General features: G+C 45.4%; 3 protein-coding genes across 7 annotated transcripts in view; 2 read left to right on the plus strand and 1 right to left on the minus strand.

The window, feature by feature from the left end:
• The window catches only part of FAT2 (FAT atypical cadherin 2), a 68,475-nt gene extending 49,423 nt beyond the window's left edge, over positions 1–19,052 (plus strand). Inside the window, exons 18-23 of the mRNA XM_077768982.1 lie at positions 1,965–2,775; positions 7,117–7,262; positions 11,482–11,923; positions 13,823–13,976; positions 15,565–16,022; positions 17,102–19,052. Of these exons, the coding sequence (XP_077625108.1) occupies positions 1,965–2,775; positions 7,117–7,262; positions 11,482–11,923; positions 13,823–13,976; positions 15,565–16,022; positions 17,102–17,634 (2,544 nt within the window). The 3' untranslated portion in view covers positions 17,635–19,052. The remainder of the gene's footprint in view (positions 1–1,964; positions 2,776–7,116; positions 7,263–11,481; positions 11,924–13,822; positions 13,977–15,564; positions 16,023–17,101) is intronic.
• An 8,199-nt stretch (positions 19,053–27,251) lies between these two features.
• SLC36A1 (solute carrier family 36 member 1) lies at positions 27,252–94,105 on the minus strand. 3 transcript variants are annotated; one of them, XM_077768983.1, is made up of 11 exons: positions 94,063–94,105; positions 64,480–64,627; positions 57,997–58,087; positions 56,990–57,078; positions 56,425–56,520; positions 54,269–54,353; positions 53,661–53,879; positions 48,086–48,184; positions 45,217–45,383; positions 41,245–41,414; positions 27,252–31,621 (listed from the first exon to the last, which is right to left on the minus strand). In XM_077768983.1, exons 1-11 carry the CDS (start codon positions 94,094–94,096, stop codon positions 31,350–31,352), a joined length of 1,470 nt encoding a protein of 489 aa, XP_077625109.1. In that variant the 5' UTR covers positions 94,097–94,105; the 3' UTR covers positions 27,252–31,349. The 3 variants fall into 3 exon arrangements, with proteins under 3 accessions (XP_077625109.1, XP_077625111.1, XP_077625110.1); XM_077768985.1 differs by lacking the exon at positions 94,063–94,105 and adding an exon at positions 71,992–72,040; XM_077768984.1 differs by lacking the exon at positions 94,063–94,105 and adding an exon at positions 71,834–72,035.
• A 20,924-nt stretch (positions 94,106–115,029) lies between these two features.
• Positions 115,030–144,179, plus strand: part of SLC36A2 (solute carrier family 36 member 2) — a 45,864-nt gene continuing 16,714 nt past the window's right edge. The window contains exons 1-6 of one of the 3 annotated variants that reach the window (XM_077768988.1): positions 115,030–115,054; positions 135,309–135,517; positions 138,479–138,569; positions 139,124–139,212; positions 139,742–139,837; positions 144,019–144,103. In XM_077768988.1, coding sequence (XP_077625114.1) covers positions 135,354–135,517; positions 138,479–138,569; positions 139,124–139,212; positions 139,742–139,837; positions 144,019–144,103 — 525 coding nt within the window. In that variant the 5' untranslated portion in view covers positions 115,030–115,054; positions 135,309–135,353. Of the gene's footprint in view, positions 115,055–134,408; positions 134,486–135,308; positions 135,518–138,478; positions 138,570–139,123; positions 139,213–139,741; positions 139,838–144,018; positions 144,104–144,179 lie in introns of those variants that run through there. The other 2 variants (XM_077768987.1, XM_077768986.1) reach the window with 2 other exon arrangements.

A 144,179-nucleotide genomic window follows, 5' to 3' on the forward strand; every position in this document is an offset into this window, starting at 1 on the left:
GAGCTAGTGGTGCTGAAACCTTGGGCTGATCATGAAGACGCAGGGAGTGGATAGACTAGGGACAGGCTCTGCATGGAAATAAACAGGAGTTGGTGATAGATTGGATATGGGAGGAAAGAGAAGAATCAGGGGTGACTCCCAGGTTCCTGGGTCCAGTGAAGACTGGATGGCGGGGCCATTTATGAAACTGGAAAGCCGGTGGGGTGGGGGAAGAATGGGTTTACGGGGTAAAATGAGGCCTCTGTTTTGCATATGTCACCTTTTAGATGCCCATGAGAAATCTACGTGTCCAGTAGGTATGCAAAATCTGCAGCTCAGCACAGATTAGGTGTGGGCTCTCAAAGCTTAGGTCATGGACATGACCGCCTGGAGAAAGATGAAAGAGATCAGCTTCCTGAACTCTGTATCCTTAACCAGACGATCACTCAGTAATTTTTATCAGCATCTCCTGCATTTATCCTGTATTTCCACTTTTGTTCACTTGGAGGCACTAGAGGCCAGCAAAGAAATGGGCTATGGACACAGGTTCAGATTCTGCTCTGGCCTTATCTGCTGTGTGGCCTTGGGCAAGTTACATGACCTCTTTGAGCCTCACTTACAGCTGTTGTAAAATGAAAGACTTCATGGGATAAGCTAAGGGTTTGGGTTAGTGTTGATATGGTATCTCAGATCATGCATTGGAAGCATTTAAAAGTGACCAGCACACAGTTTGCACTTAGTCGATGCCACCTGCTACTTAGCAGTAGTATTAATTACTGTCATTGCTGTTGATACCCCATCTGTGTTATACACAAATCCCAGTAATAGCTGTAGTTTTACAACCTTCTCCCTCCACTCAAAGCACTGAAATAAGATATTACTCTAGGGAAACTTGTGGAGACCCTGGGTGACAGCTATGAAAGTGATCATGTCACTGAGGACAGGAAGGAAACTTCATTCTTGCTAATCTGGACACAAAGTTGCAGGGATGCTTGGCAAAATGTGAAAGGAAAAGGCATTTTTTATTTTATTTTTATTTACATTCTCTTCCTTGCTTAACTGAGGTCATGGCACGGCCTTGTTAAAACTTTCAATGGTTTTTCATGACTCTGACATAAAACCTGACCTTGGGCTCCTCAGCCCGTCAGTGACCAGGCGGCCTCCCTCACGCCCTCCTCTGGCCCTCAGCCCTGCCCACTTGCTCTAGCAGCCGGGGCCCCTTTCTGCTGGTCAAGCTCATCACATTCTTTCCACCAAGGGCTTCACACTTTCTGTTCCCTCTGTCATCTCCTCTCCTCACCTCTCTCTCACCCCTCAGGATTCAGCTCAAGTGTCACCTCCTCAGGGATGCCTTCCCTCCCACCCGATCTGCGTTAGGTTCCTTTCCCTCTTCAGATCTCTGTCCCATTCTCCACTGATTTCCTTCACAGTACATTATCCAAGTCTCACATTCCCTTGTTTATTTAGTAATGTATTTATTGTCCCTGGCCCATAGAAAAAACTCAGTGAGTATTTGTTAGCTGAGGGAGAAATGCCCACTCCAACCCCAATCACAATCACTTGATCTTAGCCAAAAAGCAAGAAGTGATCCCAATCACATAGTAAAGGGGTGTCTCAAAGAGAACCTCCTTGGGCTGACAGGGGCCATGAAGGATGTGCAGCGGAATCATGAAAAGACAGTTGATGACTCGCTTAAGGAAAGAGACAGAATGAGGGACATTGGAGAGAAAGGAGGCTCACGTTTGAGTGGCCCGAGAGATTTAGGAAGAGGCTCAGAGAGATGTCAAATGAGGAAATGGAGCTCAGTCTTACCACATGGTACGGGATGTAACTCCCTCCACAAAACCTTCAGCGCTTTTGGAGTTCTTGTTTTCTTTTTCACTTGCGATGCTGTGCTGAGTCTGCCCCTGAGCAGAGAGGCCCGGATAGTTTGGGCCACAGACACCTGCAGCCCATGGTAACGGCAGTGTCTGCTCTGCCCACAGGTGTCAGACAGCGGCATCCCTCCCCTCTCGTCCTCGACGTCTGTCAGTGTGCACGTCACGGAGCAGAGCCACTACCCACCCTCCGCCCTCCCACTGGAGATCTTCATCACCATCGGGGAGGAGGAGTTCCAGGGCGGCATGGTGGGCAAAATCCACGCCACAGACCGAGACCCTCAGGACACGCTGACCTACAGCCTGGCAGGAGAGGAGACCCTGGGCAGGCACTTCTCAGTGGGCGCAACTGATGGCAAGATTATTGCCACCCAGGGCCTGCCTCGTGGCCGCTACGCATTCAACGTCACAGTCAGTGATGGGACCTTCACTGCCACTGCTGGGGTCCACGTCCATGTGTGGCACGTGGGGCGGGAGGCTCTGCAGCAGGCTGTGTGGATGGGCTTCCACCAGCTCACCCCGGAGGAGCTGGTAAGTGACCACTGGCGGAACCTGCAGAGGTTCCTCAGCAACAAGCTGGACATCAAACGAGCTCACATTCACCTGGCCAGCCTTCAGCCTGCAGAGACCACGGCTGGGGTGGACGTGCTCCTGGTCTTTGAGGGGCATTCTGGAACCTTCTACAAGCTCCAGGAGCTGGCATCCACCATCACTCACTCGGCCAAGGAGATGGAGCACTCGGTGGGCATTCAGATGAGGTCAGCCATGCCTGTGGTGCCGTGCCAGGGCCCAGGCTGCCAGGGTCAAATGTGCCAAGAGAGTGTGCACCTGGACCCCAGGGTGGGACCCACGTACAGCACAGCCAGGCTCAGCATCCTGACCCCACGGCACCGCCTGGAGAGGAGCTGCTCCTGCAGTGGTGAGTCATGGGCTTCTCCAAGACACCCAGCACGGTGGGGCTCAGCCAGCTTGCCTCCGGGGATGGACGTCCCAGGGAGGCTCTGGAGGGAGTACTTGGAGTTTTAACAGGGCTAAGGGCCACAGACCACAGGCCACCGGGAGACAGGCGGCAGCCTCACAAAACCTAGTCATGGAACAGCACCTCCCATTCCTGGCCACTTTTTGGAGTTTTGAAAATAACGGTGAGGAATCAAGAGGCTGTAGGTAGCATGAGGGCTAAGAGCAGACTCTGCCATCGGACTGCCTGGGTTTCAATCCCAGCTCAGCCACTTGCTAGCCAACTGACCTTAGGAAAATTTTCCAGCCTCTCCGTGCCTTTGGGCAGTTATAGGAATTAAATGAATATTAAATGTCAAGGGCTTGCTTAGGAAAGTGTCTGATAGGGGCGCCTGGGTGGCTCAGTGAGTTAAGCCTACGACTTTGGCTCAGGTCATGACCTCACAGCACGGGAGTTCAAGCCCCGCGTTGGGCTCTGTGCTGACAGCTCAGAGCCTGGAGCTGCTTTGGATTCTGTGTCTCCCTCTCTCTCTGCCCCTCCCTCGCTTGTGCGCACGCACTGTCTCTCTTTCTCAAAAATAAACATTAAAAAAAAGTGCTTGATATATAGATAATGGTCAAGAAACACGAGTTATTGCTACTACTACTACTATTACTACCACAGCCTGGTGGTTATAATCTCAAGATTTAGACTAGACAGCTCAGGTTTGAACCCCAGCTCCATCTCTTACCAGCTGTGTGACCTTGGGTGGGTTATTAAAACCTCTGAATTGTAGTTTCTCAACTACAAAATAATGAAAATATTACCATTTGCTTTCTGGAATTGGTCTGGGGAGTAAATTATTTAATGGGTATAAAAGCACTTAACCTTTGTGGGGTCCATCATGAGCACGCCATCAATGATGGCTGTCATACACACGGTGGCAGTGGGTTGCTAGGACTCTGCTTTGTGCCAGGCACTGTGTATATGTTAGTTGAACTGACTGTCACCAACACCCTGTGAAGCAGGGTCATTAGATCCAACTAGAGTTGAAACTGAGGGATGGGGTTGTATTGGTTCGCCTGAAACTGTACAGCCTCCAACGAAGGGCTGGTTAGTTAAATACCTATGTGTCCTATTCTTTACCACACTCTACAGGAAGTTAGTTTTCTGATTAGACTCAACTCCAGCACCCCTGGCATCAAGAATCAGAGCCCTGGACCAGCTCAGGGACATTGGCAAGAGGAAAATGACATCGCCTCCCACTCACCATTGCCCCTGCCTGGCCTGGCCTGTCTTTTAAGGGTCTCCTCAGTTTGCATTAGGGAAATTCCAAAGCTCCAAAGATTTGTGGGCTTTTTCTAGGTCCCACTGTATTTAGGCTGAGTGAGCTACTCTGGATGGGGGTGGAGGGAAGGTTCCCTTCTGTGTCCCATGCCCCAGGGCTGCCTGCAGGGAACGCTGTGATGGCTCAAGGTTCTCTTGTGGTCACCCGGCACCAGAAAGAAGAAGTTCTAAAATTCAGGCTTCTTCAGAATCATCTGGGGAGTGTGTTTTTAAAGAGAACTGCTCTTGTGTATCACAGAAAGTCTTGGGTAAGGCTTAGAATTGGTATTTTTTTCTTTCATAGTTTATCGGCAAGTTGTTTTCCATATAACACCCAGTGCTCATCCCAACAAGTGCCCTCCTCCATGCCCATCACCCCCCTTCCCCTCTCCCCCTCCCCATCAGCCCTCAGTTTGTTCTCACTATTCAAGAGTCTCTCATGGTTTGTCTCCCTCCCTCTCCCCAACTATTTTCCCCCTTCTCCTCCCCCACGGTCCTCCATTAAGTTCCTCCTAATCCTCCTTTGAGTGAAAGCATATGGTATCTGTCCTTCTCTGCCTGACTTATTTTGCTCAGCATAACACCCTCTAGTTCCATCCACGTTGCTACACATGGTAGAATTGGCATTTTTTTAAATAAAGTTTTTATTTCAATTCCAGTATAGTTAACATAGTGTTACGTTAGTTTCAGGTGTACAAGAGAGTGATTCAATAGTTCTACACATTACTCGGTGCTCATCATGATAAACGTATTCTTTTTTTTTTTTTATTTTTTTCTTTATTTATTTCTAGGAGAGAGAGAGAGAGAGACAGCAAGAGCAGGGGAGGGTCAGAGAGAGAGGGAGTCACAGACTGAAACAGGCTCCAGGCTCTGAGCTGGCAGTCAGCACAGAGCCCGACGCGGGGCTCGAACCCACGAACCGCGAGATCATGACCCAAGCGAAAGTCGGACGCTTAACCGACTAAGCCACCCAGGCGCCCCATGATAAATGTATTCCTAATGCCCTCCACCTAGTTCTCCTATGCCTCCACCCACCTCTCCACTGGTAACTTTCAGTTTGTTCTCTACAGTTGGAAGTCTGTTTCTTGGTTTATCTATCTGTCTCTCTCATCCTCTCTCTCTCCCTCCTTTTCCTTGGAATTGGCATTTTTAATGCCAGGCAGTTCTGAAACAGATGGTCCAAGGTCTGCACGTTGAGGAATATTAGAGAGGCTGGCTCACTGATCACCAGAATCACTTAGGGTTGTGTTATTTCCAAAAACATTTTGGTGAAATATGGCATACAGAAAGATCCATGGACCACAGTGTATAGTTCAACTAGTTTTTACAAACTTAACACACCCATGTAACTAGCACCTATATCAAGGATCACAACATGACCAGCTTCTCAGGAACTTCTCTTATCTCTCTTCCAGTCACTACACCCCTCGTGGGGAGATTTTTTAAAAATTTTTTAAAATTTATTTCTAGGAGAGAGAGAGAGAGAGAGAGAGAGACAGCGTGAGCAGGGGAGGGTCAGGGAGAGAGGGAGTCACAGACTGAAACAGTCTCCAAGCTCTGAGCTGGCAGTCAGCACAGAGCCTGATGCGGGGCTCGAACCCATGAACCGCGGGATCATGACCTAAGTGAGGGGAGATTTTTTTTTATGCAGATTCTCAGGGTGCCTGGGTGGCTCAGTCGGTTAAGCAACCAACAGTTGGTTTTAGCTCAGGTCATGATCTTGAAGTTTTGTGAGTTGGAGCCCTGTGTTGGGCTCTGCGCTGGCAGCACGGAGCCTGCTTTGGATTCTCTCCCTCCCTCTCTCTCTGCCTCTCCCCCCGCCTCATGCTGTCTCTGTCTCAATCAAAATAAACAAACAAACAAAATGTAGACTTTCATGTTCTTCCAGAACTCCTGAGTCATACTCTGAGGGCAGAGCCTGGCATTCTGTATTTTAAAATTCTCTCCAGCTGATCCTGATATTCATCCAGGTCTGAGAATTTCTGCTCTCCTTCATCTTCAGTATTCTATCTAGTAATGACCTACTACAATGGAATTGTCAGCATCAGAGAGTTTTAGACTTAAAGTACAACAGACTCTTAGGATCTTGAAATGCCATGTGCCTTGGGCTTTCTGGTTCTTCCTTCTCCTCTTGGCTTTTATTCCCTCTCTTCAACAGTCTGGGAGATCTGGGCCTATACAGCTCCTCCCCTTGCTGGATGACTGATAAGCTTACTCACACTGAGGTTTTAGGGATTCAACAACTGAACTCACTTCTGGGGAAGGTAGTGCTTACTATGCATAATGCAGCATTTCCCAAGGCAGGCCCACAGAATGCTATTTCCGAGGGCTTTGAATAGGTGGTCCACATCAGGGGGTTCCATGGTCAAACAAGCTGGAGAAACTCGAGTTTAAGTGAAGACTCCTTACTCTGCAACTGTGTGTTACCAATTGCTACAGGGCGATGCATGCACAGGACTTTACAGAAGTCTGGCCCCCTTCCTTTATCGAAGCATCCTCTCCACCTCTCACAGGGCTTCATCTGGTTAAGTGCTTACTCAAATGGTTACACTCCTAATGGTGAAGGGGAGATCCTGAGGCAAATGACCTTTGCCTGAAATCACACATATATGCAGAATCCTCTCCAATTCTACCTCCTTCCCCCAGTGATGTCAAAAACAACACAAAAACTGTGTAGGGTAGAAATTTCAACTTCCACGCATTTAATTAGTTACATTACCAGTTTGAGTCTTGTTTTCTTAATGGTTTGAGCTCATAGTTCCTGACTCAAGCTGGGACCCAAGGGAAGAGTCTTGGGCCAAAATGAGGTGTGCCAGGTGATGGCCTCTCTCGAGTTGCATGCCCCTAGACAAGTAACCCCCCACTCCCAAGAAGCCTCATTTTTTTCATCTATAAAACATAAGCAATGTCACCCAAAGGTTGAATGAGACCAAGTCAGTTCAAGGACTCTGTGGGGACCTCTTGATCCGGAGCTGACATCTCTTGTTGCTCCTCCAGGTACCGCCACGAGATTCAGCGGCCAAAGCTTTGGACGGTACAGCCTTCCAGAGGCTCAGAAATGGCACATCCGTTTCCGTCTGAAAACACACCAATCACAGGCTGTTCTCCTGTTCAGCAATGAGACAGTGTGTGTCTCCCTGAAGGTAAGGCACTACCAGCCTGAGAGATTTCGTGTGGGTGTTCCAGCCTGGGGAGGTGGGGACAGCAGGGGGAACAGCCAAGAAGCCCAATTTCTGGCAAAGAAAATCCTGCAGGGTTTTCAGGGATGCTAGTGTGACTACTGGGTTAAGACGTAAGACTTTAAAAAAAAAAAAAAAAAAAAGACGTAAGACTTTCCAGTTGTGAAGGCCAAAGCCCCCAACCTGGAGATATATATCCAAGGACAACTAAGGGTCAGGCTGTTCTGTGGGAGGAGAGAGAGCCTCTGTAGATAGAGGGAGAAGTGGGTGAGGCCACCTGGCCATGGTGATTTTTGTTTTTTTATCACTTTTGCTAAGTAACAGACCAGTGTTTCCCAAGATGGGTGAGAGGCTGGTTACACTGGGTGCTCAAGGCTACAAACTTGGCATTAAGTTACATGCAATCACATGGAAGAAAAATGAATGTTTTCAGTCCTTCTGATTACATCTCATAGAACATCTCAGTTTGCCTGCCTCCAACACACAAGCCAATCTCCCAGTTTGACAAAGAAAAGTTAGAAATTATTATGCAATAAATATTTATTGACCATCTACTTAGTGACAGGCACTGTTCTAGGTGCTTCGGTCTCACTGGTGAATAAGACAAAAAGCCCTCGTAGAGCTGTCACCCTACAGGAAGAAGACTGACAATAAATAGAAATATAATAGCTCAGAAAATTTAGTTTGTCCAGAAGTGATAAGTGCATTGACTTAAAAAATAAGGGCAAGGGGAATCAGGAGTGTGGGGAGTTGCAGTTTTAAGTAAGGTGATCAGGGAAGGCTTCACTGAGTTAATAGTTGAACCATAATATGAAGGGAGTGAGGGTAGACATCTGAAGGAACAGCATTCTAGGGAGAGGGAATAGCAATGCAAAAACCTTTTGGTAGAAGAATGGTTAGTATGTTTAAGGGACAGCCCAGGCAGGAGTAGTAGGAGTTGAGGTCAGAGATATAATGCGATGAGGGAATATCTATAAAGTTCTCATAGGCCATTTATGGGCATTGGCTTTTACTCTGAGCAAAATGGAGGGCATGAGAAGGTTTGAGCAGAGAATTCACATGATGTGACATATTCGAAAGGGTCATCACGGCTCCTGTTGATAATCAACTTTAGATAAACAAGGATAAAAGCAGAGGGAACCAGCCAAGGGGTCATTGCAATAATTAGAGACGGTGGTAGTCTAGATCACGGTAATGACAGTGAACTGGAAGAAGAGTTCAGATTCTGGATAGATTTTTGAAGATAAAGCCAACAAGGTTTCTTGATGAATTGAATGAGGGCTGGGAGAGAAAGCAAGGACTAAGTTTCAGCCTGAGTAACTAGAAGGAATAGAGTTGCTGTCAACAGACCCTGGGAAGGCTCTGGGTAGAGCAGGTTTGGGGGCATATCAGAAGCTCAGTTTTGGAGATGTAAGTCTGACATGTCTATTAGACTTCCAAGTGGAGCTGAGTAAAGAAGTATAGTGTGTGTGGGAAAAGTCTGGGATAGAGATGCAGATTTGGGAGAATTCAGCATATACTTTGTACTGAAAGCTATGAAACTGGGTGAAATCACTAAGGGGTGTAGATTGAAAACAAGGATTAGACCAAGGATTCATCCTTGTGACTCCAACATTGAGAGGTCTGGGGGAAGAGGTGGATCCAACAAAGGAGACTGAAAAGGTGCAACCAGTGATGTTGGAGTGAAACCAAGAGTATTATATCCAGGAAGCTGAATGAAGAACATGTATCATGAAGGAAGGAGTGACCAGCTGGTAATGTGTTGCTCTGAGAGATCAAATGAGATGGGAAGTGATATTAATAACTGGATTTGGCAACACAGTGGTCATTGAATACCCTGAAACCAGTGGTGTCAGTATCATGGTGGATAGGGGTGGGATTTTGCTATAAAGAGAGAGCAAAGAAAGACAGTGATATCTGATGGGAGAAGTGGGCTTAAGATACTTTTTATAGATTAGAGCAATATAGCATGTTCGTGTGATGACTGGAATGGTACAGTAGAGAATGAACAATCTGTGATGTAGAAAAAAGAAAGGAGAGTTGATGGAAACTATCCTTGAGGAGGTAAGGGGGTGTGTGATCTAGTGCATGAATGGAGAGACGACTTCCACCAAGGTGGAGAGATGTGATGGTAAGAGTGCCTGTAAGTCCCTATCTGATTGCTAAGAGCAAGGATGGGGAGGGGGGGAATCAGGAGTCTGAGGAGAGCACAGTTGTGAAAATAGTCATCTGAGCTAGTAAACTGACTATGGAAGATAGCACCATAATTAGGCACCAGGAAGGGCTCACTTGAGACTCACAGTCATGATGTTAAAGAGAGGTCAATAACCAAGGCTGCATGTTTTTCTCCAGCCAGCTCACCTCCATGATGCTCACATACAGTAGGGGGACAGTTGTGGGTTTGGCAAACCAGATTTGTGGGTTTGCCAAGTGACTACTACCAAGAAAGAGAGGACAGAAATTTGGCTATGGAATTTAAGCTGGATAAGGAGAGGAGTGAGGGCCTTACGGAGGCCAAGAGACAATGAAAAGATAATGGGACCAGTAGATCTGTGGTCCTAGCGAAGCGAAAGGAGTGATTTAAGGACAATGTTTTGAGTGTACGTACTGAAATAATAGTAAGTTTCCTTTTTAAGTATATAATGGTATAGGTAGTATTCAACCAGGGCAAAAATTGAGAAAGTGGTGTACAAACAGCTACCTTCTATAAACCACTGGACTGGATTTTCAGATTTCACCCAGAGAAAGCTCTACACAGCCCAGAGTAAACAGAAGTCCTACCTCTTGGCCATAGTAGTCCTACTTCTTGGGGTGAAGTAAACTAAAATGATTTAACCCAGTGTTTTCTCAGATTTCTTGATTTCAGGACTTTTCACACTCTTAAAAATAATTGAAGACACTAGGGAAGTTTTGTTTATGTGGGTTATAGCTATCAATATTTTCAGTATTAGAAATTGAAACTGAGAATGTTAAAATCTTTATTTATTAATTCATTTAAAAATAGGGGTGCCTGGGTGGCTTAGACGGTTAGGCATCTGACTCTCAGTTTCAGCTCAGGTCGTGATCTCACTGTTTGTGAGTTCAAGCCTCAAAGCAGGCTCTGCGCTGATACTGTAAATCCTGCTTGGGATTCTCTATGTCCCTCTCTCTCTCTGCCCCTCCCCTGCCCTCTCTCTGAAAATGAATAAACTTTTTTTTTTATATTTTATTTATTTCTGAGAGAGAGAGAGAGAGAGAGAGAGACAGCATGAACAGGGGAAGTCCAGAGAGAGAAGTAGACACAGAATCTGAAACAGCCTCCAGGCTCTGAGCTATCAGTACAGAGCCCAACATGGGGCTCGAACCCATGAATTGTGAGATCATGACCTGAGCTGAAGTCGGACGCTTAACCAACTGAGCCACTCAGGTGCCCCTGAAAATGAATAAACTTAAAAAAATAAATAAATAAAAATAACAAGAAACTTATTACATGCTAACATAAATACCATATTTTTGTGAATAATAATTACATTTTCCAAAATTAAGAAAACAGAAGACAGTGGCATTGTTTTACATTTTTGCAAATCTCTCTTACACATGTATGACTCAACTGTAGAAGCTGGCTTTTCACATCTACCTGTTCATCTGTTGTGGTAGTACATGTCTGGAAGTCTCCACTGTATATTTGTGAGAGAATGAGAGTAGAAAAGGCAAATAAGGTCTTAGGATTATTACAAAAATGTCTCCCTTTGTGGATCTTCTGGAAAGGTCTTGGAGATCCACTCTGAGCACAGTGGAACTGTTGAAGAAGAGAGGGGGACTGAGGGAGGTTTCTGGTGTCCCTGAAGGCCAATGTTGAGGTGTGTACTACAAAGAGCTACAAAGAAGAATCCAAAAGACATGGTCTCAGTCAGCAAGGTATCTCTGGGCCTCAGTTTCCTCATCTGTGAAATGGAGATGCCATCACTACTCAGTCCATCCCATGGAGTGTGGTAAGGGCCAAATGAGACCACAGACAGAAAAGTACTTTGAGGCATTTTATACTCCACAAAGACGATGTCTAAAACAGCCATAAAAATCACCAAACACTACCTCCCTGACCCTTGAAAATACAACCAACATTCTTTGTACTGGCAGCCTGTAAGCAGTGCTTTTCTTAAGGACTTCTTGGCTTTGCTGATGGCCATCTGGGTTTTCTTTGCAGCTGGTCGATGGAGTGATCCAGCTGGAATACCACTGCCCAGGTGGTTTCTATGGAAATCTTTCCTCCTGGCTCCATGTGAATGATCAAGAGTGGCACTCCATTGTGGTGGAGGAGACAGACACTTCCATTCGCCTCTTGGCTGACAGCTTTGGCAACACCTCCCTCATGCTCCCAAAGAATTGCCAGGGTCTCAGGCCTGAAGGAAACCTCTTTCTGGGTGGTCTTGTTCTCTTGCATTCTTCCCCAAATGTGTCCCAGGGCTTTGAAGGCTGCCTGGATGCGGTTGTGATCAACGGAGAGGCACTGGAGCTGCTGGCCCATGGCAAGAAGGCATCAGCCTTGCTGGAAAGGCAGGCCCTCACCCAGTGCTGTGTGCACAGTGATGACTGCAGCCAAAACCCATGTCTCAATGGTGGCAAGTGCTCACAGACCCATGGGGCAGGTAAGGGCTGGAAATGACTCCCAGGCTTATCCCAGGAGGCTCTTCAGAAGACCCCAGCCTGTTGAACTAGCAATCATATATCACTGAAGAGTTTACAAAGATATTCCTTCAGCACAGCCCCATGAGGGAGAGAGGGGGTTGGAAGAAAGCCACCAATGGCTCCATTTTATAGCACAGGAAACTGCTGAGTTGTGTAAGGGATACTCAGATTGGTCAAAGTCACAAGGCTGTTGAGTGAGAGAGACGTGTTTGGGGTATAGATCCCAGTGAAGCACTCCTGCCCCCTGATTCCAAATGTCTCTCTTCCCCTTACTATCTCTTGAGTAATGGGTGGGGATCTGCTAGGTTTACACTATGGGAAGCCAGGAGTCTTTGTTCTTCCTGAACAAGGACTGACTTTCTTCCTACTTGTTTGGATGGAACAGGCACAAACAGGGACCTCTGGTGCCACAGGTTGAGTTCATCGTACACTGTAGTGTTACTATTGGCCGGTGACAAGTTTCTCTTTTTTATTCCCTTTTAATCTATACTCAGCTGCCTTTCCCCTTCCCCATACCCATAGGCAAACATTTAAAGTTTTTAAATGAGTTCTTGCAAACTGTACATTACTGGTTTTACACATGCTTGAATTTCTGATTATATAAGTGATATGTAACCTTTTACACTGCTCCATCCACACCACCACAGTCCATATCCATTGCTGCAGTACCCCAGTTTGCCCATGCACCCGCATTCTCTCTCTCGACTCAGCTAGCAGTGAGCACCCTGGTGGCTTCAACATCCCCCATCTCCATCAACAGTGCCGTGTGAATATCCTCATACGTATCTTCTTGTGAACCCGGATGAGAACTTGCTCCACACATGCACACATGCACCCTGCCCAGGGATGGGATTCACATACCCAGAGAATGACACAATTATTTTGACTCAATAGGGCCAAATTGCTCTTCAGGATGGCCACACAGCCTACACTTTCACCAGCAGGGCATAGGGCTCCTACATCTCTGTCAACACTCGGCATTCTCCTGATTTTTCAGCATTCTCTCTCACTTTTGCCTGGGTAATAGAACTGTCATTTCCATCGGCAAAATATCTAAGGAGTCTCTCACTTCTCTGTCCACACTACTGGGCAGCCATCTCTCATGCCTCATGCCAGCATGCCTCTCTGCTCTCTCATTTCTCTGCCTCCACCTGTGTCTTCCAGCAGGGCACCAGAGGGATCTTTATACAAAGCAGGTCTGAGTGCCTCCCTTTCCTGCTTGGAACCTTGCAGTGGCTTCCCCTTGCTGTTAAGATGGAATCCAAACTTCTAACTCCTGCATCGAGCCCACAGTGATACTCTGGCCCCGCCGCCTCCCCAGCCCTGCAGCTCCCACCTCCCTTGGCTCCCTAAGCTCTGTTGTTCTATGGTAACGACTAATACCCTGATGTTATACACAACTGCTTCAATAGGTCTGAGTCCCAGATTTGCCATTTACTTTCTGTGTGATCTTGAGCAAATGTCATATGTTCCCCATGCCTCATTTCCTCACCCGCCATCAGCTTGTCCCTGATGACGAAAATCGTAACCAACTTGAGAGTCGTCACGAGGCTCAAATGGGCTAACACAGGAAGATTCTTAGGACGGTGACCAGCACTGAATACGTGTTGTCTAGGATGATGGGGATGACATCCACCACTACTCTTCAGATGCCTGTTCTCTGTAGGCTGTAAGTTGTGTGAGGACAGGCATGTCTTCTTGTCCAGCAGGACACCGCATGCTGCTTGTCACAGAAGGAAGCGTTCAGTAACTAAATGGGAACACGTGGATCTGCAAACATGCCAAGGTCCCTCCTCTGTCCCGGACGGCCTTTCAGCCTGCAGCTGCCTGACTCTCCTCCCCCCTTCCCTCCCTCCCAGGGTATGTCTGCAGGTGTCCCCCACAGTTCTCTGGGAGGCACTGTGAACAAAGGCGGGAGAACTGCACTGTGACACCATGCCTGGAAGGCGGCACTTGTACCCCCTCCCCTGAAGGAGTGTCCTGTAACTGCCCTCACCCTTACATGGGAGACAGGTAAGCACAGGGAGGTCACCTGCCATTGGCTCCTCACCCTGGGTTTGGCACCATGAGGGAATGAATGACATCTGCACTCTGACCTCCAGAGAAGCCAATGGGAGACCGGGAGCTGAGTGCTCCAGCGACCTGGCTTCTTGGCCTTTTCCACGCATGAGGCTTCTTCCTCCAACCACCTGCATCAGAACACTCAGAGGAGAGTTCTTATTTTCTCAAGCCTTATTCTGAACCTACTAAATAAGACTCACTAGGTGGGGCGGCGGGGGGGTGTCCATGAATCTGCACCTCTAATCAGTTCCTCAGGCTTTTCTGATCTTTGCCAAAATCTGAAAATAAAGTTCTTATTCTCTTGCTCTGGACCACGACTTCCCAGAAAGTGGCCCGGGGACAATGACTTCACTAGGTACAAGCACTGTTGTGGGTCTTGAACCCCACTGTAAGCTACTGTGCCTTGTATTATGTTGGCCTGTGGGGGGTGGTGGTCCAGGGATCCTTAGATCCCTAGAATCCTAGAGGTAAAGAGGCCTGGTAATTATCTGGTTTTACGGCTTCCCAGCTTGGGAGCCTTTAAAAAAATCATCAGGGATATGTGTGAAAAATACAGATTTCTGGACCTATATATCAGAATATCCAAGGAGTGAGGCCTGGGATTCTATTTATAACAAGCTCCTAAGGGATCCCTTTGCTGTCAGTGTGTGCATAAGAGAGCCACTGATATAGTTCACCCACTCACTTTACAGGTGGGGAAACTGAGGCCCAGAGAAGGAAAGGGCTTGTCCAAATCCCTCCACATGTTTATGACCCAAGTCTTTTCTCTCAGCACCTGGCATTTCTGGCCTCACAGCACACCTCTCTGCAGGACATGTGCCTGCAGCTACTTCTTGGTTGAAAGGGTGTTTGCATTTTAAAAGAGAACTGGGGAGGACAATGTCTAACCCCAAAGGACAAACTGTTGGTGGTGAAGTTTTAGACACTGGGACTCAAGTAGGATGGAGGAAGCCTTTCCCAATATCCCTCAAAAGTGGACCAAACTGGCCACAGAAACCTCCTAGGAGCCTTACGCCATGAAATGCCAAGCTGACAGCGACCAGAGAGGTCATACAATTCCAAGTGCTCTCTCTGGACAAGTTGTGCAATGTAAGGTCTGTGCAGGGTCACACTGCCGCCCTGCTGCCATGGCTGGGTGACTGCTGACTTGTATCTGGGACTCTGACATTAATCCTGAGGACAGCTGGGTATGTTGGCTGCCTTGACCACAGTATAAGGTTGGAAGTCCCACCTCACTGATGGAAAGTATATCCAATACCTAGATCTCATGAATGGGAAATAATGGATGTGCCCAGAGCCTAGACTCCAAATCTAGGTCATGAATGAACATGTAACTGACTCCCTCACCTTATTGGTGGAGGGTGGAAAGTTCTGAACTTGATATGTGTGATTGTTACCATCCTTTTTCTTTTCTTTCTTTTTTTGGTTGAAAACTGGAGAAGGTGGGCTTCAGTGCAGGGGTCCATAAATCTTTGAGAGAGGGGACGTGGAAAGGAAAGTATAGCGACTCGATCCCCTGACTACTTCTCTGTTTCTGCAGGTGTGAAATGGAAGCAAGGGGCTGCTCAGAAGGTCACTGCCTAGTCACCCCTGAGATCACAAGGGGGGACTGGGGACAGCAGGAGATTCTGATCATCATAGTGGCCCTACTGTTTATTGTTTTAAGCACTGTTGGGCTCCTGTTCTACTGCCGCCATTGCAAGTCCCACAAGCCCGTGGCCATGGAGGACCCAGACCTCCTAGCCAGGAGTGTTGGTGTGGACACCCAAACTATGCCTGCCATCGAGCTCAACCCGCTGACCACCAGCTCCTGCAACAACCTGAACCAACTGGAGCCCAGCAAAACCTCAATTCCAAATGAACTTGTCACTTTTGGACCCAGCTCTAAGCAACGGCCGGTGGTCTGCAGTGTGCCTCCCAGACTCCCACCAGCTGCAGCCCCTTCCCACTCTGACAATGAGCCCATCATAAAGAGGACATGGTCAGGCGAGGAGATGGGTCAGTATAGCCAGAGGCCCTTAGCCTCTGGTATTGATGGAATAGGGTTGTAGACTTGAACACTCCATTGTGTGAGGGCACCATGCAGTCCAGCCCCTTGGGATGGGATATGAAGGGATATGTTCAAGGTCAAGGTGCACTAGTGGGCTGGACCAGATGCCAAGTCTCTGGACTCAGAATCTGTGGCTCGTTCCATTGCACCATGATCCCCTCCTCTACATGTCAACTCATTCCATAGGATTGATATCTATGGCAGAAACCTGTCGACCCTGGATAGGGGTGAATGGGATCCTTGGGGTGAAAAGGGGGGGAGGTGTTTCTGTACCTTTATGCTTTTCTTGAAAAACGAAAGAGCAATAGTCCAAGCTTCTGGCCATGCAGTCTGGAGTTAGAGCAGCCTTGGGTCAGACCTGCTGACCTAGAGGAGGGACCCTCACCCCACTGTCACTTTGGCTCACTAGGAGGTGAATTTGTAAAGTGCTTTATAGTTTCTGGCTTATTCACCAATAGTTAAAACAGGTATTTTCATAAACTTTTTGCTGATAGGGTAATTGGGGCCTGTAAAAACACAGTAACTTGTTCTAACTCACCCAACTCTTTAGTAGCGGGGACAGAGCAAGGACCAAGGATGCCTGGTCTCCAATCTTCCAAGCCATGTCTTATTTAATTACCCTCTGTGATAGATGCCATCACATCCCCAGTCCAAACTGTGTGTCTGTTTCCTTCAGTTAAGGAGATGTAAGTTACCAGTAGGGGTTGAGATGGAGTTGCTGTCCCCAGCAGTGGGGAGTGGGCTGTAAGGGGCCATCCAGATTCTTCCCTTATTCACTGACTCTTGGATCACTGTCACACTGCAAGATGAGCTGGCTTCGGGTTAAACCTTTGGCCGTGAAGTTGGCCCCACTGAATTCTAGATATCAATCTAAGCTGCCAGAGACAACACAACAGAGAAGGCCACATACCCACCCACTCTTTGCCCATTTCTACCACACGCTGAATTATGCATAGTACCTATGAGGCCTGCTGAAACCTTTCCCAGAGAAACTCAGAGCTCACCCTATCTTTCCATTCCCTTTCAGTGCGCCCAGCTGGAGCTACGGTCTGGCCCCCTTCTTACTCCAGGAAGGAACGCTGGGAATACCCCCACTCTGAAGTGACCCCTGGTCCTCTGCCACCATCGCCTCACCGCCACCAGACCCAACCCGTGATGCCGGACCCCACTGGCCTCTATGGGGGCTTCCCCTTCCCACTGGAGCTGGAAAACAAGCGGGCACCTCTCCCACCCCGTTACAGCAACCAAAACCTGGAAGATCTGATGCCCCCACGGCCCCCCAGTCCCCGGGAACACCTACTGGCCCCCTGTCTCAATGAGTACACGGCCATCAGCTACTACCATTCACAGTTCCGGCAGGGAGGGGGAGGGCCCTGTCTGGCAGAGGGGGGCTACAAAGGTGTAAGTATGCGTCTCAGCCGGGCTGGGCCCTCTTACGCTGACTGTGAGGTTGTGGGTGGGCATTCTTCAGGACGGGGCCAGCCCCAGGCTCCCCCGCACTATGAGGGCTCTGACATGGTGGAGAGTGATTATGGGAGCTGTGAGGAGGTCATGTTCTAGCTGTCCTCAGAGGGAGGCAGGTAGGAAGCCAAGGACTTGGCACCTTCCTCCCATCTTGTATGAGTGAGATGAGCGTGGCTGGAAAAGGGGAGGCAAGTCCCCAGTCCAGGCCGCCATGCTTTGACATGTGTTCTTCTAGATCCCCAGCGAGTCCCTGAGGATGGAGGGAAGCTGAGGGAAGAACTCCAGGAACAGCACTAGGGCCCCCCGCAGAAAGGGGCCGCACAGACAAGTTAACCCTGGAAAACCAGGACACACTGATTCCTGTGATGGACAAGAGGCAGTTTGTCTCGCTGACTGCCTCCTCTCAGTCCCCAGGGAGGCAGGGTTTGAGCTACTGAGTCAGCTCTGTCAGGGAGCACTCTTACACCTACTCGCAGCTCCATTCTGAAGGCAGAGGTAGGTCTGCACCTGACAGGCTACAGAGATGAGGTCCAGGGTCATCTGACCCTGGAGGGCCACAATGTGTCCTCTGGGGCTGAGAGGTGAGCAGCAGGCAAGCAGGGACAAGTCATCTGTGCACCCTGCCTCACTCACACATCACTATAGCATCCGCTCCATGTCGGGTACCGTGCTAGGCACGGGGCACGATGTGAATGAGGCTGACAAGGGTTGCTGAGGATCATCACTTGGCTCAGTCTTCTGGGGTCCCACTTGAATTAGATTCCAAGGATCTTGCTCCGCCTCTATCAGGTCCCATGACTTTCCACCAGCAAGGGCCTGTCAGGATTCGTGCAGAGCCCCAAACCTCCTTTGTTAAAGAATTCAGACCTCATGGGACTCTGCATTCTTCATTCCAAGTTTCTCAAGCACTTTGGGCCAAAGGCAAGAAGGACATGATTCTTTGTTTTTAAAATTCTTAGGCACTTTTCAACCTTGCTGTCTGGATGAGTTGCCCCAAAGGGATTTTGCTGCCCTAGACACAAGGAACTCAGAACTCCCATTCAGGGCATCAGGGCAGGGTGGAGGCATGGAGCCAGACACGCTGCCTTTCCCTGCCCCTCCATCTCAGATGCCTGCTAACTGAAGTGTTACCTGCAGTGACTCAACCCTATGCACGGAGGGTCAATGTGGGCACGTGTCTGCACATGTGGGGCACCCGTGTATAGTACGTGTGTACATGTGGAGACTGTATGTAGCCAGGAACAGCAGGGACCAGAGTGGCCTTGCCGCTCTTTCCCCTGCCAATCCCTTTCTCCGGTCCACTGACTTTTCATGTGTGCTGTTTCTGGAGACACAAGTCAAAAGGAAGAGCAATAGAGACTCACCCACAGGGTTGCTGCTGATAGCGAGACAGAGCTGTGTGGGTGAGGGTGTATTTGTGCGAAAGGTCACACACACACAACTGTGTGTGACCGAGCGTGTGACTGAGTTTGTTGTTGTTGTTTTTTAACAATAAAATATCTTTTTTACTGTTATTTTCTGTGTCACTTATCCTGTTTGGGGTTGGGTCAGGGGAAGGGTACAAGGGTCTACGGGGCCTTCCGAGCTGAGGATCATGGAGTTTGGGCGCTAGGAGGGACCCTAGAGGTCATCGAGCACCGTGATTCCCAAACCTAGCCAAATGGCTAAAATATAGATTTGTGAGCCCCAAACCCAGACAAACAAAATCAAAACCTCTGAGGGCAGGGCCCAGAGCACTTTTCGGGAAAAACGCCTCCAATTCCAACACAACCGCGTGCAGTTAGTGGACAAGTCCGCTGGTCAGCAGGTTAGTGAAAGGCCCAGGATGAGAGCTCAGGCCTGTTGACCCTGGCCCACACCCTCTGCACCTCGCAGCATTGGTTGGCGAGAGGGGACTTTATAGCACAGGTCTTGGGAAGCCAGCCCTCTCGGTGCCCAGAGCCGGTCTATGGCTGGGCTGCCTTCACAGCTCACCCCGAGGCCCAGCTGGATGTCCCCGGGCAACTGGGGTCCATGCGGGCCCTCCAGTGACACTGATACTGGAAAGACCAGTCCCTGCCACCATGCTCAGTGCAGGTGGGCAGAGAAGACACACTGTACACTGTGGCTCTGGGGTCACACAGGCTGGGTTCCAAACCCCTCTGCCACACAGCAATGTGGCCTTGGGCAGGTATGAATTGGCTTTCCAATTTTTAAAACTGTAAACAATAAATGGTGACCATTATGCTGGGAAATACACTAGGTAGTATTAGATCAGATTACAATATCAGAGCTGGGCAGGAAATCACAAACAAGCTAGTCAGTGTCACCCAGATTTCTATTGTTTTGCTCACTACTTGTATGATTTTTGCCCTAATAGAATACCACCTGTGCCACTGTTTACTTAAAAATTTTCTTTTAGCGCATTCTGATTAAAAAAAATATTTTTAGGGGCGCCTGGGTGGCTCAGTTGGTTAAGCGTCCAACTTCAGCTCAGGTCATGATCTTATGGTCCGTGGGCTCGAGCCCCACATCAGGCTCTGTGCAGACAGCTCAGAGCCTGGAGCCTGATTCAGATTCTGTGTCTCCCTGGCTCTCTGCCCCTCCTCTGCTCATACTCTGTGTCTTTCTCTCTCAAAAATAAACATTAAAAAATTTCAAAAAAAATTTTTTTAGCCACCCTAAAATGAAATATCCATAAACTAAAGGATTTGCAAGTCACTATTTTTTCTAGAACACATGAAAACACATAAGCATTCGGATTTTTAAAATGGCTGTCCAGGGTCCACTAACCCGTCTTTGGGAAATGCTGACCCACTGCATCTTCATTCCCGATGCGTCTTATCCCCAGGCCCACAGAGGAGAAGGGTTTGTCTGAGGTCCCGTCGGTAGAACTTCACAGATGTGAGACCCACATTCAAGTCTGCATCCAGCCTACAACTTGCTCTCCTCCTGGTTGGGGGGAGCCTCTCTCCAGCCAGCCTACCTTTCCAGAACAGGCCCGTTTCCCTTGGTCTTCCTGAGCCTGTACCTTCATGTATTAACCAGCAGAGGGCTCTCTGAGATCAAGACCAGCCTACTGAGCTGTGGAAGAAGGTTTGTTAGGGAAATTCTCTCATCTCAAGGCACTGGGGCTCTGGTTCCAACAGTCCAGAGTCTTACACAGCACAATGGTGGCAGAGAAAGGCAGAGAGGCAGGTTTCCCGACGTTCAGGCTGGGCGTTTTTACAGTTCACCGTAATCATCTTCACTACCACCTCTTACTGGCACTTCCTATGAGACAGATGCTGTGGAGACACTTGGCATAGCTTGTCCCGTTGAATCCTCACAAAACCCCATGATGTAAGTACTGCCATCTCCATTCACAGATGGAAGAACAGAGACACACATAAATTAAGTGGCTTGTAACTTATATTAGTGACTCAAAGTAAGGTCACCTGGTTCACAAGTGACAGGACCAGGATTCAATCTGGGGTTGCCTGACTCCCGATCTTGGCTTTCCATTTGGGTTCATGAGACAAACTATAGGGGGACATCAGGGGATTGAGGGACAGCAGCAAGGAGGACTGAGAGGCTTTAGTCTTATGAGTTCATGGCTAAGGGTGTCACCATACCTCTAAGTGGTATTAACAGGCTGAGTGTCCAGATCCTGGGAGGTGGGGTCTCTCAACCCTGGGGTCCAACCCCAAGCCACTCCACTGAACTGCATCCAGTTCCAAGGCCAGATCTTCAGAGTGCTGCAGCCACCTTGAGTGGTGCTGGAGGGCAGCCAGGAGGGGTGGCAGTGAGGACTCACAATCATGTCCAGGGTGGAAGGGCAGCTGGAATTCACCAGACAACAGCAAAGGAGTTGTGAGCCTGCTGGTTCAGAGGGCCGTGGAGGGAGGCCGGGCCTGCACAACCATACCATCACATGGAGTTGATCAGGGCCAATGTATCTTCCAGGAATTTGAGAACTGCTGGGGNGCAGAGCCAAAGGGCTTGCAAGGAAAACTGTTCTCATTTGGACTGATGATTCTGGAAATTCTAAAAGATAGAAGGGGGAAAATACAGTATATAAAGTTTTGAGATATGGAGTGATTTGCCCCAGGCCCACGGCTACTTGGAATGGCTGGCCCATCCTCCTGATGCCCCACAGTGAAGTGGTGAATGCAGGCCTGCGGCGCACCTGGGCCCAGATGCTAGATGGTCACTCGCGCTGCAGCGTCTAAGCACAGACTTCCGAAGACTCAGGCAGCCTCTGCCAGCTCTGTCTTGAGGGGTGCCGTAGGTCTCAGGGACTTTCTAAAGGACTCAGCTGGGAAAAGACGGGCCTTTAGAATTTTCTCCAGATTCCTCAACAAATCTCCAGGGGCCAACCAAGGAAAGTGCTTGGTTCAACTGATACAAAACCGAAAGTAGCTATAGTGACATCAGCTCTTTAGAGGCCAGGCACCATTCCCTACTAAAGGAAACCACACGAACCAATTAGTAAGCAGCTAATTCCAGATACATAATTAGCCCCCCACAGACTGCATGGGGAGATCAAGCCCAATCTGATCCTTGCCTCGGGCAGCTCATGAGTCCTCGAGGAGTCACAGCTCTCCAGCATAAGTACAGACAAGGCTACCCAGACAAGGGATGTTACTGCTCTGCTGAGGAGGGAAACATAAATTCCGACTGACGCAGCCAGGAGAAGTTCTGAAGAGGAGCAGCCTCCGAACTGGGTCTTAAAATAGAGCTTCAGATTTAGCACAGAGAGAAGGGCCAGCCAGGCCTAGAGGTTTTAAGTATTTGGGGAATGGTGGGTAGTTCTTGTGGGGTGAAGTTAGAATGTGGGAGACTAGGGCCTGGGAATGCCCTGTGTGCACCAAGGGGTGTTAAGGGACAGATGTGGTGGCAGGGTACAAGAGCCACACAGACCTGGCTCTACCACTTAGAAAGTGTGTGACCTTGGTTACGTTGTTTAATCTTTTATGCCTCAGTCTACAAAATGGGGATATTACCAGCACCTGCCCTTCACTGGATGGGTGTACTAGAAGAGATAATCATGTGCTTAATGCAGTTGGCAGAGTAAAGGTTCAAAAGATGTTATATATTTTATCACTATAATTAAAAAGTCAGATCTTTTTGTAGTATCCATAGCCACACACTTACCTTTGTTCCATGGCCAAGATAAAAAAAAAAAAAAACAAAATCCATTCCCTCAGCTAGGGGTGAGAAGGGGTTAAAAGTATTAAGGCAGTAGTTCTTCATTAGGAGAGGGGGATGATTTGCACCGCTGAGTCCCCACCCCCCACACAAGAGCACCTCTGGCAATGTCTGGAGACACTTATGATTGCCACAACTGGCATTCAGTGGCTAGAGACCAGGGATATTGCTAAACATCCTATAATAAACAGGACATTCCCTACAGCAAAGAATTATTCGCCCCCAAATGTACATAATACCAAAGTTGTGAAACTGCCCTAAGGAAACCTATGCGGGCTTAATGCAGCACTATAGCAGCTGGGAACCTGGCCTGAGGCAAAAAAACACACTTATGCCAAGAATAGCAGTTGATGCCATATGGTTTTGCTCGTTTACAAAAAGGCACCATTCTGGAGTCCACATTTGTCAGAGTAAATATCATGGTGAGTACAAAATAAGAGATAATCCAACAGTATCGAGAAAGAATAATATACCACGACTAAGTAGGATTTACTCTAGGTAACCAAGGCTGCTTCAGTATTGAAAAATCAATCAATTTAATCCACCCTGTTCATAGGTGAGAAAAGAAAAATTATAAGATCATACCAATTAAGAAAAAAATGAGTAAAATTCACCCATTCATGATTTTTAAAAGTATCTATCTCCATACAGAAATAGAGGAGAACTTTTATAATAATCTGAAAGTTTAAATCATACTTAATGGTGAAAGACTGTTCTCTGTAAGATCAGAGACAAACCTAGGATGTTTACTCTCACCACTCTTTTAACATAGTGCTAGAAATTTTAGCCATTACAGTAGCATGGGGAAAAAGGAAATACACTTATCTCTACATGCAAAGAACATGACTGTCTAAACAGAAAATCCCAAGAAATCTAGACAAAAACTCAAAGAACGAGTAAGTGACTCAAGACAGGTTGTAGGACACAAAAGTAATAAAAATCAATTGCATTTCTATAGAGTACCCTTGAACACATGGAAACTGAAGTTAAAAACATATTACCCTTTACATTGCTCCAGGGAAAATTAAATACTTAGGTGTACATCTAACAAAACATTTACAAGATCTGATGAATGGCTAAAATAAAAAATAATGACAATACCAAATGTTGACAAGGATGCAGAGAAATGGACACTCACACATGGCTGGTAGAAATGTAAAATGGTACAGTCACTCTGGAAAATGGTTCCGAAGTGCCTCTTAAAACTAAAAACGGGCTTATATACAACTCAGTGGATTTCTATCCCATGGAAATGAAAAGTTATTTTCATGCAGAATCGTGTGCATGAATGAATATTCACAGCAGCATTATCTGTAATAGCCAGATCCGGAAACAATGCAGATTTCCTTCCCTGGGTGAGTGGTTAAACAAAGTGTGGTGCATCCATACCATGGGGTACAACACAGCAATAAAAAAAGGCAAACTGTTAAAATAGGTAACAACTCGAATGATCGTCAAGGAAATCATACTGAGTGAAAGAAGCCAGTCTCAGAAGGGTATATACTACGTAATTCAATTTACGTAACATTTGTGAAATAACATAGTGATAGAGATGAAGAACAGATTAGTGCTCCCCACAGTTAGGGATGTGGGGGAGTGCAGGTGAGTGTGCCTACAAAGGGGCAGCATGACGGAGTCTTGTGGTAATGGCATGGGCAAGAATCTTGACTGTGGTGGTGGAAGCTACACATGTGATCAAATTGCTTAGAGACACACACACACACACACACACACACACACACACGTATATGTGAGTGGAGAAATCTGAATGAGCTGTATGTATTGTGCCAATGTCAATTTCCTGGTTTTGATCATGTACTATAACACTGGAGGAGATGGGAAGAAGAGTGTACTGGACCTCCCCCCCCATACTTTTCTTTGCACCCATGAATCCGTAATTACTTCAAAACAAAAAAAGGCTAAATTTTTAAATATATCACTAAAGAAGACAGATTAATGGCAAAGAAGCCAGGAAAAGTGCAGGACGTCTCCAGCCATCAGGCAAATGCATATTAAAACCACAAAGGGGGACTACTATATACCCATTAAGATGGCCAAGATTTAAAAGACCACAATATGAAGCATTGGTGAGGATATGGAGCAACTGGAGCTTTTATAAATTGTTGGTAGGAATCTTAAAGAGCAGAGTCACTCTGGAAGAACAATTTTCCAATGTCTTATACAGTTAGTGTACACTTACCATACAAACCCACAATTCCACTGCTAGGTATTTACCCAAGAGAAATGAAAACATATGTCTACACAAAGGTTTGTACATGAATATTTATAGCAGCTTTATTCATAATAGCCAAAAACTGGAAGCAACCCAAACACCCAACAATTGGCAAATGAATAAATAAATTATGGTTCGTCCATACAATGGGATATTATTCAGCAATAAAAGGAAATAAATTACTGATACATGGAAATGATATAGATGAATATAGAAAGCATTTTTGCTAAGTGAAGGAAGTTAGACATAAAGGACTACATACTTAATGGTTCCGTTTATACAACATTCTAGAAAAGGCAAAACTAGAGACAGAGAAGTCAGGTCAGTTATGGCCAAGGGGTCAAGCAGCATGAAGATGGGACTGACTGCAAGGGAACTTTTCAGGGTAAAGCAAACATTTCACATCTTGATTGAAATGGTAGTCAATGAGGCATGCATTTGTCAAAAGCCATCAAACTGTACACTTAAGAAATGGGTGAATTAAAAAAAATTTTTATACATTTATTTATTTTTAAGAGACAGAGCATGAGTGAGGAGGGGCAGAGAGAGAAGGAGACACAGAATCTGACACAGGCTCCAGGCTCTGAGCAACTGTTCAGCACAGAGCCCAACATGGGGCTCGAACCCACAAACCATGAGATCATGACCTGAGCCGAAGTCGGACACTTAACCGAGTCACCCAGGCGCCCCAAGAAACAGGTGAATTTTATTACATGTAGACTATACTCCAATTTTTCCCCCAAAATGGGGTGGGGGAAACCAATGACCAAGAGTCTAGTAAAGTCACCAGTTAAAGATAGTTTCTTACGTATGTCTGCAACAGGCAGAGTCTGAGGAGGCAAGCCTACTTAGCAACGAGCCCCAAGTTTAGGGTCCAAGTTCAGTCCACTGTCACTTCATTTATGCCTCCAGCAGTGCAGTGGGCTAACCTTGAGGCCCTTGTTACCTGGAAGGAGGGATTACAGCCACTAAGTGTAACGTGAGCAGGAACAAAAATGTGAAGAGGTGAAAAGCCTAGTTATGAATGTGTTCCACAAAGGAAGAGAGCAAGACATAACTATAGTGAATGGATGTAAACCCACAAAACAATTAAAACTGCCACTGAGTCTTGCCTTTCTTCAATTTAGCTAATATTTCAGAAAATGCTTCATAAACTCTCCTGCCAGGCAGTTTAGACCACTGTCTCTAACCCTCACAATAATCCCTAAAGGTGGACCTCCCTCCTGAGGCTGTAACAAAGAGGGGGAGGTAGCCAGTGCCTTTGGGAAGCGCTTGGGTTCTGGAATCACAGTGCTTGCATATGTATCCTAATTCTGCCACTTACTGGTTGATGAAACAGTCACTGAATCCCTTTGACCACCCCCCCACCCAGTTCCAGAAATAATATTGGTAACTGAAAGTAGTCATAATCTATTCCCTGCCTTCCTCTCTCTGTAAAGAGCTATACTTCAATAGTGTGCTTCGAGGGCTCTGCTTTTGAATGAATCTAAATCAGTAGCTGCCCAAGGCTGGTTTTCAGATCACCTAGAGAGGCAGCGCAGATGGTCTCGTTTTCCCTCTTAATGTGACAAAAGGGAAAAGGAAGTCATCACTTCTGCTGTTCTGATATCAATCTCCCCACTTGAAACATATATACATATGTGGAAGGGGTGGGATTTCAAGGAAGTGGCTTCTGTGATTGTCAGGGGTGGCAGGTCCAAACTTCACAGGGCAGGCTGGCAGGCTGGCAATTCTCGGACAGGAGCTGATGCTGCAGTCTTAAGGAAAATTTCTTCTTCCTCACTGAAACCTCAGCCTTCCTCTTAAGGCCCTTCAACTGATTGGATGAGGCCCACCCACAATTTGAGGATAAACTTTTATTTAAAGGCAACTGATTATCGACATCCACCCCACAACTACAAAATAGCTTCAGAGCAACAGTTAGGTTAGTGTTCGATTGAATAACTGGGTTACTCAACACTATAGCCCAGCCATGTTACCACATGAAACTAACCATTATACCGGTCAAGTACAGTCGTCTGATATACACAGAGAGGGCTGAGAGTTCCTAGTCAAGTCTTTAATTAAAGCAGGAGCAGGCTAAGGAAGGGCAGGACTGTCTGACAGAAAATTACCTACCTGGCCCCTTTCTTGGGAATGCTCAATTCCACAGGTGGTCCCACTGTTTGCACTACTCCCCCGGATAAGCTCTGTGGCATCAACTACAAACATTTCAACCTAGTAAGATGTAGTATAGAGGTCTGAGTGACATTACAAAAAAAAAAAAAAAAAAAAGGCAAAAACAAAGATGCAGACCGCAACCACTCAAAAATAAAAAATAAAATTCATTTATTGATAAAGGAAAAGTTTAACACATGATCCAAGTGCAGAACCTGAAACAAATTCTTCTATGAGCTCCTGCATGATCTACCTCTCAACACATACCATGCAAGAAACGGACATCCATGTAGGTGCGTACACAGTATCATATACACGGTACCATCTGGTTACTAAGACCTGCTGGATGGCAGTGTTTCATATTCGTCTTATTGACACATTCAGTGACATGGTTTACAATAGAGTCACATAATTTTATTGTTCACCAAAACAAAACAGCTTCCCCAGCATCACCTTGATTCAAACAAAAGAATGAGGCTTATAACAGGCACCCTTGACCCTCATTTCCCTGCCCCCGCTCCCCATTCCGGTAACCACATCACAGCACCACTTACACGCCCTGGCCAGAGAATGACCTGGTGGTACAAAGAACAGGGAAGAAATATCACAAGCTGGTGCTGTCGGAGCAAACAGCCTTGCAACCAGCAGGACTAATTAAATTGTCTAAAAGTATTGACCATGATGTCAAAGACAGACCACACCCTCTCCTTTTCCCCTAATGGTCTTGGAGATTTGTAATATACTTTGGGAAATTTAATTCTAAGGCAGACTTGGAGCCGGCTCCCTAATCACGAGGTCACGCCACTTGTGTGTCTCTGCTGCCAGGAAGTGGCGTCGGGTTCTGACCGGGGCCGCAGCTGGGGCACGCCTTAACATCTGATCAGCTACGAAATATAAGCCACTGATATAGACCCCTTCGCTGTGAGCAGTGAATAGAGAGAGCTGTAAACAGACATAAATTGAGATTTTGCACTTCCAAAAACATGAGGTGAATATGTAGTGTTACACGGAGATGATGATATTCTACGATTCAGGAAAGGAGATGTTCGAGAAGGAAAAAGTAACAGGGGCAGAGGAAAGATCTCCTAATGTTCCTTTCTGGGATCATCACTTGAAGACAAGAGGAAAACCTGCAGACTGTACCTTTCATAGGGGTAGAGTAGGTAGTGAGCACCAGCCAATGAGTCCGGCTGGAGAGGTGAGTGGCAGAGAGGGAGGGCGTAAGCTGCAGGCTCTGAGCTCAGATACGCCACACATTCACATATATTTGGCCCGGATTTGTACAGATGAAGGGCTCCTAGCAGTCAGACAGCAGCACAAATAACGACACTTATGAATGGTGACAACTTCTAGAAAACTAAAGACAAGGTGACAGATCACGCTCTTCCCAGCGATTTGAGGGTAGGTACATTGCCAACAGAGAGTTGGAGGCCTCCCAACAGCAGCATCTGCAGAAGGGAAGAGGGGCTCTCAGAAGCTACTTCTGCGCTCCTGGAAATCCGAGGCCGCACTGGGGTGGCTGGCAGAGGGACACAGAGCCTAACGCTATCAGGCCTGAAAATCATTTGCCTTTGGCCCAGCAGATGCAGCCTCACACTCAAGAGCCTTGTTGCTCCTAATCAGACCTCTGCTTCCAGCAGGGGCCAGAGCAGGGCATAGGGAGACGCTGGGCAGGTGGTGCCTAATGAGCAATGGGAAGAAACCAGGGAAGGCCCCCCGACTGAAGAGGCCTCGCGGGCAGAAGAGCAAGCTGCCCAAGCTGGCACTGAGGGCTGCCTCCTCCCACTTCCGTCTTCCGGCTGACCGTCTATTTGACCACAACGCAACCAGAAAGGTCCACGGATAGGACCCACCTTGCTCGGCTCTTCCGAAGCAGCAGGAGTACGGGAAAAAGAGCAAATGGGGACAAGGTTGTGCTAAATTAGCTTCCAGAAGCCCCGAAGATAGTGGTGCCATCTCTCCTACACGCATTTTCTAGGCTGGGGACCCTGAAACAGTAGTCTGCAGTTTGCTAAGACTGGAACAAGAGGACCGCAGTTTTGTGCCACCCAGTCTTCAGCTCAAGTCTGGCTACCCACCTGGACAGGATGGCCTCCTGCAGCGTCCTGAGCTATAGAAGCCTCCAGCACAGAGGCTGTGGGCGGGACACACATCCGAATCCCTTTTACTGGCCTGTGCTTTCTCACTGAAAACAACTCTCGGCACCACTGTGGGAAGACGGCTGGAGCCCAGGGCTTGCAAACACCCTTGAACCCCCTGCAGTACCTTCTATGCCTGAGGCTTCACAGGGCAGTCTGCTGCTCCCGCCAGCTAGAATCTGGGTCCTACTGGTGACCACAGGAAGGGTGGGTGAAAAGTGTCATTCTCCTAAGGGAGACCAAGTCACCACACATCCCATCTCCCTAAGTTAATAGGCTGGAAGTCACTACAATGAGAATTTGGCTTTGGAACAGAAAGAAAGAAAAAGCCAAGGCTGGGGAGGGGGAGCTGGGGGGTGTGGGCAGAGCCCTTACGAGCTTTGGGGAAACAAACACACACAAACAGGACCCTGATGAAGGTGTGCTGCCCCCTGACGTTCAGGGCGAACAGGGTGAACTGTGTCTCCAGGTGAGCAATGGCCTGGTGACAGGAGTGGAGGACAGCAGGACACTATTGCACATGCATGAACACACACACACACACACACACACACACACACGCTCAGCTCAAGGGATGGAGCCTTAATGAATGCCCTTCTGAAATACTTCCCACACTGAGAGAGGGAGAAAAGGCAGCCAAAAGCAAGGCCACGCACCCTTCTCTGCTTTCTCTACAGTCTGTTCCCAGACCTGAAGGCTGGCCTTGAGCTGAGCCAACCCCGAGGCTGTCTGTGACACTCAGGGAGGCATGCAAGGGGAGGGACAGGGTCACAATTAGTGTTTAAAACACAGGGGACCGAAGTCCCTGCCAAGTGGTTCCCTTTAGAAGTCCAGGTCACGGAGGTGGCTCGGAGCGGGGCGCTGCGTCTGGCCCATCCCCCGTTGATTGTAAACGGCCAAGCACCACGCGCAGTGTCAGACCAGTTGCTTCTTCCTGCTGTGAACTGAATTTCACACTCTGCGCACGGACCTCGTCTTCTCATCCACGGCCATGGCGAAGTGCAGGTGTCTTCCCGACATGCTGGCAACTGAACGCTAGCACGCCATGTGTCCATCGGGGGCTGAGGCTGAGAAACAAGCCTGAATGTGCGCAGCGACTGTTTTATGAGCCTCCCGCGCGAGGGCAGAAGCACACCCCACTCGGCCATCCTTTCCCGGCCTGGTGCACTGGCAAACACGTCCCGAGTCCTGCATATCGTCCCAATGTGAAATCAGGCTGGTCAGTGGGAAGCAAAGTCCATGCCTCCCCACAGAGGTACACATGAAAATGATCCCGACTTAAACCTCTGGGGAATTCAGCCAAGGGGGCTGAGGACCTAGGCACACATTTCCTGGAGCAAGGTTCTTTTCAGTGGGAGAAGCCTAGTAAAAGTTTACTGAGGAAGGAACAACCACAATAACCCCAGATCTAGAGACGGAATCTAAAAACAGAAGCTAATTTTAAATAAAATATAAATATTTTCAATTTAGGCAGCACTTGATATCTTTCAGAAGCTATAGCATCTAAGAATACAACACTGTGACCCACACGAGGAATTCAGAGAAGGTGTTGCCAAGGGTCATGGCCAGAGAGAGTCAAGATTAAAAGCTCCAGCTTTGGGGCTGGTTTTTAACTACTAGGCAGGTCCAGACACCTCCTGAAGATTTGAACAGGAAGGAGGAAACTGAGGTAAAATATCTGGGCGAGGTATGAGATAGAGATAGGCCCAGCCTTCCCACTCATTTAATCCAGGCCTGGGCCTGGGAAGGAGAAAACACGAGGTGGGGGGGTGTTAAGATTTTTAAATAAAGTGAGCTGTGCAACAGGAATAATTGGGTGAGGTGGGTCAGAAGGGGGGAGGCAGATAAGGGAGGAGACAGGATGAGGGAAAAGAGTTTAAAGTTCTGGGTTAACGTGAGTACAAATGAATGGGGATGGCACTGCCACCAAGAGGAACCTCTGCATATCTGCTCCCACTCTCTCCCGTGCCCGCAGCCCTACCTGGCCCAGGGTACCCAGCTGCCGGGTAGAGGGGCTCCCCTACAGCAGCTTCGCCTTTCCCCAGAGCCCAGAGCCTAGCTGAGGCTCTGGGGCCAGAGGCTGGGGAACACACAGGGGCGGGGCGGGCAGAGCGCTATACAAAGGCACTGGTGGCGTTGATGAAGATAGGAGCACTGCTTGGCTGGATCAGCTCATAGAGTGCCTCATACGTCCCCACCACAAAGCCCACGAGGCCCAGGATGCTGATCAGGGCGTCCTTGGCGATGGTGAGGGGGCTCATGCCCTCCGAGTAGTAGGTGGTGATCTCCAGGAGGGGTGGGATGATGAGGGCCAGGGCACTGCTGCTCACGGAGCCCACCAGGGAGATGACCAGGTCCAGGCGGGGGATGAGGATGGCCAAGACGCCTGCGGGAGAGAGATGACACACCTGCTCAGGACTGCCCAGAGCTGGGAGAGACCTCCTCACTGCTGAGTGAATTCAGCCCGTGTCCTCCTCCTAGAACGGACAGCTCTGCAGAAACTTAGACACTGCCCCGTCCGGTCTCTCTGTGCACGGGTGAGAAAACAAATGGCCCCAGCTGCAGAATGGCCTGGGTCTCACTGCAAGGCTGGGACTGGAGCCCAGATCTCCCGGCTTCCAGTTTTTCCAGCTGCAGCACATGACCTCCATCTTTCTGAAGCAAAGGGACCAAATTACATTCCCAGGCAGTCTGGTCCCTACCAGAGGAGAGGGCCTGGGGCAGAAAGGGAGGTGGACTGTTTCTGTGCCACTGATCATTTTCTTCCACCGAGGGTACCTCCAACATGAACATCTCTACTTAACTGACAAGAAACAAAATGGGGAGGGGAGAGCCATCCTTCGGGAATGCTATGAGAACAAACCCCATTTCACAGAGCGTTTTCCTACAGGGAGAGTAGAAGCAGCTCAGCGTGCAGGCTGGCCCGAGAAGCAAGGCCCCACACGATGGCTACACACCCGTGCCAGGAACAGCTAGTGGCCTCCACACCTAACCTCAGCCCCAGGCATAAGTGAAGGAGGCAGAAGTGAGGAGCGACGCACAGTAGGCCGCGTTAGGGAACCCCGTCAGCTTCCACACGGCAGCCATGACGCCCCACTGTCAAGCCAAGGGGAGGAAGCCTCAGTGACCGTGCTTCCCCTGGGGGAGAGGAGTGAAGGCCACTGCTTCACCAGTTTTCCGAGGACTGCGGGCTCTGGAATTAGTGACAGCGGGGGACATTACGGCTCCTTTGTATTCCCCAGTTTTCTTGTTGGCAAATGAGGATACAGATGGCTCCTATGTCACAGAGATCTCGTGATGGTCAAACGAGGTCCAGAGGCACTTCCTAACAGGCTTGGTGTACAACAGGCTCACAATACAGTTCGTATCATCATTCTAGGAGGCATACTGCTGCCCGTGCAATTGAATTACTGACTCATTAGTAACCAAATGGGTTTTGACAAACTGCCTTCCCCCCGCAGACTCCACCTGGAGGTCCTCAGCGTGGAGACTGTGATCCAGAGCACATCCCTGACCTAACGGGCTCCTATGAGTCACATCTTACATGGGGGGTTCCGCTCCCATTTCATTTCATAAAGCAGTGTAGCCAAGTCATTCTGAGGAAGGCATCACAGTGGGGAGACTGCCAGTCAGAGCACCTGAGTCCAATGCACCCAGTTTTACCCGCAGATCAATTTTACTCCTCAAGTGGACTGTCTGCATCGATCACTGTTTCTCTGGCTGAGCTACAGACAAACGGACTGGTTTCAGAAGCCAAGTTTTATGAGAAGCACTTGCTTTTAAACTGGAATAGCACTCCCTGTAGTAAGAGGGAAGCCTATGTGGGACGGAGGCTTCCCGGGGGAGGGACAGGTTCACCTCTCCTGTCTCACACTTAGTCTGAAGCTGTGTTAACTTAAATGAATTCAGTTCTTCATTCACAGTGGCCAGGTAGCCACCTGTGCCTAATGGCTACCATCCTGGACAGCACAGACCCAGAGCACTGCCCTCATGGCGGAACATCTAGTGTCTGACAGACAGCACTGAAAAGCAGCCACACGTTGGCTGAATCTGCCTTGGCTGCATAGGGATATAACTTCACAACATGGTTACTGTTCCCAGAGAGATTAAGTAATAGGAAGGAACAGAGCTGAGACCAGAATCCAGGACCTCAAGCACCTGGTACAGTCACGTCACACACCTGACGATTAAGAACATGCAGAACGACACTGCAGGAGGGGGAACAGGGGAGCTGGCTGATCAGCATGAGGAGCCTGTCTGTGAAGAACTGTAGGAGTCAGATGCCGGGTTAATTTTCCCAGGGACGCACTGCAATCTTTAGCAGAGAACTGGTATACAGTCAGCCCTGACCTCTCTCTGCTCTGTAAAGGATGGAAGACAAGTGTTTTGAAGCCTGATAACAAAAGGAGGGACAAGAATACTGGGTCTCAGATCTGCTTCTGCCATGGTTTTACAGCCCTGGGGCAATCCCTTCCTCTTTCCTTATTCTAGTGTTCAACCATCATGGCAATCATCCATCAACACCCTCACTGTTCTGAAGCCTTCATAAAGCCCATAAAAAGTGTAGGCTTTTAACTTGCATTGCAAGTTAAAAACAGTGTGTTTCAGCCCTTAGCTATTTCTATACAGAGCTGGCGATATCCCTCAAATCTTCAGGGTTGAATCTGGAGGAAGGTTAAAACTAAATTGTAAACTGATGACAAAATGGCATTCTCATTATGGACAACCTAACACTCAACAAGAGTTGATCTGCTGTGTGGCCTGGGAAAAGACCCTTCCCCTCTCTGGCGTCTGGGCCTACATCTGCATAATGTCAGCCTCACAGTGTCGGCTCCCATGGTTCCAATGTGGGTGAGCGGGGGGTGGGGGCAGGAGCACTGAGACAGCAATTAGAATTGAGCCCTGGGCGAGGCTGGTACAGGAACGTGGCTGAGAGTGTAGGCTCTGGACTCAGAACCTGGGCTCCAATCCCAGCTCCACCACTAACCAGCCAGCTACTTAACCTACCACTAAATAGAGATGGTCACATGAGACCATTCACATAAAGAGCTCAGAGCACTTAGAACTTAAGTGCACAATAAATGAAATGTGAGTTAATGCAATCACTGGTCCCAGTGCCAACGGGTTCACCATTTGGAGCCTCAGTTCATTCACCCACGAGGCTAGGTGACTATACGAACACTGGATGAGGACTGAAGTCCCACCTGCCTCCAAAGTTTTAAGGAACTGTACAAAGCAGGTTTAGTCACTTAGGAGTTTGTTGTGGGATACGTCCTTCATGTCAACTGCGAAACACCATGTCCCGCTCAGCTGTGGCACATGAGCAATAGGACTCCTCTCCTAGAACACGCATGGCTATGCCCTACACATGGCTTCCAGCCTGCCTGGTTTTGTGCCGTTAAAGAGTGTGAGTTATTTTTCTGGTACCAGCCCCTCACCTCCATGAATGCTCTGGCCCACTCAAGAGAAGAGTGTCCATCAGAGACAAGATGCCCGAGGGAGAAAGAAGTCAGATGACCTGCCCAGGCCCTCCCGGCTCTGAGTCTGGTCTGCCATCCCCTTTCCCTCTGTCACATTAACCTGGAGGACATATGGTATTTCGTGATATGACTTAAGTGGGGTCAGATGTGCTCTACTCTATGATAAGCATTAAGTGGAAACAGCGACACAAGTCCGTGCGATTAGAATCTTTTCTCAGATTAGACAGAGATGTTCCACTTCATCATGACCTTTTAAAAGCAGTCTAAAAACTTGCCCTTGTTTTCACTACAACGGATGTACACGATAAGCACACTTAACAAATACATCTTTAATAGAGATTTTCTAAAGCAGCAAGACTTATCTCTTCTCTTAAAGCCAGGATCACAGGGCTGCAAAGGGATGGACCTCTTCCTGTCCTGGCTGGACCAGATACCCCAAGTGAACCCCAAAGAAAGCCTGACATTGGAGAAAGATAATGAGGTGGGGAGAAGACAGGAACACTAAGCCTCCCACTAATAATGCTGGGGAAGAGGGATACAAAAGGACTCAACCAAATTAGCATAAATAGTCCCAAGGGCTCAACACCAGGGGTACCTGTTTTGCCATCACACAAAATGTGGCCCACTAGTTTTAGCTCATTCCAGACACGGGAATCATGTACTTGGGAAAGATGTAGGAGCAACGAAAACCTCTTCTAGCACTGAATGTCTTTACTCTGAGTCAAAGCCCTCTAGGGGCGCGTGGGTGGCTTAGTCAGTTAAGCGTCCGACTTTCGCTTAGGTCATGATCTCGCGGTTCGTGGGTTCGAGCCCCACGTCGGGCTCTGTGCTGACAGCCAGCTCAGAGCCTGGAGCCTGTTTCAGAGTCTGTGACTCCCTCTCTCTCTGACCTTCCCCTGCTCACGCTGTCTCTCTCTCTCTCTCCTAGAAATAAATAAAACGTTTTTTAAAAAATTAAAAAAAAAAAGCCCTCTAGAAAGAGAAGCTCAAGACAGTAGAGATATCAGGAAGCAGCCAACCAGGAACTCTCTACCTCCCCCCACCAAAGACACCCCATACAAAGAGGAACACTCCCGCAGCACACTCCCCACCAGCAGGTCAGAGCCCTCGGCAGCAGCTTGCCTGTGGCATGTGCAGAAATGGAGGACTGAGGACTTAAGGACAACTCGGCTAGCCCACATGATTAGTCAACAGGGCTCCAACGGTATTACAAAACATCTTCCCTTTGGGGTAAGAGATACTAATAATATGACCTTCTGACTGCTGAAGCACCAGGGGGGCAAATGACCCATGTTCAGAGATGGAACTGATTGGTATTCTGGAACCTGTGGTTTAAGACCAGCAACTGAAAGGCCTGACTTATGCACAAGAGAAGAGAAAGTACTTAAGAGAACACACACTTACAGAAATATGCTGGACACCTACAGCCCTATGTCTGGAAGCCCTTCCTGCTGTTTCACTGTGATCAATGCTGGTGCAGTCCATCTGTGTTACTCTCAACGTCTACAAATGTACTTTAAAATTCGTAACAGTCTTGGACAGAATATGTCATTTCATTTAGTGGAAGTATAAATTAAAAAAAATACAAAAGCAAAGAAAACAAGTTATATGTCCAATACCAAAGGAGTAGTTTAGTAAATATGATCCACTAATATAATGGAATATTATATGGTCATGAAGATATTTATGAAGGGTATGCATATTCATGACATAATATCAAATAAAAAGCAAAAGACAAAGTTCTGTGTATACTATGATTGCAACTATTTAAAAAAAATTTTTTAACGTTTATTTATTTTTGAGAGAGAGAGGGAGAGAGAGAGAGTGCGCACAAGCAGGGGAGGGGCAGAGAGAGAGGCAGACACAGAATCTGAAGCAGGCCTCAGGCTTCTGAGCTGTCAGCACAGAGCCTGATGCGGAGCTCGAAGCCACAAACTGTGAGATCATGACCTGAGCTGAAGTCAAACACTTAACTGACTGAGTCACCCAGGTGCCCCTGCAACTATTTTTAAAGTGTGCCCAAGAGGATTCACACAGAAGATAAAATGCAAAAAAAAAAAAAAAAGAAAAAAAATCATTTTGTTAAGTCAGCAGGATATTTGGAATTTCTTCTTTTTAAAAATTTTTAAAAATGTTTATTTATTTTTGAAAGAGAGAGAGACAGAGAGAGACAGAGAGAGAGAGAGAGAGAGAGAGAGACACAGAATCTGAAGCAGGCTCCAGGCTCTGAGCTGTCAGCACAGAGCCTGACACATGGCCTAAACTCACAAACTGTGAGATCATGTCCTGAGCCGAAGTTGGATGCTTAACTGACTGAGTCACCCAGACGCCCCTGGAATTTCTTCTTGAATAACCCCAGATTTAGACATTCTTGAAATGCTTCTACATTAACTTTCTTTTTCCAAGCAATATTTTGGTAGGGATTTAAAATCAGGCTCAAAGCACCTGTGCCGAATCACAGATGTTTAGACTGGAAAGAAACCATAGCAATCTGATACCTTGCACATCTCATAGCTGAGGAAACTGAGGCTTTGGGAGGGTTCCCAGGGACCCACAGTGCACAGCGAATTAACACTGCTGCCCTTTGTCACTGTAGCTGCAAGACGGAGAAATGTGAGAGAGCAAAAGGTGCTGAGAAGCCACTCTGTTTGGCCCTGGAAGCTTCACTCACGCTTGATAGGGTCTGGCTGCTTGGAATGTTCTACAGCTATGCATTCCAGTCCAAACAGCCATTTTAACTGATACGGTTTTATGTTATTACATCTTCAACAATAAGTTTCTGAAATTTTCATACGTAATTGAAGTAAGATGTTTCACGTGGCAAATGCCACAGAGAATTAGTACAAAGCACTGAAGGACAGGTTAATGCCTCGTGGAACCCAAAGAAACCACTCTTTCACGCTTCTGAACTCCCTCTGGCACTGGCCTCTTCCAGCCTCTCCTCCATGCACATAGGTAACCTGTGAAGTCTGCAGTTCTAACGTATGGGCGGGAAAGAAATAGTTTCATATGGGGGCGCCTGAGTGGCTCAGTCGGTTGGGCATCTGACTTCAGCTCAGGTCATGATCTCATGGTTCGTGGGTTCGAGCCCCGCATCGGGCTCTGTGCTGACAGCTCAGAGCCTGGAGCCTGTTTCAGATTCTGTGTCGCCCTCTCTCTCTGACCCTCCCCTGCTCATGCTCTCTCTCTCTCTCAGAAATAAATAAAATGTTTAAAAAAAAAAAAAGAAAAGAAATAGTTTCATATGAAATCACAACAAAATGAGCACCATTCTCTGATGCACGTATTTCCCCTTTCCCTCCTGTCCAATAGTCTGAAATTAAACACCAAAAAGTAGACGTAGAAGTCTTTGTGAAACAGGGGAGAATAGTGAGAAAGGTGAATTCCAAACGGAAAAAAGAAAAAATGAGTCTGGACCAAATTCCCCTGCTTCCCTTGGTGGGTGGAGGGTGGGGAAGAGGAAGAAAAGTTGGGAAAAAAGACAAGAAAATACCATACATAGCAAAAAAAAAAAAAAAAACAAAAAAAAAACAAGCTGCTATTAAAATGTGTGGGTATAATAGAAAACAATCAGTTCCAGCAAAGTTCTAAAATCATATGCCAATTAACCTTTTGCAGCAAAGATCTGAAAGTACAGAAAAAAACAAAAACAAAATAAACTCACATAATACACTTAAGCTGGTGCTACAGTGAAATGCCTCTCCTGAATCCCACAATCACTTCACAGTCTCCGGGGAAGGGAAAAGAAGCCTGAGTGCTCAGAGATGAAGAGGTTGCAACATTTAATGGGCTGACGATGCAATGCTAAGCCACAATAGATCACAGAAGGGGAAATAACTGAATGCACTTGAAGATCAAAAGCAGCTTGAGTCCTTTGAGCATCACGCTGTAGAAGGGAGATGATGAGACCCACAGAGTCGGGAAAAGCGAAGCAAAAACCAGGAGACATCTAAGGATAGCATGAGGTCTATGAATCAGAGACTCCTGGCTCCTGCATGGCGCAGTGGAAAGAAACCTGGCAGGAAGCAAGACATATGCTACCGGAGGCCTCAGCCAGGTTGGAGAAGAAAATGCGGTCAGGAGAGGAATCAGGCCCAGCATCACTGTCCCAACTCTCCGGGCAGGGAGAAGTTGGTGTCTAGGCAGTTAGAGCACATTTCACCTAGACAGACCTACCTTTTCTAGAAGAACCACTTTGAAAAAAGCCAACTATCTGCACCACCCCCATCCTTTCTTCTAGCACCCTTTGGATTCCAGAGTCAGAGCACTGAAGAGTTAACATTCTAAACACTGTACACATGAAAGCTATCTCCTTCAATACTTAGAGGTCACCAGCCACAGACGAACACATGTATCTGTGCTAAAGCACTGAGAGTTGCAGGCAGAAATAGGAATAAAATCCAGAGTACCTTAGCATATATTAAGGCAAATCACTGGAAAAGCAAAGATATATTACAATTGTTTCCTTTTCGGTTGTTCTGGGGCAGCAGTGGCCTGTAAGGTAGCTCTGGGCACTGAATTAACTGCTGAGTGGGCTTTTTCTATAGGCTGAACTACAGAAGGCCAGAAGGTCTGCCAAACAAAGGCTATACGGAGAAGTCAGATTTTTGGTTGCCATCAGCTTGCTAGGGTTAGCAAATGCAAGCAGTCCACTTGTTGCCTGGCTCCGCCCCAGCCCCATCCTTCAATAAATCCTCAGAGAGAATATGCCCAACATTAAGTCAGAAGGTTTGGTTCCTCAGCTCTAGTGACTTCCTTCCATACAAAGTTCCAGGACATTGAGATTCACCCACAACCTTAAAATAAAATGAGAAAGAGAACTGCAGGTGGCTTGAAGAAATCTGTTCTAGGACAGGCATGAGGCCGTTCCCTTAAGAGAGTTCATTCTGGGATAGGCACTTGCCTGCTCTTTGAAGAGACCTTGTAGGACAGGCGCCAGTCTATTCCTTGAGCAGATGTGTCTGGGATAGGTGCCATTCAGTTCTCTTGAGGAAGTCCTAGCTGGTAGAGCTACCAGTCTATTTCCTTGAAGAGGCCCTTCTGAGACACGCACCAAGCTGTTCCCTTGAAAGGTCCATTCTGGGATAGGCACTAGTCTACCTTTTGGAGAAGGACCATTCTAGGACAGGTACTGGCCTATTCCTTAGGAGGCCCATTCTGCGGTAAGCAATGTCAGTTCTTTTGAGAAGACCAGTCTGGGGTTGGCACTTACCTTAAAGAGGTCTTTTCTAGGACAGGCACTAGGCTGCCCCTTGAAGAAGCCCATTCTGGAATAAGCACTAGGCTGTTCTTTTGAGAAAGTTTATTCAGGAATATATAACAGAATGTTTCCTCGAGCAAGTCCATTTTGAGATCAGCACTATCAGCTCTATTGAGGAGACCGTTCTGGGATGGGAAGTAGTCTGTTCCCTTAAAGAGGTCCATTCTGGAATAGGCACTAGTCTATCCTCCAAATCTAACCTCTCCTCACCTTTTCTTGCCAACAGTCAACCCATAACGTCATTTCTGATCTTCTACACTATGAACAAATGCTAGACAACTTTCACATCATTTGTCCCTCAAACACTCCATTCTGATTCAATTTAAAAATCATACGGACCTATTTTTATTCCAAACAGAGGGGCTTGGGTTGGATAATTTAAGAAGTTCCCAGGGAAGTCTCAGTATAATTAACCAAGACATTTATTTTCCCAAAATAATATGATTTTTAAAAATAAAATAAAAAGTCCAACATAGCCAAAACGTGAAATCTAGATTCAAGTACTTTGATCGGGAAAGAAGTTGCAAATCTCCTAGAAACTTAAATTAGATATTATAGACCAATTTATTCAGAGGTTCTCTATTCTATCAACTAACAGAAGCTGCCAAAAAAGAAAAAGGGAAATTTTTTTCTATTTTAAAATTTATACCAGTTTCAACCAATAGCAAATAGAGTAATACCTTGTCTCTTAACCCACACTCCAGGGTGTGTGGTCAGGAAAGAGAAATAAAACACAATGTGAAAAATCAAACACCTAGATTAATCAATATAAATTTTCTAAGAAACATACTTAGTAAATGTCTAAAATAGTATCATAAAGGCTCAAAATGAAATCTAAGCAATGGACTGTCACACTGGAAAAGGATTATTTGAAAACACAAATAAACATGTAGTGGCTATCAAAATAACCTATACTCATATGCATATTGCTTAAATGGCTCTCTTTTAGACTTTTACCTTATTTTATCCCAAGGACACGGGACAGTAATTCTACATATTTACTCTGAATTACAACCATCACTGTAGCACTTTAGCCATATCTACAAATACATTTCTGTCCTCATTCCCACGTCCTTTCGAGTACACATACAATCAATTCACCTCACCATCTGGCTCGGCCTCAACTATGCACCTGAGACTCAAGTCAAGTTCCCTGCTCACACACGACAACTGTTTCAGTATAATAGGCTCTCTCTCAAGAAAGCTCCGAGGATTGGGTGTCCTTTGGGGGAAAAAATAAACAAAGCAATTATCTTGTCTTCTACTCACACGTCAGACAGACCAGCACAGTGCGCACAAACAGGTCTACCACCAGCTCGCAATGCTCGGGCACGCGGGACACAAAGAAGGGGATGATGATCTCGGCCGGGACATAGAACTGGAGGGCGTAGGTGAAGAAGATGCCGATGGAGTAGAGCAGCTTGACCGACTGGTACAGCCTGCAGAGAAAGAGCCGGGACACTTTCAAAAGCCTGCTTTATGCCACAGCACGAGCAGTGAGGGGGCAAGATGGTCTCACCATGGCCAGGTCTATCCACGTCACAAATGCACGTGTCCTTCAGACCCAGCAATTTCACATCTAGGCATTTACCCTGCAGATATGCTTGCACACGTGCGTAACATTTTTCATTCAAAGTATGTCACTGCAGCATTATTTAAGTATGGAAGACCGAAAACAGTTTTTTTTTTTTTTAATATTTTTTTATTCATTTCTAGGGGGGGAGAGAGAGAGAGAGAGAGAGAGAGAGAGAGAGAGAGAGAGAGAGACAGCGTGAGCAGGGGAGGGTCAGAAAGCGAGAGGGAGACACAGACTCTGAAATTGGCTCCAGGCTCTGAGCTGGCAGTCAGCACAGAGCCCGACGCGGGGCTCAAACCCACGAACCGCGAGATCATGACCCAAGCGAAAGTCGGATGCTCAACCGACTAAGCCACCCAGGCGCCCCGACCGAAAACAGTTTAAATGTTAGCCAGTGGAAAACTATTTAAATCATGGCATCCCATAGAGCTGTGAAACGGTATGAGGGAGAACTTACAGGTGCTGAAATGGAACCAGCGCCAGGATGCACTGAGAAATGCGTGAAGCAGGACAGTGTCTACGGTGTGCTACAAATTGTCCAAAAGAAGGAAGAAACATGCCCCCTCGCACACACACATGCATATGATATTCTTACATACTCTAAACATCTCCAAAAGGAAACACAAGAAATTGGTAAACGTGGTTGTCTCTGAAATGGTAAACTGTAAAACGGGGGGACTTGGGAGGCAAATGGAAACAAACATATTCTACATACACTTTCAACATCTGGAATCTTTACCATGGACGTATATCCTTTCAAAAATTAAAACAATTAAAAATGGGGGTGCCTGGGTGGCTCAGTCAGTTAAGCATCTGACTTCAGTTCAGGTCATGATCTGGCGGTTTGTAGGTTTGAGCCCCGCGTCAGGCTCTGTGCTGACAGCCAGCTCAGAGCCTGGAGCCTGTCTTCAGATTCTGTATCTCTCTCTCTCTGACCCTTCCCTGCTCGCACTGTCTCTCTCTGACTCTCAAAAAATAAAAAAATAAAAAAAATTAAAGTAATTAAAAATGCAATTAAAATGTAACTGGCCTTTTTCTATCCTTCCCCTCCAATTCACCGTTCCCTAGAATCAGACGGTGACCACATGACCAAGGAGCAGGAGCAAAACTCATCTTTCCGCACCACTGCGGCCACCTTTCTACCACTGCTTCACGGTGTGGCTCCTCAGGGAGACCATTAACTCACTGACAGATAGCTCTCTGTCTTATCTCGGGCCTAGAACTGTGCACAGCAGAAAACAAGCCCGACCCATAAGTACTCCTGGATCTGACATGATCATTAAAGGGAAGGCCACCCTGCCCCTTAGCAAAAGCTCCCCTTCAAGCAAGACCTTCATGCCTTCAGCAGCAGGAAACACTGGCCTCCCCCACCTTGTTGGAAATCTATTTAAAGGTGGTGATTACATGGTGTATATGGTGTGCTGAGTTTCTCTGTGGTTGAACTTAATGTCTAGGAGATGTTCTTATGCTATAAACAAGAGAACATCCTGGGAGAGACTGAGTTTGACAAAAGGTCTTACTTGCTCCGAGAATAGATAATAAAAACGCTTTGGAAAAATCAGCTGGTGCCTCTATAATTAAACTCAGTACAACACCAAAGCCTTCTGGAGTGCTGGGAAGTCTGGAAGCAGGACCGTCACCTGCAGGGATGGCTAAATAGATTGCACCCGAATGGAGGCGGAAAGATGAGAGTAGCTGGGCTTGGGGTGTCAAAGGAAAAGACGACAGGTGCTGATACACAGCTTCAGATTATGTGGGCTGCCTCTGCTGTTCCCGATCCATTCATCCTCAGTGGCGCCGAGCTACCACCTGGCTCTTGAAAGGGCAGGAACATTTAGAAATTTGAAAGCAGGCATCAGAGTGAAAGGGAAAGACTTTCTGAAAACAGCAGCCCATTGCAGGGCCACCACGTGGCTGGCCACGCCACAAGCCTTGTCCCCAGACCCCTGCTGAGTAGGGCGCCCTGTGCTATCACTGACAACACGACTGAATAAACATCTTTCTCAATTTTCTCAGCCTGCCCTTGCACAATGCCTCACCAATCAGAGCTCTAGAAACATGCACAGACAGGGCACCCAGGCCAGCCTGAAAGGTTCTTCTGGTCCCCAGGGCACTCCGCAAGCTCTCATTGTCTGCTCAGCTGCCCTCCACAGTGGAATCCTAATCTTCAAAACTGAACTGCTGTTTCAGACACACCCTGTGACAGCTACCTTCTTAGGAAGCATTTCAGTATGCCTCAGTGTTCCCTGCAACATAGTAACCAAGAGTTGAGCAAAGTGAGGTACAGAAGGGCTCCCCACAGCCCCCAGTCCCCTGTGAGAGGCTCCGCCCACTCATCAAGCTGGGAATGCCATGGGGGAGGCACAGCAGAAGCTGGGAACCTAGCCGATTCGCCCTCTTCTCTCCCTATCTGGAATGCCTACGGTGAAGTGATGGGGTACTCGGCCCTTCCAGGCTCAGATTCTTAGGGAGAAATGGCGTATCACCTGATCAACCAATCCGTTTGACATACGCCTCCATAGGAATTCCTCCTCCAAACAAAGAAGAAAGCTCAAGCGTTGTAATTGCACCAGGGGAGAGTGACAAAGCACTTTCCCACACATAGCATTTGGTCTGCATGACAGTCCTGGAAGACATGACTGGTCCTGGTTCCCCAAAGTGGGAGCTGAGGCAGTGAGTGAGCAGCTGTGACCTGTCCGAGGCCACAGAGATGGACGTGGCAGACCGCGCATATCCTCTATGCCCTAGTTGCTCCCTGAAAAACGTCTCTTCACAAAATGCCTCACAGTCCCAGCGTTTAGTCCTCCTTTCTGTTCAAAAGTCATCCAGTGGGTGATGATCATGTGTCGGGCATTGTGCTGGGTGCTGGGGTGAAAGGCAGAGCTTACGGCAGAGGGAGAGCACAGTGCAGGCAAACAGACCATGATAGAGCTTTGGAGTAGGAGTTAGGCTAGGGCCCGAATGGGATCCTACAAGAGCAGAGTGAAGGGGCATCTGACCTAGCCTGGAAGTTGTGGTGGGAGGAACAGCAGAGAAAGTTCCTCAGGAAGAGTGACTCCTTGACTAAGTCTTCCTCACAGACTAGGGATGAGGTGCAGGCGGGGCGAGAGCCAGAGCTGTCCTGACCGGCCCCTTACAGATCTTGTCTCTGTTAGAGGAGCAAAGGGAAGCCCCTGAGGGATCTCACCGAGGGAGTGTACAAGTGACTGGAGTCCTGGCTTATACAGGGAACGGGGGACCTGGAGAAGGATTAAGGCTAGGATAGGCAGATGGATCAAAGGGCTCAGCGGGCAGCCCAGGAGAGATGGTGCTGGCCGGGGGCTGGGGGGAGTGAGGAGGGGTAGGAGTGGTGGGTTAAAGTGAAGTGAGCTGATTTAAGGGGTAAAGGAGGAGAATCCACATTCTGACGCATGAATTAAAAAAACAAAATCCAGGGGCACCTGGGTGGCTCGGTCAGTTAAGCGTCTGACTCTTGATCTCGGCTCAGGTCATGATCTCACGTTTCGTGAGAATGAGCCCCACATCAGGCTCTGCACTGGCAGCATGAAGCCTGCTTGGGATTCTCTCTCCCCCACCCACTCGCTCTCACTCAAAATAAATAAATAAACATTTAGAAAAATTAAAATAGCATCCAGTGCTCCCAGGCTTCATCCTTCCCCACATACCAGCAATTGGGCAGGTTGAGGGTTATGCTGCCTTGGATGTTAGCTCCAAACTGCAGGTACCCCAGACACCCCAGACTGATGTAGAGGGCGGTGATGATGGCCATTCCCACGTACAGGATAAGCGGAAATTTCCGAGGATCCTTCATTTTGTTTTCAAGGGGTAGAACCTAGAAGAGTAGTGAGAAAGAAGAGAAAACACAGGAAAAGGCGACATTAATGGTAAAAAACCAAAACTGTCATGGTTTCAGAAAAAAGTAACTGCTTTATCCCCAGGAGACAGAGACAAAGTCAAGCTATTTCCTCTGAGCTGGAGGAGACGCAGAGCCAGCCCTATGAAGTGCAGGTAGGCCAGTGCGGCAGGCCTGGGAACCCGGGCCCTGCCCAGGCCAGTGCCCTGCCTCCGGCTCCAGGAGCCCCCTGGGCTGGGGGTGCTCTCTGCCCCTCAGCGCAGCCGCCTGGTGGCCGGCAGCCCTCACACCTCAGGCCTGCCCAGCATGGCGGGGAGCAGACCTCGCCTGAGACCACAGCTCTGCTAACCTGTCTGAAGAATGCAAAACATAGGTCGGGGGACACTGCCACCCTAGTTCCCAGAAACCGTTTCCTCAGCTTAAAAGGGCAGGTGCCAGCAGTGACAAGTGAGGAGACGGAGGGAGCGTGGGTGTCACAATTTAGAGGATAGCAGAGATTCAGGGGTGCAAAACGTACACCAAAGCCCAGGCTCCTGGTCCACTGACCTTGCCGCCCCCTCCCTCACAGCAGAGAACATTCCAAAGCAAAGCAAAGGCCCTTTATGGAAACTGGCCCATCCTGAAACAGGGAAACAGCAGGTGTGACTGACAAGCTTCACAACCTGCTCTCACCTGCTCCTGGCATGGCTCATGAGGCAAAGGGACAACGTAGAGCTGTCCCACAAACCATCTTTGTCTTGTCATGCCACGCAGTTTCCTTGAACACCTGCAGTCACAAGGCAGAGTGGGTCTGTGCCAGACACCCCAGCAGACACTGTGAGCCCGCTGCAGGCATGGCACTGTGAGGGCCCCATAGCCCTGCACTTCCAACCAGCCCTCAACACCGCACCCCTTCCCCCACCAGCGCAGGGGGTCTCCAGCTTCACTGATCCACATCCAATTAGAAACTGTTTCTAAGCTTTCTTCCAGTTACCTTTTACGGAGAGTCTGGAGAGCCAGAGGGCAGGCCGCCCATCTCCTCCATGTCTGCCAGGCCTGGGCCAGTGGCACAGACACAGAGACTACAGTGAACAGTGAGGAGGGGCCCTGCACCCACACATGCTCATCAGCCCTCAAGTCCAAACTAAGAGCCAAAACAGCAGTGTTTTCTCCCTTGTAAAAATAGAACACACAGAGAAATCTTAAGTAACAGACAATAATGATCATAGAATGACTCCAGATCCAAGCCTTGGCTGATGAAACGAAGCAAAGAACAAGTTCTGCACTGTGGGGTCAGGGAAAACTGGTGTTTCATACAATGCTCCTTAAGAACCGGGATCTCTGGGCAGCTTTCTGCATTTACTCAATCTCTTCTCGCCAGTCCCAAGTACTTGAGACTCTTACTCACTGCTACAATAGGGGGCTCTGTGTTTGTGAGTCAAGTGAGACCTTCTTCCTGGGCAGTGAGAAGCTCCAAGAAAGAGCAAAGGAAAAGGTGTAAAACCTCAGGACAGTAACTTACACACCGATCCCTTAGAAAGCCTCCCCCGTGACGTTAGGGCCTTAACACATCCCATCAATCCCACCAGGGCAACTCCTTAGTATTTTCACAAAAAATATCTATCTAGCTTCTAGGTTTTCTTAAAAGTGTATAAAGTGACAGAGAAATCAAATGGGGATAAAAAGATATTCCATGAAACGAAAAGTGTTTTCTTCTCTTTTCCTAAGCTATTGGCCAACAGTGTTAATAATTTTCTTCAAGGAAGAATTCGGGAACTTTATTATGAAAAAATATAAATAAAAATCAAATTAGGTGCAACTGAGTGGCAGATTCCTCTCTTTAGGAGAAGAATTGGGTGAAACCACAGCAATGGTAGGGGAAGTTAAGCGAGCATTGAAAGCTAAGGCTATTTATCTCCACACACTAGAATACAGCACACCAATGTTCCAGGGCAGAGGGATTATTTGTGCAGCTACTGATTTAATAATAAAATAAACAGAGGCACCCAGGTGGCTCAGTCAATCAAGCGTCCAACTTCGGCTCAGGTCATGATCTCACAGCTTGTGGGTTCGAGCCCCGCATCGGACTCTGCTGACAGCGGGAGCCTGCTTCAGATTCCATGTCCCTCTCTCGCTCTGCCCCTCCCCGGCTCATGCGCGCGTGCGCTCTCTCTCTCTCTCAAGAATAAACATTTAAAAAATAATAAAATCAATAGTGTTATTAATAAAAATAAAAATTACTTAATGCTTACTATGTACCAGGGACTAAGCCAAGTACTTTATATACATCTCATTTAAGCCTAACAACTACTAATCATCAAGTTCACTTTTCAGAAGCAAATGGAGAAGAAGGTAAGTCCTCACACAAGGTCGCACAGCTATTCTCTGGCAGAGCCAGGACTCACCCTGAGTCAGTCTGACTCTAGAGCCTGCATTCCCAATTGCCAGGGATTATTGCTTATTGCCCACGTAGGTGATACATGTGCAACAGACGGGGTTTGAATGCAAACATTATCAAATCACATATAATTTATTTCCAAAAGCTGGAGCTGGGAAACCCTAGTGGAATCCCTGAAATGCTGTCCATGAGCTGGCTGATAAGTTCCAGAAGATAATTTCTTATAGCATTTCCTCAGCCTTCCGACTGAGGGGAAGACCTCAGGGACACCAGGGGTGACAGAGAATCACAGTGAAATTCTTACCATCCCAATGCCTTCAAACGCAAAAATGGCCGTGCCAAAGAACAGAGGGTAGGTCTTCCAGGGGGCCACCAAGGGGAGGTGGCTGGGGTCTGGGATATTCTGAAAGAGAAAACAAAATGAAGCAAAGGCTATAAAGAGGTTCAAGATTTGAACTTCAATGTCAAACAGGTCATGACTGTTTCCTAAATCCAAGATCCTCTAGAAGGAGAAAATCTGACACCTGACAGATGATTTGGGGACATTTAGTCTTTGTACTTTTTTTTCCCTTTAGGCTTAGAAAACCCTACTTGCTTTGGGAAAGACTATATCCCAGTGGACTATAAAAGCTTCAAATGCTGGTGCTTGCAAAAAAATAGTCACATTCTTTCATTAGGTAATCCCATCCCCAGAAATTGAATCCAAGTAGGAAAAAAAAATCAAAATATAAATGTTTATTTTTTAAGAGGGAGAGTATGTGAGCAGGGGAGGGGCAGAGAGAGATTGAGACAGAGGATCTGAAGCAGGGTTTGCACTGTCAGCACAGAGCCTGATGCGGGACTCGAACTCACGAACCGTGAGACCATGACCTGAGCTGAAACCGGACGCATAACCAACTGAGCCACCCAGGTGACCTGATTATGTGCTATTTTAAAAGTAAAACTTGAGATAACTAAGATCACATGAAAAACTGCTTATGAAATCACAGTGAGAAAATTGACTTTTTAAATTTACATATTCACTATGATACAACTACATAAACACTCCACATGGATAAAACTGCTTTTCTCTTTCTTTGTTTTAATTCTTATGAATCAGTTTGAACACCTGAAACATTTTATTGATACACACATGATAAGAGTATTGGAACGTTAGAGATAAAATGGCAAAAAAAACCCCAAAAAACAAAACCCCACACATTTACTATTACAGGCAGACGGAAACCACGGCACTGGTTAAACTGCAGGTTCAACGTAAAGATGTCCAAGCAAGGAGGTACAGGCATAGATTCCTCGCTGGCTCACCACCAAACACGGGCCCTCAGCATCAAACACAGGCCCTCAGCATCAAAGGAGCCGGACTCAGCATGGGACAGAAGCTGAGGTCCTTTCAGAATGTGGCTTTTTAAACCAGGCGAATACACTGCTTAGATAAATATAAGAAGTGATTTTTAGACTGCCTTTATAATGTTTTAAAACTGATTTATCTATAGAGGTATTTAGATAAATACAGGGCATGCTCTAATAGTATGACAGAATAGTATCAGTGAACAAAAGGAGATCTAATATTAATCTCTATAACAGGCTTCTCTTTGAAAGTTTTCAAAGCAATTATACTATAGTCTCCCTAAGATATAATTTTAAAAATACATTTTTTTCCCTGAGCTCCTGCTAAGAAATTGCTTAGCTCTCTTTATAAGAAGTATTTTAGCACCTGGAATGAAGACAGACTAATAAATATTTTTGCTCTACAATGAGACAAAGAGTGAAATTACAGTGCCCTGTAATTACTCCTGAGTCACAGTGTAACTTCTGGAAGCTTCCTGGAAACAGGAGCGATCTGCTGGTTAGTGGATGACTATTATCCAGCCTCGTACATCAGATCTGGCTGAAGTATTAGAGAGGGAATTTCAGAATACATGTCTGGGGATACTGGTGTGAATGAGGCCAGCAGAGGGAATTTATAATTCTACATACTTAATAACTGCTACTGACTTAGAGCCCAACCAATTAAATGGGAAAAGTTTAGGAGTGCCTGGGTGGCCCAGTCAGTTAAGTGTCTGACTCCTGATTTCAGCTCAGGTCATGGTCTCGTGGTTTGTGAGTTCAAGCCCCACATCAGGCTCTGAATTAGTAGTGCATAGCTTGCTTGGGATTCTCTCTCTCTCTCTGCCCCTCCTCTGCTCATGTGTATCTTTCTCTCTCTCTCTCTCTCTCAAAATAAACAAACTTCTAAAAAAATAAATGGAAAAAGTTTAATGTGCAAAGAAACATACAAATTAAAATCAGCCCATTATCAACATATGACCTCCTCAATTCTATACTATTAATTTCAGTGATAACAGCTTCTTGAGAAAATGCTATTAAATGTACATAAGGATTGCAAGATGTACTCCAATTCTGGAAACATTCTAACTGTGAAAAAACTGCATCTCAGAATGAAGGAAATGCAGTGATAAAAACATTTACTGGGAGCCCCTTCTGGGGGAGGCCCTCTGCTCTGACACCATCTGTCATTCCAGGTGGTGAAGACATGGGGATGCCTGCACAGGTGGAAGTCCTCAGTAGGCTTCCCATGATGGTGTCTGCATGAGGAGCATGCACATCAGTCACGCGCATGCTCGGGACCCGGGAAAAGTTCAGAAACACTGGACAGCAGGAAAAGATGCCAAGACAAGACAACAGCAATACAGCAACAAAAATGACCCGAAGGGAGTGTCTCGACCTATGTACATCAAAGAGATGCTGCTCGACTCAGAGCCAAACCACCATCGCCCCATGTTGCTCCAGTGCGCAGAGCACCGTATGATCACACACACCTCCTGGTTAAGCCCAGAGGCAGGCTCACACTCACTCTCAAAAATGGGCGGGGCTGCTTCATCTGCAAGTGCAGGTTTGTGGTATGCACAGACAACGCTCTATACGGACACTGCCTTCAGCTGGGATGGAGGCGCTGTTGAACCCCACATTTCCATCCTGGCCACCAGATCACGGCAACCACCGCTGTGTCCAACGACCCGCAGTGGTTTAAGACTAAACGCAGTGTTATGGGTACATGTACCCCAATGTTTACAGCAGCACGTTCAACAATAGCCAAATTATGGAAAGAGTCTAAATGTCCATCAACCGATGAATGGATAAAGAAGATGTGGTGGTTTATATATACAATGGAATACTACATGGCAATGAGAAAGAATAAAATCATGCTGTTTGCAGCAATGTGGATGGAACTAGAAGCTACTATGTTAAGTGAAATAAGTCAGAGAAAGACAGATATCATATGTTTTCACTCATTTGTGGATCTTGAGAAACTTAACAGAAGACCATGGGGGAGGGGAAGGGAAGGGGAAAAATAGTTACAAACACAGAGAGAGAGAGGGATGCAAACCATTAGAGACTCTTAAATACAGAGAACAAACTGAGGGTGGATGGGGGATGGGGGAGAGGGGAACGTGGGTGATGGGCACTGAGGAGGGCACTTGTTAGGATGAGCACTGGGTGTTATATGTAAGCCAATTTGACAGTAAATTGTATTTTTTTTTAAAAAAAGCCTAAATGCGGTGTGTGTGCACATCTATGTGAGGTGGCCTCGCTCTCTTTAATGTCCACTGCAGTGTGTCCTGATTCAGATTTCTAATTATAAAGTTAAATCATGCATTTATTTACCCTTCTTTGTTTTAACTTAATTTGCCAGAGGCAGGGAAGGAAACTCTCTGGAAATGGTCAATTATGCATTCACGGGCCCTCCTTCCATTCCCAATAAAAATGGGCCATGGACAGCAGTTTATTTTGTTTTTAAAAAACAGTTCTGCAGAAGAGGAGTCAGTATCTGCCACTCATCTGACTAAGACAGGAGAAAAACAGTAAGTGCTCACTGAGTACAATGTTAATCTAAATTCGTTATGTCACTTCCTCACTAGAGGAAGACCTGTTTCACAATCTGCTGCTTTCCTAGAAACCATATCAGTGAGTGGCTGGGTCACTGTTAAGTAGACCGTATGAAAGTGAGTTAATCTTCACCTGTCAGACTAACCAATATTAAGAAGATTGATACATCTAGTGTTGGCTACTTACATACGATGGAAGGGAGCCTATATGAAATTGGTAAATAGCTTTTGGAAAAAGCAACTTGGCAAAATAAAAATTCAAATGTGCATACTCCTTGGAGGGGTATTTCTACAAGTCCATAAACAGAAGGGCCTTAAAGGGGTACCTGGGTGGCCCAGTTGGTTAAACATCTGACTTTGGCTCAGGTATGATCTCATGATTTGTGGGCTCAAGCCGTTCATCGGGCTCTGTGCTGACGGCTCAGAGCCTGGAGCCTGCTTTGGATTCTGTGTTTCCCTCCCTCTCTGCTCCACCCCTGCTCGTACTCTGTCTCTCAAAATTAAATAAATGTTAAAAAAATTTTTTTAAATAGAAAAAAAAGAAAGGCCTCAGAAAACTCACTGCCATAATACTAAAATAACTCTAAAAACTTATAAATGACCTGACAGTCCACTGCTTGGGGACTGGTTAAATAAACTGTGGCACATCTATTCTCTGAGATACTATGTAACAATTAAAAAGGATGAGGTAAAACCCCACGTATCAACATGGAAAGCTCCCTGCCACGCTGGCACGGGCCCAGAAAAAAAAAACAAGGTAGATGAATAGTACATCGAATAATTTTTTAAATTATGTTAAAAACAAAACAAAACATTCTTTTGTTTTCTAGATTTCTCTATGTACTAGACACAACTCAAACCAGGATACTGTCGATGTTACGTACAGATGCATTCACAGGACCTAGACGGAGACAGACCGATCACACACAGTGAGTGTGTGAAAGAGACTCGCGGTGGAGATGTGGTTTTCAACGCTTGGATTGTCTGCAGTTTAATGAGTACGCACTGATGAGTTCTTTGAGTAATTAAATCTAAATACCTTTTTTTAAAGTTATGCTTTTATTCACCTGCTTTCATTCTTTTCTTTCTCTGGAGTGTTGGCAAAACACATGGTCTCGTCCATAAAGAGCCACACTGTTTGAGGGCACATTTTTCTCAGCCCGGTCTTCTACCCATCTACATACAGATGTCTTCTCTTGCACTGCCCCACAGATCTGCCCCCATGGGCTCTGAAGGGGGAGCAATAACTGGATTTATAATTTTGACAAATAAATATATAACTGGAGTGGTAAGAAATTGCTTTATCTAAATATTAAGTTAGAGGGGCACCTGGGTGGTTCAGTCAGTTAAGCGTACGACTCTTGATTTCAGCTCAGGTCATGAGCTCACCGTTTGTGGGATGAAACCCCATGGTGGGCTCTGTGCTGACAGCACGGAGCCTTCTTGGGATTCTCTTTCTCCTTCTCCCTCTCCCCCTCCACTGCTTGTGCGCGCGCGCTCTCTCTCTCAAAATAAATAAATAAATGTGTAAAAAATAAATAAATATATAGTGAGAGAAGTTGATTTTTGTTTTCATCTTAATATTTTTCTATTTTCCCATTATACATTGATCCATGTATTAACTACGCAGTTAAGAAAAAGTCTAAACCAGTGATCTCAATAGGGATGATTTTGCACACACACCCCCACCCCCAGCACACTTGGCAATGTCTGGGGATATTTTTGGCTGTCCTAACCGGGGGGTGGCTGCTACTAGCAACTGGTGGGTAGAGACCAGGGGTGCTGCTAAACATCTCACGATGCACAGGGCAGTCCCCACGACAAAAGGTTGTCTGGCCCAAAATGTCAACAGTGCCAAAGTTGAGAATCCCTAATCTAAACATACCACGTGTATGTTTAAGTAAGTAACAAATCCCTAATTAATGTTCTACATACTGGTTTTGTTTGCTTCTTTGACTATACAATAGGCAGAGGGAGAGCCTGGGCTCTTACCTGGACAATGAACTGGTAGATCATGACCAGGCTAACCAGCATGGTGATGTTGGCCAACAGAGAGAAGACGGACAGGGCTCGGAGGTTCCTGACAAAAACCAGCAGCACCACGAAGGGCAGGAAGGTGAGCATGTAGAGTCGAGAGTCCATGGTGGGCGTCAGAATCACAGTCTCATTGTTGTGGCAGTTGTTGGTGGTCCCATTGGCTGCTTCTATCACCTAGAATGAGGGGAAGAAAAGCAACAGATAAGGCTTCTCAAATGACAGAGGTCAGTGGACCTCCCACCAAAAAGGGCTCCTAACTGGAGGCTCAGTAGGAAAACAAGGCCAGACAGACGTCTGTGGTTGGTGAACCGTCTTCAGAGATCTGTGCAGCTCATCAGCAGCCCAACTGTCTGTGCTGGGTTTGATCCTATCTTGCCTAAAGACGGGAAGACAGACAAGATTTCTTGAAGTTCCTCAGTGTCCTAGGTCTTTAGATGAAATTAAACAAAGGATGCTGTTCTACACAATGTGTTAAAATCTTAATTCTTTTGTTGACCAAAACTGGCTTAGAAGGAATCCTAAACTCAAAATCCACTGATCTCTTGCCATTTTCTCTCTCCTACCTGTTTAAAGTTGTCAGCCAGAAAGACAAAATAGACACAGCAGAATCCCAGCTGCGTGACAATCAGGAAGAAGTCCACCAGGTGCCTGTAGACGGGGAAGGAAGGAATACGAAGATCATGAGAATGAAAAAGCAAGAGTCCCCGAGAGAGAGGTGTTTGAACAGTGCTTCCTCCCAGGACATCACAGACCCTTCCCACCAGGTGACAAGGATGAGTGTGCCCTGACAGAAGGAGAAAATGTGCTAGGTGCCACCAGTCTGGAGCTTTGGAGGTGGGTGGAAGAAGATGCTATGTGTGCGGTGACTGAGGTCCCCTTCTTCCGTCTTGTCTAGGATGCTGCATGGGGTCAGGCGACCCCGAGATCAGAATGACTGGAGTGGAGCACACACACCAGGACCAATGACCAGCCCTCGGCCTCCCCCTCCCCATGGCCTGCCTATCCTGTCTCCACTGTTTGTTCCAAAGCTACAAGGAAAACAGCATAAAAGCCTAGGAAGTGGAACCCTCTATGCTCTCTTTCTATAATATGGATCTGAGAAACAGCCTGCTCTCTCCGAAGTACACAGAATCAGAGGTACCCAAACAGACTGCTGGCAGAGGCAGTGAACGACAGCGGGTAACAACCTAGAGGGTCATCAAGAGGAAAATGATGAAATGAAAGACCATTCTTAAATGGAGCGGTATACAGCAGGTAAAAAGAATATGTTAAATCTCTATGTGCTGATAGAGATAGGTCCAGGACCTTTAATAGAAACAAACAAAAAAACAAACAAACAAACAAAAAAACCCAGCTTCCTAATAGTACCTAGAGTACTGTCAATTTGTGTAAAAAGTATTAGGAACATGTGTATGTTTGTATACATACAGAAAATGCCAAAAGTATACCCATGCGAGTGTGACCAGAATATACTTTTATTTTTCCTTTATGAATGCCTGTCTTGCTCAAAAATATATATATATATTTTTACCACGAACACACATCAATTTCAATAAATAAAGGAAGGGAGGAAATAAGGAAGGAGGGAGGAGGGATGGGGAGAGAAGGGAGGGAGCTGGGGAGAAGGAGAGAAAGAGAGAGAGAGAGAAACAGAGAGAAAGGAGAGGAGAGAGAAGAAAGGAGGGAAGGGAGCAAAGAAAGAATCAATCAGCAACTAACCAACGAACCAGACAACCAACTAAGCAGGGGTGGCCACTTGGCATTATGGCTTCTCCTAGTCACAGAAAATGATTCTGCTGCAAGAATCACAAAATAAACTGTACCCCAGGAGGAAGCTGACTATGTGTGAAACTATAAAAAACTCCCTATGACCACAAAAAAAGTTTTCATGGAGAAAATAGATTTAATGCAGTTCCATTTAAAAAAAAGTAAAGGATTCAGCCCTTAATATCAATTCTCTGCTTCTAAATATACCATTTCCTTAAACAGGAAACAAAAATTAGAATGTTTCTCTCCAGGCATCTGGAAACTTACCATAAGGATAAATTTCCAAATACCCTCCTCCCCCCTTCTTGAAATGTCTCTTTTCCCAACAAACCCATTTGTTTTAGCTCAGCTTACCTCTTCCTTGAAGCCTTCCTTCCCCTGCCCAGTGCCCTGCCCTTAAAGCATCTATCATGTGCACTTCTCATCTGGCACAGGCAACTATCCTTAAATCTCCTCCCTGTCTGAGCGCCTAGGATGCACTTCTAGCTCAGGACACTTTCTCTACCGGTATAGACTATTCCCAACCTCTTGTCCTTGAGCCTTCCACATACCCTTCTCCTGTAAGGAGACTTCAAGTCCCTAGAGGGTCAGGACCAAACTATTTACCTCAGGGGAATCCCCCCTCCCTATATTGAGAATTATTCTGCAGGACTTATAAGAGTGCTTAAATATGTTTACTCAACAAATGAGTGAATAAAAAATAATCACTGGTCATTGACCGCCAAAGCTGGAACACCCAGGTTTACCAGTGAGGAAACTGAGGACCAGAGAAGAAAGGGGTCATGTAGCCAAGGTCACCAGATGACCGCAGGCAGAGCTGAGCTAGGAGCCAAATCCCGTTAGCCAAACGATGCTCTTTCCATTGCTTACACCATGTGCTGCACCCCACCTCCCTGTGTGAAGGCCTCTGCTCTGCGAGGCCGCAGCTGCAACGAAGGAGGAAAGCGGTTACCTTCCCCAGTGCGCGTGGTTCCGGAGCCAGGAGATGGGGCTGGATTCCAGTCCGTACATCACTGTGTCCCCATAGTCCACAAAGGGCTTGTTCAGTCTGGGAGGAGGGGAGGGAGAGAGGAAGGGCAGAGTGCAGTGGGTTCGACAGTAAGTGACAGAAGAAAGGTAGCTCACTGAGACTTCAGCCAGTTCCCCACCTGTCACCCCGGGCCCGGGGAAACTACTGGGTCCTGCATCTAATGCTCTCAAGGATCAGAGATGTGAAATCAACAGGTCAGTTACTTTCTTATAATTACCGCCCATCTGGCAGAACCGTTTCAGTGGGGGTAAATACTACAAAGCACATAAAATGAGAAGGTGGGCTCTGTCCGCTGGACACGAGTCAATATGACAGATGACAACAAACTGAAAAAGAACACAAAAATAACCGGGGAAAGGGAGTTCTGCAATAATCAGCAGCCACCTTCAGCCAGCATGGAGAATTTAGAGTGACTTGCCTAAGTCCTCTCTTTCAGCGCTGCTAGCAGAACCCCAAAGGACAATCTGGCAGCTCAGAGGGTGCTCACCTGCGGCAGAAGTGGTGAGCACATTTCACCAGGATACCCATGCAGTGCACAGCCACGATGCCTATCACCAGCAGGCTGAGGGGACCCATCTGGGAATAGGTGTTGCGGGTGAGAGAGAGAGAGACACACACAAGCAGGTATAATTAGGAGTGAACCCAATGGAGAGTGGATTTGCAAATAATCACAACACTACTAAGGCGCCTTCCAGTGACAGAACTTCTGGCACAATATTCAAGACAGAAATGTGATCGTGGAGGTGGGCTCAGGGAGAAGGGCATCATCTGAACCTCAGCATGCTTCCGAAAGAGGTAACCTCATGGAGAAGAATGACACAACATAAGGCTGGTCCAAAACAGCTGCAAATCAGCTGAACTAAAGGCTCCTATGGTCTGGGAAGAAGGGACAGGGAAGGGGTGGAGGGAAAGAGAAAGTTCTGGGAAGAAGAGACGGAGAAGGAGTGGAGGGAAGTGGAAAGTTCTCATTAGAGTAAGACCAGATCAAGAAAACCAGCTCTTAGCTCAGGCCTTAGCTAAGGCTGAGCTAGCTCCAGCTCTAAGAGAAGCCAAATGGTTTTAGATTACAGTCTGTAGGGGATGGATCATAACAGAAAAAGTAAAATTCTTAGAGCTGGCCTCCTAGGGATGGGGACGTGGAAGGAGCATGTAAAAAAACCAACAGACTTCTGTTATGCATTCATTACTCGATATTATTGACAGAAACTCCGAGACATTTTAATTACATCCTCCTCACTGCAGGGTAAGCTCCATTAGGGCAAGAATCTTCCTCTTTTTTATTCACTGGTAATATTCAGAGCCTAGAACAATGTCTAGCACACAAAAGGCCCTCAATAAATATGTTTAAGTCAATGAACACCTGAATATTGCTCTTTCTCAGTTGAATTAAAGAGAAAAGCTTTTTAAGTGTTTTAAACAAAGCAAATTTAAAAACACACACACCATCTCCTAAAATTTGTCAGGAGACTTGCCCCTGCCAATGCAGATCCTTACCAAGATGCCTGCATTCTTCACTGCCAGGGGCAGCCCCAGGAGGCCGGTGCCAATGTTGCCTTTTAGCAAGTGGACCAAGGTCTGGAACCATCTGAAGTGGAAAGACGGGAGACAAGGGCATGTTAACAATAATGACAGCCAGCATTTATTAAGCATGTAGCAATGTGCTAAAGGCTTTCATGCCTTCTCTCATTCAATTTCCACAATGACCCTATGAGATACGTGTTAACTTTATTTTATGGATGAGGAAGACAATTGCTCGAGGTCACATACCTAATAAAGAGTTCGGCCAGGATTCCAACCCAGGATTCCAACCCAGACAGTCTGACCCGCGAGCCCTCTCCAAGCCCCTGTGCTCTCAGCTCTGTTCCCTGTGGGATCTCCAAGAGCCCCATCTCTATGGCAGATTAGACCAGAGGGACACCAGGGCTCCCGTAGGCACTTTATCTTTTCCTAGTGGGTCTGGCCTGGGTTTCACCAGAACTGTCCACTATGGAGACTCGTATCCAACACCACAATGGAGGCTGACAAGCGTGAAGTGTGAAGGACAGACATCGGTATAAGAGAAGAATGAAGGAAATAAAAAACAGAAGTCCAGAACTCCTAAAAGAAAACTGTATGCAAAGTGAACCAAGTACTACCTCCGGCCAGTCCCTGGGATACTATGTATTTAAAATAGAAAGTCAGATCCTAGGACTGGAGAAGCCCTCTTTAAACATTACCTAGTTTATCCTTCTGCCTTGAGGCTAGATTTCCCCCTCACCTATTATAGACTGTCCATCTCACACTGTGATTATAAAGCCTCTCTCGCATCCTCATTCATTTTTTCACTCAGCAAATACCATCTGTTCTGTGTAAAACACTGTGTTCATACCATGGTAGAAATAAGTATGAATCAGATACGGACCTCGGTCTCTAGAAATTAACAATGCTTCAATGAAAAAATAAGGCAGATACACTAATAACCACCCAGGCAGAGATACCTTCTTAAGTGCTCAGGGAGGGAGGGGCAGGTGAGGGTCCCAGAGTGGAGGCCTGAGCTGAGCCCGGGGGGACAGGCAGAGCTTGCAAGGGGGCCCCTGGGGAAGAAAGGCCTGGGAATATGAGCCTAGAGAGAGACATGGGGCATCAGCACAGAGGAGCGTGTCTCCTCAAAGGCCTGACAACAGAGTAGTGTCTTCATCTGCCCTATTTTCTACCCTGCTACCTCCAGAGGGATACAAGCAGGTCAAATACAGCCATAGCTTTGCCCCCAGTATACAGACTCACTCAGAATTTGGCCCCTGGCACCATCTGAAAATTCTTCTGCAAAAATACCCTAAATCCCTCCTAAATGATGTTTCCATATATTTCTTCAAATCAGCAATTCAGAAGGAACCGAAAGCAAATAACATATGTTAACTCATAAAGACCATAACAAGTATGACCTATCTCTACTCTCTGGAATGGAATTTTACTTTCAGTAACATTTCTCCTTCTCCCTCTAGGAAGAAGACCTCTTGATCTTCCTACTGTCTCCAAGCTTCTCTTATCAATCAAGAAAATGTCTTTGAGTCTCTAAACGGGAAGAGGTTGAGCGCTCCCTTGGACTATCCCAAGGAAACAGCCCAAGGACCGCACGGGTACAGGGGTGACTCCTTCATTATCAGCAGCCAGTGACCAGAAGATTATACACAGGATGATAAGACAAACAAATGTCTATCTCAGCAAATGTTTAATCCACTCAAGGCAAAGGTAAGCATTGTAGCAAACCCACCTGCCTACCCGAGGCCTCCCCAAAATGCCTCTGAGCTGGGTTTTGTGGGAGATCAGGTCCCTTTTAGCCCTGGCTCTGCCAGTAACTCTATTTGACAATTCCCTTCCTTTGTGTGGACCTTAGTCTCAGCTGTAGAGTGAGGGGACTGGATAGGACAGCATCCTTTCTAAGGTCTCCTCAGCTCTGAAACACCTGGATTCTGGGCAACTGCCCAATATTACTCTCTTTAACCAATGGCCCCAAGCTGGGATTACCCAAAACCACGAGTATCACAAAATCAACTCCATTGACTGCAAAGTCTTAATTATGGAGGATATAAGGAGGAAACCTTGCAAATCTCTGTAGTTTGGTTTATGTTTCAAATCAGTAATTCTTACACTTTTTAGTCTCAGGAACCCTTTATATACTTATAAAGTATTAAGGATACCAAATAGCTTTTAATTGTACAGATTATATCTGCTGATATACATTACAAATTAAAATTGAGAAGTTTAAAAATATGCATTAATTAACAACACATAAGAATAAAATAAATATATTTTATTTATTTTAAATTAATATATTTAAAATCAAATTAATTTAAAAATAAAATTATGTTAATATAAATATAGATTTTTAATTTTATTTTTTATTGCTTTATTTTTTTATTTGAAAGAGAGAGAGAGTGCGCAAGCAGAAGGGCAGAGGGAGAGGGAGAGAGAGAATCAAGCAGGTTCCACGCTTAGCACAGAGCCCAACTTGGAGCTCAATCGCATGACCATGAGATCATGACCTGAGCTGAAACCAACTTAATCAACTAAGCCACCCAGGCACCCCCATAAATAACAGATTTTTAAATGAAAGGTAATTCTATATTCTAAAATGAAGACTGGCACTAATTTACTTTTTTTGGAAACTTCTTTAATGTCTTGCTTGATAGCTGCATTATCTACTTCTGCATTAAATCTGTTGTGATATGTATGTTGTTTTGGTTGAAGTACATGAAGAAAATCTGTCCTCACAAAGACATGCAGTTGGAATGTGTTTTAATAGTCTCTGTAGACAACTGTGGTAGTTTTCTTTTGATACTACACCAATACTCGACATGTGGCTATTTCTTAGAAGTTAGTTACAACATGGGAGTCTGCACTTTTCGGTATCCTCTCAGATTACAACGTACTGGTGATCTTGCTCTTTGAATGGATCTTTTCCCCATGCACAATTTTCTAATATCACACTGGCCATTTGGAAGATACTGGTTCCCTCAGTTATGCAGTTCTTCTCAACATTGGTACATTTCATTACACAATATCCGAAAAACTCACATTTATTAATATCACTGAAGTATTTTTTTTTTTTTAAGAGAGAGAGAGAGAGAGAGAGAGAGAGAGCACAAGTTGGGGAGAGGTGCAGAAGGGGAGAGAGAATCTTAAGCAGGCTCCATACTCAGCGTGGAGCCTGACATGGGGATCAGATGTACAACCCTGGGATCATCTACTGAGTCGAAATTAACTGAGACCAACTGAGACACCCAGGCACCCTAAAATCTTTAAGTAGAGGGAAGCTGTCAAGGTCAGTGCTGGATACTGTGTTTTCTAGTTTTGCTTGAAAACCTAATGTGGACCACAAATACCACTGATTGTTTTTTGTGAGATCATGGTCTCATTATTTTCATTTTCATTTTTTTAAAATTTTTTTTAAATGTTTTATTTATTTCTAGGAGAGAGAGAGAGAGAGAGAGAGAGACAGCGTGAGCAGGGGAGGGTCAGAGAGAGAGGGAGTCACAGACTCTGAAGCAGGCTCCAGGCTCTGAGCTGGCAGTCAGCACAAAGCCCGACGTGGGGCTCAAACCCACAAACCATGAGATCATGACCTAAGCGAAAGTCGGACGCTTAACCGATTAAGCCACCCAGGCGCCCCTCATTATTTTCATTTTCAAGAAAATGTCTGCCAAGCCCTCAGGTCTGAAAAACCTACAGCTTGTTAGTTCTTCCTAGCAGAAATAGTATTCTACAAAAAACAAAAAACAGAAAACAAAACCCAAGCAGCTAGTTAGTTCACAAAGCAATCACTCAAGGTTCTCGTCCTTGAGACAGGTGTCATACTTTGGTATGCAGTAGAGGTATTTCACGTGTACTTCCCATCTGTCATGGAGATTATTAAACCTGTACTGAAGGATTAAGTAATAAAATGAGTAATTTGACTGCTTCATCAAGGACCTGCTCAAGTGAAACTGGCTTATTCTTTGTACATGTGTGGCAGAGAAAAATACGATGAATGGCCTAAGTTGGTAGTATTGCCTTGATCTATGCTAACCCACCAGCAGTTTTACCCACCACTGCTGCTGAACCATCACTGTAAATGTCAACACAGTGGAAAGGCAAGTAACATTTTAGCATTATTATGAAAATAGTTTCAATCTCACAGACTTCTTGAAATGGCCTTGGGAACCCCAAAGGGTCACACTTTGCAAACAGCCGCTCTAGACAACCTAGAGTAGTCAACTAGTTTCACAGCCTGCCAGCCTGGGGGAGAAGTACCAAAGCTCAATCAAAAGCTGGTATAATGTAAGTCAACAGGGCACCAAGAAGAAAAAAGGCCCCACGGAGTAACATGTGGCTGTTGTCAAAGCAGTCAACAGCTTGACAACATCAAGTGTTAGGAAATAACCTCACTAAACACACCACTATGGAAGTGTCAGGTGTTCCTATTCGCACCCCTGATTAGGGATTTTTCCTGAGCCCTTAACCCTTAGAAGAGCCAGGTATGTGCAAGCATGTACTTTATTCCTTGCATTTTGTTCCTTGTACTTTGTTCCACGTTCTTTGCTCATGGACAAAGCAGATAACAGGGTGGGGCAAGGCACAGGAGACAAGGACTCCAGCTCAAAAGCTTGTCTCTAACACCATGATATGTGAGAGATCCACGTGACCTAACAAGGTCTCCTGAATCAGCTTCTATCTTAATTATACCTGGCATGCTTTCTACACATAAATGCTCAGGTGGATCCAGCGTGAGTAGTTGGTTACATAACCAACCCTCCAAGTCCCAAGGGAGTACTTTTCCCTCTATTGCTTGTGATATCAGACATCACTTACAGATGGGCTTTCCCTGGTCACCTACCCCATAGCACAGAATCAGGGCAGGATAGGCCCTCACAACAAAGTGTACCCAGGAAAATGTCCCAGTACAAACCAGAAGAAGGTATCTCCTGATTGCCTCAATTTCTAACAAGCAAGGAGAAATAGTGTGGGGTTGATACTAGTTATAACCCAGTGTGAAAAAAGAGATATTCAGAATAGCTAATGGGCACGCATAACTTCCAATACATACAAAACCTGTGAGTCACCAGCCTGAAGCTGCTAGTGGTTGGATTTGAACTTCAGAGAGGTCCCTTTAAAAATGAAAATCTAAACCCTATATGAAAACCATTGCACAGGCAAGCTGATGCCTGAAACTGGAAGAGAAACTACAGGGAGAGAAGCTTGGAAGAACAACTGCACAAGGACTGTGACTTCTGAAGGGAAGCTGTCACGTGTCACTGGCTGCATTTGGAGCTGCTGCTGCCTGTGGGGATGCCAGCTGGGTGGTCGGGTTAGGGGAAAGAAGGGAAAGACGGTCCTCACTGCTGCCAGTTGTCCACGCAATCCTTCCCATCAGCTGGCACTGCAAGCAAATGGGGGAATCTACAGAGGCGTGCCACATGAGACATAAGCTATAGAGACCGAATCTTTCGGAGCAGAAGTCACTGAGTGGTAATGTGGACAGACCATACCCTCTGGTTCTATCCCCAGGGAAAATGCCCTGTCCCAGGAGAGCCCACAGCCAAAGGGAGCTTCACCAGTAATGACCTCCAAGAGAAGTTTCAATAGCCTCCTTGGGCAGTCACACAGGACAGCACAAGTCTAGCACATAAAAGATCCCTCAATAAGTCACACGCAACCCACGAAGGAACACAGACAGGGTAACAGCTAAGTTTGAGGAATAAACAGAAGGCACCAAAAAGGATGGAATGCTGGAGTATAGAGAAAATATCAGAGGTCTACTTGAGGTTCAGGACTAAGTATGAAAACTCAGTGGGGTAGAAAACCCTCTTGTGAATCTTCTAATTCAAGTGGGTGGGCACCAGACAGTCAGCATACCTTCACAGTGGGGTCCTCAGCTTCCTCTTATATTTGAGGAAACTAAGGCCCAGAGAGGGCACTCAGATGAGTCTTGGGATTCAGTCTCCAGTAATAAAAACTTAAACCCTCCCTAGAGAATGCAAAGCAGACCTCCTGCTCTCAACCTCTTGAATTTTTTAAATGCAGGAGAAATTATTCCTTCCTCCCTCTTACCACTTCTTCAGCCAAATCAACTGGCTGTTTTGTGATGGGGACAGAAGTCTGAGCAGGACTCTGCAAAGGAAGTTTCCAACTGAGCCTAGAGGTATTTGAGGTTCTAAGGCAGATCACCTGTGCTTCTGAATTAAGAGAATCTTCTCTCTAGAAGTTTCTCTTACGTTCAGCACCAGCCTTCAGGGACCAACACGGCTGAAAGGAGCAAAGAATATAAAACAGTTGGGAAGGTGGCCGGCAAGGAGCTCAAATCTCAGCACTGTTACTCACTCAGTCTCTTTATATCTTCCTTCCATCTGTAAAGTGGGGAACTGATGAAATGGGGGAGCAAACATATCTCTAAGGGAGACTACATTATGAATACAGAACGTAGGAACATGAATCCCACCCAGGAGGGTAAAAGAAACTTACGTTGTGCTGTTGCTTTCCCCAAACCGCTGGTAAGAGCCCGGGGAAGAGAAGCTGTTCAGGCCTTCGGACGGGCTCTCCTCGGGGCTCACGTCCGTGGAGCTGTAGTCATGGTAGTCCTCATTCCGAAGCCTCTGCGTGGACATGGCAGCTGGAGGGACAGGGTCAGTGCTAAGACCTCCAGAGGCTGGGGCCTTTAGCTCCAAGCCTGTGGTGGTCTCTGGGGCAGAAGCAGCCATTGTCACAGTAGCTCGGTGACAGCTGCACTATGAATGAAGTACAGTGACAGTGCCTGATAACAAGGGAAATGGAAAAAGTGCAAAGTACACATGGGCGGGCTGAGCTCACTTGGCTTCTGGCTCCCAACCTTCCCAGTTAGTGCCCCACTTGTAAATTTCTAAATTTGCCACCGCATACCTGAGCAGAGCAAAGGTGAGGCACTGCATGGGATGGGTGGGGGAAGATGCAGACAGGCGCTTCCAGGAAACCTCTGTTCCTTAGGTTGGGAGTAACTATCCCCTCCTTTGAGCTAATTTCTTTGAACCCTGAACAACGGTTATATTGTATCTCTGCCCATCTTCCCCAGGAGCAAGCTCTCAGAGGATGGGAACCTGCATATTCCTCACTGCATCTTATTTTTCTTCTGCGTGCATTACAAAAAGGACCTTGTTGCATTCAAGGAACCCCCTCCAAATCATCTAATTCTGCCTTGCTTCCCCACCAAGTTCCAGAGCCACAGGTGACTTCCTCTCCCTCTCCACTGGGACCTCTGGCCCATCCTGTACTTTATGAAGGTCACCAACGACCCTCATTCTCTGACCACGAGACTCTTTTCTTGCAACCAGCCTGAAATGCAAGCAGCTCAGAGGAAGAGCAGGAGCCTGAGAGGGCTCACCATTGGCCCTCATCTCAAAACCTCCCCTCCACAACCCTTCTTTTTTTATTGTTATGGATTTGCCTGCTTTAAAAGACATGAACGAAAAAAACCCTTTCTGTTGTGTGTTGGGGAAGGATGGCGAGGGTATAAAGGGTATCATTCCCAGGATGGATTTTCTCAGTGATGCTACGACAGAAAAAAGAAGGACGACGACTTCTCTGAGCTACACAATAAGGATACATTTGGGGAGCTCTGGAAGGCCCCAGAACCCTAGGCACTACGCTAAGAGAGCCCTCAGAGGTCACTCCACAAATTGCTCATTTTATAGATGAAGAATCAATCCCAGAAAGACGAAGGAACCTGCCTGCAGAGCCAGGTAGCAGCAAAGCAGGAAACGTATCTCGTGCTGCCCTGCCCGAAGCTGGAAACATCTACCAAATGCACTGCCGCTGGCAATGAGAGAATATTACAATGAAAGAAAGTCAACTTCCTGCCCTCCAAGAATCTGCAGCCAAGTGTGGAAAGTACACGTACATTAAAGGCTATAAATAAAAATCCTTCTGACACTGGCAGACTGGCACAACTGCCTCCCTATATGTGGGCTCCCCCCCAGCTGAAGCCCCCCGAGTCTGATGTGCTGTCTCAGATAACCTGGTAAGGAGACAGGATCCATGGTCAATCTCAACATGCCATCTTGCCCAGCCCCCAACACTAGCTGTCAGGGGACAGCTAAGTGCTGAGTGTGCCCCCAGGTCAAGCCGGAGGGGACTCTTTGGAAACTGGCCCTACTCTGGCACCTATGCTATCCAGGGTGATCTCATTTTTCTCCCAAGTGTAAGGAAGAGAGGAGCCACATAACCCCGCAAGGAAAGAAACTGGCAGAAAGCCAGTAAAGGCTGTGGAAGTCTCAGAGAGGATCCTGCCCAGCTTCCCCACCAAGGCAACTCTCTTCAACACCTAAAAGGGTATCATTTACTCACAGGTTGGAGGGATTCAAACAAGGCATCTAGTTCTGGGGCAGTTAAATTCATAAGAGGATCAGAAGGAGAAAAATCTATAAAATATCTTTTTTTTTAATGTTTATTTATTTTTGAGAGAGACACAGAATGCAAGCAGGGGAGAGGCAGAGAGAGAGGGAGACACTGAATCAGAAGCAGGCTCCAGGCTCCGAGCNTATTCCTGAAACTGATCTGCAGATTCAGTGAGGTCCCTGTCAAAATCCTAGTTGCCTTTTTGCAGAAGTTGACAAGCTGATTCTAAAATTCATATGGAAATTCAAAAGGCTCAGATTGGCCAAAACAACTTTGAAAAAGAAGAACAAAGTTGGAGGACTTCCCAATTTCAAAACTCAGTACAAAGCTACCTACAATATGGTACTGGCATAAGGATAAACATATAGATCAATGGAACAGAACTGAGAGTCCAGAAAGAAACCCTCACAGCTATGGTCAATTGATTTTTGACAGGGTGCCAAGATAAGTCAATGGAGAAAGAATCCTCTTTTCAACAAATCATGCTGGGACTACTGGATAGCCACATTCAAAGAACAAAGTTGGAAGTCTCCCTCACACCATATGTACAAATTAACTCAAAATAGATCAAAGACCTAAACACAGGAACTAATACTATAAAACTCTTAGAAAACATAAGTGTAAATCTTCATGGCTTCAGATTAGGTAGTGGTGTCAAATATGGACAGCAAAATCACAAGCAAAAGATAATTGGTAAATTAAACATTACCAAAATTAAAAAACATTTGTGCCTCAAAGGACACCATCAAGAAAGTGAAAAACAACCCACACAATGGGAGAAAATTTCTGCAATTCATATTTCTGATCAGAGACTTAAATTCAGAAAATAGAAGAACTATTACAATTCAATAATAAAAAGACAATCCAATTTAAAAAATAGACAAAGCATCTGAATGGCTATTCTGCCAAAGAGGTGAAAATGGCCAATAAATCACATGAAAAGATACTCAATATCACTAGCCACCAGGTAAATGCAAATCAAAAACCACAATGAGATACCACTTCACACCCACCAAGATGGCTAAAATCAAAGAAAGATAATAATAAATACTGGTGATGCTGTGGAGAAACTGGAACCCTCTAACACAGTCATGGGAATATAAAATGGTGCAGCTTCTTTGGACAAAAGTCTCACAGTTCCTCAAAAGGCTAAAGACAGTTACCACATGACCCAGGAGTTCTGTTCCTACGTATATCCTGAAATGAAAATGTATGTCTACAGAAAAACTCGTACTCAAATGGTGATAGCAGCATTATTCCTAATAGCCACAATGTGGAAATAAATCTGATGAATGGATAAATGAAATGTGCTATATCCATACAATACTATTTAACAATAAAAAGAATCTAAATACTGAGAATGTGACAACTTGGGTGAACCCTGACAATGTTCTAATTGAAAAAAGTCAGTCACAGAGCACCATATATTCTATGATTTTGTTCATATGAAAGTCTAGAACAGAGAGTAGATTAGTGATTGCCTAGGGTTTGGGATAGTGTGTTAAGAGGAATTAGCAGGTGACACTAAAAACTAAGGGACAGAAGTTTTTTTTTGAGTGATGAAGATGTTCTAAAATGGATTTTATGCACATCTCTGCAAATATACTAAGAGCCAGTGAATTGTACACTTTAAATAACTGAAGTGTATGCCATGCCATTTGAATTATATCTCAATAAAACTTAAAAAAAAACAGAGATTTCTGGCCCCAATCTGATTCAGCCTGAGCAGTTTATTTATTTATTTTTTTAATGTTTTTTATTTATTTCTAGGAGAGAGAGAGAGAGACATCGTGAGCAGGGGAGGGTCAGAGAGAGAGGGAGTCACAGACTGAAACAGGCTCCAGGCTCTGAGCTGGCAGTCAGCACAGAGCCCGACGCAGGGCTCGAACCCACGAACCGCGAGATCATGACCAGAGCGAAAGTCGGACGCTCAACGGACTAAGCCACCCAGGCGCCCCCTGAGCAGTTTACTTTTAATCAGCTTCCTAGATGATCCTGATTACAGGTGGATTTATACTAAGCACTAGAAAAATATATATGATCTTATTATGATAGGTACACCCCAGGCCTCACCTCCTACCAAAGCTCACGGATTGGCGGTAGTTGCAGACTAAAACTGCCACCCATTATTCTGAAATAATTACACTGGGTTAGACTTTGGAGCCCAGAGAAACAGCGAATTTTCTAGATGCATTTTCTTTTCTCTATTGCTGGAATTCAAAACTCATGAACAAGGACACCGATTGTGTTGCTATCTGCGATCTACCAGAAGGAAAGTGAAAATCTCTAACTTCCATGTGATCTGTTTTTAAAAGGCATCAGATAAAAGTCCCTCTAATCTACCACAGAAGTACATTCCATAATTTGCCTCCTGCCTACATGAGTCTGGTGAGAGGAAGGCTGCAAGGTAGCTACTGACCTCAGCTGTCTCTGCGCAGGCGGGGCTAAAGACACAAACACGCTCACTTTTTACCCACAATCATAAAAACCACTAAATGTCAGAACCAGGCGTGACTTAACAGAAGATAAAGCCCCAGCTTCTCATTCAAAGGTAAGAGAACCAAGTCCAGTTAAAGACTTGGGATTAGAATATAACATTACAGATTCTTAGTCAATGTTTCCATCACACCATAAATGATCTATCCTCCCTGCCATCTCCGCTGGAACACAACTGGGGCAGGATTAGGGGTGCAGGGGGAATTCTGCATGATAAAAAATATGAGTTCAGAGTTTGATATGATTATCCTCACAGAGAAGTTCAAGAACAGGAAGTCAGAAAGTTCACTAGGCAAACCTGTAGTTCAGCAGTTCTCCATTCCATTGCTCTGGAAAGCTGTGCCAAGTCCCCATTTTGCAAATTGTGATCTATGTATCATGAGCATCCCAGTAACCCAGATAGACAGATTCCTGACTTCACGGAAGAGGGAACCACAGTGGAGTATTTCCTACTGGAGAGGGCCATTGAGAATTGGCCCTGGGTGTGAAGGCTTGCAAGAGAAATGTTTGGGAGATAAGAGATGACATCAAATGCAACATCATGTAATTTCTATTTTGGTACATTTAGAATGCCCCATGCACTGGACCCCACAGCCAAAAGGAGCTACCTTTGTGTACTTACACCCAGTAGGGCCTAGCTTAAGGAAAGAGGCTCAGGATTCCTCCAAGGCCCTGGATGAGGCAAAAAGACTCATTGTGAGTTTCCTCTATGGGACAAAGAGGAAAGCTATCCTAGGTGTTAGTGGTTGTCAGCCAGTCACACACTTCTGGAAGGGGTTATCAGAGGCAGGCCAGGCCAGCAAAAGTAGAAATCAAGTTCTATTCACTCAGCCCAATTCTAGGACCTTGCTTTCAGGTCATGGTAGAAAGAAAAAATGTATCATTAACAGCACAATGACTCTTCAGCATCTGACCTTGGAAGAGATAACAAGCATTTAAAGAATTGAGACACTCCCTGGGGAGGGAGGTGGAATAATAATAATTAAAAAAAAAAAAAAAAAAGGAAAGGAGTACTTAATAGGAGATGAGACAAAGGGGAAAAGTAAAGCATTCACAAAAGTGGACATCCATTCCACCCACCCTACTTCACATTCTCCATGCTAACAAGTCCAGTCCTAGAATTTCACAGAACGCTGTAGTTGGAAGAAAACTTAAAACTCCACCTAGCCCAAAGCTCTACCCAATACAGTAATCGAATCTATGACATTCCCAAAAGTAATTGCCAAGTGACAATTATCTCCAGTGACAGGGAGCTCCATGCTTTCTCTGTGTTGCAACATGAAAGAGCACTTATTCTTAGAAAGTTCTTATGCTTACCCAAAACCCACTTCCCTTTTGGCACTTGCATCCATTGGTCCTAGTTATAGTCTCTGGAATACTGAAGAAATGGAACCTGCCTTTAAAGTAGACAAAGACAGCTCTGAGCATGTCAAGCTGCCACAGAGATGTGGCTGAATGAACAGCTACACGGTATAAAGGGAAAATAAGGACTCAAAAGCAGGTGATTATAAATGGCACCATCAGCAAACAAAGGAACAGAGACTCAATACCACCATCGCAGCAGTCTCTTCTTCATACAGCCTCCATCCCACAGGGTCAAACTCAGAGCAATAGATCATGTCTTTTGTGTCCCTTTACTTCCTGACAACAAAAAAAAAACCTTTAAGGAAAACATACTCTAAGTGTACACATTAACTACTATAGACGAGGCCCTCAACAAGAGTCAAAGAGGGGTTTGATCATGTTTAAAATAATTAAAGACCATCAAAATAATTTTCAGCCGTGAACATTTACCTTGGACATAACACAGAGATAAGAAGAAAGAGGAGGATTTCATGGCAACTAGAAATAAGTGAAGTAGGGAAACTGCTTCCCGGACAACTGTTTTAACCTTTGTTGCATGGTGGTACTAATGCACACAGGGGGAAACCCTCTCTGATTAGAAAACAAGCAGAGCTGCGCGCCCAAATGTCAAAACAGAAGAGGTCCTTAGGGATTCAAATTCACCACTGTACAGGCTGGGAAACCTACACCCACCCCAGGATGGGAGTCACCCAAGGCTGCAAAGCAAGTGTCAGAGCTAGAACACAATCTCTCAATTCCCCAATCTTGGCTCTTTCCATTACACCATGCTGCTCTCGTTTCAGCAAGCCTCAAATGAGTGCAGGCAAATAACCAGTATTCCCCAAATGACACAAGCTACAGAAAAAAATAAAGCCAAGGTCTTTACATTCTTCGAGTGAATGCCAGGGCTTTGCACAGCCCCAGCTGTGAGCCACCTTCTCCAATTCTTATTTCACATCTCAGTGTGATTTACACAAAATTGCAGGACGGTTAGAAGCAAAACCTACAGAATGATGAGTCTGCAGAAAAATCGTGAACACTGAAACAGGGAACCACACCCAAAGCCAAGCCAATCCGGGAGACGGAGAATGCAGAGCTAAAAAGGGAGCGCTGGAAGAGAAGAGGAGACAGGAAAAGGGTGTCTTTCCACATGTCAAGTTTTCCGCAGGAGGCAGTGTGGTGAAAGGCGAACGAACAGCCGCCGGAGCCTGGGGAGACTGGGATCCTAGTCGCAGGTCTGCCACGAACTCACTGGGTGGCCTTAGGCAAGCCCGACCCGTTCCCGATCCTCCATTTCTCCAACTGTCCTAGAATGGGGTTGCACCAAGTGATCTCCCGGGATCCCGGTTCTGGTATTCTATGACCCAAAGACCCACTATTAGCGAGTCCCCAGCAGGGCTCCTACAATGCCAGTCACTTGCCCAAGGCGACTGGACCCCTTTGGGAAGCGTGGAAGAAGTCCTAGCTGGTAGTTAGGGTGACCTTTCTTATCTGGGCACCTCAGTTTCCCCACCTGTCAAATGGCAGAGGGAGGGAAGGCAAGGGACAGAGCGCCAGGGAAAAGGGATTCTCCAGTTGACCTCATCCCGGAGGGGTGCCTGCATCTTACCGCGGCTGAGGCGGGGGAGCCGAGAAGATTCGGACCTGCACCCCAAGCCGATCGGTGCCTGACCCGGCGCATCCGCTGAGCCCCAGAAGAAGGCGAGGTGGGTCCTGCGGGAGGCGGTGACACGCCGTCAGCCCCGGCCCATCAGCGCGCCGACTCACCGCTCCGGCTCGGCTCCGGCTCTCCCGCTTCAGCTCAGCCCACCAGTCCCCGCCTCAGCTCCCAGCCCCAGCCATCCCCCCCACTTCGCCGCCCGGGCAGCCGCTTCCGGGCCCCGTCACGTGATCCCGGCGCTCCAGCCGGAGACCCGGGTCACGTGTTCCAGCGCGTGGCAGTTCCCCGCCTCTCGGGAAGCTCCAGAACCCGGCTCCGCAGCACCACCTGGCGACCTGTTGCTGACACTGCAAGCAGGCCCCGGGGCGCGGCAGAAGTGGGCGGGGCTTTGACTTCGGAGCGCAGCCAGCAAGTCCCCAGAGCTCTGTGTCCCCTGAGACTTGGGCTTATTTCTGCACACGGTGTGTTTTCCTTAACACGTTTCGGAGAGCATATGTTGCTTTTATAATTTAAAAAAATACCTCTTTTTAAAAATCACCTAGTCCTATTTTTCGAAGCTTACACAAACTCATTTATGATTGCTCCCGGAAATGGGACTGTGAGGTAAGGCAACATTATTATTTCTAACGTATTTAAAATTTAAGTAATATTTTTAAATAGATGGCAACATTTCAGTATGTTTGAGGTGTATATGTTACCTTGCCTTCTCTTTCCTCCTTCTCCCTGAAGTTTTCCTTTAAAAATTATGTAACTAACAAATTAATTAATTTGAAATTATGTAACTACACACACACACACACACACACACACACACACACACAAAAGGAATAAACTATTGATATAGCTACAAAATGGATAAATCTTAAAATAATTCTGCTGAGTAAAAGAAGTCATAAAAAATATTCAATGTATCTAATATTCTAGAAAATGTTAAATAATCTCCAGTGACAGAAAACTTATCAGTGGTCTGGGAGTGGGTGGGGAGGTCAAGACGGGAGAGATTATAAAGGTGCATGAGGAAACTTTCAAGGTGACAAATATTTTCACTACCTTGATTGTGCTGATGGTTTCACAAGTGAATATAGATTTTAAGTTATCAAATTATATACATTCAATACATGCCATTTAAAAATAAATAAAATTTTAAAAATATGTGCAGTTTATTGTTATGCAAATTGTACCTCCATAAAGCTGTGTAGATAGTAAAAATTATATATTAATATATTGTTATTATTAGAAATGTTAGCCAATACGTAAATATAAAAACAGTGAAAATTTCCCTTCTCCCAAATTCACTCTCTTCCTCCAAAGAATTACAGTTACAGGCATGTGAGTATTGTTCTCCATACACTATACTATGCATTTATAGAAATATTTATACAGAAAGACGTATACAGGTTTGTGGTGTTAAAACCTAGAATCATGAATTACAGTACTTACTGTTTTGGTTAAGACTCTTACTCTTCACTATCTATATACACTGTCTCAATTATTTCATAAACATATATTACTTTATATATTTAAAGCTTTTGTATGTTCTATAACCTATACATATTTTTTTAATGTTTACTTATGTATTTTGAGAGAGAGAGAGAGAGAAAGAGAGAGAGAAAGAGAATGCACAAACTGGGGAGGGGCAGAGAGACAGGGAGAAAGAAAGAATCCCAAGCAGCCTTTGTGCTGACATGGGACTCAGTCTCACAAACCAGGAGATCATGACCTGAGGCAAAATCAAGAGTCAGTCACTTAACCGACTGAGCCACCCAGGCACCCCTACATATTTTTTAAAAATCTACCCCAGTTGGTTCATTTCACCAGGAAAAGAGAAAAGAATGCAGGTTCATGCTCAATTTAAAATAGGAAAGCCAGTGAGTTCATCCTATCCCTGGAAGATTCCACCAGTTCATTGGCTGCTCAGTGCCAGGAACTGTGCTTGGAATGCTTCTGAGCCCAGGTTACCTCCAGGTCTTGAATTTCATTGATCATTTGGCTCCTTGTGTCTCAGTCAAGAAAGCCAGATCTTATGAGAACCAGAGAGCTCCCTGTTGGAATTACTGATGCAAGTGGGAATTTGCCTTCCCCAGTCTGCTTCTGGGAGGCATTGACTATGAGGATTCTTTCTTATATCTGGCCACCACACTCTTACTAGAAAGACCTTTGAAAAAAGGTTGCATTATTTTCATATACTGTTAGGATTCTACCAAGCTTATCATTATGCAGTCCTAATTAGAAGTTAACACAATTACATCTCCTTGTCATTCCCAGAGAACTTTTTCCAACTATACAAATCCCCGCCTCTGCTTCCACGGTCTACCCAGAAGTATAAATGAAGGTTTCCTGTTCAATATGGGCGCCTGGATGGCTGTATAAATAGGGATGCCTGGGTGGCTCAGTTGCTTAAGCATCCAATTCTGGCTTAGGTCACCATCTCACAGTTGGTGGGGTGTGAGCCCTATGTCAGGCTCTACACTGCCAGCTCAGAGCCTCGAGCCTGTTTCAAATTCTGTGTCTCCCTCTCTCTGCCCCTCACCTGCTCTATTCTCTCTCTCGAAAATAAACATTTAAAGATTTTTTTTAAATATGTGGATGTATATATAAAGATATCACTTTGATTCTTTTATTCCTTGAAAACTATGCAAAAGTGAAAGGTAAAAACTCTGAAAACTCTATTTTCAGCAAAGGGAGAAGATAGAATCCACAGATATGGAAATATGTGTAAGGGCTAACAAGAGCAGCTGAGATTAGACAGAAGCTTTGAAGGATAATGGAAAAGAAATTCAAAGAGAAGTAAAGGGACCCGTGGGGTCAGATCTCAGGAATGCGCCAGTGAAAACACTCTTTCTGAAGATGAAGAGCTCNCCCTACATATTTTTTAAAAATCTACCCCAGTTGGTTCATTTCACCAGGAAAAGAGAAAAGAATGCAGGTTCATGCTCAATTTAAAATAGGAAAGCCAGTGAGTTCATCCTATCCCTGGAAGATTCCACCAGTTCATTGGCTGCTCAGTGCCAGGAACTGTGCTTGGAATGCTTCTGAGCCCAGGTTACCTCCAGGTCTTGAATTTCATTGATCATTTGGCTCCTTGTGTCTCAGTCAAGAAAGCCAGATCTTATGAGAACCAGAGAGCTCCCTGTTGGAATTACTGATGCAAGTGGGAATTTGCCTTCCCCAGTCTGCTTCTGGGAGGCATTGACTATGAGGATTCTTTCTTATATCTGGCCACCACACTCTTACTAGAAAGACCTTTGAAAAAAGGTTGCATTATTTTCATATACTGTTAGGATTCTACCAAGCTTATCATTATGCAGTCCTAATTAGAAGTTAACACAATTACATCTCCTTGTCATTCCCAGAGAACTTTTTCCAACTATACAAATCCCCGCCTCTGCTTCCACGGTCTACCCAGAAGTATAAATGAAGGTTTCCTGTTCAATATGGGCGCCTGGATGGCTGTATAAATAGGGATGCCTGGGTGGCTCAGTTGCTTAAGCATCCAATTCTGGCTTAGGTCACCATCTCACAGTTGGTGGGGTGTGAGCCCTATGTCAGGCTCTACACTGCCAGCTCAGAGCCTCGAGCCTGTTTCAAATTCTGTGTCTCCCTCTCTCTGCCCCTCACCTGCTCTATTCTCTCTCTCGAAAATAAACATTTAAAGATTTTTTTTAAATATGTGGATGTATATATAAAGATATCACTTTGATTCTTTTATTCCTTGAAAACTATGCAAAAGTGAAAGGTAAAAACTCTGAAAACTCTATTTTCAGCAAAGGGAGAAGATAGAATCCACAGATATGGAAATATGTGTAAGGGCTAACAAGAGCAGCTGAGATTAGACAGAAGCTTTGAAGGATAATGGAAAAGAAATTCAAAGAGAAGTAAAGGGACCCGTGGGGTCAGATCTCAGGAATGCGCCAGTGAAAACACTCTTTCTGAAGATGAAGAGCTCACTTAGAGCTGCACGGCTCTATTTCTTTTGTTTGCAACAACAGGCGTGGAAACAGTTCAGCAAGACTCAACAGAAGCTCTCCTGATCTGGTTTGGATCAGGGAAGCCAAGAAGATGAGGATGCCACCCAGAAGCACAGGGAGAAGCCATACTTGCGGGAAGCAGTTGGTCTATGGCAGTAGAACAGAACAGACTGGAAATACACTTGGGGGAGGTTGTAGAACAATTGCAAGTCTCATCCACTGCTGGCGGGAGTGGACAATGATGCATTAAAGTGTTTTAATGGCTTTTTACACAGTTAAACACATAGCTATCCTGTGATCCAGCAATTCCACTCCTAGGTATTTACTCAGAAAAAATAAAAACGTTTATCCACGTTAGGGCCTAGACTAGGGTGAGGAAAGCAAAGTGCCTCAGGTGGGAAATTTAAGGAGGCACTCACTTTTAGGATTGTACAGGTGCAGGGTTGGCACTGACATGGACACAAGAACCAGTGCTTCCTTAAATTTTGTGACCTAGGCCTCCTGTCCGGTCTCATCCTAGGCCAGGCTGTGGCCCACACACACTTGTATTCAAATTTTCACAGCAGACAGCTTCATAAAGCTAAGTTAGTGACAACCCACATATTTGTCAGTAGGTGAATCGGTAAACAAACTGTGGTAGATAGAGCAGAAAGGAACTATTGATACATGCAGAAATGTGGCTGAATCTCATCAGGGCTAAGTGGAAGAAGCCATACACATAAAATTGCATACTATATGATTCAGTTCATATAAATTTAAAGAATGGGCAAAACTGAATCTAGTGACAGAAAGCTGAACAATGGTCTCTTGACCTGTGTGGGTGGGGATTAGCTGCAAAGGGACACAGAGAGCTTTCTGGAGTGATGCTAATAGTCTATATATTGATTGGGATGCTGGTTATGTGGGTTTATTTATTTACTTATTAAATTAAATTACTTATTAAGCATTTGTTTATTTATTTATTTAAAAGTAAGCATGAACAGGAGAAGGCACAGAGAGGGGAGTGAGAATCCCAAGCAGGCTTTATACTGCCAGCGCAGAACCCGATGCAGGCTCAGGGCTCGGAGATCATGACCTGAGCCAAAGTTGGACACTTAACTGACTGAGCCACTGGGTGCCCCTAAAATACGTTAAATTGGTTGTATATAAATTGTACTCCTAAAGGTTCATTTAAAAATTGTAAAGAGATTACCAGACATCTGAGAAAAGCCTCCAAGATAAAAGAATAATCAAATGCACAAACACATGAAGCACTTTGGAGGAGACTGTGCAAAAAACAACATGCAAACAAATATCCTCAGAGAGATAAGATGCTGCAATCATGACATAACAACAACAACAACAAAAATATTGCTTTTAAAAAATATTGTTAGGGAGGGGCGCCTGGGTAGCTCAGTCAGTTAAGTACCTAACTTTGGCTCAGGTCATAAACTCAGGGCTTGTGAGTTCAAACCCCATGTTGGGTTCTGTGCTGACAGCTCAGACAGAGCCTGGAGTCTGCTTCAGATTCTGTCTCTCCCTCTCTCTGCCCTTCCCCTACTCATGCTTATGCTCTGTGTCTCAAAAATAAATAAACATTAAATATATTTTTTAAATATTGTTAAGATAAAAACCAGCTCTTGGAAGTTAAGAATGTAAAAACAAAAATGAAGACTCAAATAGAAGAGTAAGAAGATGAGGATAAAGAAATTTGTTCTTTTCATTAATGAATATTTATTATCTATGTGCCAGGCACTGGGCCTGGAACAGTGAACACAATATACAAAAATCCCTGTCATTGTGATTTACATTTTAGCGAGGGGAGACAACAAAAATAAACAAATAATATTCATATCATGTCAGCAGGTATACCTGTTGTGGAGGAAAATCAGGAAAGTGGGAGAGGGAGTCTGGAGGCAGAGAGGAGGGATTGCAGCCTTTTTCAATAGTCAGAAGATACTATTGAGAGATGATATCTCAACAAACTCCTAAAGCAGGGAAGGAAACAAGCCCTGTGGACTTCTTTGGAAGAGCATTCTGAGCAGAGGGAACAGCAAATGCTAGGGGCCCAGGAGAGAATATGCCTAGCCTATTCGAAGAATTAAAAGGGAGTCCGTGTGTGCATGATACTATATGTAGAAAACCCTAAAAACTCCATCAAAAAGACTACTAGAACTGATAAATGAATTCAGTCAGGTCACAGGATACAAAATCAATATACAGGAATCTGTTACTAAGAATGAAGTAGCAGAAAGAGAAATTTAGAAAACAATCCCATTTGCAATTGTGCCAAAAATAATAAAATACCTGGGAATAAAGTTAACCAACGAGGTAAAAGAACTATACTCTGACAAATATAAAACACTGATGAAAGAATGGAAAATGACAATAAACAAATGGAAAGATATCCCATGCTAATGGATTGGGAAAACAAATATCGTTAATATGTCTGTACTACAGACTTAATGCAATTTCTATCAAAATGCCAACAGCATTTTTCACAGAACTAGAACAAATAATCCTAAAATGTGTATGGAATCACAAAGACCTCCAATAGCCAAACAACCTTGAAAAAGAAGAACAAAACCAGAGGCAACACAATCCCAGATTTCAAGATTTGTTACAAAGGTGTAGAAATCAAGACAGTATGGTACTGGCACAAAAACAGACACATAGATAAATGGAACAGAATAAAGAGCCCAGAAATAAACCCATGATCAACTAATCTATGACAAAGAGGCAAGAATATGCAATGGGAACGAGACAATCTCTTCAACAAATAGTGTTGGGATAACTGGACAGCTACATGCAAAAGAATGAAACTGAAGCACTTTCTTACACCATACACAAAAATAAACTCAAACTGGATTAAAGAACTAAATGTGGGACTTGAACCTATAAAAATCCTAAAAGAGAGCAGAGATAGTAATTTTTCTGACATCAGCTATAGCAACATTTTTCTAGTTATGTCTCCTGAGGCAAGGTAAACAAAAGCAAAAATAAGCCATTGGAACTACATCAAAATAAAAAGTTTCTGCACAGCAAAGGAAACTATCAACAAAACTAAAAGACAATCTAGTGAATGAGAGAAGCTATTTGCAAGTGATATGTTCAATAAGGGATTAGTATTCAAAAATATAAAGAACTTATCAACACAACACCATAAAAAATAATCCAATTTAAAAATGGGCAGAAAACCTGAACAGACATTTCTCCAAAGAAGACATACAGAGGGCCAAAGACACATGAAAAGATGCTCAACATCACTCATCATCAGGGAAATGCAAATCAAAACCACAATGAGATATGACCTCACACCTGTCAAAATGGCTAAAATCAAAAACACAATAAACAACTGTTGGCAAGGATGTAGAGAAAAAGGAACCCTTTTGTACTGTTGGTGGGAATGCAGACTGGTGCAGCCACTGTGGAAAGGCTCCTCAAAAAATTAAAAATAGAATTACCATATGATCCAGTAATTCCACAACTGGGTGTTTATCCAAAGAATACAAAAACGCTCATTCCAAAAGATATATGCACCCCTATGTTTATTGTAACATAGCTTACAATAACCAACTTGTGAAAGCAGCCTAAGTGTCCAGTGATAGATAAATAGACAAAGAAGTTGTGGTATGTGTATGTAACAGAATATTACTGAGCCATGAAAAAGAATGAAATCTTGCCATTTACAACAACACGGATGGATCTAGAGGGTATAATGTTACGTGAAATAAGTCAGAGAAAGACAAATGCCACATGATTTCACTCATATGTGCAATTTAAGAAATGAAACAAATGAACAAAGGAAAAAAGAGACAAACCAAGAAAGAGACCCTTAACTACAGCAAACAAACTAATAGTTACCAGAGGAGAAGTAGGTGGGGGGATGGGCGAAATAAATGAAGGGGATTAAGAGCACATTTACCATGATGAGCACTGAGTAATATATGGAAGTGTTGAATCACTATATGATACACCCGACACTAATATACCACTGTACATTAACTATAGTAGAATTAAATAAATACAAGGAGGCCAGTGTGGCTGTAGCAGAGTGAGCTATGGCAAGAGAAATAAATTAGGTCAGAGCAAGAACAAGTGGGTGGAAACCATGTAGAGCTCTGTGAGCCATTTTAAGGACTTTGGCTTTTACTCTGAGTGAGATGGGAAGATATTGGAGGAGTTTGAGCAGAGAAATGCCATGATCTGACTTGGGTTTAAAAGGATGCTCTGCCTATTGGGTTGATATAGACATGGGCAGAAAGGGGAGACCAGTCATGAGGCAGCTGCTATAATCTGGAATAAGATTATGATGATTTGACAATAGCCACAGTGAAGATGGTGAGAAGTGGTCAGTTTCTGAAAATAATTTTATGGTAGATGGAAATGTTAAATGTCGATGGGAAGAAATGGAGTATGAGAAGAGAGGAAATAAATACTTTGGCCTGAGCCACAGGAAGAGTAGAGCTGCCTTCTACTAGACCAGCAAGACTATGGCAGGAGCAGGCCTCTAGGGTCAGTGAGTCCAATCCCTCATCCTTTGGTGGGGAAACTGAGGCCCAGAAAGGAGGAGGAATGCACCCAGAGTCTCACACAGGTCATGTGTCTCTTTGTTCCAGTTTCTGAGCCCTTGGCCCCCACATCATACAAAGGTAGCAAAATAACATATAGAGAATGATTACATTTTGTTAAGAAAAAAAACCAGGGTGCATATACACACAACACAGTCTGTATGCACATCTGAGCTACATGAATTTAAGACAGTGTGATATAAAAGTATTAGTAGAGGTCTACTTTGTATGCAGAACTTACAGCACTTAGAATCCCACCCAAATTCAAAATTTCACAAAGTATCTCATGATAGCCAGATTGGGTCTCAGAAGGACACAGTGAACTGTGCTCCCCTATCACTGCCATATGGTGGGTACTTTCGCTGGGACACAGAAGTGCCCCCATGGTGCTTCTGTGAGAATCCAGAGAGAAATGACCAGGTCAGATGACACTTCTGTGAGAGGTTTGAGTAATTATTAGCTATAGTGTGAGCATTCACCATTAATATAATTCAAAACATTCTGTAAGCCATAACGAAAAAATTCCAAGATTCATTAAGTGGCACAAGTGCTGAGAAATGAATTTTAAAATCCTCAATTTGGGCATGGGTATTAGAAGACTTAATATCCCTATAACAAAGGCTGAAGACCATCCTGGCACCACATGCTGATGACTAAGGGGAGTCCATCCTGGAAAGTAAATTAGGAACAAAGTGGACATGAAAAGCAGCAATTGAAAGCAAGGGCCCTGCTAAGGAAACAAATATTAGCTCAAGCACATAGGAAAAGTGCTGGTGCTGGATCAACCCATTACACTGTGCCTCTTGGCCAAGCTCTTGTGATTTTTGTAATGATCTGAGGGGCAGTGATGATGATAAGATGTTTTACCACTGGTATTTCTGTGTTAAATGAAGTATGTTTAAAAAAAGAGAAGTATGTTATGAAGCTAAGAGACTTAGGTGCTCTGGAGGCTCAGAGAAAAATTGTGTGAGCGCTTCAAAAGCCCCTCCTGTGAATCCAGGACAACAGGCATGCCACTAATACTGACATTCTGGTGTCTGGGAGGGTGCGTGAGGGACGGTAGATTCTGCAGACACAGCACTAGGAGGCACAGGTGAAAAGATGGCAAGGGGTACATCAGTCCGACAACCTGTATTAGCCACCAGGATTACAATGACAGGAGCGTCAATGCACGTGTGTGAGACTCAAGTACAGTTACTGGAACCAAAGGCTGCTTACACAGGAGGGCATCCCAAGAACAGGCTCTCAACATATTGTACTGCTTTAACGTGAGCAAGACTCTCCCAGTGCTGTGCCATGGCCAGTGGGATATCACAAATGGGTTATAGAGTTGCTGAGATATTGATACCCTTGCCCCTTGAAGTCGCCAGGCAGGTCACAAAGTGGCTAAATCTCCTGAGACAGTTAGCTCTAGCCATAAACAGTCTTCGTTCTTTTATCCTGAGGACCTAGAAAATGTTATCATTTTCTACATGTTACAATATAACAAAGGTTGGGAAATGTTGGATTAGTAGGGTATTGATATAATTTCAAACGGAGACACCTTTGAGAATGACGGGGCTGTGTTAATATTTGCAGCAGGACAATCAACATAGAGTGGGACTGCTCCAGGTAAACTGGGATGTGTGGTGGAGTAGGCAGAGTCATGGCCCCTAGAGATGTCCACATCCTTATCCCCACAACCCTTAGAGAGCAAAATGGACTCTGCAGGTGTGATTAAATTAAGTGTCTTAAAATGAGATTATACTGGGTTATCTGAATGGACCTAGTGTAATCGCAAGAGCTCTTACAGGAGGGAGGCTGGAAGATTAGGGGAGAGGCAGGATGCTATTCTACTGGCTTTGGAGGTGGAAGGGGAAGCCGCACGCCAAAGCAATGTGGGAGGCTCTAGAAGCTGGGGAAGAAGGACGCCAATATTCCCTAGAGCCTCCAGAAAGAACACAGTTTTGCTAACATCTTGGTTTTAGGACTTCTGACTCCCAGAACTGGGTGCGAATGTTTGTGTTCTTTTAATCTCCTGTGTTTGTGGCAATTTGTTGCAACAGCAATAAAAAACCAATACAAATATTCCTAATTTACAATGAATTTCTCTTTATGCTTATATAATTTTAAGTTATAAAGGTTAAAAAGTAACTACAACAGGTATACATTTTCATCTGACATGGTATTAATAAGTTGAGAAATATCATTACATTGTATAGAGAGATGGAAAACTAGAGAACTGAAACAAAATACTGATGTTAAAAAAGCTTGGCCCCAGAAAGAGGGACTTTTCATGGAGAAGGTTAGATGGGGAGACTCTAGTTTTTTATTATAAGTCCCCTGGCTAAAAAATTAATAGTCTAACCCTGGGCATGTATATTTTATTTTGAGTGTTAATTTTTAAAGGAAGATTTTTTTGGGGGGAAGCTTCCAAGAGCTTATTGGGCTCAGGTTCTCCAAAGCTATGGCCCCCGCCCTACCTGAAACCTACTTACAGATTCCCATCATCCACAGAACTTCCCCTAACCTTTTACTCAGCCAACAGCTTCCTTGGCACTAGATAGGGCCAACTGGTAGGTCCTCCTGAAATAAGGCAGGAGAAGGCACCATTGGACGAGAAATATTCCCAGGATTGGGCCTAGGCGCTTTAAGAGATCTGGAGCAAACCCTCAAAGCCGCATCTGTAGGGCGGGGGGACCTTGAGTTTACCTCACAATGCTAACAAAGGGCCTGGGAGAGCTTAGAAGAGAGAAGGGCCTCCTGTTGCCACTGAAAAAGCACTGACATAGGAGCCCAAAGGAAAGGATGGAGGCCAGCTCGGCCATCGACTTAGCAAGTCCCTTTCAGTATGGACTTCCGCTCTTGGCTGATGAAGTGAATAGGGAAAGGATGCTCACTTCCCAAATATTCCAGTCTGTGAGTCCTTCACCCTTCTTCAGTTGCCTTCCTCCCAAAGATGACTGGGCGGGTCTGAGGTCAGCCAGAGTATCGTAAATCACACCTCAGAGTTTCTTTGAGATCATCTGCTGCAATCCATTCATTTCTACATGGGAAACAGCCTCTGGGAGACAAAGGTGTTCATTCAAGGTCATATTTGGTAACTTCCTATGACCTTCACTTAGACCCTAGGGTTCTACAGTTACCATTTGCCATACGATGGCACAGAATAGTACCTGTTTAATATGGAAATAAATTGTATCTGAGTTTTTAAAAATTCCAATATAGGATGCCATTATGGAAAAAACATAGCAACAACCTTATATAAAAGATAAGTGGCTATATTAGCTTTCTATTGCTGTATAATAAATTACCACAAGCTTAGTGGCTTAAAACAACACACATTTATTGTCTCATGGTTTCTGTGGGTCAGGAGTGACTTAACTGGATCCTCTGCTTCCAGGGGCTCACAAGGCTGTAGTCAGGTGTTAGCTGGGCTATGTTCTCATTTGGAGGCAAAACTGGGAAAGAATCTTCCTCCAAGCTCTCTTGGGTTGTTGGTACATTTACTTGCTATCGTAGGACTGAAAGCCCCAGCTGCTCACTGGCATTCAGCTTTTTGTTGCCCTTCAGCTCCTAGCCATGTGAGCCTTCCAACATGGCCACTTCTCCAAAGCCAGCGAGACTTTGAGGACTCTAGAGAGAGTCTGCTGGTAAGATAAACTCTTAGATGGCATCATGTAATCATGAAAGTGACATCCCATTACCTTTGCCACATTCTGTTAGTCAGAAGCAAGCACAGGTCCCACCCACACCCAAGGGGAAGGGATATAAAAGAGTACAAATGCTATGGATATTAACAGAGGTGGCACCTTCGAGTCTATCCACCATTGTGGTGAAAACCTTAAGTGTAAGAAGAGCTGAAATCTCTATTCCTGCTAAGACAAGAAGAGAACTGAGGGTTAGCCATTGGATTTTGGAATGGGAGGCAATGTTTCCCTTGACAAGAATATTTCAGTGAAGTAACAAGGATCAAAATCTGTAGGAATAGATTCAGGAGAATGGAAAGTGAGAAATTAGAGAGTGTGAATAGAGATACCTCTTTCAAGGAGTTGTGCTCTGAAAAAGAACAGCGAGATGACAGAACAGTTACTCTATTATGTTAATATGTTTATCAGAACAAAGCAGTAGGAAGGAGAATTTTGATGGTCTAAGAGAGAAGGAAGGATCATTGTAAGAGCAAAACTCTCAGTAAGTAAAGGGAAGGGGAGGAGATAAGTGTGCAAGATAAAGGGACTTAACAATGGTTGAGGACAGCTCACCTATTTTTGTATAGCTCACCTATTTTGTGGGAGAAAAGCCTGGTGGTATATGATTCAGACACAGGTCAGTGGTTAGATTTAGTGGGTGGAGGATAAGGAAATTCTCTCCTGATTGCTTCTATTTCCTCAATGAAATTAAAACAAGGCCATCAGCTGAGAGTGAGAAGGGGAGAGTAGCGGAGGTTTGAATCAAGATAAGAGATACGAGATAGTCCTCCTGAAGAATGGGAAAGCAACAGAAACAAGACAAGTCATAGATCTGCCCAACAGTGCTAGGACCCATCTGAGGTTCGGGTTCATAAATTTAAGATGCAACCAGTCGGCATATCTGTGTATTTTCTCAACCCACTTTCAACTGCTTGGGTGTAGTCTCAAAGATGAGGCAAAGGTGCATCTACCCAGTATTATGGCTTTGAAAGTTGGACATAATACAAGGAAAGGGATAAGATGGATAAGAGTGTGTGGCAGGGGTGACTGCAATGACTGTTCAGTCGCTGGGTTAAGATGACAGTGGCGGTATGAGGGGACAAGCAGTAGAAAGGGAGCAGAGTAGCACCGGCAGACTGGAGTCCCTGATGTCAAAGATATGGTATAGTCTGCAAACTCATGGATATAAGATGCACCAATAGGAGTTGCTAAGCCATCCAGAGAACAGGATGTTTGCAGTAGAGATTTTGAAGGTGGTGCAGTCTTTGGTGATGACAAGGTCTAGGCTATGATGGGGGGAGTGGGTGAAGGGCAAACTATCTGGAAGCAGAGAAACTATCCTGCAGAGAAAATGGTGACCTCAAGGGAGCCACATTTTAATTAGAGCAAGGAGGTGAAAAGAACATTGCTATGCAGGGGACTTCCGTCTTCCTCGGGAAAACCTTTGCTGACCTCATTGCAAGAGGTTGCTTTTATTACATTCAAGTGTTCAGAGCACTTATCACAGTTGAAACTTTTACTTATTTATGAGAAACCCTGAGTAATATTCATGATGTCCAGCTAAGCTCCTGGAAAACAGGCACCACACTGTCTAGGACCAGGGGGTTCTCAGCACCCAGCAAAGTGCCCAGCATGTGCGCATTCAATCAGTACTGGTGGTGGGAAGGAAGAAGGAAAAGAACAGACTCTAAGAGCAATAGTGAGAAGTCTCTGTGTGAGTGGAGGAAAAGTGCATTCATTCAGTCATTCATGCTTTTGGTCTTTTGTTCTTCCTGAGGATCAGAGCCTGCATCACTCCAGGCCAGCGGGGTGGAGCTGTATTGAAGTTCCTGAGGCTTCTAAGGCTCAAGCGGCTGAGAGCTGGGCCTTGCAGCTTCTACATGCCAAAGCCGTTCTTGCTCAAGCTTCTGCCAAGCCATGGAGGCTCCCAACCCCTCACTCATAGTGTTTGGAGCTAAAGAGTGAGGTGTCCACCTGCCTGGGGCTGGGGGCACCTCTGCCAGCAGCCAGTCCCTGAATGGTGCAGGCCAAGGAATATCCCAGGGGCTCCCAAGGGCTCTCAGCACTTCTCCCACCAGGGCTCCTGCTGTCTAAGGAGGCCAGTGGGATCTTGTAAGTGTCCTTTCCTCCCCAACAGTAGCTCCTGAGTCTGGGATCTTGTACCTTGGGACTTTTGTAGAATTCTTTCCGTCTTTTCAGTAGCTCAAAGAGCTAAATCTGGGCTCTTCTCCATTTCTGACAGGCAAAGAGGTATAGAGATGGGCAACGATAATATTCCTTGAAGATAATGCTTTTGACTATAAGCACCACTTTTTAGGACTCTTTTCATTCAGCATTATTGAAAACCCAGTCATAATGCAGCTACAACAATGAACGTGAGACACAATCCTCTAAGGCTCTCACAACTCACAGAGGAAGATATGTACACACGTAGCTGAAATCCCAGAGAGAATGGCCTGAGTGAAGTCAGTGTCCTACAGGGGTTCAGAAGAGAAAGGTATTCTTTCCAGATGGTCAGAGCAGGGAAGGCTTGCATTAGAGGTAATGTCTGAGGACTCTTTGGAGAAATGGTGTTGCCAGTGAGAACACCCATAAGGCATTATCTGCCTCCTCTGATGAAGACAGACCGAGCCTTTGCCAGCAGAATCAAAGAATCCCAGGTTTGACATTAACCTGAGTCCATAGAACATTGTGGAAATGAGCACTGGTTTGGGCATCGGATGGAACTGACTTCAAAGCCACTTACTAGCTATATAACCTGGGACAAGTTCCTAAACCTGTCTTAGCTTCGACTTCCTCATCTGTCAAATGGGGGTAATAATAGTTTCTACTTCAGATGATGGCTGTTAAGGACCAATTAAGTTGAGCCATGCAAAGCACTTAACACAGTGCCTGGCACATAGTGATTATTGGCTGAAAAGCTTAGCTAATTCTAGCATGGATCAGACAGGCTGTTCAGACCTTGAGCAGCCTGAGGACAATGACCAGGCATCATTTACTGCTGCATCCTCCCAAGCCTATTACTGGGCACAAGGAGCCAGTATAGGTTTGCAAAATGAATGATCAGACAGAGGAGACATCCTCTTTATCAATCTCTTAAATTGCAGGTAAGGGAAGATTTTTAGGGGAATGAGTATTGGATCCTAGAAGGAGTTTTAAAGAAGGCTGTGTTAGTGACAAAGATTTTGTAAGATAAACTATCATCTGTCCTTGAAAGTTTAAGGGGCTAGTCTACTTGAGGTTTGCTTCTGGAAGTGTTTGAGCGTGGCCTATAGTAGGACAATCGAAGCATTGTATGTGAGGGGAGAGAATGTTGAAATAAATGACTTGAGGTCCCAGGATGACGTGTGCTAAGACCACAGGAAAATGGACTCACCCCCATCCCGGCCCTGCGATCCCCACCGTGGCTGTGTGACCTTGGGCCAGCTCTCCCATCTCTGAGCCATAGGGAGAATTGTTAGAATAAATCCTCTTGCTTGTCGAGGTGCTGAGAGGGATGCACGAGGCACTTCACCCTCAGATCCTGTGCAGGGAGCTCTGAGGATGGGGCTCGTGTCCCATGGGTCTCCTGTCTCAACCCATTTTATGAGACACTTTCTCCTCAAGAGATCACAAGAAAGGCAGAGGAAATGCTCTCTATCGCTTGTCCCCAAAACACCCCTAAGTTAAGGTCAGGCTTCCTGTCCTGGAACCCTGAGTACAATTAGATCTAGAGTTAGCAGGTCTGCCAAAGGAACAGAGATGAACAACGGATGCGAGAGAGTCACTGCAGCACACCAAACTCACTCCTGCTTGTGACAGTCGGGGCCTAAGACACAGCCCGGAGAGTGAGGTGGGAGCTAGGCCACCCCCTGCACCCACTAGCATCACCCCGTCTGCCTCAGGAAACCAGAGCCAATGCCAGGATGGTGACCAGGCAACTGAGTTCCCAGCTTGGGGTCTGTTCCATTGCCCTACAAGCCAAAAGGGGGCAGGGGTTGGGGGGAGGGAAAGGTTACAAGTCACACACACACGCACACACAGTTTTTTTTTTAAACAGTGATTAGCATAATTTTATCAGCAACACAAATACATATAGCCATCTAGTACCCTAGAGTCTCTAGTGTTCTGATGGAGCCCATGACAGGAGGGTCAGGGCCACTCCTCTATCCTGTCCCTCCTTTCCTCGTGGCCACTTACTGCTCCAGCCCTGGTCTACTCTCTGTAGGGTCTTACTGTCTGTCCATGTGAGACTGACTACTTACATACTTATATCAATAATAATATCAAACTGAAGAGTTCCTAATCCCTCTGTCCATGTTTCTTAAATATTCAGGTTTTTTGTTTTGCATTGTTTTAATAGACTTTATATTTTTTCAAACAGTTACAGGCTCACAGCAGAATTAAGCAGAAAGTACAGAGTCCCCATATACCTCCTACTATAACACACTCACAGTCTCTCCACTATCAACATCCCCCACCAGAGTGGTACATGGTTTACAATCAATGAATCCACATTGACGCACCATTGTCACCCCAAATCCACAGTTTATATTAGGATTCGCTCTTGGTGTTGCGTGTCCTGTGGGTTTGAACACATATTTGACAGGTATTCACCATCGTGTTATAATACAGAATAATATCACTGTCTTAGAAACCCACTGTGTTCTGCCTAACCCTCCCTCACCTCACCCCAGGCAAACACCGATCTTGTTACTATCCCCATAGTTTTGCCTTTTCCAGAATGGCATATAATTGGAGTCAGACAAAAAGTGGCCTTTTCATGTCAGCTTAATTTCACTTAGTAATATGCATTTAAGTTTCTCCCATGTCTTTTATGGTTTGATAGCTCATTTCTTATGAGTGCTGAATAATATCCCACTGTAGGGATGTATCACGATTTATCTATTCACCTACTAAAGGACATGATGGTGGCTCCTAAGTTTTGGCAAGTATGAATAAAGCTGCACTAAGTATTCATGTATAGATCTTTGTGTTGACATAAGTTTGCGACTCATTTGAGTAAATACCAAGGAACACGATTGCTGAATGTTATGGTAAGAATATGTCTGTAAGCTCTGAAACTGCCAAACTGTCTTCCAAAGTGGCTGTACTGTTTGATATTCCTACCAGCAATGAGTGAGAGTTCCTGTTGCTCCACATCCTTGCCAGCATTTGATGTTGTCAGTGTTCTGGATTTTGACCATTCTAATAGATGGGTGGTGTTTTCATTTGCATTCCCCTGATGATATATGATGTGGAGCAATGCCTTTTTGCTTGCTGTGTATCTTCCTTGGTGAAGTGTCTGTTCAAGTCTTTTGCCTATTTTTTAATTAGACTAATTTTTTTATTGTTAAATCCTAATGTAGGCAACAGTCTTTCTTCAGTTATGTCTTTTGCAAATAGTTTCTCCCAATCTATGGCTTGTCTTCCCATTCTCTTGACAAATCCATTTTTGTTCTGTGCTTTCATCCTTACATACCTACTTAACCCTTTTCCTTTCTTCCTTAACCACATCCCCATCTCTGGCTGGGTCCTCTCAGTCTGTTGGTGGTAGGCCTTGTGGCCATGCACTGTGTGGGTGTCCTGGCGAACTGTGCCCACCACTTCTTTTATCTTCTTTTATCTATTTTAGAAAGAAAGAGTGTATGCAAGCAGGGGGGAGGGGCAGCAGGAGAGGAGGAGAAAATATTTTTTTTGCCCCAATTTTCTTTTGTTTTAAATAGTTTATTGTCAAGTTAGTTTCCACATAACACCCAGTGCTCATCCCCACAAGTGCCCTCCTCCATGCCCATCACCCCCCTTCTTCTCCCTCCCACCCCATCTGCCCTCAGTTTGTTCTCGGCATTCAAGAGTCTCTCATGGTTTGTCTCCCTCCGTCTCCCCCACTATTTTCCCCCTTTTTCTCACCCATGGTCCTCCGTTAAGTTGAGAAGGAGAAAAACTTAAGCAGGTTCTATGCTGAGCAAGCAGCCCCATGCAGGGCTCAATCCCACGACCCTGGGATCATGACCTGAGACAAAATCAAGAGTCCAACACTCAACCCACTGAGCCACCCAAGCACCCCTGTGCCCATTACTTCTGTTCCAGGGAGAGCTTGAGGGCTCTCCCTTGAAGGCTTCCTTTGCTTTAGTTCCACTGGCATGTTTTGCCCTGTCTCCTGCCACCTTTCTTTGTGCACGTGTCAGAACAAGGCCTCTCAGTCATGCCCCATCAGCCAAGAGCTTATTCATTTTTTCTCTCTGCAGTTTCTATCACAAAAGCAGTGTCTGTTTTTCAGTTTACACACACAATTTTAAAAATACTATTATATATGCTTTGTCCCAGCTCTACAATATCCTTAATGCAAAATGGCTTTAGCCAGCTTACTTAAGAGCTGCTTAGAGAGGTGAACAATGCCCACCAAGAGTGTGCTCAATACTGGAATGTTGAGAGTCCTATTGCTCTAAACCCACTGGGACTTAGTGTAGGGCACAATGCAATGGGAATCATTTGGAGGTAAAAGAGCTGGGTTTGAGATCTAGCTTTGTTTCTTGGGTGCTGTGGTTCATTGGGCAATTCCCTCCATTTCTATGAGCATCAGTTTTCTTGTATAAAACTATCATAAGACATTCAGTTGAGTCTACCTCGCAGGATAGCTTTGAGGATTAAGTAAAATATATATATGATATTTATTTGTAAACTGTAAAGGACCTAGTGGTGTGTTTTATTTATGTTAACTATGTGCCAGAATTTGGTCTGAAGGATGGTGTGATAGCCAAGGTTTCAACAAGAATACCCCCATTTTCAGAAGAAATAAAGGTATATTTGAAAGCTTAAAAATAATTACACATATATGCTTTTTAAAACTCATTTTTAAGTACCTATATATAATATTTATAAATTATTACACATAATGTTTACAAATGCATAGAGAAGGTCCAGACTTGAGCACAACACCCTGTTACGAGTAGCTACTTTTGAGGAAAGAAGTAAGGAGGGGAATTAAATTGGAACAAGGCAGGGGAGGAGAAATAGGGATGTTCCTTTTTCTGTATATACTTCTAGACCATTTGAACTTTTTATTATGGGCATTCATCACTGCTGTATTTTTTCATTAAATGGAAAAGAAGTCACATTCCTCCTTATATTTTCCTGAAATTCTGATGAGCCCATAGGAGCATGAGTCCCTCCACTCTTGGTAAGAATCGTTGCAACAAGGGGTAGTGTGCATGACCATCTTCACTGCTAGCGCAAAGACCAGCAATTTGTGTGGCCTTAGGGAAGCAGCTGCGTGTAAAAGGAAAATCATGGTGGTGGGAGCCAGGAGACCTTAGGTCAGGTCTTAACCCTGGCCAAGCTCGCTGTGTGACTTTGGACAAGCGCCCTACCCCCTCTGGGCCTGAGTGTCGCCATGCGTTCAGTGAGTACATGTGACTCATTAATCCACTTGGCAGACAGCTCCAGGAGGACCGGGCCCTGCCTCTCTTATTCAGTAATATGTACCCTAGCGCCTTACACAGCTGCAAACACTCAGTAGGCACTCACTAAATGTTTGGGAGGGGGTGTAGATGATTTTGGGGACCTTTCAGGGAAGTGAGGAGGCAGAGTGGGAACCCGTGGGCATTGGCACCTATCATTTCTGCCATACATCTACTATTCATCTTTCCATGTAGCCTTGTGCTAATGGCCTGCCTTGCTTTTTTCCCCCACTATGCTGCTAAACCCAGCAAAGACTCATTTCCTGTGCTCTCGCCCTTAGACTTGATGGGCCCCTTATGAACCAAGGGGCTATGATGAGGCATTCCTGGGGGCCAGCCCCTGTGCCTGGCTCTGGGACCACGCTCCCTGGAGGAGTACCTTGTCCTCTCCTTGCCTGGCAATGGGGCAGGATGGTGAGTCCCACTGAGGTCCCAGACAGCCGCTAGTCCAATGTTGATATCTGTCCTGCCAGCAACACATCCCTAATTAATACCAACACTTTTGGGTATCCTAAAGAAGTTCTCAAAGTTGGTCCCCAGTCCAGCTGCATCAGTGTCACCTGGGAACTTGTTAGAAATGCAATTTTTTTGGGCCCCATCCCAGGCGGAGTGATCAGAAACTCTGGGGATAGGCCCCCAGCAATCTGTATTTTAACAAGATATCTGGATGATTCTGATGTGTATGAACGTTTGAGAAACACTGCCCCAAAGAAACACCTGTACACAGTTGACTATAGAAGTGGCTTCTAGGAGCAAATGAATATATAAAAAACGAACATTTCCTGTGCTTAACAGGAGGATTTTCTTGAATCCTAAAAGGAAGACAGCAATGGAACAATAACCAAGACTGGAGCCTTGCATAAAGGTGAAGATGGACTCTCACAGGGTCAGAGCCAGGAGCTTCTAGAACCCAGCCCCCTAAAAGTGCAGATGGGGAAGGTGAACCTTCAAAACAGGGAACGACTTGCCCAAAGTTACACAGTGAATCATCACAGCCTGAAAACCACAACTCTGGGCAAACATGTTATCTAAATGCACTCAGCTCCTAGCTGTCCTGGGAAAGAATAACTGTTAGTTACTCTGAGTGTGGGTTAGTTGATTCTGGGGGGGCGGCTAGGGCCTGGAGTCACCTCTCCCTGCAGTCAGGGACATTCTGACAGCAGAGCTGCGGGGTTATTTGTGTGTGTGTGTTTTGGTTTTTGGTTGTTTTTTTTTGTTTTTTTTTTTGCTTTTTTTTGTTTGTTTTTTGCCAGCTCTTCCTCATCTCAATCCCCCCACTGCCCACTATTCTGTCGTCATTGGAATTCGAGGGATTAAATGATGAGGCTACTGGACACCCTTTCACCGTGTGAAATAAATCTCTCTCAATTCAGCAGATGTCATGCTGGGGTAGAACCTTTACCAGCAATCATTAATAAATATATTTTGATATCACATTTTGCAATAATTGTGATTTGGGGTACTCTGTGAACATTTTTCTTCAACCATATTACTTCTGCTCATTGTGGACCTGTCTAAACAGAAGGAGCCTAGGTCCAAGGCAAGCTGGGACCAGGGTGTAGGAAGTGGGCAGTGGAGACCCTCCAGCTCCCGTGGCTGAAGGAGCCAGGGCCAAGAAACTAGAAGGTGATAGAAGCAAAAAGGGGTCAAGCTGAGGAGGCCCTGGGCCAGTCTGAGATGGCTTATGACTCTGAACATCAGGGAATGCCAGCTGGTATGCAGTGCCTCAAAGTCACATGGACTCTGTGTACTTTCTAGAAGAGGAGTCCCTTCCCTGATAAGCCAGGGTCCCATTCACTCATTAATTCATTCACCCACTCACTGAACAGGTGTCCACTGAGTACGCACTCTAGACCAGCCCCCATGCCAGGTGCTAGGGAGGCAGGAGTAAAGAAAACAGGCATGACTCCCTGCCTTGATGGAGTTTTATTACCTAGCAGTAGAGATGGGAAGTAAATAAGGAAAATTACGAATTAGGAAAAGAGCTATAGGGGGTTGGGGAAAACCTGTCTAAAGAGGTGAAGTTTAAGCCAAGATCTGCAGCACAAGTAAGGGCAACCTCTTGAAGAGGCACAGGACAAACTTCCTTAGGGAATGGTATTGCAAATGGCCATGAAGTAGGAAGAACTCAGAGTCCTTCAGAAGCTGGCGAAGCATTCTGAGGAGGAAGAGACTGTAGAAGGAAAAAAAATCGAAAGGCAGGCAGGAGCCAATCATGCATCAGCATGTTATTTCAAGAGCAGAGAAAAGCCCCCTCTTGAAGCAGAGGAAGGGCACGATATAATCAATGAGTTTTTAAAAGACCACCGGAGCTGCTGTGTGGAGCACAGATGGGAGGGACAAGAGTGGAAACAGGTTCATTCCTTGGGGGAAAGGATAGCCAATTCTGAGCAAGCGTTCAGTGCCCAGGTCAAGTCTGCTGGAATTTGCAGGGCAGAGCCTTCCTTCTCTAAGCACATGAGATTGAGCAGCAGATAATGGGATAGAGAGGCCAAGGCAGGTCCTCTTGATGCCATAACTACCTGAACACAACGTTTCTGCCTAAAAACATACCTGGACATGGGGGTAATGAGCCTTCCACGGCCATTGCTGTCCCTTCTGGAGCTGGAGGAGGTGTGAGGCTGCCGCAAGCCTTCATAGCTGTGGCTGTAGGTAGCAAGGGCATCCAAGTAGGAGAGGTGAGGCAGGGGCTGATAACACAACACACGAGGTGGCTTCATATTCGCTTTGCCTTCCCTTCGTCTCACAGTAATCTCCTCCCAACACCCGGGTACATCATGTTCCTCTTCCTGGTTGTGGATCACCTGGGCTTCTATGCGTTCCTTATGTTTCTGGCAGATAACTGTAAGCAGGCAGAGCCCTGGAGCAGAAACACAGATGGGCAGAGATAGCCCAGCTTGAGCTTTGAGAAGCTTTCTCCAAATCGACCAGGTTAGTGAAAGCTTAAACGATTCGGCCTTTGCTTTGGAAGTTCCAGGTCCCTACCTCAGAGCAGCAAGAGAGAAAACCAAGCACACCTTTCCACTTGAAAATAATCACGGTCTTTCCTTTGGAGAGGATATTATTCTAAACACCTTAATCTGGCTCACAAGACTCTGGGTCACCTGGCACCCACCTCCCCTCCAGCCTGATCTTCCACTTCTCTTCCTTATGTGTCCTATGTCCCACCACAGCTGTGCTATCCACTGTTCCCAAATATATCCTGTCTTTTCCCACCACTGAGCCTTTACTTACACCATTCTCCCCAATGTCCTTCCTCCTCCACACATCTCCAAGTGCCTAAATCACGCCCATCCTCCTCTGGGTATCATACCCTGATCCACACAGAGTTGCTACCTTATATTTCCCTTCTCAGTTCAGATAGATAGATAGATGATAGATAGATAGATAGATAGATAGATAGATAGATAGATAGATAGATATGGCTTCCCTTGAATATAGTTATGTGTCCACATCCCTTCCTTATAACTAGCCTGTGAGCTCACTGAGATTAGAATAGTTCCTCTGGAACTATTAAAGCAACTGCTCATAGATATTTGTTAGTTCTTCAGGCTCGAGTGCTGAAACAAACACAAGCGGTGTAGGCCATAAAAAGGCAGACTACAAAGTACCGTGTTCATTTGTACACTTAGGACTCACTTTTGTTACTATATATGTCTGCATGTGTCTATATACAAATGTAAAAATATATATAGTATTTACTCTAAAATAGTAACAACAGTTGGGGGTGCCTGGCTCAGTCAGTTAAGCTTCCAACTGTTGATTCAGGCTCAGGTAATGATCTCATGCTTCATGAGATTGAGCCCCACATCGGACTGTGTGCTAACAGCAATGGAGCCTCTTGGGATTCTCTCTCTCCCTACCTCTCTCTGTTTCCCACCCCCGCACACCCGAGCTCTTGCACCCTCTCTCAAAATAAATAAATAAACAGTAAATAAAAATAAAATCGTAACAGTGGCTAGCTCTCTGACATGAACCTACAGGTATATCTTTTATCTTCATTTTTAAATCATCATGGTTGATTTTATCAGAACACAAAACCACTGCAGCTTTTTCTTAAACAAAATGATAATACAAACATTTCTGAATTAAAGATCCCTATAAATCTCTCCCCTATAAAAGCATACCACTAAAAGTTACATGAATCATTTTTCACATTTTTCATATATTCAAATATCCTATGCAGTAATCATTCTTTTCAAACTATGATATTGCTCTGCCATTTACTTTTTTCTTGCATAATGACAGATCATAAATTCATCATAGAGGATTTATTTACCAAGTCCTTATTAATAGACATTTGGGCTATTTCTATTTTATTTTCTGTTATTGCTGTTTTTTATAAACAAGGCTGAGAGAATCTCCAAAGATAATTCTGCTTCGCTTGTTTTCTAAATCTTTAACCATAAATATTTTCTGTCATCATAAAATGAAAATTTTATTTAAAAAAATGAAGTATCTGAGGACACCTGGGTGGCTCAGTTGGTTAAGCATCTGACTTCGGCTCCAGTGATGATCTGGAGTCTATGAGTTTGAGCCCCCTCATCTGGCTCTGTGCTAACAAGCTCAGAGCCTGGAACCTGCCTCAAATTCTGTATCCCTCTGTCTCTCTCTGTCCTTCCCCTGTTCATGCTCTGTCTGTCAAAAATAAAAAACAAACATTAAAAAAATTTTTTAAATGAAATATCTGGGTCATCTCTCTGTCTTTGTTCAGAATTTCATTAAAAGCTCTCTTTCAATTCAGGAAATAAGTATTGACTATCAACCTGTGGTAGGATCCCCTCCCTAAGGAAAGAAAAAAGAAAAGCCTCAAGGAAACCTCGCTATATGCATGTGACAACATCCCTCATGACCTTGTAACATGAGGCCATTTAATCAGACTGCATGTTTGTGTGTTACCATATATGGAGACAAAGAAATAAAAAATAGATTAAAAAAAAAGCTATGCCATGTGGCATTCAGGGGCTCAGTTCTTTGAGTACAAACCCAATTGAGAAGTGCCAGCAGGAATAAAGTTGCTTCCTGGAAAGAAAAGCCTCGGTTTCATGACTCTCTATGTGAGAATCCTGCTACATTACTTGAGGGCTCTCATCCAGGATATGGAGATGGTGCATTTCCACCTCCTTTGCTACTGGGGATGCAAACCAGGGGGAACCAGGAGAGGCAGCCTTGCTTGGTGCCAGCTGACCGCTTGATCCACAGGAAACTAGACCTCTGGCATGCCCGGGCAAAGATACCATGTGCACCAATGGAACCCGTGAAGCCCAGGAACCAGCTCAGGAAGCACCCATCAGACTGGTAAGAACCTGGGTTCATTTTGGCAGACCTACCTCTAAGAAGGAGAAGGGGAGCCTGGGGGCGCCTGGGTGGCTTAGTCGGTTAAGCGTCCGACTTTCGCTTAGGTCATGATCTCGCGGTTCGTGGGTTTGAGCCCCGCGTCGGGCTCTGTGCTGACTGCCAGCTCAGATCCTGGAGCCTGTTTCAGCCTGTGACTCCCTCTCTGTCTGACCCTCCCCTGTTAACGCTGTCTCTCTCTCTCCCAGAAATAAATAAAAATATTAAAAAAAAAAAAAAAAGAAGGGGAGCCTGATCATCTCCCAGAGTCGCACTAGTAGTTCCACAGGGGAGGAGGAATGAAGCTGCAATTCTAAGGCGCTGGGCAGCAGCATGTGACTGTGCATGGGGACGCGCTTCTCCTTCATTTCCTGGGTCCAGGACCATGATAATTAGAGCCAACTACCTCTGGTTATTCTACCTCAGAATGGGGACTTTAAGGAATATTCCCAAGCAGCTGCCGAAACTTTGTTTCGGGGCAATTCCCTGTCTTCTCGAGACTGACACGGACTACCTAATTCCACTGGTGGAAATGAAAACAAAAGAAACCTGGAGTCTGCTCCTCTGTCTGAGCTGACAAGATTTAAAACTGGGAATTCTCTTTCTCTGCCTTCTGCTGGCACCTCTCTTCTTCTGGCCCCCCTTCCCCCACTCCTTTTCTGCACCACCTGGGGGCGCGGCCTGCATAACCTCCTCCTCTTCCTCCCACCCTAGATGTTGAGGAGCGAAGACCACCCAAGTCAGATTTCCCCACTAACATTCCAGGTAAAAATTAACCACGGGGAACAAATTGTCTTCCAAGGATCCAAGTAAAACGTGTTCAGTGTTTAAGCTAATTTAAGTTTGTTGCTTTCAGATAGACAATGTCTATCAATATTAAAAATAAATAAATAAAACTTTTATTCTTCCTAGATTTGCCAAAGGTCAAATAAACTCATGTTGTCTCTGTTCCAATTTTGTTAACAAAAGGATGACTTAAAATGGTGGTTAATTTTGCCTGTCTCAAAGTTTTCATGGGTAATTAAGATAGCTTTCAAAGTCTTTGGTAACCTAAAATGTTAAAGTTTTGCTTGCATGATAAATTGAGATTGAATTCATTGGATATCTAATGAGATAAAGGCTAAAGCACTAATTACTAGATGTAGGCTTGTGCTTCTGGCTTGTTGCAAAAAACTAAGGATATTTCGAACTGTTGAAAAACATGCTTTGTGCTTAAAGGAGTCATAAGTTTGCCATCTACAAAAAAATTCTGATATAACATAGGGTTCGCAATTGGTTACTACTTAGTTTTCACTGGAGACTAAGGTTTCTAAGAGTTAAAATTCTGCTAAATGTAGTTAAAACTGATAAAAATAAGAAAAGCAACTCTGTAGGTAGAAAAGTAGGAGATATGGAAATATATTTTTGTTAAAGGTAAAAGAGAGTAATTTTGTCCTAAATGAGACTGGTTATTTGGAGAGAAATGGCTTGGGACAAAATCTAAATGCAAAGAAAAGTTGTAGAAGATTTGTGAAGGAAAATCTTGAAAAAGAAATTATATGTGTGGTCAGGACAGACTAAGGTTAAAATAAATGGATTTTATTTATTTAAAAAAAATTTTTAATGTTTATTTATTTTTGAGAGAGAGAGACAGAGCGTGAGCATGAGGAGGGGCAGAGAGAGGGAGACACAGAATCTGAAACAGGCTCCAGAACTCTGAGCTGTCAGCACAGAGCCCAACACGGGGCTCGAACCTACGAACCGTGAGACCATGACCTGAGCCAAAGTTGGACACTTAACCGACTGAGCTACCCAGGCGCCCCAAAATAAATGGATTTTAAAAGCACACAAGGGCTAAGATTAAAATTCTTCCTCCTTTGATCCAAAGGCTGGGAAAATGATGGCAATATCCTTGGCGCCAGCCTCCAAATCCTCTACATTTCTGTTGTTCCTGTTCAGCAGAGAAATGGATGACTCTGCCATACGAGGGATGCATGATACGTGAAGGGCTTTTACTAAGATACATGGGAGCCATTTTATTAAACTTAGCCCATTATATGACAAAAATAGATATCCATATAGCTGAAACATAATTATGTGGGCATTGTTTAAAAAGGCAGGGGAATAGACCTTGACTTTGGCCCTTTAACCCCTCCCTAAATGGCCAATGATCAATATGTAAGTTACTGTTGTGCCAAAATAAAATTAGTGCACCCTACAACAACCAGGAAAGTCTTGTTTGGTCACAGTACATACCCCCAAGGTTCCAACTACTGGTTGGAAATGGAGGGGTAAGAAAACAAACAAACAAACAAACAAACAAACAAACAAACAGGAAAGACCAGGTCAGCTCTCAGAAGTAGGGTCAAACCTGGGTAAAAGTGACTACTCCCAGCACCTTGCAAGACTGATAGGGCTTTTGGCTGCCAGTCGCATAGCCAGCCAAAATGCAGAGCCAAGAGATGAGGTTTCTCCTGGCCAGCTATAGGAAATTGAGATAAGGGACAATTTTCTTCCTTTTTCCGATAGATGGGTGATTCCCCAACCAAGGCCATTACTCCTTTGGATTCATTTTCTTTTGCCCAGAGGCTTGGCCCCAATACAAATTGGAAGAGGGAACCTGGCCTCCAGAGGGAAATATCAATGACAACACTATCCTACAAATGGACTTGTTCTGCAAATGTAAAGGGAAATGGGGAGAATTCGCCTATGCTCATTGTTTTAGGGACTTAAGAAAAAAATTAAGATATATGTAGGCAATGTAAGGTAGATCCTAATTTAATGGCAACCCTTTCTAAAGTCCAGCAGTCAGGAGGGGAAATAAGGGTCCCTTACCGGTATCCAAAACAGAGCTAGAGAAGGAGAAAGGGAAGTCTTCCACCTCAACCTCTTCCTCCTCCGGTCCTCAACCTATATTTAAAAATTGTAAGGAAATCTAAGATTTAGCCCTTAAATTATGCTAAATTGGCCACTACTTTACAAACACAAAATGAGAGCCTGATGGCCTTCCTGGAGAGGTTGAGGTGGAAGAGCCATTAAACATATGGCTATCTCCTCTGACATCCCTAAGGCTGAGATGATTTTAAAGGACAAATCTGTCACCCAATCAGCTCTAGATATTCATAGAAAATGCAAAAATTGGCTGCTGGCCTTGAAGGGACCCTGGAGGTGCTCTTACAAGCTGCCCATTGGGTATATTACGAACAAAACAGAAAAGGAGGCTTAAAAAGAAAATCTGAGGCCTTAGCTGTGGCCTTACGTACTATGTCAGATGGGACTTCCCGAGGTCCTGGCACCAAGTGCCATTTATATAGCCGCTAAAAGCACTAAAATGAAGATATCCTCAGAGGGGACAACCAAAATGAAAACCCCATAAGCCATGCCCCTGATATGGAGACAATCACTGGAGATCTGAATGCCCTCAGGGGACCTCAGTCAGTGAGGGCTCAGATAACCAATGTCCCCTGGAAGCAGACTAACTGGGGCCTGGGGCTCTTCACAGTGGCTCCGCTGAATCAACTGTCTATCAGAAACCCAGAGCCTCAGGTATAGAAGGAAAACTCTTTTAACACCAGAGCTACCTTTTCTGTCTCCCTTTCCATTCCAGGCCCACTGCACAAAGGCAAGCGTGATGATTAGAGGCCTCTCTGGAAAACTTCTAACTAAATTTTTCTCTCAGTCCCTGGAATGTATATGGGGAAACCTAATTTTTTCCTCATTCTTTCCCGATAATGTCAGAACTCCCTTGCTAGAAAGGGACATTATAACTAAATTAGAAGCTATGGTGCTACTAACTCCAGGACAAATAAACAATTGTATGAGTTTATTACTGGATAAACTGGATAAAAAATTACTGGATATTGTAGGCTATAGATACAAGGGTTCAGGAAAACAGTTTGCTGCTACATCAATTATTAAAGGAGACTCAATCCCACCTACTCTCAAAAAAAAAAAAAAATACACAAAGAAACAAAAAAACCCCAAAAACCAGGGTCTGACTTCTAGACACTGTATCCAGCCCTTGGAATGGTTACAAACAGAGCAGAAGAATTACTATTACCAAGCTCACAGAGCTCAAAGATCATTAAAACACAGCATCAGACCTTTCATTTAGGGAGGGGCAAAACTTATCAAATGGCCCCAAGGATGTTTACTGAAAAAAAAAATTGTCAAGGACACTTCTGCAGTAGTATCAGCCTGTGAAGTATGTCTTAGAAACAATCCTTTCAACCACAAACTTGCTCTCCCAGACAATCAACGAACTAGAGACTCTCACAAAAGACTAACAATTAGGTTTCACTCATATGCCAAGGTCAAAAAACTTACAACATTTGTTGGTATGGGTTAATACTTTTACTAATTGGGTAAAGGCCTTCCCCTACAAGACAGAAAAGACACAAAAAGTAATAAGAATTCTGCTTTATAAAATAATAATACCCAGGTCTGGCTTACCTAAACATTTGTAAATTAATAATGGTAAATGGCTGCCTTGACTTTTTCTCTAGTAGAACTCCTGGCTCTTGAAAAAGTTTTACACCTCAAAATAAAGCAAACTGTCTGCTTATACTTGGCCAAACTCTAAATGACACTTCACAAGCATCAGATGCTTACAAAGAATTTTTTAAATTAAGTTGGGGCCAAACTCTTGGAAATAGAGCCCTTGATTACTTACTGCTCCTGCTTCTCCATTGCCTGGGTGATAAGAAATTCCCTGACATATGTTGTTTACAAAGTCAGGGTCTCTCCTAGATTATTTGACAGTTTTGGAAACTATAGACATTATCTTAAGATGGCATCTTGTTGGTTAGTTTTATTTTATGTTTTTCTCTTTGTGTCTGCTAATGTCTATGCTGCCTCATGCCTGCCAGCTTTCCTATAAAACCATATCTGTGGGCCACTCGATTTACGCTTGGGTAAACTGTAACTGCTGTACCCTCACACCATCTTTTATCTGCTTGAAGAAGCCAGAATGATCAGTGTCCCTGGTCCCTAAAAGCAGTTACAGGTCCTGTTCTAGGAGAGGAATGAATATGGAAAGAGTTGATATTAGGTAAGGAGAGATAAGGAGGGACCTTCAGGGATGCAGACTGCAGCTGCAAGTGGGAGGCTAAAGAAGCAGATGGGGTTCTCCCTTTATAAAATCCTTTATGGGCACCCTCTCCCCATTACCAAGGGCATAAGGCGGGGGGATCTAAATGAGATAGACAATCTAACCCTAAGACAACAGATGCAGGCCTTGGCTTTACCCAACCACCTTATGCCACTGGGTCATACCTGTGAATCTGATCACAGATGCTCACCCCTTTAAACCAGGAGATGCAATATGGATAAAGGAATGAGATGTCCACCAATGGTGGCTCATTCCATTAAGCATCTCGTGGTTTGTGAGTTCGAGCCCCACGTTGGGCTCTGTGTTGACAGTTCAGAGCCTGGAGCTTCCTTCAGATTCTGTGTCTCCCCCTCTCTCTGCCCCTCCCATGCTCATGCTCTGGCTCTCCCTGGCTCTCAATAATAAATAGACACGTTTAAAAACTTTTTTAAGGGGCGCCTGGGTGGCTTAGTCGGTTGAGCGTCCGACTTTTGCTTAGGTCACGATCTCACGGTTCGTGGGTTCGAGCCCCACGTCGGGCTCTGTGCTGACTGCCAGCTCAGAGCCTGGAGCCTATTTCAGAGTCTGTGTCTCCCTCTCTCTCTGACCCTCCCTGCTCACGCTGTCTCTCTCTCTCTCTCCTAGAAATAAATTTAAAAAAAAAAAAACTTTTTAAAAAAAAAGAAATGTCCAACCCCCAAAACCCCTCTGGAGGGGACCATTCACTGTCATTTTGTGTGCCCTTACTGTAGTAAAGGTAGCTGAAGTGGGTCCCTGGATTCACTAAAGCAGAATGAAGCCGGCATCTCAAAACTGGGAGTGCATTCCTGATCCATCAATGCCATATGAGCTGACCATACAGAAGAAGCAATCTGCAACTCTAGAGGCTCTGGGAGACTGCAGCCCTGTTTAGTCATTCCAGAAGCTGACTAATCTATGCACGGCAGAAGCTTGAGGAATCGATCGTCCAATGAAACAAAAGACTGTCCTTATTTTTGTATGTTTCCTTACTGTGATGCACTGTCACGCCCTGTTTCTCACTATTATTGTGATCCGTGCTCTACTCTTTGCCATAGAACTAATAATTCAGCCGTCTTGGCCGGCTAGAGATGTGGTGAGAGGTTTCTGTTAACACTCACTTTCCTTTTGTGGCTGGGATATTTCATTGGTACCAACATAGGTAGACAATGGCGATGAGACTAAAAAAATTAGATCCCCACAAACCTTATAGTAAAACAAAATACCCCAGTCCTGTGACCAGGCTTTGGCTTCTCAAAAGCTCCATTATTGGGAAAAACTGTCTTGCCTAGTGGGGAAAAAGTTCATCGTTGTCTCTGTTGACACCTTAACATGCCTAGGCCAAGGATTTTATAACCCAACTGCCCAAAAAGCCCAATGGTGGGGGACCCCAGATCACCTTGAGCCAGACCCCCACCCTTTGTCTAACTTCATTCGTCTCTGAGAGGGCTGGGACAATATCAACACAGATATCAACTGGCAGGTCCCAGATGGACTATACTGGGTATGTGCAAGGACAGCCTATATAAACCTCTAAACCAAGATGATGCTCTTTGACCCTAAATATAGGAGTCCAAGCATCAAAGGGGGGAATGTGATAGGGTCCCAAAGGAAAGGAAAAAAAAAAAACTCAAGGAAACCTGGCTATACGCATACATGACAACATCCCTCAAGACCTTGTAACATAAGACCACTTAATTAGACTGCATTAGACTGCATGTTTGTGTGTTACCATATATAGGAGACAAAGAAGTAAAAAATATATAAGAAACTATGCCATGTGGCGTTCCGGGGCTCACTTCTTTGGGTACGAGCCTAACTGAGTGGTGCGGGCAGGAATAGAGTTGCTTCCTGGGAAGAATAAGGTCGATGTCACGACTCTTTGCGAGAATCCTGCTACAAACTCGATGCTGGTCACTTTGCTGGCAATACAGGAGTGAGCAAACAGGACACCTATATTCTAGTGGGGAAGGTAACATTTAACCACAATCAGGCTGGTGTAAAATCACAGTCTGTGATGAACCCCTTTGAGGAAATGGGCTGGGTGCCCTGATCTAGTTTGCGGGGCATTGTACCTGCAGGCTGAGCAGTCACTAAGAGAAGGTTGGGAGGTCAGGGAAATGTTCCACAAAGAAAACCGCCAGTGGCTTGGTGCTTCTGAAGGCTGCAAATCGCGGGAAAGGCTGGCGGGCATGGGGGCGGGGACTGGCAGGTCGAGGGGAGGTTTACGTCTTCCTTCCTTATCTGCAGGTTATCAGACAGCCAATGGGACCACGGGCAATTGTGGGGCAGAGGGCTCGTTCCTCCCACGCCCACCCTGGACATCCGCATCTGCGCAGTACTCCCCTTCCTGGTGCTGCTGGTGTTCCTCCAGAGCCTTCCAGGCCTGAGGATTTTCTCCGTGCTCGCCAGCGTTCTCATGCTGGAATCCTGGTTCCTCATCTTCTAGAACCTCTTCCAGGCAGGTTCCTCACACACATTCCTCTCTATGGATGTGTGTGTGCGCGTGCAGATGTGTGTGCCTGCGCACGAACACACATGTATGTGCACACACCCTCCAGACTGTTAACGATTTCCCCTGCAGAAGGAAATTTCGGGTTGGGATGGAGTTTTGACATATATACAGGATCCTCGCTTAGAACATTTCTTCCACTGTTTTTTTTTTTAATAGAATGTCTATTTTTTTAATGTCCAAACTACATAGAGTGAATACATCTATGCCACTCCAACTTTTCTGTACTCTGTTAATATAAAACTCAATTTAACTGATTGGACAAAACGAAGCAATCTGTGAGAAATGTCTTGAGCCGTTTCGTACATTGTTTTCTGCTGCAGACACAATCAAATGTTAGAATCCCACCCAGCTTGGAAAGCAGAACAAATAAATGTCCACAAAGAGGATGTGGAAGATGTTACTGTAGATAAAGCAACTTTTTGTAAGAGCTACGGTAATTTGTGCTGAGTATCACATGGTAAGTATTTATAGCAAACATCATAGCTTATTGCTTACATGTAGACATTTTATTGAGTTTTGCTTACGTTTCAAAAATCTGTTGTGTGTTTGGGGTGGATGTGTCATGTGACATATTTCCCATTTAAAATAGTACGAACTTGATTATCAGCGTGCTTGCACAGGTCACCAAATTTTAGGAGCAGATGACTGATATTAAGAAGGATTTTTCCCCCCAACAAGTAGGTATTTTGTTAACAGGGACAAACTAATAAGGACTCTTACTCCACTCAACTAAAAGTAACTGGGGTGGGAGAGGAAAGAGTGGATAAGAAAGATACGGGACCTTTTGTGGAACCGCCAGGCCCCAAGAAGCATCCAGAGGCAGTCAGGATTTGGGAGGAGCACAAACCCAGAAGTCAAGCCACGTCTGGTACCTCTGCCCAGGTTGACTCTATGTATTGGCTCTATTTCTCTCTCTTAATGTGAACCAGCTCTGTTCACAGCTCTTGAGTTTTAGATTTTACCACTCTAGGCACAAGAAGGAACAAATCTGAGTTCTAGCTGGTCCCAAATATCCAGAGAAGGAATTCATTGGTTCGGCTTGGGTCAGATACCCCCCGTGAACCAATTAAATGTAGTGAGGGGCATGGTCCATCCCTGGCCTTCAACTTTGTTCCTTCAACATGGCACAGAACCTTCCCCCAGACATCACCGTGGGTGGGGTCAATCAAGGAAAAGCCTGAAATGTGGATTGGAGTCCTAGCGTTGCATAAGCCATGCGACCCTGAGTAAGTCATATGTTAGACTCAAGCTAGCAGTTCTGACCTTGTTAGGCTACTGTGGTGTGAAACTACTTGGGGCAAACCCAGTGGTTCTTAGACCGCAGAGCAAGGGTGGTGGGGGCACATACAGGCTCTAGAGCCAGCAGTTCTTGACCAGGGGCGATTTGCCCCCCGGGAAAATTTGGCAATTCATGGAGACATTTTTGGTTGTCACAACTAGGAGAGTTCTGTATACCAGCAACCAGTAGGTAGAAGCCAAGAATACTGTTAAACCTCGTGCAGTGCTGAGGACAGCCCGGATGTCAGGAGCACTGAGATCCCTGCTTGAGAGCCAAGTGACCTGAATTCTATTTATAGCCCCCCCCCCCCNCGGTTTTCCCATCTGGGAAGCAGGACTGAAACTAGTATCCATCTCCTAAGGCCATCCTGAGGGTCAGATAGATTAATAGACACGAAGTGCTTGGACCCCTGCCTGGAACTTCGTTAAGAATCACTAAATGTAAGCTTGTACCTCCCCCAAACCTGGCTAAGCAGCAGAATTGCCTTGAGATCTTGTTTCGTAACAGATTCCCAGGCCCTGCTTTAGTTGTACTGGATCAGAATCTTTGGAATTTGGAATCCAGGAACCTTTGTGTGTTGTTTTTTTTAATTCCCCAACTGATTCTGATGATGGGCCAAGCATCAGCAACATCTCAGAGCAAGACCCCTGAAACTCCGGTGTGCATGCAAACCACCTGGAGACCTTGTGACAATGCAGGTTCTGATCCAGGAGATCTGAGGGGGGCCTGGGGGTCTGCCTCTCTAGCAAGCTCCCAGGGAAGGCCAGTGCTGCCGGTCCTCTGACCGCACTTTGAGTCTCATTGTTTCAAGCACGTTATGTACATGCATGTTGCCATGTTCCAGCCCTACAGGAGACGCAAACCCTTATGAATTCCAATCAGGACTGAGCTGAAATAGCTGCCACTATCGGTCATTTTCAATAGCGAAAAGCAAGGTAAGGACAGGGTACTGCACGTGAACCCCGGATGGCCTCTGTCTTCTGAGGGCCCCGCCCCTACCCCAAGCCGGAGCCACAGTGGAAGTCCCCACTCACCCCTTCAGGTCCTCCTGGCTGGAAAGTATCTCTCTGTTCCCAGAAAGAATAAAGAACCTTCAGGGGCTCCTGGAGACCAGTTGGGTGTGTATAACCTGGAAATCACCTTGTTTACTAGTGGATTTCTAAGGTGTTCCTTTTCACGGCTGGTATCTCGTGAAGAGCATTGTTCTCAAGCTGTCAGGCCTCACCAGACTCCAGGATTCTGTGTCCTACAGAGTCAGACACAGGACTGGACCTGGATTTCACTTAATTCAGTGGTTTTTCCAAGTGTTCTTCCATTCATTTCGAAGTGTGTAATGAGTTTAGGGGATAGATGTTTAGGTAACACTTACTGTTTATTTTCTTAGTTATATATTTGTATTAATGTCTTCACTTTTACTCATGGCACCTTAGAATTTCATTACCATACTTCTTTTAAAAACCAGTTTTGTTTTAAAACATTGACTTGCGAAAAATATACAGGTGGACACACATGAGATCAATGAAGTTTCAGACATACTGTTGTAGTTCAACGTCCTTGCTTTATGGAAGGAGAAACTAAAGGTTAAGAGGCCCCAAGCCTGGATTTTCTTGTCCTTAAAATGAAGATAACAGTCCCTGCCCTGTAGGGTTGTAGTGAGGACTAAACCAGGCATTTAAAGAATTTAGTGCACATGGCGCCTGGGTGGCTCAGTCGGTTAAGCGTCGGACTTCAGCTCAGGTTGAGATCTCGCGGTGTGTGGGTTCCAGCCCCCTCATGGGCTCGATGCTGACAGCTCGGGGCCTGGAGCCTGCTTGGGGATTCTGTGTGTGTGTCTGTCTCTCTCTGCCCCTCCCCGCCTCGTGTTCTGTCTGTCTGTCTCTCTCTCTCTCAGAGATAAATAAACATTAAGAAAAAAAGAGTTTAGCACAGTGCCTGGCCCATCCTGAGGACCTAAGAAATATTAGCCGCTCACATCTGTATCAGAGACCATCTTGTAGGATGGGTGTCAGTCTCATGGAGCCTCGGGCTCCCCATCTGTAAAATTAAGGCTTCAGACTACAGGGCTTGGCATCTGTGCCCTTTCAACACCCTCATTCTCTCACTGACCTCAGGCTATTGGCTCCAGAGAGTGGCTGAGGGCAGGAGGCCAACCTCTATCCCCACCCCACCCAATTCCCCTGCACACTGTACACATGGAGAAACTGCGGTGCAGACTCTTGCCCTAGAGCTCAGCCCCCATCGCTCTCAGTTCTGTCCTGAGTTTCCTACTGCCTCTGTCCCTTAAAGAAACACAGTCCGTCCACCAAGAGTGCAGGTCAGCAGAAGGCTGGACATATTGAAGGACTCTGCTGGCTGGCTGGCTCTCGGCATGCTGGATTTCCATTGTGTTTTCTCAAGGTCGGTTTCATCATAACTGCTATCATCCTCCTCCCCCACCCCCACCTCCACCCCTCCTGAGTTTCTCTGTCAGGAAATCCCAGACCCCTAGTGGCAAACCGGAAGACCCACTCCTTATTCTTCAGGACAGCCATCTTTGTTTTTGAAGATATTGGGGCCAGAAGGTTTGAGACAGAGCAAGGATCCCTGCCCCTGATGAGAGCGAGGAGGCTAGATAGTCTAGGTGAAGGGCACTGGCTATGGAGTGGACAGACATGGGTTTGAGACTGGCTTCATGTTTTCAACCTGTGTGATCCTTGACAAGCTGTTTAACACTTCTGTGAACCTCAGTTTCCTCATCTGTAAAATGGGCTTATAATGCCTACAAAGCAAGGATGATGTAAGGACTCAATGAGATAATGTAGGTTGCCAGAGGCCAGCTCTGGCAGGTCCAGGGGTCCCGGAAGGATGGACGGTGTCGGCCAGAGACAGAGTGAGAGAGCCCCGAGATTCTTTCTGATCACCAGGCAGGCATCTCTGTCGGTTTTGGTGTCTTTATTTAAAAGTTCAGCAACAACATGAGGTCAGAGAAAAGAATTTCTTACAATGGGAGGCCTTTTTATGATATCAATTGCAAAATTATTCCGACCAAGGAAATAACAGAATGTTCTTAGTGAAAAACAGTATAACATACAAGTTAAATTGTATATAGATAAGCTAGGAGTTATTCTGTCTGGCTCTCAAGAAGATAAATGTTTCTGAATTGGTTTATTTGTGGAAGCTAACATGGGGGTCCTAAATGTGTCAGTCTTTGCACCTGGGTTTATGTTTTAGCTATTTTATCTATCCTCATCCCAGCTGCCAGTGTAAGGGAGGGTGTTTGTGGAATGCAGGCCTTGAGGAAGGGACTGCCATGCTTTACCAATTAGCAAAGATATATGTAGTAGCTGTGTTCTGCTCTTAACCCCAAAATAGGCTCTTTGTCTCAGGGCCAGGCTCAATTGTAACTCTTGTGTTCTTAACCCCCTTTATTATCTAAGCCTTGGGTCTGCAAGGCCCATAGGAAGAGCCTTTTGACAATTGCCCATAGAGCTTTCATCCAAAGTCTCTTTTGTAAAGGCAGGAATATGCTTTTCCTTATGAGGTATCTGTATTCAGAATATGGGTCTGATATGGAATATTGTGAAGCCTGGTCAATACCAGCAGGCTTATACCCAACATGAGCCAATGGTAACAGAAGGAGATCCCAGTTTTCATTTCTCATGGCAGGAACTGCAAACATTGCCACTTCCGTGCCGTGATTGCCATCCAGAGAGGCCGGTTTGGCTCCCGGCAGTAGGTAAAAAAGCATGTTGCTGCCACAAAGTAAGTAACTATTATTATTATATTGCTTCACCAGTCCTTCACCCAGTGTGGGTAAGAGAACACTAACATGCTAGGGAAAAATAACAGACAGAAAGCTGTGGGATGGAGGGCAGGTCTTTTCATGAGCCTTATTTTACCCATCTGTAAAATAGGAGAACTGAAAACCTCTTTATGACAATCCCTGCCAAGCAGGCCACCTACTTAAACACTTAAACATGTCTTCACATTAAAAATTTACTATCTACTTTGCTCTGCCCTTAATCAGCACTTTTGGGTGCTAGAGATATTTTAATGCAGCATGAGAAAAATTACTTAAAAAGCCAACACTAAAAGGGAATTTAGCAATGATTTTCAAAAAAATTTTACCCTCTGAACCCTTTGAATGAAATCATAAGAGGAACACAATATTTAATACAAACCAGTTACCCTCACATACCTCAGAAAAAATTATACACATGCACACATTCATATGTCTATGTGTGGGAACATATGTATCCCACACTCACATATAGAAAGAAGATGGTGATATGGCGAATGTGCTAACCTTTGGGGAATCTGCTGAAAGATATATGGGAAGGGGATAAGGGCATATTTTTGCAACTTTTCCATAAGCCTAGAATACTTCCAAATAAATAGACAGATTGGAATTTTATCCACAGCTGAAAGTGGTGCTCACATCCATACACAGACAATAAAACCAGAGACTAGATGCAGTGAGGTTTGTCTAAGTGAATAATGCTGTTAAATTCCAAAGCCAAGGCTTAAGCCTTCATCTTCCAGCTTCCAGATCAATACGCTCGTCCCCTCAGATGCTGCTTCTGATCATTCTCTTTTCTTTTCGGATAGTCTCCCTGCTAGTTCTCTTTTGACAGTGCTTTTCCTGGGTCCCCTTGCCACTGACTCCTTCACTGTCCCTTCCTTACACACACGCACACACACAGGGCACCCTGTACTGTTATTCAGAGCTGATGCCCCCATGTTACCACTCTGAGATAGAGAATCACAGATCACAGACAGCTGGACTAAAACATGAGCGTGTACAGATTTTTCTAGACACTAACACCACAAATAAGGAAACGGATTTCTTCAGTACAATCTATATTCTTTTTCCCTCCTTCAGTCAGGATCTGTTGCACATTCTGGTGTGTAAGATAGTCTCCCCTCTAAACTCGAAGCAAGAGGAATCCAAAATTATACTGCAGGCCACACACCTGTTAGTGCTGGAAGGTCACCTTCCAGACCTGAAATTTGGGATGGTGCTCCCCCTGGTGGGCAGCACACAGAAGCACAACTCCCACAAAGACCCCAGCTTGTATGTTCTGAGGTTTCTGTAACAGTAATCATCATCATCATCCAGGGGCCATAAAGCTGCTCAGAGATAGAGCCTTTCCCGAGCTTGGAAGAGGATACTCAAGATAGATGGCTGGACTAGAATACTTTTCAGGTCTTTTCAGTAACTGACACTTGCAATTCAGTAGTTTCTTGTGCCTAGTGGTGCCGTGTCTTGGAGTTTTTCTCTCTCAAGCTTTATGATGGCTGAGATGAAGGAATTTAGAACACTGAACAGTGGGTGCATGGGGTCTTTACGTAAATGGGGGCCACTGTGTAATTATTGCCCTTTGTTTACAGGCTTTGCCTCTGGAAAACGAGATGCAGGACGATGTTCAGTTTCCACTCCTTCTATATGGAAAGATGCTCGAGACCACGACCCTGGACATAAGCGTAGGGGCCTTGGGCTACCTCAGGTTTGGGGCCACTGCCCAGGCAAGCATGCCCCTCAAACTCCCCAACTTCTGGTGAGTGCCTTCAGGCTTCACAGCCAGAAGGTTGATATGCAGGATGGGGCTGATAAGCTTCCCCTTATCAGAGGGAAGTAGAGAAAGCATGAATGAGTATCAGGTCTAGCAGGGTGGGGAAGAGATATTAGGACACAGGACTGGACCCTGAGAAGAGGCAGACTAGATAAATCAAGAGATCTGGATTCTTGTCCAACATGGCCATTAATTCTCCTATATTCTAGATAGGAAATTTTCCTCTTCCTATATACTTCAGTTTCCCTGGCTACCCAACAAAGGGATTAGCCTAAATGATTTCTAAGTGCCCTCCTGACTTTGATTGATTTATTAACCAGCTCTCTTTCATTTGCAAGTGACTGAAAACCAATCCAATCTGGCCCAAATTTAAAAAGAGAGAGAGAGAGAAGTCCATGCATATATCTAACTTCAGGCACAGCTGGATCCAGCTGTTTAAGTGGTATCAGCAGGACTCTGTCTGTCTTTATCTCTCAGGTTAGTTTTCCTCTGCATGGACTTTATCAAGCAGACTCTACACATACCACACAGTAACTACTAACAGCCTCTCACTTACAGGCCTTTCTCCCATCGGCCCCATGTAAAGAGAATTCCTCTTCTCCAAAAGGTCCATTAAGTCCCTGTAATAGTTCTGATCCCCACAGCCAGGGTCACGTGTCCATTCTGCACCAGTCCTATGGCCAGTAGATGAAACAGGCTGATTGGATGGCTGGATCCTGTGCCTCACTGGAGTGGGTCAGCAGCTCCCTGAACCTAGTTGGACTGAACTGAGAGCGGGCACAGGGTAACTCCTGCTAACTGATGGGGTGACAGTTGCTGGGTCAGTTAATCCAGCCGAGGTCCATTAACACATATCATAATTGCAGTCAAATCTGAGGACCACAGAGGCACCTAGGTGGTTCAGTTGGTTAAGCGTTCGACTTCAGCTCAGGTCATGATCTTGCGGTTCATGAGTTCAAGCCCCGTGTTGGGGTCTGTGCTGACAGCTCAGAGCCTGGAGCCCGCTTCAGATTTTGTGTCTCTCTATTCCTCCCCTGCTTGTGCTCTGTTTCTCTCTCTCTCTAAAATAAATAAAGATTTAAAAAAAAATTTGATATCTGAGGACCACAGATTATTTGGTAGATATTCTTACAACTTCTTAGTAAGTCAGACAAGGTGGTAAATGGGATGTTGCTATAGGGTGGCTGACAGCTTTTTTCCTTTTTGCTCACCATCGTGACTTCCCAGAAGTGCTCAGGTTCTCAGGTACATAAGACCCCTTTCTTGTATTCTGCTCCCGGCTTTATGCCCTTACATTAACATCCTCAGAGGTAGTCTATGCAAATTTAAATAGAGCTTAGCACAGTGACAGTCACATAGAAGTGACTCAGTAAAATTTCACTATTATTATCTTCCCCTAAAAATACAGTCTCATACATGAGATTCCCTTTCTTTAAAAAAAAAAAAAAATCTAGACCGAGATACATTGTTTTCCTTGTGGGTGACCTCTAAGTGATTTTTGGCTACTGTAAGTTAATGGCCCTAAAGTGCAGAAGTTCATATTCTTAATCTAATGTATAAATAATAAATATCTAAAAATATGTAATGTGATAACTTGGATTTCATTTTGAATGACTGATTCAACTCATCATTAATACATCAAAAAAGAGGGGCTTCTGGATGGATTAGTCAGTTAGGTGTCTGATTCTTGGTTTCGGCTTGGGTCATGATCTCATGGTTCATGGGATTGAACTCCACCACTGGGCTCTGCGCTGACAGCGTGGAGCCTGCTTGGGATTCTCTCTCTCTCTCTCTCTCTCTCTCTCTCTCCCCTTCTCTCTCTACCCCTCCCCCCACTCGTGTGTGTAGGCACAGGCTCTCTCTCTCTCTCAAAATAAATAAACATTTAAAAAATATCTACAATGGAGAAGAGAGAACACAGGTATTTACTGAGCACTTCAGGCATGATCTCATTAGACCCATCTGCCAAGGGAGACGACAGTACCGGGTCAAGGAGTCCTCACACAATCTGGCCACGCTCCCCAGCCTCGTGGAAAGGCGGACACACACACCACCAATTCCTCTTCTGTGTGAGAGTCTCTGCAACCTGGACAAGGACCAAGAGTTATGGAAGCTCAGAAGGACAGTTAATCCTGACCAGGGAACAGAGAGGCTGCACAGGGGTCTCTGAGACTTGAACAATGAGCAGGAATGTGACAGACTAGGAATGGAGGGAAAGGCATTCTTGGTGGAGGGGACAGCATGTGCAGAGGCTCTGATGCCAAGGGTGTGGGGAGGCTCAGGGGAGGGCTCCCATTGTCTGGTATGGTTGCGGTGTTGGGCATGCGGGGTGGGGGCCGAGGCACGAACTGCAGTGAGATACATCGGTGAAATTGCACTTGAAATACAACGGGCTTTTTTTTTTTTTTTTTTTTACAAATAGTTTATTGTCAAATTGGTTTCCACATAACACCCAGTGCTCATCCCCACAAGTGCCCTCCTCCATGCCCATCCCCCCCTCCCCCCCACATCCATCAGTCCTCAGTTTTTGTCAGCATTCAAGAGTCTCTCATGGTTTGCCTCTCTCCCTTTCCCCCACCATTTCCCCCTTCTTCTCCCCCTTGTTCCTCAGTTAAGTTCTTCCTAATCCTCCTATATGTGCAAACATATGAAATACAATGGGCTTTTAATCCCAGGTGCAGGTGGGTGCTTTCATGTAGGTGATGAGGCACCATTAAAGACTTTTTGAGTATTATGATAACATAATCACTCATCTTTTCTCGGTCTTATGTCCACTAAAAAGGGGTTTTTTTTTCCTATTCTTGATAAAAATGAGTCCCATGTATTTACAGTTTATGATCAGAGACCATCAGATACAGCCCCTGCCTTTTAGCAGAGTATAACCCCATTTTACAGATGAGGCTAGTGAAGTTCACGGAAGTAAAGTGACCTAGATTGTTTTGTTTTGTTTTGTTTTGTTTAGAGAGAGTGTGCACAAGCAGGGGAGAGGGGCAGAGGGAGAAAGAGAGAGAGAATCTTAAGCAGTCCCCACACTCAGCACAGAGCCCAATGCAGGGCTTGATCCCACGACCCTGGGATCATGACCTGAGCCAAAATCAAGAGTCAGATACTAACCGACTGAGCCACCCTGCACCCCTCTAGATAGGTAATAGGATGTTAGAATTACAGCTCCTGCAACACAACCTAGCTTTTCGAACATACACATCCAACACTTTGACCTCACGCGAATTTGATTAGGAAAGAGGGAGAAACGTGCTATTTTGAAAGGGCTGGTGGTTTCACCCATCACCCGGCTGACTGAATAGATGTCCCTGAAGGAGGTGAGCTGGGGATACATGTATCCACCTCCCTCTCTGTGAGTCTCAGTCCCTTCATGCCCTTCATACACTGAGGCTCTTGCTACTCTTTCTAGAGTAGGACTTTAGTGGCTAGAGATATGTGTCTAACTTTTTGTACCATCTGGCCTCTAAAACATTGCTGTATTTTAAGGATTATCCAGGGCAGTTTGACAATCCCCCCTTTCTGCGCCGCACCCTGGCATCACTGGTCTCTCTGCTGTCCCTCGGCAGGCCTCTAGAGGCTGTTGGTATCCACAGATCTTTCCGGAGTCCCTTTGCCTTCCAAAGGTTGTACCAGTCTGCAGACTCCTCTCCTTGGGGAGTGCCTGCCTCACCTCCCCTGCGGTTCTGTGTCCCTCTGGAGACCGTCCTGTCCTTCACTGAAGCACTGGCTCTGCATGGTACACTTGGGCACCCGCACTGCTGTCGTCTGCCTGACACGTGAGTAAAAGGCAGAGAGCCTTGCTTCTCCTGTCCCTCCTTCCGGCCCCAAAAGCTTCCAGGCTACCGGAACCTTCCTAGGGCAGTGCAGAGTTTCAGGCAGAGTACATGTTTGTGGAATTAAGCTGAACCTTAGGGGAGCTTTGGTGACAAGAAACAGAATGCAACTTTGGCCAACTTAAGCTAAAACCAAGGGATTTGCGGTTAGCTCGGAGTCAAAGGACAAGCTAAAGAAGCAAACCTTGAAAAAAGACAGAAACCAGGGAGAGCCTGAGATTAAAGTCAGAGGAATGAAGAGAATGCCCCTGGGATAAATTTCCTTCAGTTGTTTTCTATCCTTGTGCTCTCTGCTGAGAATGCAAATTCTTTGCAGTCAGAGTTCAATCACCCAGGCTCATCCTTAAACAAGGAAAGTTGGGGTATTTGTCTGGCAGTGTCACCAAGACCCCCGTACAGTGAGAGAGGGATAGTACATCACAGCAAAAGTAGGCTTCTAATTATCCTTACAACTTCCTCTTTGAGACATCGGTTACTGAGAAGTGTGTCGTTCAATTTCCAAATATGTGGTGGTTTTTCAGATTATCTTTCTTTCAATCGATTTCTACTTTAATTCCATTTTTGTCAGAGAACATTCTTTCTGTATGATTCCAGTTTGTGGGTTTTGATTTATGAGAATAGTTTATCTTGGTCTGTGCCCCATGTGCTCTTGAAAAGAATCTGTATTCTGCTGGTGTGAAATGGAACATTCTATAAATGTTAAGTAGGTCAGCTTGATTGATGGCGTTGCTTAGGTCTAATATATCCTTGCTGACTTTCCACTTACTTATTCTATTAATTACTGGGCGAGGAGTACGGAAGTCTCCAAATACACTTGTGGATTTGTTTGTTCTTTCAAGTCTATCAGTTTTTGCTTCATATATTTGGAAGCTTTGTTGTTAGATAAATGCACATTTACACGCTTTAGATTTGTCTTGATGACTTGACCCTTTTGTCACGTATAATCACTGTATAATGTCTCCATTTATCTCTCATAATATTCCTTGTCCAGAATCTACTTTCTCTAATATTAATACACCCATCCAGGATTTTTTTAAAATTAGTATTTGCATGGGATACATTTTCCCCTTAATTTTAACAGATGTATATTTTTATAGTTTAAGTGGGTTTCTTGCAGACAGCAGTTAGTTGGATCTTGCTTGTGTATTCAGTTTGGCTACCTCTTACAATTGGTGTATTTAGAACATTTATATTTAATTATTGATGTGATTGGATTAAAATCCATGCTGCCATCTTGCTAATTATTTTCTATTTCATCTGCTCTTTGTTTTTTACTTCTTTCTGCTTGCTTATTATATGTTTACCTCTTTGAACTTCTTTAGGAGTTGTCCCAGGTTTTAGATATCGTTAGTTAATTGCAGGTTAATTTCTTTTTTCTTTCTTTCCCTTTTCTTTTCTTTTTTTTATTTAAATCCAAGTTAGTTAACATATAGTATAGTAATGATTTTAGGAGTAGAATTCAGTGATTCATCACTTACATCTAACACCCAGTGCTCATCCCAACAAGGGCCCTCCTTAATGCCCCTCACCCATTTAGCCCATCTCCTCGCCCCCCCCTCCCCCGGCCAACACCCCACCAGCAACCCTCAATTTGTTCTCTGTGATTTGTGGCCATAAGAGGCCTCTTATGGCCTCTTATGGCTTTGCTCCCTCTCTGTTTTTATCTTATTTTTGCTTCCTTTCTCCTATGTTCAATCAAGACTATGTTCAAATAATATTATACCATTTCATGTGTAGGGTAAGAACCCAACAATGTACTGCTACCAAGTTCTTCCTCCCATTTTTGTGCTATTTTCCCCATGTATTTTTTTTTTATATATGCTATAAACCCATAATATATTGTTGCTATTTTTGCTTTAAACTGGAGATAGTCAGACTTTTTCTTAAAATGCTTGATAGTAAATATTTTAGACTTTCAGTCTATATAACTAGTATTGCAACTATTTAACTGTGCCGTTATAGCTCAGAGCAGACATAGACAACACATCAACTAATGGGCATGTCTGTGTTCCAATAAAACTTTACTCATGAAAATAGCCCACAGGCCATAGCTTGCTGATCCCTTCTTTAGATAATCCAATCTCTCTAAAATTTTTTAAATGTCTATTTTTTTTTTTGAGAGAGAGAGAGAGACAGAAACAGAATGTAAGCTGGGGACGGGCAGAAAGAGAGGGAGACACAGAATCCAAAGCAGGCTCCAGGCTCCATGCTGTCAGCACAGAGCCCAATGCAGGTCTCAAATCCATGAACCACAAGATCATGACCTGAGCTGAAGTTAGACACTTAACCAACAGAGCCACCCAGGCGCCCCAAAAGAAAATCTTTATTGCTCCTTAATTTTTGAAAAATATTTTCTCTGAGTTGAGAATGTTTATGTGTTAGCACTTTCAAGACACGGTTCATTGTCTTCTGGTTTGTATGATTTCTGATGAGGATGCTACATTTCTTATATGTCTTTCTCAGTATGTACATGTCTTTTTTCCCTGGATGCTTTTAGAGTTGAACTTTAGAGCTTGAACACCTCCAGGGAAGGGAGGTCACCAGCTCACAGGGCAGCTGAGTTCAAAGTGAAGGTGTGATCTTCCTTCAGGCAGGACAATGATGTTAATGCACCACTAGAGGGAGGCCAGTTCCTGCTCAGAGTGTCAGTCACAGTCACAACAAAAGTAGGATGTCCCCTGTCCCTGACCTTCACCTCCACATACACCAGAATGACATAGCCACTGATCAGAAAAAGACCTAAGGAAGATCAGTACACACCCTGTCCTCTCTAGAGTGTTATACAATGTTATGGATGTAGAGTCTTAAAGGAACGGATAAAAGAACAAGACTGTGCCCTAACCTTCTTTAACATCTTTTTTCTTAAAGTTGCTTTTCCAAATTTTTGTTGGTACTTGGATCTGATAAGATTATTATTATTAACTAGAGGTTATTTTAACCTCACTAAGCCTCAATTATCTCTAAAGTGGAATCAGTTTTTGTTCTGTTTCCCTTTAGCCTTTCCCCCCCCCCCCCCCAGCCCTTTTAGGTTTTAAAATGCCATAATGCCATAATTTTACATTAAAAAATGCTGATGATATATTGAGAAAGACATGTAGTCTTTCATGTGTACCATGAACAGCCATTTGTAAACACTGAATGTGTGTGTGTGTGTGTGTGTGTGTATCGGTGAGTGTGTGTGTTTTGTATGTGTGTGTCCAGAGGGGAGGTGGGGGGTGGGGATAACAGTTGATCTCTAAGTGGTGGAATTGTGTATATATTCACTCTCTATGTATATTTCCACTTTTTCTACACTGAATATATTTTTTAGAAAACCAGATTATATAAAACTCTAAAGTTCTATACATATATAAGGAATGATTGTCCTTGGTTCATGCAGAATCCCTCCCTGAATTTACTTATTTATCTTCCTTCTTTACTTACACCACTGGTTCTCAACTGGAGGTGATCCCTGCTCCATTCCCCAGGGAACATGTGGCAATATCTGGAGACATCCTTCGATGTTCACTACTAGAGGTATGGAGCTACCGGTATCCAGTAGGTTAGAGGCTAGAGATTCTGCTAAACATCCTACAACACACAAAACAGCCCACCACTTAGGAGCAATTTAAATCAGATACTGGCCCCACAGAAGTTGACATTCAGTGAGAAAATAAAGATTTTATAGTATAGCTTATTTAACCAATCTTGTTTGACAAAACATTTAACTCGTTTCCAATGTTTTGTTGCAAGCACTGCTACAAAGAATATTAGGGTGTGTGCATTGTTCAGAAATGTGAGATTTCTTCAAGATAGACCCCAGGGAGTGGAGTCGCTGGGCCAGTGGACACATCCACTTTTAGTTGTAACAATGACTGTAAACCCAGGAACGTGGGTGGAGTCTAAAGACAGAAGCTAAAGGAAAAAAGCAGAAAGCAGAATGAGATTTTAACATAATGCCATTCACATGAAGTGTACAGAGCAAGAAAGCAACAATACACACCTTGAAAGAGTAACTACAAGACAGTACATGCCAGACATATCAGAACGTTGCCTACGGCAGGGAAAGGAATTGTGTAAATCAGCATTTCTGTACTTCAGCACTACTGACATTTGGGGCCATATAATCCTTTGTCGTGGGGACCGCCCTGTGCATTATAGAATGTTTAGCAGTGTCCCTGGTCTCTACCCACTAGATGTCCATGGCCGTTGTGTTGAGCAAAAATGTCTCCAGACATTGCCAAACATTCCTGGTGGAGGGGAGGTGGGAAAATCGCCTCCAGTTGATATAAATAAAGGAGAAAGGTAAATGGGCAAACCTAGATAGGAGTCTTGCATGGGCCCGTGGTGACAGAACAGCAGTTTCCAGAAGTATGATTAATTTAGCCTTTGGCACCTGAATTTTTGAGTGGCTGAAAAGAAGTTACTGCTAAATTATCCTTCAAAGAAGATGTATAATTTTGTATTCCTACCAGAGCACGGAAGGACTTATTTTCCTACACCTTTGTCAACACCTGCTATTATTAAACCTCCTTTATATTTTCCTTTTTCATTTTACCAATCTGGGTGGTTCAAAAAGAAAACCTGTCTATAAAATTAAGCATCTCTTCATATGTTTATTGACTGTTTGGATTCCCTCTTTTGTGCCTGATTTACACATACGTATGTCAGTTACATACATGTGAGGTTTGACATCCCAGGGGAGGAGGCAAAGCCTTCTAGAAGTTTTCTTCATGAATGTAGAAAACCTCATTGCTTCCTTCATTTAAGCAGCAAGCGTTTGCTAAGGGCTGGCTACTGGGTTATGCACACATTTGCTGCTTAAGCAGTTTGAAAGGCACAGTAGCTCAGGTCCCTTCTAGTCTCACAATCCTAGAAGACAGAGGATGGACATGAGTGGGGAGAAAGGCTGAATGAAACGGAGGGGAACAAGAGCCTTAGAGTCAAAGAGCAGCTTGGAAGAATCCTTAGAGGCGCCTCCGAGCTCTGAGGTCCTGTAACAAGAGGTCTCCCAAGTCGTCCACCACCTGCTTAGTGAGGGACTGACCCTGTGCTGGGGCCTGGTCAGCCCCTGAAAAAGATGACTCTCTTCTCTTCGAGCACAGAGGGCAAAGGACGGCTGTTCTGTCTCTAGGCTTAAAGGGCCTCTCTACTGACAAAAATACTCTCTTCTATCCAGCTTTCTCCTGGGGACCTAATAGTATTTCAAGGGCATTAAACAGTACCATCTCTCCTCAGGGGGAGGAGGCTAAGGCCATTCAGAAGGAAAAGAAAAAGAAGAAAAGGTCGTCCAAGGACACAAAAATAACAAAAAGGAGACAGATGGCTAAAATCCAGTCTCCAATCTCCAGGTTTGGGGAGAAGTCTTTCTCTTGAGATTTAGGAAAATCACTTGATCTTTGAGCCTCAGTTTCTTTCCCACCCAGCCTACCTCAGAGGTTTGAAAAGATCTAGGAGCTAATAAATAAATACATAAATAAAATATTTATTAATTAAATAAATACATAAATATTAATACATAAAATTAAATAAATACATAAATAAAATATGTATGTATGTATTTATGTTTTATTGACAGCTAAGCAATAAACAAATGCAAAGTATTGTAAAGATTATATTGGGCCACAGGATGTCAGAACTGGGAGAATTTGCTGACAATGGAACCCAAACTTCCCTTGGTTCACCTTTACCCTACTCTGCCACTTTTTGGACAAGCATGATGGCTCCAAGATGACAGGTGACTTGTTCAGTAGTCATAAAGAACATGTTAAAGATACAGCCACTATGGAAAACAGTATGGAGGTTACTCAAAAAATGAAAACCAGAAATACTACATAACCTAGCAATTCCACTACTGGGTGTATCTTAAGGAAATGAAAACACTACGTCAAAGAGATATGTGCACCTCCATGTTCATAGCAGCATTCTTTACAATAACCAAGACAGGGACAATCTAAGTGTTCATCAAGAGATGAATGGAAGGGCCACTTGGGTGCCTCAGTTGGTTAAGTGTCCAACTTTGGCTGAGGTCATGATCTCACGATTCGTGTGTTTGAGCCCCACATGGGGCTCTTTGCTTACAGCTCAGAGCCTGGAGCCTGCTTCAGATTCTGTGTCTGTCTCTCTCTCTGCCCCTCCCCTGCTCATGCTCTGTCTCCATTTTTCACAAAATAAAATAAAATAAAAATTAAAAAATTTTTAAAAAGATGAATAGATAAAGTGTGTGTGTGTGTGTGTGTGTGTGTGTGTGTGTGTGTGTGTGTGGTATATGTGNCTTTTTAAGGCTGAATAATATCCAATTCTGTGTGTGTGTGTGTGTGTGTGTGGTATATGTGAATACAATAGAATATATTCAGCCATGAAAATGGAGGAAGTCCTGTCATTTGTGAAAATGTGGATGGACCTTGAGGACATTATACTAAGTGAAATAAGTCATACAGGAAAAGAAAATACTCTGCAATCTCACTTACATGTGGAATCCAGACAACTATAACAAACAAGCTAATAGAAAAAACAATCAGATTTGTGGTTCCCAGAAGCAGAGGGTGGGGGATTGAATGAAGGCAGTCCAAAGTTATAGACTTCCGGTTTTAGATATGTAGGGGCACCTGGGTGGCTCAGTCAAGCATCTGGCTCTTGATTTTGGCTCAGGTGGTGACCTCACGGTTCGTGAGATCGAGGCCCACGTTGGGTTCTGCACTGACAGTGCAGAGCCTGCTTGGGAATCTCTCTCTCCCTCTCTCTCTTCCCCTCCCCCACTTATGCTCTCCTGTCAAAGTAAACATTAAAAACTAATAATAAAATAGATATGTAAGTACTGGGCATGTGATATATAGCATGGGGACCATAGCTAACACTGCTCTGTGGTATAAGTGAAAACAGTTAAGAGAATAAATCCTAAGAGTTCTCATTACAAGGAAAAAATATTTTTTCTCTTTCTTTTTTTTTGTATCTGTATATGAGAAGATGAATGTTAAGTTACTGTGGTGATCATTTCATGATATATGTAAGTCAAGTCATTATGCTCTTTACTTTAAACTTATATAGTGCTATATGTCAATTATATTTCAGTAAAACAAAACAAAAAAACAAATATTCTGTAGTCATTTTGACTCAGAAGACATTGTTATTAATACATCAGAATCCACAGGTGCCAGCTTACCTTTCCATGTGATGGTTAAAGAGACTTATTTCTTTCCTCATTCCTGAGTGTGTCTCGCTCCCAGGTGTACCCCAGGGTTGAAAAGGAGACAAAGCAAAAGAACAGGGTGAGAAATATTTTCCACACAACTTGGTACTTTTACAAAAGACCAGAAGTTTACTGATTTCTTTTTTAGTCTTTATCAACTCGCAGCCTCAATATAGCCCCACTAAAGTTGCCCCACCAAAATAACCTCACCCTGTAAAGCATTGTTAGCAGGACCAGGAAATCCCCTCTGTGGCCCAGTGAAATATTGTCTACCTCTCGGGTCATGCTAGAATTCTGCTACTGTAGGAGTGTTCCCTCTGGGTCAGCTGGAAACCAGGTGTCTTCTTCACTTGCAGATTCCAGGGTCAACCTGATCCCCAAACTGGACCCAGTTAGGTCCATGAACAGCAGTGCCCAGGCCCTCCTCATTCCAACCCTCCTGGAGATCAGCAGCTACTACTCAGAGAGGGTGAGCCCCCTCATCACCACCAAGGACACCCTCATCAGCATCCTGGGCTCTGCAGGCTTTGTGGTGGTAACCGGCCAAGCCCCAGACACACTAAGCCAGCCAGGAGACCCTCTCACCTCTCCCAGCTCCATTGGCATTTTGGGACTGTGACTGGTTTTCAACTTGACACTTCTCCCTCCACTCCCTAAACTGAAATTCTAACCTTGAGCAAAGAGCCTTCTTTCATTGCCAATGCCTGTATGTTTTGGGGACCTCCATGGTGCTGGCCAGAAATGGGGTCCGAAGGTCTGAGATTTAACCCTGAGTTCAGTCATTTACTCCTACCTGATCTGGGCCAGGCCACATACCCTCAGGCACCTCTGTTTCACAAATGTGGTTAAAGAGTCCAGCATCGCCCACCTCAGAATGTTGTGGAAAACAAGTGAAGGTGTGTGGACAAGCATACTTGGAAAAGATAAACTGCTCTACAAATGTCAGTGATTCTCATTATTTTGCTGTTTCCTCTTCTGAGGGCCAGACGGGTATGAAAGGAATCTGCCTTTCTTCAAGCCAGGCTCACCTGTCTCTTGTGCTAATAGCTTGGGAGCTGAGGAGACACTAATCTGTGATCCAGGAGACCTGATCCCAGCAACCCCCAGAACAGGCACCTTTGATCCAGGCTTGCTGTGAGCCAGGAAATGCACAAAACGCATCCCATACATTCTGTCATTAAGTCATCCCCAGAATACTATAAGGTAAATGGTATGTCCTCCACTGTACAAGAGAAGAGACTTGGGCTCCTGGAGGTTAGGTTACAGTCTAGTAAGTGGCAGAGCCAGGACTTAAGCACAGGTCTACTAGGCAATGAAGCCCACATTCATAACCATTCCACCCTGAAACTACCTCAACTGCATGACTTAAGTGACTTCTCTTTGGGACTCAGATTCCCTATCTGTAAGATGGGAGGGTTGGCTAGATCTCTGAGGGAGTCATCCAAGCCATCTTTGCTCTGCACACTTGAAAGTCTTCTTAACAAGAGGCTCACCTCCCTTTTGCCACTGGTTGTTGGGGCCAGTTGTGACCTTGCCTTCAGCCTTCTGCAGCCCCTGAACTGGTTGCTTTCCCTGAGCCTATCAAGGAGAGACAGGAATGATGATGGGTTTGCAGTCACTGATCACCTCAACCAGATGAAGATACAGTTGAGCACTACGATAGCATCCATATAGCATGAGCAGCATCTTGACTCAGGGGAACAGCACTGGACAGAGGGGTTCATATAGAACTGACTTCTATTTCCAGGGCTATTTTCAGCTAGCTGGGGAGTAGACATGTGGAAGGTCCCCTTTCCCGGCGTTCTTTCCCTCCTTCTACAAACAATGCCCTGATTTTGCTGCAAGGAACCACCCTTTCTCTACTCCCAGTCTGTGTAATGTCAGAAGGGCAGCCTCCACCTTGACTCCAGGAGTGGACCCATGACACCCACCTGCCCTTAGTTTTTTGTTCAGAGGTGGTCATGTGATCCAAGGGCTTTGATCAATGATATCAGGAAAGGGGGATCTTCGGGCTGGAATTTCTAAGCCCAGATGAATTAACCTGGAACTGTAGTAAACAGATTCTCTGACTGCAATGCAGAAATAAATCTGAAGCAAGAGAAAAATGAAGCCAAGAGATGGAGACGAGGCCTGTCGATAACATTGGAGATTCTTCTTCCACAAGTGCCTGATGTAGGTGCCACCTTGTACTTCCCAGTTCCCTGGGCCAGTTTTCTTTTTGTTTAAGCCACATTGGATGAGATTTCTGACATTTACAACTAAAGAACCCTGACTAAATATGTCAGTGACCTTGAGCAAGGTTAGCTTCTTTTAAGGTTGCCTCATCCAAAATGAGAGAATTGGGCCTCTCAGATCCTTAATAGCATCAAAATTCTAGAATTCTATATTGTAATTAAAATGGAATCTCCCTACACATCCATCAGAATGACTATAATAAAAAAGATGGCAATACAACATGTTGACAAGGAGGTGGAGAAACTAGAATTCCTGCAAACTGCTGATGGGAATGTAAAATAGTCACACGTTTAAAAACAGTGTGGTAGTTTTCAAAAAGTGAAACCTATACTTATCATACAGCCCAGAAATTCTACATCCAAGCCTTTACCCAAGAAAAATGAAAACAAAGCCTATGTCCACACAAAGATGTGTTGGCAAATGTTCATAGAAGCATTACTCACAATAGGCCCAAAGTTGGATACAATCCAAACGTCCATCAACTGGTAAATGGGTAAACTAAATGTGGCATATCCATAGAATGGAATATCATTCAACAATAAAACAACAGACTCCTGATACATGCTACACCATGGATAAACCTCGAAAATATTCTTCTTAAGCGAAAGTAGCCAAATGCAAAAGATTACATATTATGTGAATCCATTTACGTGAAATGTCTAGAAAAGGCAAATTTACAGAGACAAAGAGCAGATAAATTGTTGGTTAGGGCTGGGGGTAGAACCAGGGATCAACTATAAATGGGCAGGAGGAGACTTTTCGGTATGACAGAAACGTTTCAGACTGGCTTGTGGTGATGATTGTACAACTGTAGATTTACTGAAATCATTTAATTGTACACTTGCAGTGGGTGAATTTTATGGTGTGTAAATTATAACAATAAAGCTATTTAAAAATGGAATCTCCTCCTCCACCCTCTCATTTACTAGCTGAGAGTCTTTCAGGAACATTAGAATAGAAGAGAAAGATGCCTCCTCCAGCAATTACCTCTTAAACATCTCCTTTTAAGTTTACGTTTTTCCTGAAACTCTTTTTTGCTTCAGGAAAAAAATTCATTAGAGTTGTAGGTTCGGTGGGATGGCCAGGAGAAATCTAAAGCATTCATAGATGTTGTGCCAAAGTTAGCCAACGTAGGAAGATGGAAACGTTAGAAGCTGAAAGCATGGTGGTTTAAAAGGTGTCATTGCTCTAGAGAAAGGAAATCATTAGTCTGACGTGTTTCAAAGCTCTAGGGCTGAGTAATTTCACATACGTGATTTCTGATGTGACTGCCTCACATCACTGAGGCACTTGGAAAAATGTTGATTCCTAAATCAACATTCTGCGGTGGGCCCCGGGAATCAGCACGTTAGTCAGCTTCCTTGGTGGTTGTCCGTCCTGCCCACTGAAGTTTGAGTACCAAGGCTCCAGCCAGAAATGGTTACTAATTGAAGGGACTGGAAGAATTTCACAGGGAACATGTCAAGTCACAAAATTCAAGTTCTAAGTCTGTAAAATAGCAGTGGATTTCTACAGGTGGAAGACTAAGAAGGCATAGATTGATTGGCTTAGGTCAGAGGTTGGAAAACATTTTCTCTGAAGGACCAGATAGTAAATATTTTAACCTTTGCGGGCCATACAGTCTGTGGCATAACTAAGCAACTCTGCTGTTGTAGCGTGAAAGCGGCCATGGACAATACATAAAAGGAAGGACATGGCTGTGTTCCAATAAAACTTTATTTACAGAGACAGGCATCAGGATAGATTTGGCCAAAACAAAGTCAGAGTTAACCAATCCCTGCTCTAGGTTGTCACAAAAGAGAGAAATCAAACAAGATCAGTATCAATACTCGGCATCTCACTCATCTTGTAAAAAGTACAAGTCAGTGAAGTCTCTTACTCTACAGAATCAGCAATGGAAGCTCCCCGTCTCCAATGTCAGAACATGCACCCCACCTGGCTGGTGCTAGAATGACTCCTTTTAGTACAAAGGAGAGTGATGGCTTTTGTCATGCTGCTATTGACTGCCAACAATCCTCCTGCTGCCTACTACTGCCTATTACACATAGTGATAAACTCCTGAACCATGTGGGCCTGTGGCTAAAGCTGGAAGGGAAGTTAACACTGACCTAGGAACAGATCTTCTGGGGCTTTCTGCATAGAAGACTGAAATTTTGGGAATGAGGATTTCCTGGTTGTCCACCAGCACATGTGGACGTGTCATTACACTTCTCTGGCCTCAAGTATCTCATCTGTAGCTAGGGGACCGTAATCCCTCCCCTTCTTCCTCCACGTTAGTCATTAACATTAGTGGGATTCTGGATGGGTTAAGTCCTCGGGAACCGCATAGTCCTGTACTCAGGATTCCACCCTGCCTGGGTAAATTTCAGCTGGTGGATCTCTCTCCTTGGCCCCAGTTACCTTCCTCTTTTAATCTTCCTTGATAATCATCACCTTCGAACAAGGAATCATAAGCAGGTAGAGGGCGAAGGCATCTCTGAAGTTAAATTTGAGGAAGAAAATTATCCCCAGGTCTGCAGCATGTGTTTTACTGAATTTATGGCAGAGAGCTACGGCCAAGAAGACAGACTGACCACAACCTAAAACCCAGCAGTTAGCCTCAGTATGGGAGGACACACCCCCTCTCCTAGTGCTGATTGTCTCCTGCTGGGAGGGGACCTGAGTACTCCATATACTTCTTACTCCTCTGTTTTTCTTCTCCCACTTTAATCAGGCTCCCCACCCAATCCCTGCCATGCTCTTAACATACCCCCTTCTTACATTTTAATTTTTGTGGCAAAAATAACATATATAGCTTTAAAAATGAGAGCATTGAAATGAAAACGTGAAATTCCCACCCCTTCTTCCACCCCTGTGTCTCCACTTACACTGCCACCGTGTAGGAGGGACAATTATAAAGTCTTCCAGATGTTTGCACGCACATGCCAACATGGGTGTGATCTATGTGTGTCTTAGTCCATTCACTCTGCTGTAGAAAAAAGACTAGGTAATTCTAAATAAAGAACTTCAGTTTTCACAGTTGTGGAGGCTGGAAGTCCAAGATCAGCGTAGCAGCATGGTCAGGGGAAGGCCTTCTTCCAGGCTGCAGGCTCCTCATTGTATCCTTATGTGGAGCAAGGGAGCTCTCTGGGGCCTCCTTGATAAGGGAGCTAATGTCACTCAGGAGGTCTCCATCCTTGTGAACTAATCACCTCCCAGGGGCTCCACTTCCTCATACCATCACATTGGGCATTAGGATTTTAACATATGAATTTTAGGGGGACACAAACACTCAGACCATAGCAGTGTTTCTGTATGCATGTGTATTTACATATGGGTGGGTATTCATGGTTGTATGTGTATATGGCTTCTTATTTTTAGAAAAAAAAAAGGGATTATATTATACTCAATGCGGTGAGCATTTCCTATTTCACAATAACACACCCTGAACATCCCTCCACATCAGTGAGTACAGATGTACTTGAATCTTTTTAACAGCTGCAGCAGCGTTTTACTCAATAGAAGTACAACAGTTTATTTAATCAGGATCCCCTTGATGCAGGTACAGGCAGGTCGTCTCTAACCTTTTGCTGGTACCGATAATGCTGTGGCAAACACCCTGGTGTATAGCTGTGTAAGCATCTCTGTAGGATGGATCCCTAGGAAGTGAATTGCTGAGCTAAAGGAAATGTGATTTTTAAAGTTTCAATAAATATCACCAAGTTAACTTCCAGCGCTATATCATTGTTATTTTAGTGTGCCTGTCTTTGATCAGTGGAGAGGTTTCACAATGCTGTCCCTTGCATTACGGTGCCTAATGTTCAAGTTTTATTTCTCCTATGTGATGAGCATCTCTTTCTGCTCCCCAGCATCCATCCTCCCTTCTTCCGGTAATTGTTCCCTGACTGACTGTCCTTTGGAAAAACACTTATGCCACCCCCCATGGACATAGTTCTGAGGCTAACCCTGTCCTCCACTCCAGGGGTGAACATAGAACCCAATCCTGGACTAACAGAGTCGCAGTGGCTGGTTCAAGCATGTGTGTATGTCCCAATCTGCCCAACAGCAGCTAGTGCCAGGGCTATTTCTAGAACTACTGCGAAAGAGGGAGAGTAGCCCTGAGTCACCCCTCCTTCCTGTCCTCCTACTGAAGCAGAGCTCAATCCATCAACCCCTAATCCCAGATAAAGGCGGGGGCGGGGGGGGTGGGGGGACTCTGCAGGGCAGAGTCAATCTCCCTCGGCCTACTTCTTCATATACAAAATGGGGAGGTTGGGCTCTGTTCTCTAAGGTCATTTTAGCTCATGTGATTATCCACTGAGAAGCACAGGGACTTGTCCGAAGTGTAGATATTTATCGAGTTAAGAGATCGTTTCCTCCAGAATACTTGTTCTACAAACCAGACCTAATAAAATGAGCATGTCAGTAGTCAGTATTTACTCAATGAGTTGAAAACTTTTGTTCACATGGAAACATCCACACAGATGTCTATTGCAGGTGTTTTCACAAATGCCAGAGTTTGGAAGCAATCAAAATGCTCCTCAGTAGGTGAATGGATAAATAAACTGTGGTACACCCAGATAGTACAATAGTATTCAACACTAAAAAGAAATGGGTGGGGAGCCTGGGTGGCTCAGGTCATTATCTTATGGTTTGTGAGTTCAAGCCCCTCACAGGGCTCAGTGGTAACAGTTAGAGCCCGGAGACTGCTTCAGATTCTGTCTCCCTCTCTCTCCACCCCTCACCCACTCGTGCTCTGTCTCTCTGTCTCAAAAATAAATAAACATTAAAAAAAAAAAGAAATGGGTTATGCAGCCATTTAAAAGCCTTGGAGGAACCTTCAATGTATATTGCTTGGGGAAAGAAGTCAAACTGAAAAGGCTACATACTGAATGCTTTCTATTACATACATTCTGGGAAAGGCCAAACTATGGAGAAGACAGTAAAAAATGATCAATGGTTGCCAGGAGTTGGGGGGAGGGAAGGGATGAATAGGCAGAGGAGTTTAGGATGGAAAAACTCTCCTGTATGATAATATAATGGTGCATACATGTCATTCTGCATTCGTCCAGACCCATGGAATGCAGAACACCAAGGGTAAACTCCAATGTGAACTCTGGATTTGGGGTGATAATGACGTGTCAGTGTAGATTCATTGATTGTAACATATGTACGCCCCTGGAGGGGGATGTTGATAGTGGGAGGCTGGAGGCTGTGAGCGTTTAGCGTTGGGAAGTATAATGAGAATGCTCTACTTTCTAGTCAGTTTTACTATGAACCTGAAACTGCTTTAAAAAATAAAGCCTATTAATAATAATAAAACAATCTTGAAGACAACCTCAGGTTTTGGTAGATAGTCCCTAAACTGAGAACCGTATTTTAGGTTCTCTTCCTGGCTCTGTCCCAAACACAATGTGTCTTTGTTTATGATCATTTCCCCCTCTGGGCCTCAGTTTCATGATCTATAGAATGAAGAAACTAGTTTATGCTCCAGGTTCTATAAGCCTCTGACATCTAAGAATAAAAGGAGAGGAAGGAAAGAAGGAGAGAAAGAGACAGACAGAAGGTGAAGGGGGAGGTGGTGAAAGGAAGGAAAGGGGAAGGAAAATGGGAAAAACAACCACAAAGTCATCAAGTGGTAGATAAGGAACTAAGGAAGAAGTCAAATTGAACCAGGGCCATCAGCAGTATCCGCTTTGGGTAGATATGGCCAGGAAAGTGGGTTGGCCCACATCTGTGCCTTCAGTCGTACCTGATACGAGACAAGCTCTAATGCCCCAAGGGAGACTGTTACATTTATTTGATGAGCACTAAGTGAGAGGGAATTCTGTGCTGTGCTAGGTACACTAACCCAACCAGGGAAAAGAAATGTCTATATGTAAATACTAGTTTAACAGTCTACAGTTTGCTTCTGAAGTCAGACAGATCTGGGTTGGCTGATTGGCTGTGTAAGGTCATCAGGTGAAAGATGGCCCCAAAGATATCCGCCTCCCAATCCCAGAATCTGTGACTGTCACATTATATGGCACTTTGCAGATGTGGTTAAATTAAGACTCTCAAGATGAGATTATCCTGATTATCTAGGTGGGCCCTAAATTAATCGCAAGTATCCTTCTAGGAGGGAGGCAGAGGGAGGTGTGATGACAGACAACAGGAAACCATGTGATAGACTCAGAGTCAGAAAGAAAAGCCACCACATGAAGATGCAGGAAGGGCCAAGAGCCAAGGAAGGCGAGGAATGCAGCTCTAGAAGCCGGAACAGACAGGGAGACATACTCCCCCTAGAGCCTCTGGAGGGGCTGTGGCCCTACCAACACCTGACATTAGCCCATTGAAACTGATTTTAGGGCTGGCACCCAGAGCTCCAAGGGCACAAGCTTGTGATGTTCTCAGCCACCAAGTTGGTGGCAGTGATTTAAGGCAGCCTAAGGAAACGAATATGAGCAGAGGCAAGGCTTACCTCTCTGAGCCTTACTCCCATCTGTTAAATGGGAACAATAATATATTCATTCATCAGATGTTTTTTTGAGAGCCTACCGTGGGCCGGCCCTATGCACTGGGGATGCCAGGTGACCAAGGCCTTCCTGTTTTCATGGAGCTTAAATTCTAGTGCGAGGAAACCAGAACATCAGCAAGACCATTACGTACTGTGCGAAGCAACATGAGAGTAAATGGTGGGTGTGAGGCACGGTAACTAGGTGGCCGGGGGCGCTTGCTTTGGACAGGGAGAAAAGGAGAAAAACAGAGTTAATTGGAGAACAAAAAGATAGCTGGTGTGGCTGGGTGTCCTGTTCTAGGGAGAGGGACAAAGTTAGGCTGTGAGGGGGCAGGGCCCAGAGCCACCAACGGGAGGGGTCTGGGTTGTATTCGCAGGACAGCTCGGAGCAGGGAGGAGGCTTTAGGCAGGGGAGTGGCATCATCACTGGCCGCTGTGAGGACATAGATTTTAGGTGGGGAAGAGAAAGGCAAGGACACTCCCTAAGGAGTTCCCACTGTCTTCCCAGTGAGAGGTGGTACCGGCTTGGAGAAGGGTGAGGGCAGTGAGGATGAAGGATGCCAGAGTGTGAAGTAACATAATGAGTGTGGAGTGCCTGGCACATAGGAAATGCCCAATAAGTGGAAGCCTTCATTGTGGGATTATTATCATCACCACCACCATCACCATCATCGTTATTCGCATCTACGGAACACAACTCATACTTTGTACAGCATGAGCAGAGTTGGCACTGCAGCAGGTGAAAGAGACCCCGTGGTGTCTTCATTCCTGTCCCCCAAAAGAAGCAACTTCTTCTGAAGCCGCTGACTTTCTCCCCCTCCCTGGTCCATCTACCTCCCCCCTCCCCAAGTCCAGAATCCTAGAAGAGTGCCCACACCCACTTACACAAACACACCATCTAGGAGCTCTGAGGGATAGTTTTTGATATTAAAAACGGCATGGTAAGCCTGGTGGACCTTTGGAGATTAGACCTGACACAACTTTTTAAATCTATAATTAGATCTGTGTGCTCGTCGCAGTATCATTGACTGGGTCTTTGTCTGTCTGTCTGTCTGATACACACAGACACACACATACCTCCATCTCCACCAGCACCCCGACAGTCCAAGCCCCATCACCTCGCACGTGGTGAGCAGTCATCTCCTCAGTGGTCTCCCTTCCTCCTGTCTTGCTCTTCCTTCACTGAGTCTCCACACAGATCACTCAGAGCACACTTCGAATAACATCCAGCCCCTTGCCGGGACCTGCACACCCCTCGCCTGCCTGTGCCCTTGTCTGACCTCTGTTCCCTGCACTCCCACAACTCCCCTCCCTGGCCTCCTTTCACACTCTGCGGTGCCCTCCCCTGGGCCCTCTCCCTTCCCAGCCCTGCCTGGAACACACTGCCAGCTCCTCTCCCTGCCCCCGTCCCCAGTTTCCCCACAGCTGGCCCCTTCTCTGCTTTTTTGGTTCTTGGCTCCGACGCCACCTTCTCAACGTCCTTCCCTGACAAATTTACCTAGATTGCCTCTCCCTTCCCACCCCACTTATCTTCCTTGACAGCACTGTGCTCATTCCTTTCAAGGCATTGACCACAGTTTATGATTATCGTTTCTCCTTTATGTCTGGCTCCCACGCCAGGCAGGTTGTCACGGACTGAATGTTTGTGTCCTCCCAACATTCAGATGTTGAGGCCATAACCTCCCCCCTCCCCCCCACACCNAAAGGAGTACTTTGTATTCGTTTCCAATTTGACAGCTCCAGGCAAGGCCCCTCCCAGCCTTCTGCCCCAGTTCTCTAAACTATTAAAGGGGGGCAATAAGGTTTCCCCCATAGCACAGTGGAACTCAAACTCTGGCCAGTATCAGAACTACCCAGGGAAGTTGGTCTAAATGCAAACAAAGGCCCAGATTCTCCCAACTTCAATGAGTCAGAGTCTCTCTGTGTTTTAGTTCCTCCCTAGATGTTTCTGATAGCTGCCAGCTTTCCAAACTGCCACTGAAGAAGCAGAAACAAGGCCTGCTGTTTACTCTAAAGGGTCAGAAAAGATGATTATCACTGTTTCAATCCCACTTATTCCACCCTCTATGGAGATACCGAGTGAGGCTGCTGCCTGCGTCCCAACCCAAGGGAAGCTGAGCATGCAGCCCAGCGGCCAGTGGGGATGAAAAGCACAAGCACCGGGGTCCTCAGTGCTTCGGAAATGCCCTACAACTTCGTACCCATTTCACAAAGTGGGGACAGAGAGGAGCAATACCTTTCCCAGGGTCACCACAGATTCATGGTAAGAGCCACCATGGAACCAAGAGCTACAGGTGCCTGGGCCAGTGTTAAAGGGCTTGTTTTGGAAGTCCCTCCCCCCCATCCTGGAAGAAGACCTCTTGCCCGCTGACAGGTGGCACAAGCTGGAGGTCTGCAGGCAGCGCTCTGCCAGTTGCCTTTTCGCTGACGACGCCCGGGCAGGGCCCCAGCAAATTCCCGTGTCCCAGCAGCTCCTTTCCCGAAGGTCTGAAGATTAACTCAGGCGTCTCGAAACCTGGGGAGGAAAACAGGAACTAGCCCCATATCTAAACGTCTCAAGCTCCTTGACAATCTTATTTCTCCATCTTGTTGCCTAAGTGGGAACACAGATCCGTTGGGGGGTGTGGGGTGAGAGCCGAGATTAGAACAGAACGGTAGAGTCTCCGTGCTGCGGCAAGGCAGACCGGACCAGAGGCTGCAGCTTGCTGTCCCACAGACGGTGCCAGACCAGCGAAGAGAGGCCACTTCTCAAACCACAGTGTCCCAGTCTATTCGGGGCAAGGCACTTGAAGGGTGGGGCCAGGATTCAAACCAAGGGGTTGGTGTAGTGGTCAGAGCCACAGGCCTCAGAGACAGAAAGATCTGGCTCGGGTTGATTTGGGACTCTGCCGAGGATTGGCTGTGACCTCGGGCAAGCTATTCTTTACCTCTCTAGGCCTCAGTTTCCACATCTGTAAAAACAAAATGGCAGTGCTACCCAGAGAAGTAGCCAGGCTTTTTGGAGCCTGACGCTTATGCTGCTTGGTGGGTGGGGGGGTATCGGTAAGGGGTGGGATAGGCCTCTTTAAGAATCAGAATACCAAATTACAAATTCAGAATTGCCCAGAGGACCTTGGAAGGGGTCCCATGGAAGGGAGGGCCCGGACAAATCTGTCTCGGATGCTACCAGTTGGCTGAGAGATCACTGGAGCAAAGCCCTCAGCCCATGAGATGATAGTACAGGACGGGTATGGCTTGAGTAAAACGCTATAATTTTGAAGGAAGGAGGAAATCTTGGCCCGTTCATCTGTCACTGAAGCAGAGATAATGACAGAGCGTGGAACACTAGAGAAACCCCCTCAAGGCCTTCTTTAGTTACAGAGTTCAATCCTGAATGTCATGTGTGACCTTAGGCAAGTCACGTGCTCTCCAGGCGCCAGTGTCCTGCCCAGTGTAATGTGGCTGGCTCGGCTCTCTCCCTGGAGCCTCACAAAAGCTAAGAAGCAGCTGGAGGTGGGTGAGTGCTTGCTCCTTTTTCTCCCAACTTTTCCCAAGGAGGGGGAGCACCCAGAAACATGCCTTACAGCAGACGTCAGCCAGTGGGAAGCGGAGCCCCCGACCTGGGATGAATAAGGAGATGGGGTATATAGGTATTCTCCTGGAGACAGAAATAGGGTGTTAGTTAAAAAGGCTGCCTGGTGGCTCAGTCAGTTAAATGACAGACTTCAGCTCAGGTCATGATGTCGCGGTTCACGAGTTCAAGCCTCACATCAGACCCTGTGCTAACAGCTGACAGCTGACAGCTCAGGGCCTAGAGCCTGCTTCAGATTCTGTGTCTCCCTCTCTCTCTGTCCCTCCCCCACTTGTGCTCTGTCTCTCTCTCTCAAAAATAAACAAAAACATAAAAAAACAAAAAACCTGCCAAGCTGGGCTCTGGTCCCTACTCTGTCACTTTCTAGCTATGCAACTTCGGGCAGGTCACTTTGGTTCAGAGTCTGATTTCCTTGTCGTTTAATGTATAAGATTAAATGAGAAGATACAGGTAAAAGCCTCAGGAGAATGTCTGTCTCTAAGTGAAGGGCTCCATACATGTGAGTTCTTAACAATAATGAGTATTGTAGTCACTGCTATTGGGTGAGGTGGATGACTCCCCTCCCAAGTCCCTTCCTGCCTCTCCTGCTCCAGCCTCTCTCGCACTGGGCTCCTTTGGGCAGGAGGAGCATGCTCCGGGGGAGGTGGGCGGGTCCTCATTCCAGCTTGGCCAGAGCCTGCTGAGGCATGAGCAGCTGCTGAGCCGGGGTTTGCACCTGACGGACACCTTCCTGCTTGCCTCCTTCCAGAGCAGACCTCCTCATCACCCGGAGCCCTCTCTCTCGGAAGCAGTCATGCCTGTGACAAAGAGTGCCAGGGGCCCCCAGGAAGCTGCTGACCTCAAACTGGACCTCACGTACCCACCCCAAAGTGCCAAGGAGCTGCAGAGCAAGGACTCCAGTTTCTGGGATGGACGCTCTTCCGAGTCGCCAGGCTTAGAGAAAACCAAAGGCATAACGTGAGTGCTCTTGTCTGCCACCCCCATGTCTGCCTTTCAGCCTGGACACTTGCATTGACAAAAACCCTCGAGTAGCCACCTCTGACCCCCCCCCAACCCATTGTGCAGATGGGAAAACTGAGGTCACAAATGGTGCAGTCAGAGACTGAGACAAGATGAGAGCTCACGGGGCAGGAGCAGAGACTCGTGGTCCCGCTCTCCACAGGTGCAGGTGGGGACGTTAAGGCCTGGTTACCCCAGGCCACACACTGGGCTGTTGGCAGGAGGGGTGCTAGAATCCCGTGCTGGCCCTGTCAGTTTTGTTCCTGGTCAATCCCCATCATTGGGAAGGGGGGGCAGAATCCCCAGCTTCTCAGAAAAGAAGGGGAGATCTGAGCTTAAAACCACAGTGGCCTCACCGACAGCCAAGCATTACTCACCACCCACCCCCGTCCTCAAGATACCCTGGTCTCTACTTCGGCCTCTACTTCAATGGTGAGGACGTCAAAAGCACAGTATGTGGAAGACTGTCTTCCACCTCCTTGGGTTGTGTTTGAGAGTGGAGGAGGCTTACAGACCATGAGAAGGAAGCGTCTGCAGAAGGGGTTTAGGTGGGGAAGCCAAGCTCCAGGGCACAGCAACCTCTGCATCCACCACACTAGCAGAGTGGCCGATTCACTTAGGAGATGTGGGTGAGGAGGCGGTGGAGAGTGCCGCTGCTTCAAGAGAACCTGTTGACCCCGCTGGTATAGCAGCAAGAACACCTGCGTTCACCTTGTGATTCTGCACCTTCCCTTCCCTAAGCCTCAGTTTTCCCCATATGTAAAATAGGGTTAAGTTGTGGCAGTGCGAATCCTGTGGGGATTACATCTGAAGGGAGGGGGTGTGCAGCAAGGAGGGTCTGCAGAGCTCCTTTCCATCGCCTCAGTGCCAGGACCAGGACCGTGTGGACACAATGACTCCACCAGACAGGGCTCAGCTGCCCCACGGCTAATCCTGGGGGCTGTGGATTCCTGACACTGAGGGGGAACTTTCCAGGCCCTGGGGCCATCCTCTGCTGAGTAGGGCTATTTCTCAATCAGAGGCCTTCGGGGAACCAACTAGCTCTTGCGTCCTAAACCGACACATGGTTTGGTGGCAACTTCAACTACTCAAGAATCAAAGAAATAAAAGCATGAGAGAACTAGAGGTTCCCTCCGTGGCTTGGAGCGAAAGAGAAACAAGTCAGGCAAGCATGGAACTCACATTTCCACTTAGCTGCTAACCAGCCTGAGCAAGTGACAGAACTTTCTCTGTGCCCCAGTTTCTCCTCTGTGAAATGACATGTCGCTCCTCCCAGGATGGCTGCAAAGGTGATTCGTGCATAAAGCCCTCAAGCACAGCACCCTTAAGAGCTGGATGCTGTGAATCCCAGTAAGGTCCAAGGTCAACAAAAGGTAGGGCTGTAGAACATGGGTTCTCCCAGGCAGGTGCTTGGTGCCCAGCTCACCCCATTAAGTTTTTAAGTTGGCTGAGTAGCCCAAAGTTAAATTCTGATTTCCTAAGTCCTTTGGTTAGAAATTTCTAAAGTGACCTACTGACCCTTTCCTTGTTGCAAAATAAGCCCATTATTGGAGAGCCGTGGGGGCTAGTGCTCAGTCAGCGATGTTGACACCCACAGGGAGAGAGAAAGGCACCCAGCTCTCCTCCACCCTCTCTCCCTCAATTGTTCTCTATAACCCTTAACAAATAGACAGGCAGATCCTCAGAAAGCCATGGATCTGGAGATCAACATAAAGATGAGGATGGTTGGGGCAATCCTTTAAAAATCTCATTCTTCCCAACATTCCAGCATTTGCAGAGGCTTAGCAAAGTAGATGAGTTGCCCAAGATGACACAGCTAGTTAAGTAGTGGCCTTGGGATTTAATCCCAGGTTTGTCCAACCTCAGAGGCCAGCTCCTTCCAGAATATGTCTGCTGCCCTTCACAGTCAGTGTCCTTGCTAGAAAGCTCCCATAGAGAATTTCCCATGTTTCTAAAGTTGTGGATGTAAACCCAACACCCACCTTGGTTTAACTTGCTGCACGTACAAAGAGGTATAGCGATGGGTTGTTTTGTAATTCACCTCCCTGGAACTTAGCCCTGAAAGTGTCCTTCAGACCACCTTCCCATCTCTCTTAAAGAAGGGGTCTGAGTTTTCGGTTTTGTTTTTGTTGGGGCTGGGAGGAGGCAAGCCACTCCCTAGCTTGATGTCCTGGCCTGAGGGGCAAAAGAAATTCCTCTGGAGCCCTGTCCCCAGATGATCCTGTCTCAACAGACCCCATCTGGGGACCCAAGTCATCTGACCTATTTATACAGAAGTCCCCATGATTTCTTTTTCCTGCCAGCCTTTTTCCCTTTTCTTTGAGTTCAGTCCTGTTTCAGCTACTAGTCCTCTGACCTTGGATCATCCCCTTCTGAGCTTCAGTTCCCTGGGTTATGAAATAGAATTACCCCTCTATGCATCTGTCCGGGCCTGTTTCTAGGAGGCAGTCCAGTAAGAGTGGGGTAAAGAACAAGGACTCTGAGGTAGTTCTGGGTTCAAATCCTGACTCCCTAGTATATCTTTGAACACATCACTAAAAAACAAGATCTCTGTGCCTCAGTTTCCTTATCAGCAAAATAAAGGCAGTAACCTACTTCCTAGTCTTGACAAGAGGATTCAATGAGGTCATGGGGTAAAGTATTTAGCATAGTGTCTATTATTAATATTAGAATAGCATACATTGAGTATTAGCTGTAGCATACACTGAGTGTTAGCTGCTAACACCCGAACAGGTTTGGCACACTGAGATGGTTGGTTACTCTACAGGTGACCCAGAGGTGCCAGTCAAGGCCATGGGGACTGAGAGATGGCCGGGAGCCCACCTATCCAGCTGAACTCAGGTGTTAGCATGCTGTGAGGGAAGCCTGTTGGACCTCCTCACTTTCAAACACGCACGCCCTCACGTCTCTTTCCTTTAGCGCATTCCAGACCTTGATTCACCTGGTGAAAGGCAACATGGGCACAGGGATCCTGGGCCTACCCCTGGCCGTGAAGAATGCGGGCATCCTGGTAAGAGGGGCTGCTGCAGGTCGGACCAGTGTGGCTGGGTTATAGGAGGGAAGAGGGAGGAGAGGCTCCAAGTGGATTTAACGGCTTGCAGTGAGCAATCTTTCTGGGAGGCAGCTTGGTCCAGACTTAGAATCTAGACATCTAGCCAGGGTTTGAGTTCTGGCTCTGCCGCAGACTTAGAGTGGCCTTGGCCACTCTTTCCCTTCTCTGGGACTCCGTTTTCTCCCTTGTAGAATGCAGAGGTTGGACTATGACTAATTTTCCAACTCTGGCCAATGGAGCACTAGCTCTCAGTAGGGGTCTCAGAAGGAGCCCCCTATTCCCACCACAACACCCACTGGAATTGCTTTATGTGCTTTACTAAAGTACTACTTGAGATTATATTTGAAAGAATAGCCAAGGCTGCTTTAGCAAGCCAGGACTTGCAAATCAGTTTGCTAGGAAGATCCTTGAGTGCCGAATGGCATCTGTGTTACCAAATCTCTCCTTGCGGCGCTCTCCACAAAGCCATTCTCTTCTCTCTTCCCATTTCCCTTGGATCTGCCGTCCTCCAGATGGGCCCGCTCAGTTTGCTGGCAATGGGCTTCATCGCCTGCCACTGTATGCACATCCTGGTCAAATGTGCCCGGCGCTTCTGCCACAGGTAAGGACAACAGCATCCTCACACTGATCCTTGGTACTCGGATCTCAGGGACATCCCAGAAACATGCTGCCTATGACCGGAGTTTTGAATTTCCTTCAACAAAGTCAAGAAAAAGAGAAAAGCATTTGGGGCAGGGATCTAAGGCGAGGCTCTGCCACATGACTCATTAGGTGATATCAATCAGGCCACTGAGCTTATCTGCTTGGCTCATCTGGAAAATCCATGCCTAACCCTGCCTCAGAGGATTGTGATGAGAATCCACTGGATCATGGATTTGAAAACCACTGTACCCAAGTGAGGTGTGCATTATTATCCCTGTCATGTAGTGACCACCCCACTTGACAGGGGAGGGAACACAAGCCGCCCAAGAAATACCACTAAGTCTAAGTCTGAACTAGAACTTGGGTCTCTGCCCTAGTGTTCTTTCCACTCTAGCTGGGTCCTGCCTTGTGGTGTGTCTCCTACTTTTCAGTATGCGATCTTCGGTTAGACTGCCTCCTGGTAATGGTGTATGTACTTTCTCCCACAGGCTTAACAAGCCCTTCATGGATTATGGTGACACAGTGCTGCACGGGCTGGAAGCCAGCCCCAGCGCCTGGCTCCGGAACCACGCCCACTGGGGAAGGTACCTTGTTTTACCTGGAGTGGGGTAACGTACAGGAGGAGGAAATGTGTGGCTGTCAGGGATGCCTTCTTCCCTGGAAAGCTGGCTCTTGTGGCACAGAATATTGGACTTTCCACATGGACAGGGTTCGCTGGCAATCTTTCTGATCCAACCCCCTCCTTGTATGCCTCCAGTGACAGGGTGCTCATTCCTTTGCTCTGCAGTTTTAATATTATTTGCTTTTTTATAAAACTATGTTTGTCCAATTGTACTACGTACTAGGCCCTGTAAATACTGTGGAGAGCAAGGCAAGCAGGCTTTGCTCTCAAAGAACCCATAATCCAGTGGGAAAGACAAGCGTTACATAGTTTAGGAGACAGTCACTTAATAACCATGGGATAAGTGTGATGAAGAAAAGAAATACTAGTTGCTGGGGTGCCTGTGTGGCTCAGCTGGTTAAGCATCTGACTCTTGATTGTGGCTCAGGTCACGATCTCACAGTTTGTGAGTTTGAGCCCCACACTGGGACTCTGCTGACAGTGTGGAGTCTGCTTGGGATTCTCTCTCTGCCCCTCTCCCAATCCTGCTCTATCTCTCTCTCTCTCAAAAAATAAATAAATAAATAAATAAATAAATAAACTTAAAAAAAATATGAGTTGCTACTGAGCAGGTAAGGAGATGTGCGTGAGCTCATGTGGGCTTCCTAGGATAGGACAGTTGAGATGATCCTGGAAGGGAAGAATTCTTGAGTATGAGGAATTACCTAGGGGAAGTTGGCAAGAGCCTGGACAGCCTTCCAGGAAAAAGGAAGAGCAGACTGTGAAGGTCTGAAGCAAGAAAGTATTCATGACAGTTTCAAGGCATGGAGACTTAGGTAGCTTGAGGTCAGAGAGTCAAAGAGATGAAGCTGAAGAATGATCCAGGGGGCCAAGCAAAGTGTACATTTTAGACCCTCCTAAAGGTTTTGTTCATTTCTTCAAAACAACCAGGAAGCTACTGAAGTGTTTTAATCAGGTAAGTGAGCATATTTGCATTGTTTAAAGATCTCTCTGGTTTTGGGATGCCTGGGTGGCTCAGTCACTTAAGTGTCTGACTCTTAATTTCAACTCAGGTCACGATCTCACAATTTGTGGGATTGAGCCCCATGTCGAGCTCTGTACTGACAGCACAGAGCCTGCTTAGGATTCTCTCTCTGTCTCTCTCTCTGCCCCTCTCCCACTCATGCTCTCTCAATCTCTCTCTCAAATAATAAAAAACATTTTTAAAAATTTTTAATGTTTATTTATTCTTGAGAGAGAGACAGTACGAGAAGGGAAAGACAGAGAGAGAGGGAGACACAGAATCCAAAGCAGGCTTCAGGCCCTGAGCTGTCAGCACAGAGCCCAATGCAGGGCTCAAATTCACAAACTGTAAGATCATGACCTGAGCTGAAGTCAGACACTTAACCAACTGAGCTACCCAAGTGCCCCATAAATAAAAAATATTTTTAAAATCTTTTTTAAAAAATATCTCTGGCTTCTGTTAGGAGAATACATTGTAAGCGAGCAACCATAGATTTAGTGAGACCTATGAAAAGGCCGTTGACAATGTCTAGGCAGATAGTAGTGACATCTGGGACCAAGCTGGTGGCAGTAGGGATGGGAAAAAGTGAATTTGGTTGTGCTTTGTACCCTGGACTATGGGAAAAGGAAGGTCAAGGTTGACTCAGATTTCTGACGACTTCTGTTTTGGACAAGTTGGGTTTGAAGTTCAAGTGGAGATGGCAGGTAGGTAGTGAAATGTGTGGTTTGAACATATCTTCATGCGGGAGATACAGAGCTGAAGTCATCAGGCATGAAGCCAGGGGTCAGAGAGGGTCCCTCAGGGAGAGAGTTTATAATGAGAAGAAAAGAGAAAAAGACCAAGACGTTAAGGACCCTTTGCTGTGCTGAAGTCCTCCTCCGGCAACTCCTGTCTTGCTTTCAGGGATGACTCGGAACAAGTCAACCCCCTCCATTCTGTGGTACTTGAGACTAAATCTACTCTTTAGTTTTTATTTTCAGGCCTGTCCCCACTCTGTCTGCATACTCTTTTCTGAGCACCATGTAGGCCAAAGTATCTCTTGAACTGTGACACCCAACCTAAACCTGATAGTCCCTGCGCTGTACCCTCTCATGTAATGTAGTCAACAGAGCATCATGGGTCTGGTGCCTCCTTCGGCCAAAAGCCCATTTACATGCTGAATCAATAAATTCAGCCTCTGAGCGGACAACAGAAGGCTTTGGAATGATAACCAGAACTTTCCCGGTGTGTGAGCCAAGAAGAGGCTTTGCCTATCACTTACCCCTCAAATCCTGATCATTGGACACAGTAAGCAGCATTTTCCGGTCTGGCTCAGTCACTAGAGCATGTGACTCTTAACCTCCAGGCCATGAGTTCAAGTCCCACATTGGCTGTGGCGTCTAGTTAAAATTCATATTAAATTAAAGCCACTTTTCCTGTTCTTTCCAGAGCTCTTGTTCCACTAATCACTCCCTCTCCTCTAACTTGAACTTCCTTTTTGATCTGTGGGCTCTTCCTCTCAACATTTAAATGCATTCATGTATCTCCATCTTAAAAATAATAAACTCATAAAGTTTCCTGGACCTCACACCATCCTCTAGCTACCATCCTAGCTTACGTTCAGCAGCTGCTTATTCAACAGGCATCTACTGCATACATGCAATGTGTCAGGACATGTTCTAGGCAGTGGGTCTACAGTGATGAACAGAATGGGCCCCGTTAAGGCTGGAACTTACACTTAGCTCCACGAAAGAACAGCACACCCTCTGACTCTGCTTCCATATATCTGACTCACACCACTTCCATGGGTTGCCTGGATTTTCTGTCCTTACGTTTCTGTTGAAGTTCTTTCCACCAGCATCCTAAAAGACCTCCTCGTTGCACCTTCTTTGCCCTAGAGAGCCTCTCAACAGTGTGGGTACAATTGGCTATTCTCTTCTTCAAACATTTTCTCTTCCCTTGGCTTCTATTAAACCTTCTCCCCACTCCTAGTTTACCCCCTAGCTTTCTGGCTAGTCCTTTGCTTTCATTGCAGGCTCCTTTGTTTCTGTTTCCCCTTTAAATATTGGTGTTCTCTAGGCTTTTGAACTCTGCCTTCTCTTCTTCTCTCTCCTCACACTCCCCAACATTGGCCTGCCTTCTCAAGGCCTTATCCATTACTGACAAATCAGCAGTTCCAGGCCTTTATATATAGTTGTCTCCTAAATGTCTCCTATAGGAAATCTCAGGCTCAACAATTCAGATACTGAATCTGTCAATTCTTCCCCTTCTCCTAAAACCTATTCCTTCCTTCTAGTTCATTTTGTTGTTGGAGCCAAAGCCTGTCAGTCACCTTTGATCATTTCCTTTCCCTTTCCCCCAGATGTAGGTGGTCAACAGCTTCTTTAAGTTCTAGCGCCCTAGTACCTCTTAAAATTCTTTAATGACCTTGTCTTTGTCCAGCCTGTTGGACACTTCTGTTATTGTAATAATCTCCTATCCAGTCTTCCCATCCTTAGTTTTACCCCTTCCAATGGATTCTGCACAGCCTGAGAAATCTGCCTAATTCCTCTGCTGAAATGTTTTCTTCACTTCTTCCTCTCCATCTCTCCCTCCTCATCTTCTTTTTAATAATATGTCTCTTTCTTCCCCTCCCCAAGGGACTCCCACCCAGGTATTGGTTTTTCTATGAATGCTATCTGCTCTATAATTTGGGTATATTGTCCTTTTCACCATGGCGCTTAGTGCCATATTCTTTTTTGTCCATCTCAGCCATTACTCTGTGAACCCCTAAAGGAGGGCACCACGTGTTATTTGATTTCCTCAGAGCCTAATGAGGTGTCTGGCATATGGCAGAAAAAATTTTAATGTTAATGATAGCTAATTAAAAATGTAGTGCCTACTGCCCTACGTCAATTTAGTATCAATTATGAGGAATGCCACAGAGTCAAGGATGGGGGGAGGTTCCGAACCATGAAGAATCTCACCACTTTCTGAGCTGAGAGCATGAGGGTGGATGAGAACCATTTTTTAAAAAAGAACTATTGCTACCTTACTTCTTACTACCCCATTGTTGACTGAGGTAGCAGAACGGAGTGTCACCAAGCCCCAGGGACAGAAATAGAAATGACAAACCAACTCTTCTTTTATAATAAGTTTTCTCTCTCTCCCTTCTCTTCCAGGCATATCGTCAGCTTCTTCCTTATAGTCACCCAGCTGGGCTTCTGCTGTGTGTACATTGTGTTTCTGGCTGATAATTTAAAACAGGTAGAGTCTTCTAGAGAAGGTGGAAGGGGAAAGGACATGGAAAAGGAGGGTCCTCTGTTAGTTTTTCAGCAAATGT

This window comes from Crocuta crocuta, unplaced genomic scaffold (assembly GCF_008692635.1).
Source record: "Crocuta crocuta isolate KB4526 unplaced genomic scaffold, BGI_CrCroc_1.0 scaffold340, whole genome shotgun sequence".
NCBI lineage: Eukaryota > Metazoa > Chordata > Mammalia > Carnivora > Hyaenidae > Crocuta > Crocuta crocuta.

What these genes read in the sequence shown, in the direction of transcription:
- SLC36A1 (XM_077768983.1), bottom strand. Translation starts at nt 94,096, where the DNA reads ATGGCCGTGGAAGGCTCATTACCCCCATGTCCAG. An exon ending in TCTACCAGTTCATTGTCCAG is followed by an intron (nt 48,185 to 53,660) that starts GTAAGAGCCCAG and finishes TTTCTCTTTCAG; the next exon opens with AATATCCCAGACCCCAGCCA. An exon ending in CTCAACCTGCCCAATTGCTG is followed by an intron (nt 41,415 to 45,216) that starts GTATGTGGGGAA and finishes CTTTCTCTGCAG; the next exon opens with GCTGTACCAGTCGGTCAAGC.